Below are 144,179 nucleotides of genomic sequence, written 5' to 3'. Positions count from 1 at the left end.
TCTCGAGGGTTTTTACTAAGAAGGGATGCTGAATTTTGTCAAATGCTTTTTCTGCATCGATTGACAGGATCATATGGTTCTTATCTTTTCTTTTATTAATGTGATGTATCACATTGATTGATTTGCAAATGTTGAACCAGCCCTGCATCCCAGGAATGAATCCCACTTGATCATGGTGAATAATTCTTTTTATATGCTGTTGAATTCGATTTGCTCATATATTACTGAGAATTTTTGCATCCATATTCATCAGGGATATTGGCCTGTAGTTCTTTTTTTACTGGGTCTCCATCTGGTTTAGGAATCAAAGCAATACTGGCTTCATAGAATGAGTCTGGAAGTTTTCCTTCCCTTTCTATTTTTTGGAATAGCTTGAGAAGGATAGGTATGTATCTCCCTTTTGGATTGTTACCTTTATGATGATATAACGTCCTTTGTTGTCTCTTGTACAATCTTTGTTTTAAAGTCTATTTTGTCCAATATAAGTTTTGCTACCCTGGCCTTTATTTCACTTCTATTTGCAAGATAAGTTCTTCTCTACATCTTCAATTTAATTTTTTTAATGTTTATTTATTTTTGAGAGAGAGACAGAGACAGAGACAGAGACAGAGTGTGAGTGAGAGAGGGGCAGAGAGAGAGGGAGACACAGAATCTGAAGCAGGCTCCAGGTTCTGAGCTGTCCACACAGAGACTGATGTGGGGCTTGAACTCATGGACTGTGAGATCATGACCTGAGCAAAAGTCAGATGCTTAACCGACTGAACTCCCCTCTACCTCTTCACATTTAATCTTCATGTGTCTTTAGGTCTGAAATGAGCATCTTATAGGCAGCCTATCAATGGGTCTTTCATTGTTTTTTAATTCATTCTGTTACTCTGTGTCTTTTGATTGGAGCATTTATTCTATTTACATTCCAAGTATTGCTAGGTATGTACTTATTGCCATTTTGTTACTTGTTGTATGGTTGTGTTTGTAGATCTTCTCTGTTCCTCTCTTGCTCCTTCTCTCATGGTTTGCTGGTTTGTTCAGTGATATAGTTGGATTTCTTTCCCTTAATTTTTGGATATATATTACCAGTTTTTTATTTGTGGTTACCATTATGTTTATTGACAGCATATTATGCATATATCAGTCTGCATTAAGTTAATTGTTGCTTAAGCTTGAACTCATTCTAAAAGCATTAAGTTTTAGTCCTCACTACCCCACATATATTTTAGGTATATCATGTCCTAATTTACATCCTTTTATTTTGTGAACCCCTTGACTGATTTTTACAGATATACTAATTTTATCTCTCTTTTACTTCTTACATTTCTTAATCCTGCTTAAGGTTTTTCCTTTCCACTCAAAGAGTTTCCGTTAACAGACCTTTTAAAGCTGGTATAGTGATTATGAACTCCTTTAATTTTTGTTTGTATGGAAACTTTTTATCTGTCCTATTCTGAATGATAGAATTTCTGTATACAGTATTCTTGGATGCAGGTTTTTTTGTGTTTGTTTTTGGGTCCCCCCAGTACTTTTAATATATCATACCACTCCCTTCTGGCCTGAAAAATGTGATAGCTAATGGGGTTTCCCTTGTATGTATTTTATCTTGCTGCTTTAAAATATGTGTGCGTGCGTGTATTTCTATATATTGAGAAAAGGAGTGTGAGCAGAAGAAGAGCAGAATAGTGCAGAGAGAGAGAGAGTGGGGTGGGGCAGGGAGAGAGAAAATCCCAAGCAGGCTCCATGCTCAGCACAGAGCCCAATGCAGGGCTTGATCTGATGACCATGAGACCATGGCCTGAAATTAAGATTTGGATGCTTAACCAACTAAGCCACCCAGGCAGCCCTCTCTTGCTGCTTTTAAAATTCCTTTTTTATCACTATTTCTTACCATTATACTTATTGTATCTTGGCATGGACCTCCTTGGGTTGATTTGTTGGGGGCTCTCTGGGCCTCCTGGACCTGGATGTCTGTTTCCTTCTGCAGATTTGGGAAGTTTTCAAGTATTCCTTTTCAGGTAAGTTTTCTTTCCCCCTTTCTTCTTTCATGGTTCCTGTAATGTGAATGTTATTAGGCTTGATGCTATCACTGAGTTCCCTAAATCTATTCATTTTATTAGTCTTTTTTCTTTGTCTTGTTCAGCTTGATTGCTTTCCATTACGCTGTATTCCAGGTTGCTAATCCATTCTTCTGCTTCCTCTAGTCTATTATTTATTTCCTCTACTGTATTTTATTTTATTTTATTTTATTTTTTTCAACGTTTATTTATTTTTGGGACAGAGAGAGACAGAGCATGAACGGGGGAGGGGCAGAGAGAGAGGGAGACACAGAATCAGAAACAGGCTCCAGGCTCTGAGCCATCAGCCCAGAGCCCGATGCGGGGCTCGAACTCACGGACCGCGAGATCGTGACCTGGTTGAAGTCGGACGCTTAACCGACTGCACCACCCAGGCGCCCCCCTCTACTGTATTTTAAATTTCAGTTACTGAGTTCCTCGTCTAGGATTTGTTATTTTTTTTATGTTTCTCTTTATCATTTTAGGGTCTGAGACCCTCCATTCTTTTCTCAAGTCTAATGAGTAACTATGTTTCATTAGCTTTCATGCTGTGATTTTGTCTTGTTCTTTCATTGGGACATATTTCTCTGTCTCCTCATTTTGTCTCCCTGTGCCTGTCTACATGTTGGGAAAGTTAGCTGTGTCTCCTGCTCTTGAAACTAATGGCCTTATAAGAGGTACTGTGGTGCACTGCAGTGTAACACCCCTGTTCACTAGAACCTGGCACTTCAGAGACATCTATGTGTGTTGGGTGTGCCCTACTATTGTGGCTGAGCTTCCTTCAGTCTGGTTTCCTTCATTCCTGTCATCTGCAATGGCCCTCTTTGCCTGTTGTGGGCAGGTTTGGTCCTTGGGTTGTTCATGGACTAGTCTGGGTCCACCTTGATCTTGAGTTGGATCACACCAGGCATTTGCAAGCTGTGGTCTTATGGAACTTCAGGGCACTCTCCTTGTATTATACTCAAAGAAGCTTTCATTGGTGGGTGGGGCCAGTAATCAGAATAGGTGTCTGCCCCAGTCCATTGCTAGGACCACAAACTGGTACATGTGGTTTTCTTCCCCTCTCCCCTGGGCAGGAGTCACTTTGAGATCCTGCTGACCTCTGTCAGGGCTGCTTGCAAACTGCAACTCTTGTGTAACTGCTCTGGATGGACTGCTGCTGCAAGTGTGTTGGAGGGGGTGGTTCCACAGGAGAATTCAGGGGTGGGGCATGCAGTGTTAGCAAGGGGTTACACTGGTCTTGTCTGGAAGGAGGCTTGCATACACTTCAGAAAACTTCTGAGGATGTGTTTAATGGGGCAGGTCTATAGGAGAATATGTGGATGGGCATGTCTTTAGCAAGCTAGGTGGAAAGGTCTGTGCTGGTTCCTGAAGGTATTCCTGTGTCTAGGAAGGGAAGCGGGGGTGGTGCAGAAGAGGGAAGTGGTACCTACCAGCTCTTCTGCTCTTGGAGAAGTCTCCCAAAGATCCCTGCCCTTCCGGAACATGCTCTGAGTTTAGTAAACATATCTCATCTCCTTATACCCCAAGTGTTTTTCAAACTGCTTCATCTATTCTGTATCTCAACAGGGCTGTTTGTTATGCTGTCTCTTTAAGAGTGGGATCTCAGTTTCTTATTGTCCTCTGGCACTCTCAGAGCCAAGCCTGCCGATTTTTAGGGTTCCAAGTGTTAAGCCCCATTGATTATAAGAAATTGTGAAGTTAAGCCTCTCTGGTTTTCAAAGCCTAGTGTTAAGAGGATTCATCTTCTCAGCGCGCCTGAGTGGCTCAGTCGGTTAAGTGTCCGACTTTGGCTCAGGTCATGATCTCACGGTCCGTGAGTTCGAGCCCCGCGTCGGGCTCTGTGCTGACAGCTCAGAGCCTGGAGCCTGCTTCAGATTCTGTGTCTCCCTCTCTCTGACCCTCCCCCGTTCATGCTCTGTCTCTCTCTGTCTCAAAAATAAACAAACATTAAAAAAAAATAAAAAAAGAGGATTCATCTTCTCAATACAGGTCCCTTCATGCTTTGGATGCTTGCTATGAGGTTATCTCCTCTCCCTCCACAACAGAAGCATCCCTCCCTCCCTGGAAAAGTTCTGTGGGTCATTTTGGTTCCTGACTGTGTCTCTGCCCTTCCTGCCTTCTTTGATGTGGCCTATTCTGTACATTTAGCTGTGGAGAGTCTGTTTTTACCAGTCTTCATGTTGTTTTCTCAGTTATTTACATTGATGTGGGTGTTACCTAGTTGTATCTGTGGGACACAGTGAGCCAAGGATCCTCCTACTCTGTCATCATCCCCTGAAGATAACATTTAATGTAACATTTTTATGTAAAAACTACCAAGGAGAATTAAATCAAATTTTCCTCATCTGTATTATTCTGAGGAAATCTCTATTAAATTTTCTAAACTGGGGTGCCTGGATGGCTCAGTTTGTTTAGCGTCTGACTCTTGATTTAGGCTCAAGCCATGATCTCACAGTCATGAGATTGAGCCCCACATACTGCTCCAGGCTGGGCATCGAGCCCACTTAATAATCTCTCATCCCTCTCCTTCTGCCCCACCCCCATTTGTTCTCTCTCTCACATTTGTTTTTCTTTTTTAAAAAAATTTATTTTGAAAGTGGCAGAGATAGCACAAGTCAGGGAGCAGCAGAGAGACAGGGAGACAGAGAATCCCAAGCACTAACAGTGCGGAGCCCAATGTGGGGCTCAATCTCACAAAACCATGAGATCGTGATCTGAGCTGAAACCAAAAGTTGAACACTTAACTAACTGAACCACCAAGGAGCCCCCAAAAAGTTTTTCTAAACTTGTGTTTTTGATAACAACTGAGTTAAAAAATGTTAAGAACTGAGATTTATCCAGCTAGGAATGTTCAGATATATAAGATTTACCCAGAATCCCATGTCTAGTTGTAGAATGAGTATCTTCTCAATTGACAAATGAAATACTTGTATGGAATATTTTCATATTTTCGTGAAATATAAATATGCACTTGCTTGGAAAAATAAAATTCCCTAGATACTTGGAAATCATTTGGCTCATATGCTAAAACTTCTTAGTAAATTCTAAGGAGCAAATTGATGTGTGGCTAGGAAGAAGAAAGAAAAAAATATTGACATGATTCAAAATCATAGGTTGGAGGATATGGTCTCTGTAACACCATAAAACATCCATAATGTTTCTCAAACTCAAAATCAGATAAAAAAACAAATTGGAACTTAGATAAGTAGAGACTTTATTCAAATGCATTATTTCAAGGGAAGGATCTACAGATGGTCCCTGAATTATGATGGTCTGACAAAATTCTTCTACTTTACAGTAGCAGAAGGTGATATACAGTCAATTGGAAACTGTATTTCAGATTTTAAATGTCGATATTTCCTTGGGCTAGGGATAAGCAGCAAGATAGTCTTTCCTGATTCTGGGCAGTGGCAGTGAGCCACAGCTCACACTTAGCCATACAAACACGAGGGTAAACAACCAATACACTTACAACCATTCTATACCCATATAGCCATCTGTTTTTCACTTTCAGCACAGCATTCTTTAAATTACATGAGATACTCAAGGGTTCATTAAAAGTAGTTTCTGTGTTAAATTATTTTTCCCAAGTATAGGCTAATATAAGGTTTCTGAGCATGTTCAAGCTAGGCTACGCTAAGCTGTGATGTTTGGTAGGATACGTGGAAAAAAATGCTTTTTGGAATTACAATATTTTCAGTTGATGATGGCTTTTTAGGAGATACTCCTTCATAAGTTGAGAAGGATGTTTTATGTGTACTATAATAGGGGGAAGAGAGACTGACCATAAGGAGAATGCTCTAATCATGAAAATACAAGCATCTCAAAAATTAGGCAGAAAGGGGCTTTTCACTTATTCAGTGACAGTTTTTTTTTTCTTTTTAATTTTGAAAATGAAACTATGGCCTAGTTTCTCAGTGCAATCAATTTGGTAGAAGGTAAATATAGACAAAAGGCTACAGAATTATAGTATTAAGTGGCACTGAGAAATTTGCAGAAATCTTGGACAGGACTATAGGATTTCTGTGGTTTATGTAATTAGTGTAGATTCCATTTAAATCCATCTCTATCTATAACCACTACCTATTTACTGGTTACTATTTTACAAAATCTTCTTTTGCTAATATTCTAAGATTTACTTTTCCATGCCTTTATATCAACTGGAATGATATATTGGTTTGGTAGAGGTATATTTATTTCAGGGGTATAATGTAAGCTAAACTGTAATCATCCATTAGAAATAAGTCCATATGTAAAAGTCCAAAGCTATAAAAAAACTACAAAGCAACATGCTATGTTATTTAAAAACATGAAGTTAAATACCAAAGGAAAGTAAACAAAAAGAAGATGATACTACTTAAAATGAGTTGACTTGAAGAAGCAAAAATTACAGTGGGATTGGTATGGCAATGGCCATCATTTTAGGTTTTTATTTTATTTTAAAAGATATGTGGACATATATTACCTGAAAATAATATAAGTAAATGAATTTAAGAGTAACTTAACTCACTAAACTTTTACCCTAATAATTACTAAGAAGTAATTGTTTTTTCTTGGTGTCATTTTAACCATATTTCTTAGTTGTCTTTTGACGAGTATTGGATGGGGAGTATGAGGAATGAGGGCATGGAAGAATGAGTTCTTAAAACTCAAAATTCTCATAGAACTTTATTTTGGTTGAGATATCTTACGTAGAAGTTTATAAAAGTCAATGGGTTTATAGATTTGTTTTTTAACCTTCAAAATGCAAATAACAGTGGAAGTGTACTTTGCAAGGTGTTAAGAGAATAAATTATTAGTGATAAATCTGGCACTCAATATTTTTACACATTTGTACTTCCCTTGATTCTCTCCAGACTTCAGTTCTTGATTTTAAGAGCTTCAAATTTCACAGAAATGACATCCAAGGGAAGGAAGGAAGGAAGAAAAAAAAAAAAAAAGAAAAAGGTGGGATGTTTATGTCAAAATCAGTGTAATCTTAAAACAAAAACATATTTAGATCTTCCCAGTGGCTGCTTTGCTTGTGATAGGGTCCTCTCCATTTCAAGTCAGCTCAAGCCATTCATGAATGAGTTCTCTGAGTAGTAAGTGCTTTCTCCTGTTAACCAGCTGTGGCTACCCACTGACTTCTGCTTTATAAAAATGGTTTAAGTTTGAGATAAAACATACAATTAGAAGTTCCTATGCACACAGTATTTTTATTCACTACATGGACTTTCTACAAAATTACACACTAACTTGCATCTTTTCTGGGTTCAAGAAAATATAAACATATGGGGGTTGATTACTAATAGTGGTAATTAGTTAGCTGTATATATTGCTTTCTTTGCAGATTTTCATGTAACTCACAACTGGAAATTCAAACCTGCAAATCCATTAAGCTTAACAGAATTTTAAGTATTGCTGATTTTCCCCTAGCTGTTCCTTTGCAAGGAATAGACAATATACAACACAAGCATAAATCCAATTTATTTCTATCAGAATCTTGACTTCTGGAGTTGTTTTTGTTAACTTTATGTCAGTATTTCCATTTTAGAATTCTCTCTTAAGGTACTTGCTATTTGGACATAATTTTCATTTGGAGAAAAATGGTTTTAAATTAAATGTGCTTCATAATTCAGATAATTGTCAGCAATTATATGATTTATACTGAAGATTTCCATGAATGTAGATGATTTCTAATCTATTTGAGGAAAAAATGCTGCATTTAACAGAGTTATCCCTTTTTGGGCTCTGACTGCTTTGAGAGGAAATTAAGTAAAAATGCCCTAAATATTTACTAAAAATGAAGTCACAATATAGTATAAATGCTCCCAACACTTTGGCAGTAATAGAACACCAGAAATTTTGAAATAGATTAAAGTAAATTTTAAAATATGCTCTAGAGTTCAGGGCATAGGCAGGGAACAGTGACTCTTGGAAGTTCAAAAGCCTGTGTGTTTGTGGCTCCTATTCAGACATATCACTAGGGTTATGTCTTGCCTTCCCAGGTAGGGGAGATTTGTTGATTTTAACAGACCATCCTGAATATCCCATCCATGTGAGAATTTATGCCAGTTTGTGTTTACACCCTAGGGTATATTGCCCAGAGCCAGGCCGGTATTTCTGAAAAGTTTGCACTGCAATAAGGTTATACTTCTTGTGTGTTCCATGTAAAAATAATCAAAAAACAAATGACAACAACAAAACCAAACCAGTGTCATCTACGTAAACATGGCTGGTCATGATAACACAAATGTTTGTTGAACCTTATTGATAGGGTTGTTCCATCAAAATTAACACAGTTGGTTTGACAGCTTCTGGTTTGAGCCATATCCATCAGGAAGCCAAACAAAACTAAAACATCAATATTTGCTACTTACTTATATGGAATATTTAGGTAAAGGGTTTAAGGAAAAAGTGGTGTTTAATGAATCTTAATCATTTTAGTAAATTAATTATTGGCTCTAACATCCAAATAGCTGAATTGCTCATTATTCAAATATTCCCTGCTGCCAAGCTTCAGCTTATTCTATCTTCCTTCACAACTCAACAGAATGGAATCCAACCCTCCGTTTGAGCATTCACTATATCCTATATCATGCCATTTATTGTTGGATAATGTTTATTGTCTAAATGACATTTTGTTGAACTTTGTGCACAGTCATGTCTTTCTCTAGAGCTTGATTGCTGTATAACCCAAAGTCAGCAATGAAGGCCTTAAGATCTTTTCTATTAATATCCCCACAAGCAATAAATATAATACCTTTGAGATATTATTTTGTGATGACTGCTAGGGGAATTTTGATAGAAGAAAAAAGGGAAAGTAATACAGACAAAATCTGTTTACTTACTTTGATGTTTGCCTTCCTGTCTGTTTTTCCAACTCATCACAGTTTAAGCTCCTCATTGTATCTCCTGCTCTAAAATACTAAATGTATCATGCCTCTTCTTGCTTAAAACCCTTCAAAAGTAACCCTTTGACCTAGAATAAATTTGAATTTATGAGTAGCTATCCATTCACCTGACTCAAATATTGTAATTAAAGAAAGCCCAGTCCAAATTATGCCATAAATACAAATATGTATCAGAAAAAGTTATTAGAAAACAGTCACTAGTCGTTCAAGAACGCATGCACTAAACTCCCTGTCTCCTTTTATGCATTCTTACCTCTTGTATGAAAAGTTCTATCAGGGTAAATGTGGCAACATCCCGTGGGTTGATTTCGATAGCCTTCTAGTTGGCATAAGGCAAAGGATCCCCTCACACCAGTAGCAAGATGCAGTGCTGATTACAAGCTATGATTTCACTGGTAAAAAGTCCCATCTGATATTTATTATACCTATAGGGCAAAGTTTCACAAATTGACAGAGATATGGCTAGCTGAGTAGATTATAGCATTACCTCTAAAGTTTGACCTTTCTGAAATAATGCCAGTTGACTACCTCTGTGTTGTAGATTTTCTCTAATTTATTACCTTGGATTTAAAGCTTGAATTAAGTAGGAAAACATAATATTATACATTCTATGCTGAAGTATCTAAAATTATAGGTATCTTAAATGTTTATTTTCTGTATTATTAAATTGTATTCATAAAACCATTACATGATTTTCATTTAAAACTCAAAAAGAAAGAAAAGTATAAATTCAAAAGAAAAGTCCTTCTCTTTTAAAATCCCTTAAAAAAAGATCTTTACTATTAATTCCTAGAAGTGGAAGACTAGGTTTCAAAGCCTAGACAATGAACAGTTGGAGGAAAAGATAAGTTTTCCACAATAGGAACATTGTGTAAGGCACAAGAATTTAGGTGCTTTGGGAGACAAAAGAACATAGAGAAGAGGGAAATTACTACTTATATATTTAGAACAAGGGCTGAAAAGCAATAGGCATCTGGCTGTAATAGAAAATAAAAATCAGCCAGGATCGTTAGATTTAATTTCAAAATCTGTTTTTCAATTATATGGATATGTTTTGGTACTATCAGCATTGTCATGTTAACTAAAGATGGCCATGAAGACATAAAATTTATGATAAAATATTCTTGCTAATAATTTGGACAAGTTTTAGTACTATGAATATGAGCTAATATTATAAAATAATTATTAGAAAAAATAAATTTAAAAATACATATTGCGTAATTCTCAGGGAAAATATATGTAGCAATAGGTCTTGGAATTTAATTACTGTGCTTCACTTGTACTGGCTCAATAAGAATAAATTTACCATCTTTTCCAAGAATTTATTATTATGAAAAATACAATGTATAGGGCCATAAAGTGTTCCTATATACCTACATTGACTATCTTTGTCCATATATTGCTTTGTTGAATTTTTTTTTTTTTGCCTTAAGAATCCTTCATGTTTTGTGTATTTTTTTTCTTTTTCCATTATGGTAAGTGTACACTTCAATCCTCATCACCTATTTTACCCACCCCCATCTACCTTCTCTCTGGTAACCATCAGTTTTTTTCTCTCTATAATTAAAAATCTGTTTCTTGGTTTGTTTCCTCTGTCATATTTTTCCTTTGCTCATTTGTTTCTTAAATTCCACATGACTGAGATCATATGGTATTTGTCTTTCTTTGATTGACTTATTTCACTTAGCATAATACTCTCCACCTCTATCCATGTTGTAAATGGTAAGATTTCATTATTTTTAAGGCTGAGTAATATTCCATTATGTGTGTATACATATCTATATACATACACACGTATACCATTCATCAATCCATGGACTCTTGGGCTGCTTCCATAGTTTGACTATTGTAAATAATGCTGCAGTAAACATAGGGCTGCATATTTCCCTTTGAATTAATGTTTTTGTATTCTTTAGGCAAATAACCAGTAGTGTGATTACTAGATTTCAGAGTAATCCTGTTTTTTTTAATGTTTATTTATTTTTGAGAGAGAGAGACAGCATGAGCAGGGGAAGGGCAGAGAGAGAAGGAGACAGAATTCTAAGTGGGCTCTAGGCTCTGAGCTGTCAGCACAGAACCTGATGGAGGGCTTGAACCCACAAACTATAAGATCATGACGTGAGCCGAAGTCAGATGTTTAACTGACTGAGCCACCCAGGAGCCCCCAGAATAGTTCTATTTTTAATTTTTTGAGAAACCTCCATAGTATTTTCCACAGTGACTGTACCAGTTTTCATTCCCACCTATAATGCACGAGGGTTTATTTTTCTCTACATCCTCACCAACACTGGTTGTTTCTTGTGTTTTTGATTTTAGCCATTCTGACAGATGCGAAGCGATATCTTATTGTGGTTTTGATTTGCATGTCCCTGATGATGACTGATACTGAGCATCTTTTCATGTGTCTGTTGGCTATTTATTCTTTTGAGAAATGTCTGTTCATGTCTTCTGCCAATTTTCAATGATTACTGTTTTTTAGGTGTTGAGTTGTATCAGTTATTTATGTTTATTATGGATACTGTTTATCAGATATATCATTTGCAAATATCTTCTCCCACTCATTAGGTTGCCTTTTAGTTTTGTTCATTGTTTCTTAAACCATGCAGAAACTTTTTATATTGGTGTAGCCCCAATAGTTTATTTTGCTTTTATTTGCCTCAGGAGACATATCTACAAAAATGTTGCTCAGGCTGATGGCAGAGAAATTACTACTTATGTTTTCTTGTTGAATCTTTAATGGCTTCAAGTCTAACATTTAGGTCTTTAATCCATTTTGAGTTAACTTTTGTGTGTGGTGAAAGAAAATGGTCCAGTTTCATTCTTTTGACTGTACCTGTCCAGTTTTCAAGAGTATTTGTTGAAGAGACTGTCATCTTCCAATTGGATATTCATTCCTGCTTTGTTGAAGATTAACTTACCATATAGTTGCGGTTTTATTTCTGGGTTCTTTATTATTCCATTCATCTATATGTCTATTTTTAAGCCAGTACTCTACTGTTTTAATCGCTACTGTTTTGTAATATAACTTGGATTCTGGAATTGTGCTACTGTCAGTTTTATATTTCTTTTTCAAGATTGTTTTGGCTATTTGAGGTCTTTTTTTGGCTTCATACAAGTTTTAGGATTATTTGTTCTAGTTCTCTGAAAAATACTATTAGTATTTTGATAGGGATTGCATTAAATCTGTAGATTGTTCGGGCACCTGGGAGGCTCAGTTGGTTAAGCATCCAACTTCAGCTCAGGTCATGATCTCCTGGTTCGTGAATTCAAGCCCCGCCTTGGGCTCTGTGCTGACACCTCAGAGCCTGGAGCCTGCTTAGGATTCTATGTCTCCCTCTCTCTTGGTGCCACCCTGTTGGCTCTCTGTCTCTCTCTCTCACTAATTAAAAATTTAAGAAAATAATTCTGTATATTGCTTTGGCTGCTATAGGCATTTTGACAATAATCATTTTCCTAATCCATGAGCATGGGTTGTCTATTTCTTTTTGTTATCTTTACTTTCTTTCATCAATTTATTACAGTGTACAAAGTACAGGTCTTTCATGTCTTTGGTTAAGTTTATTGCTAGATATCCTATTGTATTTGGTGCAATTGTAAATGGGATTGTTTTATTAATTTCTCTTTCTGCTGCTTCATTATTAGTGTATGGTAATGCAATAGATTTCTATACATTGATTTTGTATCCTGTGACTTTCCCAAATTAAATTTCAGTTCTAGTAGTTTTTTGATGAAGTCTTTAGGGTTTTCCACATAAAGTATCACGTCATCTGAAAATAGTGAAAGTTCTAATTTCTTACTAATTTGGATGCTTTCTGTTTCTTTAGGTTGTTCAGTTGCAATGCCTAGGACTTCCATTACCATGTTGAATAAAAGTGGTAAGAGTGGACATCCTTGTCTTATTCCTGACATTCGGGGGAAAAGCTCTCATTTTTTTCACCATTGAGTATCATGTTGGGTGTTTTTTTTTTTTTTTTTAAGTATAAAGACTTTATTATGTTGAGGTATGTTCACTATAGACCTACTTTACAGAAGGTTTTTTATCATGAATGGATGTTGTACTTTGTCAAATGCTTTTCTTGCATCTATTGAAATAATATGATTTTATCCTTTCTTTTATTGATGTGACATATTATGTTGGTTGATAATATTGAAACACCCTTGTATTTAAAAATATTGAAACACCCTTATGTCCCAAGAATACATCCCACTTGATTGAAGTTAATTATTTTTAATGCATTATTGGATTTGGTTTGCTAGTATTTTGTTAAAGATTTTTACATTTATATTCATTTGAGATATTTCCCTTATGTCTTTATCTGATTTTGGTATCAGAGTGATACTGGCCTCATAGAGTGAATTTGGAGGTTTCTCTTACTCCTCTATTTTTAGGAATAGTCTGAGAAGAATAGACATTAACTCTTTTTTAAATGTTTGATAGGAATTACCTGTGAATCTGTCTGGTTCTAGACTTCTCTGTTTTTTTGAGAATTTTTTGATTACTGATTCAACTTCATTGCTGGCAATTTGTCTTTTCAGGTTTTATATTTCTTGCTGCTTTACTTTTGATAGGTTATACATTTCTAGGAATTTGCCCTTTTCTTCTAGTTGTTCATTATGTTGACATATAGGTTTTCATAATATTTTGTTACAATTATTTATATTTCTATAGTGTTTATTTAACCTCTTTCTTTAGTGATTTTACTTGATCTCTCTTTTTTATTTTTTAAATATTTTTCTTGAGTCTGGCAAGAAATTTATCAATTTGGTTGTTTCAAAGAACCAGCTCCCAGTTTCATTGATGTGTTCTAATGTTTGTTTGCTTTTTTTTTTGGTCTGTTTTTGGTATTGGTTGTTGTTGTTTTTTTCTTTGTTTGTTTGTTTTGCTTTGCTTTGTAGTTTCTTTTTATTTAAGTTTATTTATATTGAGAGACAGTGTGTGTGCAAGTGGGGAAGGGGAAGAGAGAGAGAGGGAAAGAGAATCCCAAGACTTGATGTGGGGCTCAAAACCACAAACCATGAGATCACAACCTGAGGGAAAGTTAGATGCTTACCTGACTGAACCACCCAGGTACCCTTGTTTTATAGTTTCTATATCATTTATTCCTGCTCTGTTTATTTTTTCCTTTTTTTGTCTGTTTGGGTTTTGTTTGTTCTTCTTTTTCTAGTTCCTTTAGGTGTAAAGTTAGATTGTTTGACCTTGTCTTCTTGAGGTAGGCCTGCATTGCTATCAACTTCCCTCTTAGAACAACTTTTGCGGCATCCCAAAGATATTGGACCATTGTGCATTTTCACTTGTTTCATTGTCGTTGTCTATTTCATCTTTGATTTCTTGGTTCACCCATTTTTTTAGTAGCATGTCATTTAACCTCCATGTATTTGTGCTCTTTTGATTTTTCTTGTGGTTGATTTCTAGTTTCATAGAGTTGTGTTATGGTCAGAAAAGATGCATAGTGTGACTTTTTTTTAAATTTGTTGAGACTTAGTTTGTAGCCTAATATGTGATGTGTTACAGAGAAGGGGAGAAGGTTCCACGTGCACTTGAAAAGAATGTATATTCTGCTGTTTTAGCATGGAATATTCTGAATGTGTTAAATCCAGCAGATCTAGTGGGTCATTCAAAGCCACTCTTGTTGATTTCCTGATTGGATAACCTGTTGATATAAGTACAGTGTTAATGTCCCCCACTATTACTGTATTACTATTGATTATTTCCTTTAGTTTGTTATTAACAGTTTTATGTTTGAGTGTTCTTGTGCTGCGTAATAAATATTTACAACTTTTATATCCTTCTCTTGGCTCGTCCCCTTTGTTATGATGTAGTGTCCTTCTTTGTCTCTTATTACAGTCTTTGTTTTAAAGTCTATTTTGTCTAATATAAGCATTGCTACCTTGGCTTACTTTTGAGATCCATTTGATACATGTTTATCTTCTCACTTTCAACTATTGGTGTCTTTCGTTCTGAAATGAGTCTCTTGTAGGCAGCACATAGATTGGTCTTGTATTTTTAATCCACTATGCCATTTTATGCATTCTCAATGGAGCATTTGGTCCATTTACATTTAAAGTGTGTGTTTTTTTTGTTTGTTTGTTTTTTTGTTTTTTTTGTTTTTTTGTTTTTTTTTTTTTTTTTTTTTGAGAGAGAGCATGACAGCAGGGGTTGGGGAAAGGAGAAGAGAGAGAGGGAGAGAATCCCAAACAGGCTCTACACTGTTGGTTCAGAGCCCAATGTGGGGCTCGATTTCACAAATCTGAGATCATGACCTGAGCCAAAATCAAGTCACCTAACCATCTGAGCCTCCCAGGTGCCCTCAGTCCATTTACATTTAAAGTAATTATTGATAGATATGTATTTATTGCCACTTTGTTACTTATTCTGAAGTTGCTTCTGTAGATTTTCTTTGATCCTTCTCATTCTCTTTCATGTTTTGTTGGCTTTCTTTAGTGATATACTTGGATTACTCTTTCTTTAATCTTTGCATATTACTGGTTTTTGATTTGTGGTTACCATTAAGTTTGCATATAATATCTTTGGCATAGAACAGTCCACATTAGGTTGATGGTCCCTTAAGTTTGAACCCATTCTTCACTAAGACTATTCTCAATTTGCATAATTTTCTTTCCTCTCCTTTGCTTAGCTTGGTTATTTTCCATTACTCTCTCTTCCAGGTGATTACTTTGTTCATCTGGCCTGCTATTTTTTCCATCAAGTGTATTTTTAATTTTATTTATTGTGTTTGTAATCTTTGATTGGTTCTTTTTTATCTCTGTGATAAGGGTCTCATTGATATCCTTCATCTTTTGTCAAGTCCAGTGAGTATCTTTTCTTTTTTCAATATATGAAGTTTATTGTCAAATTGGTTTCCATACAACTACCCAGTGCTCATCCCAAAAGGTGCCCTTCTTGATACCCATCACCCGCCCTCCCACCCCCATCAACCCTCAGTTTGTTCTCAGTTTTTAAGAATCTCTTATGCTTTGTCTCTCTTCCACTCTAACCTCTTTTTTTTTTCCTTCCCCTCCCCCATGGGTTTCTGTTAAGTTTCCCAGGATCCACATAAGAGTGAAACCATATGGTATCTGTCTTTCTCTGTATGGCTTATTTCACTTAGCATCACACTCTCCAGTTCCATCCATGTTACTACAAATGGCCATATTTCATTCTTTCTCATTGCCACGTAGTACTCCATTGTGTATATAAACCACAATTTTTTTATCCATTCATCAGTTGATGGACATTTAGGCTCTTTCCATAATTTGGCTATTGTTGAGAGTGCTGCTATAAACATTGGAGTATAAGTGCCCCTATGCATCAGTACTCCTATATCCCTTGGGTAAATTCCTAGCAGTACTATTGCTAAGTCATAGGGTAGGTCTATTTTTAATTTTCTGAGGAACCTCCACACTGTTTTCCAGAGTGGCTGCACCAATTTGCATTCCCACCAAGAGTGCAAGAGGGTTCCCGTTTCTCCACATCCTCTCCAGCATCTCTAGTCTCCTGATTTGTTCATTTTGGCCACTCTGACTGGTGTGAGGTGATATCTGAGTGTGGTTTTGATTTGTATTTGCCTGATGAGGAGCGATGTTGAGCATCTTTTCATGTGCCTGTTGGCCATCCGGATGTCTTCTTTTTTTTAAATTTTTTTTTCTTCAACGTTTATTTATTTTTGGGACAGAGAGAGACAGAGCATGAACGGGGGAGGGACAGAGAGAGAGGGAGACACAGAATCGGAAACAGGCTCCAGGCTCTGAGCCATCAGCCCAGAGCCCGACGCGGGGCTCGAACTCACGGACCGCGAGATCGTGACCTGGCTGAAGTCGGACGCTTAACCGACTGCGCCACCCAGGCGCCCCTGGATGTCTTCTTTAGAGAAGTAATCTATTCATGTTTTCTGCCCATTTCTTCACTGGGTTATTTGTTTTTCGGGTGTGGAGTTTGGTGAGCTCTTTATAGATTTTGGACACTAGCCCTTTATCCGATATGTCATTTGCAAATATCTTTTCCCATTCCGTTGGTTGCCTTTTCGTTTTGTTGGTTGTTTCCTTTGCTGTGCAGAAGCTTTTTAATCTTCATGAGGTCCCAGTAGTTCATTTTTGCTTTTAATGTCCTTGCCTTTGGGGAGGTGTCAAGTAAGAAATTGCTACGGCTGAGGTCAGAGAGGTTTTTTCCTGCTTTCTCCTTTAGGGTTTTCATGGTTTCCTGTCTCACATTCAGGTCCTTTACCCATTTTGAATTTATTTTTGTGAATGGTGTGAGAAAGTGGTCTAGTTTCAATCTTCTGCATGTTGCTGTCCAGTTCTCCCAGCACCATTTGTTAAAGAGACTGTCTTTTTTTCCATTGGATGTTCTTTCCTGCTTTGTCAAAAATTATTTGGCCATACTTTTGTGGGTCTAGTTCTGGGGTTTTTATTCTATTCCATTGGTCTATGTGTCTGTTTTTGTGCCACTACCATGCTGTCTTGATGATTACAGCTTTGTGGTAGAGGCTAAAGTCTGGGATTGTGATGCCTCCTGCTTTGGTCTTCTTCTTCATTATTACTTTGGATATTTGGGGCCTTTTGTGGTTCCATATGAATTTGAGGATTGCTTGTTCTAGTTTTGAGAAGAATGCTGGTGCAATTTTGATTGGGATTGAATTGAATGTGTAGATAGCTTTGGGTAGTATTGACATTTTGACAATATTTATTCTTCCAACCCATGAGCATGGAATGTTTTTCCATTTCTTTATATCTTCTTCAATTACCTTCATAAGCTTTCTATAGTTTTCAGCATACAGATCTTTTACATCTTTGGTTAGGTTTATTCCTAGGTATTTTATGCTTTTTGGTGCAATTGTGAATGGGATCAGTTTATTTGTCTTTCTGTTGCTTCCTTGTTAGTGTATAAGAATGCAACTGATTTCTGTACATTGATTTTGTATCCTGCCACATTGCTGAATTCACATATCAGTTCTAGCAGACTTTTGGTGGAGTCTATCGGATTTTCCATGTATAATATCATGTCATCTGCAAAAAGTGAAAGCTTGACTTCATCTTTGCCAATTTTGATGCCTTTGATTTCCTTTTGTTGTCTGATTGCTGATGCTAGAACTTCCAACACTGTGTTAAACAACAGTGGTGAGAGTGGACATCCCTGTCGTGTTCCTGATCTCAGGGAAAAAGCTCTCAGTTTTTCCCCATTGAGGATGATATTAGCTGTGGGCTTTTCATAAACGGCTTTTATGATGTTGAAGTATATTCCTTCTATCCCGACTTTCTGAAGGGTTTTTATTAAGAAAGGGTGCTGAATTTTGTCAAAGGCCTTTTCTGCATCAATTGACAGGATCATATGGCTCTTATCTTTTATTAATGTGATGTATGACATTGATTGATTTGCGAATGTTGAACCAGCCCTGCATCCCAGGAATGAATCCCACTTGATCATGGTGAATAATTCTTTTTATATGCTGTTGAATTCGATTTGCTAGTATCTTATTGAGAATTTTTGCATCCATATTCATCAGGGACATTGGCCTGTAGTTCTCTTTTTTTACTGGGTCAGTGTCTGGTTTAGGAATCAACGTAATACTGGCTTCGTAGAATGAGTCTGGAAGTTTTCCTTCCCTTTTGATTTCTTGGAATAGCTTGAGAAGGATAGGTATTATCTCTGCTTTAAACGTCTGGTAGAACTCCCCTGGGAAGCCATCTGGTCCTGGACTCTTATTTGTTGGGAGATTTTTGATGAATGATTGAATTTCTACGCTGGTTATGGTCTGTTCAAGCTTTCTATTTCCTCCTGATTGAGTTTTGGAAACATGTGGGTGTTTAGGAGTTTGTCCATTTCTTCCAGGTTGTCCAGTTTGTTGGCATATAATTTTTCATAGTAGTCCCTGATAATTGCTTGTATCTCTGAGGGATTGGTTGTAATAATTCCATTTTCCTTCATGATTTTATCTATTTGGGTCATCTCCCTTTTCTTTTTGAGAAGCCTGGCTAGAGGTTTATCCATTTTGTTTATTTTTTCAAAAAACCAACTCTTGGTTTCGTTGATCTGCTCTACAGTTTTTGTAGATCCTGTATTGTTTATTTCTGCTCTGAATTTATTATTTCTCTTCTTCTGCTGGGTTTAGGCTGCCTTTGCTGTTCTGCTTCTAGTTCCTTTAGGTGTGCTGTTAGATTTTGTATTTGGGATTTTTCTTGTTTCTTGAGATAGGCCTGGATTGCAATGTATTTTCCGCTAAGGACTGCCTTCGCTGCATCCCAAAGTGTTTGGATTGTTGTATTTTCATTTTCATTTGTTTCCATATATTGTTTAATTTCTTCTCTAATTGTCTGGTTGACCCATTCATTCTTTAGTAGGGTGTTCTTTAACCTCCATGCTTTTGGAGGTTTTCCAGACTTTTTCCTGTGGTTGATTTCAAGCTTCATAGCATTGTGGTCTGAAAGTATGCATGGTATGATTTCAATTCCTGTATACTTATGAAGGGCTGTTTTGTGACCCAGTATGTGATCTATCTTGGAGAATGTCCCATGTGCACTTGAGAAGAAAGTATATTCTGTTGCTTTGGGATGCAGAGTTCTAAATATATCTGTCAAGTCCATCTGATCCAATGTCTCATTCAGGGCCCTTGTTTCTTTATTGACCGTGTGTCTAGATGATCTATCCATTTCTGTAAGTGGAGTGTTAAAGTCCCCTGCAATGACCACATTCTTATCAATAAGTTTGCTTATGTTTGTGAGTAATTGTTTTATATATTTGGGGGCTCCTGTATTTGGCGCATAGACATTTATAATTGTTAGCTCTTCCTGATGGATAGACCCTGTGATTATTATATAATGTCTTTCTTCATCTCTTGTTACAGCCTTTAATTTAAAGTCTAGTTTGTCTGATATAAGTATGGCTACTCCAGCTTTCTTTTGACTTCCAGTGGCATGATAAATAGTTCTCCATGCCTTCACTCTCAATCTAAAGGTGTCCTCAGGTCTAAAATGAGTCTCTTGTAGACAGCAAATAGATGGGTCTTGTTTTTTTACCCATTCTGATACCCTATGTCTTTTGCTTAGCTCATTTAGTCCATTTACATCCAGTGTTATTATAGAAAGATATGGGTTTAGAGTCATTGTGATGTCCGTAGGTTTCATGCTTGTAGCGATGTCTCTGGTACTTTGTCTCACAGGATCCCCCTTAGGATCTCTTGTAGGGCTGGTTTAATGGTGACGAATTCCTTCAGTTTTTGTTTGTGTGGGAACACCTGTATGTCTCCTTCTCTTCTCAATGACAGACTTGCTGGATAAAGGATTCTTGGCTGCATATTTTTTCTGTTCATCACATTGAAGATCTCCTGCCATTCCTTTCTGGCCTGCCAAGTTTCAGGAGAGAGATTGGTCACAAGTCTTATAGGTCTCCCTTTATATGTTAGAGCACATTTATCTCTAGCTGCTTCCAGAATTTTCCTTTATCCTTGTATTTTGCCAGTTTCACTATGATATGTCATGCAGAAGATCGATTCAAGTTATGTCTGAAGGGAGTTCTCTGTGCCTCTTGGATTTCAATGCCTTTTTCCTTCCCCAGATCTGGGAAGTTCTCAGCTATTATTTCTTCACGTACACCTTGAGCACCTTTCCCTCTCTCTTCCTCCTCTGGAATACCAATTATGTGTAGATTATTTCTCTTTAGTGCATCACTTAGTTCTCTAATTTTTCCCTCATACTCCTGGATTTTTTTTCTCAGCTTTTTCTCAGCTTCTTCTTTTTCCATAATTTTATCTTTTAGTTCACGTATTCTCCCCTCTGCCTCTTGAATCCGAGCCGTAGCTGTCTCCATTTTATTTTGCGCTCATTGATAGCATTTTTTAGCTCCTCCTGGCTGTTCCTTAGTCCCTTGATCTCTGTAGCAAGAGAGTCTCTGCTGTCCTTTATACTGTTTTCAAGCCCAGCGATTAATTTTATGACTATTATTCTAAATTCACTTCCTGTTATATTGTTTAAGTTGTTTTTGATCAGTTTGTTAGCTGTTGTTATTTTCTGGACTTTTTTTTTTTTAGGGGAATTCTTCCGTTTCTTCATTTTGGATAGTCCCTGGAGTGGTGCGGGACTGCGGGGCACTTCCCCTGTGCTGTCTTGAATAACTTGTGTTGGTGGGCGGGGCCGTAGTCAGACCTGATGTCTGCCTCCAGCCCACTGCTAGTGCCACAGTCAGACTGGTGTGTGTCTTCTCTTCCTCTTTCCTAGGGGTGGGATTGACTGTGGGGTGGCGTGGCCCATCTGGGCTACTTGCACACTGCCAGGCTTGTGGTGCTGGGGATCTGGCATATTAGCTGGGGCGGATAGGCAAGGTGCACAGGGGTGGGAGGGGCAGGCTCAGCTCACTTTTCCTTTGGAGATCCGCTTCAGGAGGGGCCCTGTGGCACCGGGAGGGAGTAGACCCTCCAGAGGGATGGATCTGCAGAAGCACAGCTTTGGGTGTTTGTGGGGTGCAAACAAGTTCCCTGGCAGGAACTCTTCCCTTTGGGATTTTGGCTGGGGGAAGGGTGAGGGAGATGACACTGGAGAGCGCCTTTGTTCCCCACCAAGCTGAGCTCTGTCGTCCAGGTCTCAACAACTCTCCCTATAGTTGTCCTCCAGCCCTCCCGGTCTCCGAGCAGAGCTGTTAGCTTATAACCTTCCAGATGTCAAGTCCCGCTTGCTGTGTGAACACATTCCGTCGGGCCCCTCCGCTTTTGCAAGCCAGAGTCGGGGGCTGTGCTTGGCCGGTGGGCCCCCCTCCGCTCCAGCTCCCTCCCGCCAGTCCGTGGAGTGGGTACCGCCTCGCCGCCCTTCCTACCCTCTTCCGTGGGCCTCTCGTCTGCGCTTGGCTCTGGAGACTCTGTTCTGCTAATCCTCTGGTGGTTTTCTGGGTTATTTAGCCAGGTGTAGGTGGAATCTAAGTGATCAGCAGGACGCACGGTGAGCCCAGCGTCCTCCTACGCCGCCATCTTCCCAGAATCATCCAGTGAGTATCTTTATGATCATTACTATAAATTCTTGGGGCGCCTGGGTGGCGCAGTCGGTTAAGCGTCCGACTTCAGCCAGGTCAAGATCTCACGGTCCGTGAGTTCGAGCCCCGCGTCGGGCTCTGGGCTGATGCCTCGGAGCCTGGAGCCTGTTTCCGATTCTGTGTCTCCCTCTCTCTCTGCCCCTCCCCCGTTCATGCTCTGTCTCTCTCTGTCCCAAAAATAAATAAACGTTGGAAAAAAAAATTAAAAAAAAAATTCTCTATCAGGCATATCATTTATGTTTTTCTTAGTTCTTTGCTTTGGTTTGATACTTTTATTTGGGACATATTTCTCTGTGTCCTCATTTTTTCTAACTCTGTGTTTGTTTCTCTGTGTTAGCAAAGCTACTTCAGCTACTTCTTTTGTACTTAATGATAATAACCTTACAAAGAAGAAGTCCTAGAGTACCGTGCAGTGCAATGTCCCTTGTCCCCTAGGCCTTGGCACTTCAGGGAACATCACCTATTTGTGTTAGATATGCTCTGTTTTGAGTCTTGGCATCTTTCCTTCAGTCCAGTTGTGTGTACAGGCTATCATTGCCTATTGTGGGCAGTGTTTGGTCCCCAACAGGGGTGGGGTGTACATTAACAAGGTGTGTGGTGGTGGTCCGCTTGCAAAATGAGACCTGCCTCCACTGCTGCTGGAATTGAGTTTGCAACTAAGTTCAGGAGAAGTGGTGTCAACAGGGTTTATACTGTTATTCCACGGAGGGAGCCTGTAGTGCTAGGTACGACTAGGGACTAAGGTGAGCATGACTGGGAAGGGTGGATTTGTGGAAGCTAGGGACAGGAAAGGGGTTTAGGGTAAACAAATTGTGTAAGAGTGTGGGTACTATGCTCTTTACCACAGGTGGCTGTTCTTTATGCTGTGTTTGTGTGGTGTGGGGAAATGGCAATTGCCAGCTCCTTTATTCTTGGAGGGATCTCCATGTGATCCCTCTCTGCCCCTAGTGTTTTTCAAACAGCTTGTTCTACACTGTATCTGCACTTGCTGTTTGTTATGCTGTCTCTTTAAGGGTGTGGACCCCCACTTCCTAAAGCCTTCCCAGCTCTCCCAGAGCCAAGCTCACCAATTTTTAGAATTCCAAGATTTAAGTCCCTCTGGTTTTAAGAACTCATGAAATTTGGCCCTTCTCACTTTCAAAGGCACATATTCTGGTGATTCGTCCTCCCTATAGATGGGCTGCTCAGTGTAAAAACTTATTTTTAGCTCTTCTTCACACCACCAGCTCTCTCCCCTCTGTGGATAGTCATTGTTTGTTTTGCTCCAAGATGAGAACTTCACCTTCCTACTTTCTTCCATGTGGCTTCTTCTTTACCATTAGTTGTGGAGTTTATTCTGCTAATCTTCAAAGTGTTTTCTGGGTTATTGACACTGATATAAGTAAGTGCTCTAGTTTTGTTTGTGGGACGAGGTGAGCTTTGGGTCCTTCTACTGCACTGTCTTCACAGAAACTGGTTCATTGAACTTTTCATTTCCATGGGACATTTATGGTGGTTTTATGCAAATCTACATTTTTACAGGGGGAAATTCTTTATTAATATGATTTAGTGAAAAGCAATTTCAAGCAATTATGTTACTATGATCTTAGTAAATTCACAGCGTAATTGTTAAAGTCAAAAGACATTACCAAAGTAATAAAATTACCATCTAACTGAATATAGTAATAGGATGAGAATTATGTCTATTCATTAACTAAAATTATCCAATTTGAGGTATAGGGAGGTGAGAGCAGTGATCAAAGAACCATAAAAATATCATCACCCAAAAACAATTTTCTCTTTAAGTTATAAGTGTCGTTTACTTGCTTATATTTCAAAAACTGCATTTTGTTTATTTTGAAAAGCCTACTGAGCAGCTCACAAGCCCTTGTCCCTAGAGTGGTTAACCAATCGGGCTCAATATCCTCATCCTTTCTTTTCGATTCTATCAAAGTTGAAAAGCAACACAAAAATCCCAGGAGAATAGCTTCAGTTATGAAAGCCAGCTTACTTGTATAGCTGAGGGGAATCCCATAGGGTCTTGTACAAAATATTTCATATAGTATATGTTTCTATCCATAGATAACTTATTTTTTATTAGGCCATTTTTGTGGTTTTGTTTCTTGTTGCTCTAAATATCATTACAGTGAATTGAATCATTGACACTTCTTAGAGAAAGTAAAATCGCATTTTTAAAAAATACTCTTTTTCCTATGTTTAAAAGATGGAAATTACATAATATTCACACATTAAAATGACAAGGAATTATCAGATCTAGAAATGTTTGTCCTTCAATACCAAAAATGTATTTCTGTTTAAGAAATAGTTCTTAAACAGAAATACATTTATTTTTTTTTTTTGGATTTGTATTTTCTTAAGCCTATCTGCTTAAGAAATTTTGCCTTTCAATATAACTTTGTGACTATAAAGGAAGGGCATGTAAGTGAGGTCAAGGTTCAGGCCCCTTCGCTACAATACTATTAAATAATTTTGGAAAAAACAGTTTCCTATTCACTATGCTGAGAGCTACTATTATCTGCACTTTGTTTCACAATAGGCTTATAATTCATTATAATCTATGTTCAATTGCTCCAGAAACTTAAACTGCCCAAATAAGGCTTCCTGCTCATTTTCCAACCATCATGTCACTCTTCTACCAATAGATTCTACCATAAACACACAAATAGTACACTTGGCAAATATTGAATTTCATATCCATCTTGGATTCACTTTCAAAAAAGTGAAAAAATAGGAGCACCTGAGTGGCTCAGTCAGTTAAGTTTCCTACTCTTGATTTTGGCTCATGTCACGATCTCACAGTTGGAGCAAGAAATCATTGGATGGAGCCCTGTGTCTGGCTCTGTGTTGACAGAGCAGACCCTGCTTGGGATTCTGTCTCAAAAATAAGTAAACTTTTAAGAAAGTGAAAAATAAAGCTATAATTTAAAAATTTTTGAAATAGTATTTAAATATTACTGATTTGAAGGAAAACATAGAATATGTGACACAGAAACTGAATAATAAATATTCAAGGACAATTTTTTAAATGGAAATTTAACCAAAATTTTATAAAATTAAAAAGAGATTTAACACATCCATGCTCTTTAGTAATACTCTCTTCTCAAGAAGAATAACTAATGTAGTAGAGTTACTTTCTGTATCCCATGAATGCTGACAAGTGTTTCTGTGTGTTTTAATTCTGCAGGTGTATGTATTCTAGAAGAAATCTTTAGTTTCTACATTTGCTTCCTGTTGTGGTTGGTTAGTTATAAGGAATCAAGACTGATCCAGGTAATTTTTAAATTTCTATTAAAGTATAAAAGTATACATTATCATGTGTCAAGAACTTTTTATCTAAAATATGCGACATTTACTACATATCTTATGTGGCTATTTTAATGTCAAGAAATGTGAAGAGTTTATAAGAACATTTTTCTAGATATGTCTATTGAGGCAAGGGAAATAAAAGCAAAAGTAAACTATTGGTACTACATCAAATAAAAGGCTTCTGCACAGCAAAGGAAATAATCAACAAACTAGAAGTCAACATACTGAATGGGAAAATGTATTTATAAAAGACATATCCGATAAAGGGATAGTATCTAAAATATATAAAGAACTGATACAACTCAACAACCAAAAAATAAAAATCCAATTAAAAATGGGCAGAGGATATGAACAGACATTTCTCCAAAGAAGACATGCAGATGGCCAACAAACACATGAAAAGATGCTCACCATCACTGGGGAAATGCAAATCAAAATCACAATAAGGTATCACCTCAGACCTGTCAGAATGGCTGAGAAACAAGTGTCAGTGAATATGCAGAGAAAAAGGAAACCTCACACACTGTTGGTGGGAATGAAAACTAGTGTAGCCACTGTAGAAAACACTATGGAGGTTCCTCAAAAAACTAAAATAGAACTACCCACATATGATCCAGTGATCGCACTACTGGGTACTTACCAAAGAATATGAAAACACTCCTTAAAAAAGATATATACACGTTATATACTCACACACACATACACACAATGGAATATGATTCAGCCATAATAAGAATGAAATCTTGCCATTTACAACAACGTGGATGGATCTAGAGAGTACAATGCTAAGTGAGAAAGACAAATACCATATGATATCATTATTTTCTGTAATTTAAGAAACAAAACAAATTACCAAATGGAAAAAAAAAGACAAACCAAAAGAGGTTTGGTTGAGCCAAAAAGGCTCAACTATAGAGAACCAGCTAATGATTACCAGATGGAAGGTTGGTTAGGGAATGGGTAAAATAGGTGATAGGGATTAAAGAGTACACTTATCTGGACAAACACTAATATATGGGATTGTTGTGTCACTCTATTATACATCTGAAGCTATTATAATGCATGTTAAATATAAGGGAATTAAAATTTAAAAAATAATGTGAAGGGTCTGAGATCTTACCATATGCTCAAGCTAGCAAGTTAGCATGCCAGGGTTTTTGTGAGGCCCCTGAGGAAGAAACAAAGGTCATTTTATCGTTGACAGCAGTGGTAGTAGCTAAAATATGGTCATTTACAATATTTTGTTAGCCTCATTTTCTACAAGACCATGCAACAAGACCCAGTGACATCTGCACATGCAATGGGTTGTGTTAGCGGAGAGGAACTCTGAACTTTGAGAATCCCAACCTTTTGTAAAAGGCTGCAAGCAAACCTATTAAAATTTTTTCCTAGATGGAAGCATTACCTTTATTAAACTAATCAGGTAAGGTATCTCTCTACCCTGAAGGGAGCTATTTCTGTCCTTTCAAAGCCATTTCTGTATTACCATCTCTGAAAAGACTGAAAAAAAAAAAAAAAAAGGGTAGCCAGTGTCTCTCCTCACACAACGTGGAGAAATGCAAAGGATTCACAAAGAATTGTCTCACAACTATAAGTTACAGTTCATTTTGTTTTCATACTGAACACTACCATGTAACTGGCAGGTCAAGAAATGAACATTACCAGCATCTCTGAAACCCCTTTCATTTCCCCTTCCTTCCACCCTTCCCCCACCAAGTATAACCACTATCCTGAAATATAACAGCATAAATTGCTTATTTTTTGTACTTAAAATATTAAGTGAAAAAAGATCATATACTATGTACTCAGTCATGTCTGCTTTGTTCATTCATGATTTGAATTTGTATGTATTGTGAAACGATCACTGCAATAAGTCTAGATGCCAAATATACTACACATTGTTATAGAATTGTTTTGTCTTGTGATCCGAACTTTTAAGATTTAGTATCTTAGCAACTTTCAAGTATGCATTATAGAATTAACTATAGTAACTATGCTATATATTATATTTCTATGACTTATTATTAGAATTTTGTATCTTTTGGCCCTCTTTACCCCTGTCTATAGGTGTTGATGTTCATTGCTGTATAAACGTTACTGAGTAGCTAAAACACCTCTTTCATTTGGTAGTTTCTAATTTTGTCTATAATGAATGTACATTTTGTGACATTTAGAGACCATTTAGTTATTTTGTACTCATTCTGTTATCACCACACAATAAAGCAATATTTCTGGTTTTTTGCAAGAAAAATTGAACACTGTGACTTTTCTTTCGAGAATATCTAACATGTATTGCAAAACTTTCTTCACTCTTGAAATCTAGTAGCTCATGGGGTCCAAATGATTATTTTGGCATATAGTTAAAAGACACTAACCAAACATATCCTTGAAGTCACCCCATACTAGGGTTGTCTTTTGTCATGAAGCAAATATATGAGTATTAGACAATAGTGCCTACTCTATCATAAGACTATGTGACAAATATTTGCCACAGCAGAGTGTAAGTAATGCCCATAATGCACCCTAAATGAGGACGTATGTTGAAAAGATATGATTATGCTGTCTTATTACTAAGACCATTAGTTTTAAAAAAATCACTAGATTTAAAGTTAAATATCATGGTATATGATGGTATATATTTCATGGTATATCATGAAAACATCATGGTATATATCTTAGAAATTGTGATAGGTCTTAAATATGCAATTTTCAGGATTTATTAAAATAACTTTTGTGTAACCCTGATCTTCTAAAGTTTGTTTACTTTTGTTTGTGTTCTATATAGAACAAAATATCATTTATACTGTAAAACATAGGGTTGGGAAGAACCCCATCAAAAGATCCTTCTTTTTAAAAAAATTTTTTTTTCAACGTTTTTATTTATTTTTGGGACAGAGAGAGACAGAGCATGAACGGGGGAGGGGCAGAGAGAGAGGGAGACACAGAATTGGAAACAGGCTCCAGGCTCTGAGCCATCAGCCCAGAGCCCGACGCGGGGCTCGAACCCACGGAGCGCGAGATCGTGACCTGGCTGAAGTCGGACGCTTAACCGACTGCGCCACCCAGGCGCCCCCAAAAGATCCTTCTATAAATATAAACAACAATATACAGACATTGTAAAAGAGATACTGGTGTAAAATATACCAAATGACACTATTATTCAAATGCTTTTCTTTGTTTTAAATATTTTATCCTTTTAGACATCATAATCTTCACAATAAATCAATAAGTTAGGAAAAGTAGGTTCAGATGCTTTTCTTTCAAAATATCTAAAGTGGTTCTTGAAAATTGGGACTTCATTAAATGAAGTGATTAGTGATAGCTTTAATTATACCTTAAATTTCTGGAATGTTTTGGCTTATAATATATACTCTATTCCAGGTCTTGTTAATAGGTCCTCCCAATAAGTACTAATGCATGCTTATTTGTATTTACATGTATTGCTAATTCTAGAATTCTTGTTGCTATGTCCCATGTACCAACAATGGGGAGATACCTGCTTCTAACTACCTTGTACTTATTGCTGGCTTGACCTATTGTGTCTACCCTAATCTCTGTAAAATCTTTTTCCTTTACTGGTCTACAGGTAGATTAATTTACACCTCCATGTTGTTACATACTATGCTAGATTTATAGTCATGCTGCTTACTTTTATAGTTTATTTTTAACAATCTCAGAATATATGGTGTGGAGCACCTGGGTGGCTCAATCGGTTAACCATCCAATTCTTGGTTTTGGCTCAGCTCATGATCTCATGGTTCATGAGTTAAAGCCCTGTGGTGGGTTCTGCATCGACAGAGTGGAGTCTGCTTGGGGTTCTGTCTCCTTCTTTCTGTCCCTACCCCATATGGGCTCTCTCCCTCTCAAAATAAATAAACTGTAAGAAAAAAAATACAGAATAGTACTTCTCAAGGGAACTGGATGAGAAAATTATAACTATAAAACATACCATCTGAAATTTTCTAGTGTTGAATTTACACCCACAACTTATATAAGAAATAATTTATCTCTTAATACCATGAGTTGAAAAGATAAATTCATGCACTTACATGAAAGGGTTTAAAAATGAAACTGTTGCTTGCTTTTAATCAGATTTAAGGCCACAGTCCTGTTTGGCAGTCATTCTCATAAGTGCTGGGAATAAATATGTTAGTCATCAGACATGAACCCAAAAGCCTCACAGACTAGAGGAATAAAAATTAACATTTGTATAGTGCCTGACATTCTACTCACACCTTCATGTAATTCAACTCAATAATATGACGAAATTATGATAAATTGTTATTCTTTTCATTTATGAAGAAATGGAGACTGAGAAGTGTCTTAAACTACTAGTTCACAAATTTAGTAAAAGTAAAACTTGGTCATGACTAAACCCCAGTTTTTCCTCTAAATCAAGTAAATAAACAAAAACAAGACCATATGGGTTCCACAGATACCTTCTAAGTGGTGTGGATTATTCCAGTCCTCAGAGAATTTGATATACTCTGTTATTTCTTCCTATTGTTATTTTTGGTAAAAATAATGTTTTGTTTAGATCAATTTTCTTGTCAGCTACTGGCTACAGTGAATCCAGGCAGAATCAGGATCGCATCCTAGGTATGTCCAGAAGAGAGAGAGAGAGAGTTTGATGTTTAGTCTGTTCATTTTGCTCAACTTTAAAATGATACCCTATGGGGGTGCCTGGGTGGCTCAGTTGGTTGGGTGTCTGACTTTGATTTTGCCTCAAGTCATGATCTCATGGTTGGTGAAATCGAGCCCTTGACAGGCTCCATGCTGGTACTGAGGAGCCTACTTGAGATTCTCTGCCTCCCTCTCCCTCTAACTCTCCCCTGCTCCCACTCACTCATTCTCTAATAAATAAATAGATAAATAAATAAATACATAAACACATAAATAAAGTATACCCTATATAGAAATTACAGTATTCTGGGCAGATATAATAATTACTTTTGAATCCATAAGTCAGAAAAATTCTATGAAATTGAGTAAAGAACACTTTAACATTAGACTGCTTCTAGTCACATTATTACTAATGTCCAATCATAGGAATTGTTACACTCAAAAGTAGAGAAGACTTACATTCATGAATACTAAAAATCCTAGTCCAAATGAGACTCAATATCTTTAATATAATTTTAGATAGGCAAATCGACAGGCTAACTTGAAATATTTTTGAGAGAAATATTATTTTATATGTAACTCAAGACAAAAAAAAGTTAATTTAGAATGATTGTCCCAAGAGGAATGTTATTTACACAAGAGTTATTAAAATGCAGATTTATTGCACATTAACCAGTTTTTCTTACAAGGTATGCTAAATTTCACTTGAGTTTCATTTAGTGGAAACAAATGTTTGCCTCTGACAATTTCTACTTTAAATTTCATTTCAGGCATTTAATAGAACCAGCTCTCATATTTTTTTTTCTATGAAGCAGATATAAATCTTCTTCATCTCACAGATCTTGAGAAGGTCCATCAATTGTGGGACTTATTTAAATGTTAAACACATCATTTTATTTCATAGTCTAATAACTTGCTCAGAGAAGTTAAATAGTTGATTTAATCTCAGTTCTCATTTTACTTTTCTGAAGAAACCTTTCCTAATCTTCCTAGGTAAATATCTTGCACATGGCTATGTTTTCCTACTGTGCCTTACATTTTCCTAGAAGACAACCTGTCACATTGGATTATATCTAGTGTTTTATTTATGCTCTTTTATACCATGAGCTCTTAAAAGGGAAAGTTTGATCATTATTTATTATATTTTAAAAGCTTCTTCTGCTTGTAATTTTTTAAAGATGGGTTCAAGATTGATAACCCCCACAGTACTGGCTAATTATTGCTGCATAACAAATCATTCTAAAACATAGCAACTTAAACAGGAATATTTATTATCTTACCATGTTTTCTTTGGACCAGTAATTCATGATTTGCATTCTAGGTCTCTAAGAAGGCTGAAATAAACAGGTGTCTGGAATGTGGCCATCAGAAGTTTCCAAGGTGGTTCACTTACAGGGCCTTGGCAGAATGCCTCAGGTCTTAATTATGTGGCTCTGCCAACAGGACTGCAAGAGTGTCTTCATGACATGGCAGCCTGCTTTCCCCAAAATGAATGATATAAAAGAAGGAGGAAGCAATGGTGACTTATTATCTAATGCCAGAGACACCATATTACTTGCATTAGAAGTCTGTCATTCAGTCCAGCTCACATACTTAAATGAAGTAGATTAGTGGTAGATTTGGCTCTAACTTTGTAGGGAATTGTATTAGAATTTTCCAGAGAAATAATACCAATAGGAGTGTCTCTCTCTCTCTCTCTCTTTCTCTCTCTTGTGTGTGTGTGCATGCATGTGTCTAGTAGAGAGAGAGGTTTATGATAAGAATTGACTCACGTAAGTATGGAGACTCAGAAGTCCCATGATCTGTTGTCTTCAAGCTGAAGAACTAGGAAAGCTGGTGGTATAATTCACTCCAGGTCCTTTAAAGGTCCAAGAGCCAGGAGTGTCAATATCTGAGGGCAGAAAATGGATGTCCTGGCTCAAGCAGAAAGCAATTCACCCTTCATCTGCCATCTTTGTTCTGTTCAGACTTCAACAGATTGGATGACATCCACCTGAAAGAGCCAGGATGATCTTTACTCAGTATGCAGATTCAAATGCTAATCTCTTCCAGAAACCCCCTCACAAACATATCCAGAAATGTTTTACAAGCTTTCTCTTATCATTTAGCCCAGTCAAGTGGACACATAAAATTAATTGTCATAGGCGTGTCAAAAGATTAGTGGATGTATTTTAAACCACCACATTCACCAACCTCCTATTACAGATAAATCCTTGCTTTAAAGGCCTTCAGCTTCATATTCATAACTGGTCTTCTTCACAAGAATACTAGATGGGGTAATGTGTAAACTCATGGATACCTTTAATTACATTTAATTTTAAAAAGTGGATTTGAGTCCTGTACTCAGCCTCAGTTTTTCCTTTAGTGATCTATAAAAGTAGTTACAAGATATATATGAGAATTAAATGAAGCAATACATGAAGTGTTAACACTGTGCTACAAAAAATAAATGTTAATGACTAGTATTATCATTATGGTCATAAGCAGATTTGAAGAGCATCCACCATATACTTTTCTCTGTTTAGATCCTGCCTCAATTTTGTTTCTACCCATCACAAAGGCAAAATTTCCTGTTTGTGTACAGCCCTAGAGTCTTTCCACACTGACTGAATGAAATATAACAAAGAAGAGATTATATGGAAGAACTGAACTTTTTCCAGTTTAATTATCCCACTGGGAAGTAGCTTCCTTATTCTGAAGTTTCCATTTTGTTCTTTTTTAAATATATTTACTTATTTTGAGAGAGAGAGAGAGAGAGAGAGAGAGAGAGAGAGAGAGAGAACGAACAATGGAGAGGCAAAGAGAGGAAGAGAGAGAATCCCAAGCAAGTTCCCAGCTATCACAGCAGAGCTGGACATGGAGCTCAAATTCATGAACCATAAGATAATGACCTGAACAAAATCAAGAGTCAGACACTTAATCAACTGAGCTTTTCAGGTGCTCCCCATTTTGTTCTTAATACAGATCCATATCCTGTTTTCTTGAGTAAAGAGGGAGAGAGGGACACCTGGTTGGCTAAGTCAATAGAGCATGCAACTCTTGATCTTGGGGTTGTGTGAGCCCCACATTTGGTATAGAGTTTACTGAATTAAAAATATTCAGAAAGAAGGAGGGAAATGTGAGCACCCAATAAAATTTGGAAAGTTTGCAGGACATTTAACATAGTGCCTGATATTGTAAAATCTCAAGTAAAATATATTGACTTAATTCATATAGAAATGTATAAAGTTTAGGAATATCATATAGCCCATATGAAATCAAGTATTTTACTTATCATACTTGAGTAAAAAGTCACCAAGTATTTTATTTTTTTTTTTTTACTTCAACACATTCTGTGATGGCTGAACAGAGAAAAAATGCAAACATGGAATCTGGGGTTAAAATTATTTTATTCAACTTATTTTATTAAGCAATCAGTCAGGCTATTTATTTCCCAGATAGCTGCATTGGGCTCTGAGCTGACCGTTCAGAGTTTGGAGCTGTTTTGGATTCTGTGTCCCCCTCTCTCTCTGCCCCTGCCCCGCTCACACTCTCTGTCTTTCATAAATAAACAAACATAAAAAATAGCAAAATAAACTAATGGGACTACAATAAAATAAATAAAGTTTCAGCATTGCAAAAAACAAAAAAAAATACAAATAACAAAAACAAATCTAAACTAACAGGCAACTTACTATATGGGAGAAGATATCTACAAATGGCATATCCAATAAAGGGTTAGTATCCAAAATATATAAAGAACCAATACAACTCAACACCAAAATACCTAGGAATAAACCTAACCAAAAATGTAAAAGATCTGAATGCTGAAAACTATAGAAAACTTATGAAGGAAATTGAAGAATATACAAAGAAATGGAAAAAGATTCTGTGCTCATGGATTGGAAGAATAAATATTGTTAACATGTCAATACTACCCAAAGCAATCTACAAATTCAATGCAATCCCAATCAAAATTGCACCAGCATTCTTCTCAAAGCTAGGACAAGCAATCCTAAGATTTGTATGTCACCACAAAAGACCCCGAATAGCCAGAGTAATATTAAAGAAGAAGACCAAAGCAGGAGGTATCACAATCCCAGACTTTAGCCTCTACTACAAAGCTGTAGTCATCAAGACAGCATGGTATGGGGACAAAAACAGACACATAGACCAATGGAATTGAATAGAGACTCCAGGATTGGACCCACAAAAGTATGGCCAACTAATCTTTGACAAAACAGGAAAGAATATCCAATGGAAAAAAACAGTCTCTTTAAAAAATGGTGCTGGGAAAATTGGAGAGCAACATGCAGAAGGATGAAACTAGACCACTCTTTTACAACATTCACAAAAACAAACTCAAAATGGATAAAGGACCTGAATGTGAGCCAGGAAACCATCAAAACTCTAGAGGAGAAAGCAGGAAAAGACCTCTCTGACCTCAGCCTCAGCAATTTTTTACTTGACACATCTCCAAAGTCAAGGGCATTAAAAGCAAAAATGAACTATTGGGACCTCATGAAGATAAAAAGCTTCTCACTGCAAAGGAAACAATCAACAAAACTAAAAGGCAACCAACAGAATGGGGAAAGATATTTGCAAATGGCATATCGGACAAAGGGCTAGTATCCAAAATCTATAAAGAACTCACCAAACTCCACAAATAATCCAGTGAAGAAATGGGCAGAAGACATGAACAGACACTTCTCTAAAGAAGACATCTAGATGGCCAACAGGCACATGAAAAGATGCTCAACGTCACTCCTCATCAGGAAAATACAAATCAAAACCACATTGAGATGTGAAAATGTCAGAGTGGCGAAATGAACCAGTCAGAGTGGCGGCTGGTGCACCAGTCAGAGTGGCGAAAATGAACAAATCAGGAGACTATAGATGCTGGAGAGGATGTGGAGAAACAGGAACCCTCTTGCACTGTTGGTGGGAATGCAAACTGGTGCAGCCACTCTGGAAAACTGTATGGAGGTTCCTCGAAAAATTAAAAATAGATGTACCTTATGACCCAGCAATAGCACTGCTAGGAATTTACCCAAGGGATACAGGAGTACTGACGCATAGGGGCACTTGTACCCCAATGTTTATAGCAGCACTTTCAACAGTAGCCAAACTATGGAAAGAGCCTAAATGTCCATCAACTGATGAATGGATAAAGAAATTGTGGTTTATATACACAATGGAATACTACTTGGCAATGAGAAAGAATGAAATATGGCCTTTCGTAGCAACATAGATGGACCTGGAGAGTGTTATGCTAAGTGAAATAAGTCATACAGAGAAAGACAGATACCATTGTTTTCACTCTTATGTGGATCCTGAGAAACTTAACAGAAGACCATGGGTGAGGGGAAGGAAAAAACAAGTTAGAGAGGGAGGGAGCCAAATCATAAGAGACTCTTAAAAACTGAGAATAAACTGAGGGTTGATGGGGGATGGGAGGGAGGGGAAAGTGGGTGATAGGCATTGAGAAGGGCATCTGTTGGGATGAGCACTGGGTGTTGTATGGAAACCAACTGGACAATAAATTTCATATTAAAAAAAAAACAATACAACTCAACACCAAAAAAAAAAAAGCAAAAAAACAAAAACAAAGAATCCAATTAAAAAATGCGCAGAAGACCTGAAGAGAGATTTGTCCAAGGAAGAAATATAGATGGCCAACAGATACATGAAAAGATATTCAACATCACTCATCATCACAGAAATGAAAATCAAAAGTATAATGAGATACCACTTCACACCTGTCACAATGGCTTAAATCAATAACACAAGAAACAACAATTTTTGGTGAGCATGTGGAGAAAAAGGAAACCACTTTCAGTATTGGTAGGAATGCAAACTGATGCAGCCATTGTAAAACATTATGGAGGTTCCTCTAAAAATTAAAAATAGATGGAACTGGAGGGTATTATGCTAAGTGAAATTAGAGAAGGACAAAAATCATGACAACTCATATGAGCACTTTAAGAGACGAAACAAATGAACATAAGGGAAATAAAAATAATATAAAAACGGAGGGGGACAAAACATAAGAGACTCATAAATAGGGAGAACAAACTGAGGGTTACTGGAGGGGTTATGGGAGGGGGGATGGGCTAAATGGGTAAGAGGCATTAAGGAATCTACTCCTGAAATCATTGTTGCACTATGTGCTAACTAATTTGGATGTAAATTTAAAAACATAAAAAATAAAAAAAATTAAAAAACAGTATTACCATATGTTATACTAATTCCATTACTGAATATTTACCCAAAGAATACAAAGAAACTAATTCTAAAAGATATATGCCATACATACAATTGGAATATTATAACACACATATATAATTGGAATATTAGTGATATATATATACATATGTATGCATATATATATAACTGGATTATTATATACATATATAATTGGATTATATACATATATAATTGGATTATTATATACATATATAATTGGATTATATATATATGCATATATGTAACTGGATTATTATATATATATATACACACACACACACATACACACACATACATATATACAATTGGAATATTACTCAGCTGTAAAAAAGAATGAAATCTTGCCATTTGCAACAACATGGATGGAACTATAGAATATAATGCTACATTAATAAGTCAGAGAAAGACAAATACCATATGATATCATTGTTTTGTGGAATTTAAGAAACAAAACAAATAAATGAAGAAAATAATTTTAAAAAAAGGCATACTCTTACAGAGAACAAACTGGTGGTTGCCACAAGGGAGGTGGGTAAGGAAATGGGTGAAACAGGTGAAGGTCATCAAGGTACACATACCTTGGGGCACCTGGGTGGCTCAGTCGGTTAAGCCTCTGACTTCTGCTTAGGTCATGATGTGGCAATTCTCACGTTGGGCTCTGTGCTGATAGCTTGGAGCATGGAGTCTGGAGCCTGCTTGGGATTCTGTGTCTCCCTCTCTCTCTCCTCTCTCTCTCAAAAATACATAAACATTAATTTTTTTTTTAAAGAGTACACTTACCTTGATGAGCAGTGAGCAATATATAGAATTGTTGAATCCGGATATTGTACCTGAAACTAATAAAATGCTCTATGTTAATTATACTGGCATTAAAATTTTTAAAAAGATTTAGAAAAAAAATGAAACTAATAAAATGCTCTATGTTAACCATACTGGCATTAAAATTTGTAAAAAGATAAAAAATAGTGTGCTGAGACTCACACAAAAAACAACTTTATAGAATATTATAGGTACATTCTCTAAGACTCAAACTTAAGACTTTGCTGGGGTTTTTTTGTTTTTTGTTTTTTGGGGTTTTTTGGGGGGGCTCATAATTATGGGTTCTTAATACAAGTTCCATTGCTAGAATTTTTCTAAAGTGAATGCATATTATCCTATTCATTCTTTCTCATACCAAATGTATTCATAAGTCTGTTGAGCTTTGCTTTTGAAAGAAACCCATTTCTAGAACAGAATGGGAGTAAGAAGCAAAGGTGAGAGAATTTGTCAGTTTTGAAATACATTCCATTAACTGATTTCCTTTTAAACAGCTTGATTGTCAAGACTACTTTTGTTATAATTCATCCATTCTGGTGATAAATAGAAATTAAAAACCAAAGAGGAGAAAGCCTGAGAAAATGAAGTAGAGAAAAACAAAAATATTTTAACAAATTGAGGGAACTTTTAAACAAAGGAGCATAGTTGGAGAATATCTTATACATTTGAAGGATAGATTTCAAGTACTAAACTGACATTAGAGGAGTAAAAAGGTGAAATGAGGTTACAAAAAAAGAAATCTCATGATGCTGCCTAGAACTAACCTAGTATGAGTTATTGTTTGGGTTTTACCTTATTAATTGTGTGTATAAACTCTGTGGTTATAATATCATCTGACTGAATCATAATTTAAAGAAATTTAATGTAGATGCATCTTTCAAAGGCACAATACCGAGGAGTAGATTTATTATGAATGCAGCTGTTTGGAGCTCATTAACTTAGAAGGATTGAGGTATGTTTAAAACTTTGCATCAAAATGAGTGAGAAACTTGCAATATAACAAAACAAGTCAGGTAGCTACTTGCTTCAGGTGAATCCTTTGATATTATAAAGAACTCCCACAAGTCAGATAGTTGATAAATGTAAAAACACCCAGTAGTGAATTACCTAGGAGCACAGTCTCTGACAAACTTCAAAATACCTAATCTGATGAGTAATGTAGAATAAATTAATTTGCATAAGCAATGTAGTATACACAAAATTTGCTTTTTTAAAGACTTAGCTTGTGTGTAGGGTATTTCATGTTTGTTATGATTTAAAGTATATAAAGAAATTCTAGCTCCATTACTTCCTTCCATTTATTATTAAATCTTTCAACAAAGTTGTTGAATTTCCACCTCTTAATGCTCTCTTGTGAAGGTGATTTTCTTCCACTTTCTGCTTCCACTTATGATGCAGAAGATGAAAAGTTTATCTCCCAACCTACCAACAAGAAAAAGATAAAGTGTAAATCCATAACTCTTCTTGTAACCATCAGAAGGTGAAGGTTGCAGTGTAAACAACTAGCCAGAAACCCATGGAAAAAGGCACCGCCAAAGAGATATGACTTGAAAATTGTAGATAACCTAGGGCACAGAGCAGCATAGGTAAGATTTCAGCTAAAATTTTAAACAATTGCTAAGATAATGATGTAGGTGAACCAACATGAGTTCGTTCCTTGCTGAGTCAGACACCATACAGGTTGAGTTGTTACATAAAGAAAACTTTTATTTGCAGCAAATAAGGAGATATCTCAGGGAATGGCTTCCAAAACCATGACTTTCCTAGAGAGGGTGAATAGGTTCCTTTTGTTTAGGTTCAGGATAAATATTTAGATAGCAAAGCCTTGTCATCCTTTGTAGAGGTGGGCATAAAGTCACATTGTATGTTATGTAAGTGGGGCCGAGTCCCCTCCTTGGGCAGATATGTTAATATTATAATGAGGTAAAGGTAATTACAGGTCATTCCAGAGCTCATTCCCTGGTCCATCTGCTCAGGAAAGAGTCAGATTTAGCTCAACCTGTTTGGGTGGTTTGGGCAGGTTGGGGTTGGGTAGATTTTGTGAGGGTAGTTGCCATCACCTTGGAAGTGGTTTCAGGTCTCATTTTCTGAGTTAAGAAGAAAGATGGAAAGAAGAGCTTAAGGGAAACTTTAAGATAAAGGTTAGTGAATACAAATAGGTATTCAGTAAAGACCAGGTCTTGGGGTCTAGCTGGTGACAATTTAAGTTAATGTGAGAGTATAGAATTCCTGGGAGTTACAGAAATGAGACAAATTTGTTCCAACTTGTAGGCTCTTCACAGATCCCATTATGTGCATCTGAGGATTAGGGCCAGAGAAATAGTATTAGACCTGGGTGGGGTAGAAACCACCATGATTGGAGCAACAAAAAACTGTCCAGAACTTGATGCCCTAAGGACAAAAAAAAGCTTAATCCCCTTGGTGAGAGTAAAGACTGAGATCCCAATGACAGATGAAGATCCATTGCAACTGGGGGAAAAGAACAGAGAAACATGAGCAAACAAAACAAACAAAAAACACTACATGTGGGAAAGGGTAAGTAGATGTACTGGGTCCAGGCAACTGGACATCTAATGCTGAGGAAAAAACACTAAGAATAGTTAAGAAGATAAACACATTTGAAGTTTCAGACTTTTTTAGTAATCAATTTTTTAAAATATGCGGAAAAAATTTTAAAAAATAAAAAGTAAACAAAATCATTATGTATAGAGAAGATCGAAATATTATCAACCAATCTGACCTGATTATTTGCAATCCGTGCAAACAACACAATACACATTCTTTTCAAATGCACATGGGATATTTCCCAAATAGTCCCCACTCTTCCCCTCTCTCCAAAAACAAAAACAAAAACAAAAAACCCACCTTAACAAATTTAAAGGATTACAATCATTCAAAGTACATTCTCAGATTAAAGCAGAATTAACCTAGAAATCAATTATAAAATATATCTTAAAATTTCCCAAATATTGGGAAATTAAAATTACAAAAAAACATATAGTCAAAAGAAAGTTAAAATGAAAATTCCAAATATTTGAATTAAATACAAATGAAAACACAACAAATCAAAACTTGTAGGATGCAACTAAAACTATTCTCACAGAAAAATAAATAGTATCAAGTCCTCATAAGAGAGGAGAGAAAAGGTCTTAAAATAATGACTATACCTCTATCTTAAGAAACTATTGAAAGAAATTAAAATTACATACAAAGCAAGTGTAAGGAAGGGGATAATAATGATTAGAGAAGGTGATAATGACAATGAAACCAGAAAAACATTTCAGGAAATAAATGGAAGTTGGTTCTTTGAAATGATCAATAAAATTGATGGACTTCCAGCTAGTCAGAGCAAGATAGACACCTATTACCAAAATCAGAAATGAGAGAGAAGACATTAATACAAATCCTAAAGATTAAAATGATATTTAGGAAAAATGGAAATTAGGATACATTAAGTACAATTTTATGCCAATAAATTTGACAAATAAATTTCATGAAAAATGCAAACTTCCAGTGCTCACTTGAGAAGTTGTGGCTTTGCCAGCTCCTCTGGTTCTGGGTCTCTCACATTTCTACAGTCAATTATGGCTTGGCTGGAAGTTTCTGTGCTCTTGCTCACACATGCTGTTATTGGCAGGATTTAGTTTCTGTACACTGTTGGATTGAGGCCTCAGTTCCTCATGAGCACTTGCCTGGAGGACTCCCCAGATTCTTTGCCCTTTGGACTGCTTTATAAATCATCTAACAACATGGCATCTTGATCCACGAGAGCAAGCAAGAGAGAGGACATGAAAAAAAAAAAAAAATAGCAAGACTAAGCTATAGTCTATTATAACCTAATCTCAAAAATGACATCCTATCAACTTTGCCATGTTCTGTTTATTAGAGGAAAGTCACCAGGTCTAGCCCATATCAAGGGGACAGGATAATAAAGTCCATGAATAACAGGATGTAGGGATCATTGGAAGTCAGACTTGGAAGTTGTTTACTACAGAAATGATATCAATTCTAAATAAAGTCTTTAGAAAACAGAGGAGGAGAGAATACTTCCCAATATTTGATGAAGCTAGGATTACTATTGGTATCGGTGAAAGACAAAATAAACAAAATGAAAATCTAAGCTAAAGACCAATATACTTCATGAATATAGGATGCAATAATCTTCAGTAACATAAAGCAATGCAAATTTACCAATATTTAAAAGGTAGCTCATCCAAGAACAAGTGAGACTTATGTTGGATGTGTAAGACACATTCAACATTCAAAAATTAATCAATGAGATGCATCACATTAAAACACCAAAGAAAATTTATATAATAATGTTTGATAGAGATATAAAACATTTGGCAGCATTCAGTATCGATATGTGATTTTTAAAACAGCAATTTAGGAACAGGAAGGGAATACTTCATCCTGATCATGTGTTTCCAAAAATAATATATATTTATGGCATTTGTTGGTGAAAAACACAATCTACATGCAGCAAATGGCAAATTGGACATGAAAATTAAAAGTATCTGCTCTGCAAAAGAAATTGTTAAGAAAACGAAAGAAAAAGCCATAGACTAGGAGAAATATTTTCAAAACATATAACTGATAAAAAACCTAGTGATTGACACTTGACTGACCTTCACAATAGCTGAGACTGATGAGAGTTTATGTATTTCCACTGATATCAGTATATGCTTGTGTATAAAAACATGCACTTTCAGAAGGGCCTGTGGAATATGGTTCCTGAAAATCCAAAGTGTTCACAACTCTGAATTACAGTTCCCTCAATCTAAGATGTGTGAGTACACTTTATCCTTTACTGTTTTCAAACAAGAAAGAATTCCAGATATCAAGCAAAAAAAAAAAAAAAAAAAAAAAAAAAAGACAAAAAGAGAATATAAAGTGATAGAATACAAAATTCAAGTTAGGTGGCAATGATATTTGATAGACTATTTTTTATAACATACTCAGAATAGTATGTTGATGGCTTGTGTAACCTAAATGCATACTGTTATCATTCTTTGCGTTAGGATCTAGATTCATAGGGGTTAAATCTTCATCTCCTATGTGCCAAAGATTTCTGTATTTTCAAGGACTTATATGTGAATATAAATAAATGGTTAACTCTATTTGTGATTTCTGTCTTTTCTTAAATTGTCATTTTCCAGTGTGTCCCATATTTCTCCTTTTCCTATACTAGGACATCTGCCCATTTAGGAGAAGCTTTTTCTTCCTTGATCCCATCCCCTAATATTGGTCATAGGTGCCAGGTATATATATGAAGCTACAGTTTAATAATAACAGTAACAACAAGTGGATCTGTATCATCGATATAGATGATAACATAATTCAATATTAAATGTCTCTTTTCTTAACAGAGCCTTTACCTGAAACTGCCACGCAGTTGTCTAGATTCTCGCTTGATCTATTGCTTTTCTTTCTTTCTCCCTTCTTCTCTTTCTGCACATTTCTGATGTTTTTAAGTTTTTATTTGTTTTCTGTAAGCAGTGATTTTCACTGCCTCTTTTTGCTATTCTTTAAACACTCAAATCACACAAATTCATCCCTGGTCTCTACCATTTCTTTTCCCTCTGCTTGGGCCGCTATCCCTCCTGCTCACTAAATGGCTCACTCTGTCATAGCGTTTAGGTCTTCATGTAACTGAAGTTTTTCTTAGGAACCCACCTAACAACCATTTTACCTTGTATCCATCTGCTTCACTTAGATGAAATTTATTTCCCCATTACGCTTATTACCTAGTATATTATGTATTTTATTTATTTTGTCCATTGTCTCTATTTCCCATATACTAAATTATAAAGTCTGAGTAGGTATTGAGTTCTGCATTGGGGTTAGGGTTTTTCCTCTTTAAACTAGCTGAGGGCAGAAATGAACTATTGTTCACTATAATCACAAATTTAATATTTAAAATATAATTGGTGTCTATTACGTGTTGTTCCCCCTGTTAATTTTCCAAGATAGAATTCAGTATTGGAAAGTAATAAAAATGGAACGTGGGTTAAGCTTATGTCTCCAATATTGATCAGTACTGAGCATATGAAAAATAAGTCTTTTTATCAAGAAGATAGGGGGTCCTTCCGAAGTGGTTATTCTTACTGTATATTTGAATCTTCCTCAGTTTGTGGATGTGGCAGTTGTGGGGGCCACTCGTGCCTGTTGAAGCAAAATCAAGTAAATGTGAAGATTCAAAAATGAATGGGAAGAGTAAGTCTGTAAGCCACATATGGGATTTTAACAGGGTCACCAAACCAAGAATTAGCAGAAAGCAACACAAACATAGCCTATTGAAAGGCAGGAACTATCACTGAAGGCCATTGAAAGGCCATTCCTATCACTTAAAAATGTGACTCACACATTAGAAGGGCTCAAAACATTATTTGTTGAATTTATGAATTTATATGTTTAGAACTAGGGATAGGAGGACCAAACATGAATAAGAATCAGTGAAGTTAGAAAAAATATATATTTGGAACGGATTTGGATTCAGCCATGTTTATAATTATTCTCATGATATAACACACAAAGGATCAGTTATATTTAAAATCTTAGGATGATAATTTCAAAACATAGGCCGGATGGTCCTTATCATGATATGTCACCTATTTATCCCCTTTAACTAGATACCAACTATTGTAACATAAGTAGTGTGTGTTTGCACTAGGCTTTCTTTGGTCAATTTAGTTTAGCTAATCAGTAAAGAGGATTGAACATTTTTCTTTTCAATCCTGAGCTTTAATGGTCAGGTACAAAATTTGCCTTCTCATTGGTGAAACTGTGTTAACAGATAATAAGAAAACCAAACATAAAAGTAATAATAAAACAAAGATGAAGGTAACATTATGTATGATTAAATGACTTGGTCAAAATATTTTTTTAGATCCATTGAGATCTCCTCTGATGTTTTGTATTCTTGATGTTTGGTACTGATCATTTTTAAAAGGGATTTAAAAAGGAAGCAGATTACATATAGTGAAATGCTAATGTATTGATATTATTTATATATTCTTTTGAATAAGCAAATATAAATTAGAATGTAAACTGCATAATTCACAGTCTGTAATTCTTCAGCATCACCTCATTTTCTCTTTGAAACTGTCTTAATATCAAACACTCTAGCCAATAGAAAAAGTGAACAGATGGTAATTTAGTGCTTTAAGAATGTATTTAATTTAGTTTAGTATGACTTACAAGTTAGGTGTTTTTAAATACATTGTCTTGGGGCGCCTGGGTGGCGCAGTCGGTTAAGCGTCCGACTTCAGCCAGGTCACGATCTCGCGGTCCGGGAGTTCGAGCCCCGCGTCAGGCTCTGGGCTGATGGCTCGGAGCCTGGAGCCTGTTTCTGATTCTGTGTCTCCCTCTCTCTCTGCCCCTCCCCCGTTCATGCTCTGTCTCTCTCTGTCCCAAAAATAAATAAACGTTCAAAAAAAAAATTAAAAAAAATAAATAAATACATTGTCTTCCCGATTCTCATTACATAGTTAGGTTAATGGGGCTGAAATGATGGTTAATTTGATCTTGGTCCAGTGAATCATAATAACAACATTTAAGTTTTTAATAACTTTTTGAATAAGTGAATTGGATTGTTTTACTTAAGGAAACCTGAATATTATATACAAAACCTATTATTTCTATGAATATTCTTAAAAAAATAAGAAATAAATTAATTTAAATAATTATTGAGTGTTACAACCTACTAGGTCATCACTGTTCAAAGTGGTAGAGATTTGACTGGTATAAAAGACACAATTCATCCTTTCATGATACCTCTCTTCCTTTGAGAAAAAGATCAGTGAATCATCATATAAGACAGAGAATTAAAAAATAATATTTTCTACTCATTAAACTATATTCATTTAATTTCTTACCAAATGATATTGTAATCTAAAGACTTTTGAGTGTGAGCGCCTGGGTGGCTCAGTTGGTTAAGTGTCCAGCTTCAGCAGGTCATGATCTCATGGTTTGTGAGTTTGAGCCCTGAATTGGGCAGTGTGCTGACAGCTCAGAGCCTGGAGCCTGCTTCAGATTCTGTGTCTCCCTCTCTCTCTGCCCCTCACCTGCCCATGCTCTCTCTCTCAAAAATAAGCATTAAAAATTTAATTAAAAAAAGACTTTTGAGTGCCATATTAATTCTCTGAGAAAAACTCTGGAATAGACACTGGAGAAGTACAGAGAGGTAACATTTAAGTTAGTTGAAATAGAGTTTAGCAACATCTTATAGTTTGTTTTCCTGCTTCATTGACAAATAAAAGTTACATATGTTTAGAGTGTAAAATGTGTTGATATATATATCATATATATCAATATATATCAATATATATATATATAAAATACATATAGTTATACACACACATATATACTGTGAAATGATTATCACAATCCCATTAATTAACTACCATGTTCGTTACCTCATATAATTAACTTTTGTTTGTGTGTGTTGTAAGAACACTTAAGATCTACTCTTTTAATATTTTAAAGTATACAATATAGTATTATAAACTATAGTCATGTATCATACTATATATTAGATCCCCAGAACATATCCATCTTATAACTGAAAGTTTGTACCCTTTAACCAATATGCCCCTTCCCCCACCCCCTATCCCCTTGTAACTAGTGTTCTATTCTCTGATTCTATCAGTGTGACTTTTTTCAATTCATCTTGCAAGTGATATAATACAGTATTCAATATTTTTTCTTTGTTGCTATTCCTTAAAGAAGAAATTTTTGGGATTTATGAGTTTGCCCATAAATTTTAGTACTCATTATATAAAAATAAGGAAAGAGTTAAAATAACAACATATTTTACTAAAACTTATGATTCTAACCTGAATAATGTATTTACATTTTCTTACAAAATATATGTTGAGTACCTTCTGTATCATATCCTATGTTAATAGCCTGAGTTATAGATTTGAACATGACAGTCATTCTACCTTCCCTTATAGAGCTTAATTAAATGAGGTAAAAGAGAACATTATAGAAATTACATCTTGTACAAATTAGAAAGGGGAGAGACCTATAAGTATATATAACATAGGAAATTAATTTTATATCTAGAAAACAGTTAAATTCTTTAATGAAAAGTAACATTTTAGTAAAGATGAAAATGACGACTGGGGAAGGAGAAAATTAAATGCAGCATAGGGGAAGAATGATTTGGTCAGAAGAATCTAGAGGAAGAAAGAGGTAAGAGATAATATGTAAGAAAGAAGAACACAGCACATAAACATGAAGTAAGTGATGTAAGAAAAGTCAAATTATACTACCTTGTAGGCATTCCCTAAAGTGGGCTTAATTAAACAGAGTCAAATGGGGTTTTCAAGCTAATAAATTACTTAGTCAGATTTTTATTTGATGAAACTCACAGAATTATGGAGAACACAAGTAATAATATTAGAAGGGAGTGTATTTGAGGCTCTAGCATGATTCTGGGCATTGGTGCTGGCAGAGGAGATAAAAGGCACTAAGACAACACTGTTGGGTTTAGTAATTGATTTTGAATAGACCATAAGGAGAGGAAGGGTCAAGGAAAACTCACACGTTTTTGACTTGAGCAACCAGATGGTGATTTGTTTCATAGAGATTTCTGAAGAATGAGATTTGTTAGTTGAAGTAAATAACTATGCATTGGAAATTCTAAACAGCGGGTACTGAGAGACACTGAATGCAATGCTACCCAAATAAGTGGACACAGAGTTCAGTAGAACGCTTTCCATATGAGGTATGAAAATGACTCATTAGATCATATATGGTGCTTTATGTCATAAAACTGGTTGAGGAATCAAAAGGAGAGAATATAACAAAAAGATCAGAGGCCCAGAATAAAGATAAACATTTAAGAGTTGATTTACTATATGAGAATGTATGAGGACGGAAATTTTTTCTTCTTCCCTTTTAGGCCTAGGTTGGTATTCAGTAACAAATGACACATTAGTAAAAGAAAAGCATACAAGTTTAAATTTTACGGGACACTGAAGCCCTCATAAGGAAATGAAGACCCCAAAAAGTGGCAAACTTGGAATGCTTTTATATGATGTTGAACAAAGAGAAGCAATTGTGGAAAAGTAACTAAAATAGTGGGGAGGCTGAATAAAGATGAAAACTATTCTAACAAGCCCTGTTTATATAGAATTTTCTCATGCTTACCATCCTATCCTTGATAAAAAGAATCTTTCTTTTCTTTTTGTATAGGGTGGACATTTTCACATGGGATTTTTATCTCCTTTTTCAGGAAGAAAATGTAGAGATCAGAATACCCTTCTGACTAATTCAGTAGTTTGCAGAAATGGTCAATTTTGTTATATAATATTGAGATGTCAAGGAATCAAAAACATTTCTTTGCTAAATGTGGGACAACATTTTGTGTATAATATAGACAGAAGTCAAGATGGAGTGGTTTACAAATAAATTGAGGAAATAAAAATGGAAATCTAAAGAATTCTATAAAATTAAGCCATGAAGAGGAGAAAAGAGAAAGAAGGAGACAGAGTATAACATGGGACAATGTAAGGCAGATCAATTGGGTTATATTCTGCATCATAGGTTGATATGTCTAATGTTTATATCAAGCTCCACTAAACATAACATCTTAAGTGAATTTCTTTAATTTCCGTGAATTTTATTTACTTAATGATTTGTTCAAGAACACATAGTTATTAAGTGGAAGAGTTGGCACATGAACATCTCTTCCTTTATTTAATTGTGTGTGTGTGTGTGTGTGTGTGTGTGTGTGTGTGTGTGTGTAGGCTCCATGGCCAGTGTGGGGCTTGAACTAACAACCTGAGATTAAGAGTAGCATGCTCTGCTGACAGAGCCAGCCAGGTGCCCTGTGAGTTTAATTTTCATTTTATATAAATGTTGTTAAGAATGGTGCTTACTTAAAGATACTTGAGAAATTGGTAAGATAGGAAACAAGAATATTTTCTACTGGAGGTAAGGGCAGACCTTGGGCTGAGGGAAAAAAGCAGAAAAAAATATGCTATCAGGCAGGCCTGACCTAGTGAAGCCCTAACACAGGGAATGTTATGCATTTTCTTTAAGAGGGAAAGCGGACATTGCAGCACCTGGGTGGTTCAGTCAGTTCAGCATCTGACTCATGCTTTCAGTTCAGGTCATGATTTGGTGATCATGTCCTGCATTAGATTGAGCCCTTCATTGGACTTTCTGCATCTCTCTCTTCTTGTCTCTCTGTCCTTCCTTGCTTGTTCACATACATATACACACACACTTTCTCTTTTCTCTCAAAAAAAATAAATAAAAAAGGAAAGGGAGCAGACACCAAGTGGAAACTGAAGGTGGGAAAATTGGTCTGGAAATCATTAGTTGTAAAACTTTTAGTGTTTATTGTTTGTAAAAAAATGAACTATGAAAACTGGGCATGATTTTTTTGAAGGGCGTTATTTAAAAAAAATGCATTATTCATTATAAAAAGCTAATAAGCTTCCTTGGGGAGACAAGTATATAGGTTATTTTCAATATGTTGTTATTGGTGGTAGTTACATGGATCAGACCAGTATAAAACAGATGGCATCCCCATTATAAACAAACTCTTCATATTTAAACATGTATCTCTGTTCAAATTCCAATTGTGATACTAAACTTCTTTTCTAGCTAACTATATTTACTAAATGCACGCAAGCATGAGTCATGGTTCTCCAGAGAAACAGAACCAACAGAATATGTGTGTATGTATGTGTGTGTGTGTGGTATATATGTGTGTGTGTGCATATATATATATATATATATGTGTGTATATACATATATATGTGTATATATATACACATATATATGTGTATATATATATATGTGTGTGTCTCTGTGCTTCACTTTATACACATACATATATCCATATGTTTATACACATATCCATACATATCCATACATATGTTTATACACATACATATATCCATATATATATATCCATATATATATACACACACACACACACACACACATATACGTATGCCTACACATATGTGCACACACACATATACACAGAGAGACAAAGAGAAAGACTTATCTTTTGGAGTTTGCTCACATGATTTTGGAGACAGAAGTTCAACCTGCAGACCAGAGGCCCAGGATAGAGTTGCAGTTTGAATTCAAGTGCAATATGCTGTCAGGATACCTTCTTGTTCAAGGCAGGCCAGGCTATGTTCTTTTAAGGCCTTTAGCTGATTGGATGAAACTAACCTACATGATGGACGTAATCTGCTTTACTCAATGTTCACTGATTTAAATTTAATTTCATATAAAAAACACCTTTGGGGCATCTGGGTGAGTTGGTTAACATCCGACTCTTGATTTCAGCTGAACTCATAATGTCATGCTTTGTGAGTTTGAGCCCTGCATTGGCTCCATGCTGCATGGAGCCTGCTTGGGATTCTCTCTCCCCCAGTCTCTCTTTCCTCCCCCGCCAGTTGCATTTGCGAGTGTGCATCCTCCCTCCCTCTCTCTCTCTCAAAATAAATAAACTTAAAAAAAAACCTTCATAGAACACCTGGCATGTTTGAACGCATATCTGGGCACCATGGCCCAGCCACGTTGACACATAAAATTAAGCATCATAGTAAATTATATGTCTTTGCAAATTTTTTGTTTGTTTAAGAGTTACCAAATACTGCTTTAGACGTTGTGTTATAATAGGGAGCCCTCTACACTATTGGTGGGAATGCAAACCATGCAACCACTGTAGAAAACAAAATGGAGTTTTCTCAAAAATTAAAAACAGAACTACCCTATAACACAGTAATTGCACTACTAGGTATTTATCCAAAGGATGCAAAAATACTGATTTGAAGGGATACATGCACCCTGATGATTATGCCCTATTACCAACAACAGCCAAATTATGGGAAAAGTCCAAATGTCCATCAACTGATGAATGATAAAGAAGAAGTGATATATATGTATATATATGCACACAGATACATACAATTGAATATTACTTAGTAATTTTAAAATGTTACTTGCCATTTGCAATGACATGAATGGAGCTAGAGTGTTATGCTAAGTGGAATAAGTCAGTCAGAGAAAGACAAATACCATATGATTTTACTCAGATGTGGAATTTAAGAAACAAAACAGATGAACATAGGAGAAGGGGGAAAAAAGAGAGGGAGGCAAACAGTAAGAGACTCAACTACAGAGAACAGAGGGTTTTGATGGAAGGGAGGTGGGGGGGATGGGCTAAATGGGTGATGGGCATTAAGGAGGGCACTTGTGTTGAGCACTGGATGTTATATGTAAGTGATGAATCACTAAATTCTACTCCTGAAACCAGTATTACACCATATGTTAACTAGAATTTAAATGAGAAATTTGAAAAAATGTAAATAAATTGTAAAGAAGAAGTTATGATAGAAAAGAAAAATAAGGGATTTTAGTAGTTACCTTATTTGTTTAATGTCATCTCTTTTGCTACCATAGGGATTACCACATTTGAAATTGTTGATACGATGCCTCTGTTTTTTAAAAAGGAAAACTATTTACTTTTCCCCTTTGACAATTGTGGTGTTTTCTGCAGAAAGCCCTTGGATTATCTACTCTACATAGGATAAATGCATGAAAAAGCCATCCACAATATAAGTTTTCAGTGATATAACCATGCTAACATAAAAAAAGTAATTTATTGAATGTGAACTACTTTAGTATTTACAGAGATGCATAACAACTATTTTCATTATTTAAGTGAAAAATTAGAATAGCAATTTAATCTTAAGTATGCTCTCCAAACTGTAAACCCAGCAAGCAGTGCTCTAGAAGTTGGCACAGTTAGATTTCAATAGTGATTATCTAGGGGGTAGAATTATGGGTGATTATTGTTTTATACTTATGCATTCTAAATTTTTTAAAAAAGAAAAAATAGTATGCAATATTTATTTTTAAACAAGCATTTTTTTTTCTAATGCTATCTCATTGAAGAAAAATCCCTCCCTTTCAAAACTACTTAATTAGTAAACATTACCATCTATCAACTCCAGTTGAGTAAAGCTATTTTTTATCTTTCTAGGCCCAGCTAGTCATTATTATAAATTGAAACAGGCTCTTATTCTTAATGCAAGATAAGGAACTTAATGTAATCATTGTAATTAATTTAGCTGCACTTAGGAAAGTAACTGAAAATATATGAAATGAGACTATTAAGTACAGATAGTGTTAATGTCTTACAACATCTGCCAATTACGTATTCTGTATTGATTAAGACTTTTATGGGATTAGGTATGTATTCCTTGCATAGCTAGTTGCAAGCTATTTGCCATCATCTACACATTTAGGGTCAAGTATTGCAGCTGTGATGCAATTGATTTCTTCATGACTTCAGCAAAATAGCATGAAATAGTTCGATAAACACATAGAAGCTTCTTCAGTAGTGTATTCCAAGCTATAGCTGTGCCAAGTTGGATCTGAATTTATATACGAGATTCTAGGTTGGCTTCTTTTGCACTATAGAATGGAAGCTTTATAGGGGTATAAAATCGGTGTGTTGATAAGTAAGCATTTGTTAAAATTAGAAATTCCAATAAAATGAGCTCTAGAGGTAATAGATAAACTGTTTGCAGTATCAACATGGAAAGGTGACTATGACTTAATTTTTGGAGATACTCCTTTTCAGACAACAACAGTATAAATAATTATTGTACCATAATTTATGTTATGTATTATAATGAATGGATGTATATTTTAAACTGACATGATGGTCTTTGGAAAAATTCAGACAATGAAAAATGAGTAACATAATTTGGTAAAGTTTCTGTATTAATTCTGCTTCAAAAGAGGTTAAGAAGCATTTCAAGTCTATGATAGCAGATATTTTAGGGGAAGTGGAAAAGAATATCTCTATGGTGTAAAATATATTCAAAGATAAATCTATTATCTACTAAAATAAACAATATTTCACAGAGATAATACCCTATGCCTTGATTTACAGGGTTTGGTAACTATTTTGTAGCATATTCAGTCTACTAAGAAGTAAAAACTGTTGTGTGGACTCCATCATTCTGAATGAACTCTACTTTATTCACATAAAGTGATCATAATCAAATAGTAGTCTGTTCATTTAAGGAAAACATACTTCTTCTTGTCCTGTGTAAATTGATACCTACCAATTTATTTATTTTCTGTAAACAAACTATCTGTATCAATGTCAAGTAATAAAGCTTGGATGTTACACCTTACTCCATCTGAGCTCATGGTTAAATCCCAGATAGTTGAAATACAGGACACCCACTCAAAACACTTCAAAACCCCATGTATATAATTATAGAAAACATTTTCTTTTGTACAGTTTGTCATATACGACAGAGGACAATGTAGACTCTATGAAAAGTTCTTTTGATAATGGGCCCCAGGCATGGGATGCAGTGTCCTATTACTTATAGTGTAATAATGAAATTAAACTGGACGTTCACTCGTGCTCTATAAACTTGGGACCAAGGTGATATGGATGGGTAGTATTTTGTAGATTTTGGTGCCATGGCTAGGCCAACGCAATGATTTTTAAGAAATACGATCCAGTAGATTAATCCACTTGGATGTTTTAAATTTTCAAGTGTATTTCTTACGATATTGGGGAATAAAGTGTTAGCAACAATGGTGGTAGAAGGCTAGTCACAGAGCCTTTGACTTTGCAAGTCCTCCAAGAGATAAAGGAAAAATTCTGACATTTTATATTTGATTTGTTCTCCTGAATTCTTATAAGAGTCTTCCTGGAATGGTTTATATAGAGAGTTTGTCAAAGGCTGTGGTATCAAAATTAAAATTGTAATATACTTCAATTCTTAGATGAATTATATCATGGTTGTGTGTGCTCATGTGCATGTGTGTATACATGTAGATATGTGTGTATTCACATAATCTAATGGTGTATACTGTTGCCGGGTATTAAATTGTTCAAATCTTGACTAAGATATTTTCCAAGCCTGTCTATTATCTAATTATTATTTTTATTTATCTGGCACCTAAGTTACATTATAATATAAGGCCACATTCAAATTATCACAGATAATAATCTTGATAACAGGTTAATTAAGAGAAAGAAAGTTGATAGTGTGCTTACTAGTTTGCTATGAACACTGCATTCACTTTTATTTTATATTTAAACTTTTTAGTACTGTTACTAGTAATAATAGTAAACAGTGATAGATATTTAACATAGAACTAAAAAACTGAGGAGTTAAAAAGTACATAATACTTTACATCAAGTGTTAAATAATATAAATATCCCATAGTGTTTTCACCAGTATAATACACATGTGTGTGCATACACATACACATGCACACACACAATCACACACACATACTCACCTTTCCATATAACTCAGGTAAACTACAGGGGAAAACCATGATGTATTAATTAGAGCTTTCCAGGGAAACAGAACCAATAAGAAATTAGATAGATAATAGATAAGGGCATAGACCTAAATACAGTTATAGCAAGAGAGAAAGAAAAAAAAAAAAAGATTTATGTTAAGGAAATGGCTCACGAGACTGTAGAATCTAACAAGTCCAAAATCTGCAGGGCAGGCAAGCAGACTAGGGAAGAGATGATGTTGACTTTTGAGTCCAAAGAAGTCTGAAGGCAGAACTCATCTTCCTTCCGTGACCACATACTTTTCTCCTAAAATCGAAGAAAGATTAGATGAGATTTATCCACATTATGGAGGGTAATCTGTTTTGCTCAACATCTTTTTAATGACATACTAATCACATGTAAAAATATACATTCACAGAGAGATTAAAAAAACAGTATCATAGTATAGCCAAGTTTACACATAAAAATAATGATTATAACATATATAATATTTGCTACCGCTGTACTATTTTACTTGTAGAGTTTTGTATGCACAAAGATTTTTTATAAGTGATCAATGTCTGCAGCTACTCCTGAAGATTTTGCCTATTTCTTCTGGTGTTCCCCAGGACCGCCCAAAGCAAATTTGATGTAATCCAACAACACATATTTTAGGTTAGATCATCTTCAACATAATTAGTAAATTTGATAAAATAAATTTAGTCACATTCATGCATTGTAACAAAGATAACATATTTTTCTATAAAATAATACATATTCTTCATATTAATATTCTTGTGTTGAATAAATATTATTTCATAAGTAATTTTTAATTTGTTAATATTATTTTAACTTCTGAAAGTACCAGTCTTTCTTTAGCTACTACTCTATTTTTAAATATTTGGCGTCTCCATTTTTTGCTATTTTATTTAAGGCTATAATAAAATCTATATATGTTCACATTAGCCTTGGCATTATGAAATAAGTTTATATTTCCTTTATGCAATTAACTCACTGCCCCAAACTAATAATTTTCCTTTTTCTTATGTTTTAAATAAAAGTCCTATAGCATTTATTTTAATGATCTTCCATATTCCCCTTTTTTTCTTATAAATTTTTATAAAGACTGTCACTGCTTCTAGTTCTGAATTTAACAAGAATCTGCACAGTTGATTGTAGCTATATTGTGATATTATTATAAATTAATTATCCATAGGCTAAATCAATTATTTTGCCAAACCTAGTGCTATGTATGAACTGAATTCAATACTCTCTCCTCAAAATTCATATGTTGAAGCCCTACTCGCCATGAATTGGAATTATGATCTTTAAAGAAGCAAGGTCAGAAGGCTGGAAACTTGATCTGAGAGAACTAGCATCTTTATAAAAGAGGAAGGGATATCGGGGATTCCATCTTTGGCACTGAGGATAGTGAGAAGGTAGCCATCTGAAAGCCAGGAAGAGGAGTCTTACCAGAAACTGATCCCTGTTGTAATTTTGATCCTGTATTTTCCAGACTCTAGAAATATGAAAAAGTAAATTTCTTTAAACAATTTTTTTGATGTTTATTTATTTTTGAGAGAGAGAGAAAAAGAGAGAGAGACAGAGTGTGAGCCGGGGAGGAGGAGACAGAATCCAAAGCAGGCTCTAGGCTCTGAACTGTCAGCACAGAGCCCAATGCGGGCCTCGAAGTCACGAACTGACCTGAGCCAAAGTCAGACCCTCAACCAACTGAGCCACCCAGGCACTCCATGAAAAAGTAAATGTCTTTTGTGTAAGTCACCTAGTCTATGGTATTTTGTTATGGAAAGTCCAAGGAAATTAATACACGTGCATAAAGTTTAAATGAAAAAATTTATAGTTCTCCCTAACAAAAGATTTTAAAGTTTCAAAATAACTGGTTCAGAATTATATTAATACATAATTCCATACTATAGAAATTTTCATTGTCCTTCTTAGTAAAAAAAAAAAAAATCCCAAGAATATATAAAATAAACATTCATTTAGGTAAACTTTGTTAATTCATATGTAAATAATACACCACACATTTATATATATATATATATATATATATATATGTATATTATAAAATGTAACAGCTTTCATGAATCAGCATAAGGCTATTCTTTTGAGATTTTTATCAATTATTTGTAACTGGAACAATAATACGCTGATAATGACGGATCAATTAGAAGTGAGGGAATTATAATTTTCTCTTTTTAGTATATAAGTTTATATATATATTATATATATTATATACATATATATGTAATATAGATACATTGTGGGGTGTTTTTATATATGTACATCTGCATAAGTATCTAGAATTTAATTTTCATTGCTCTTATGTTTTAATCTTTCATAATGTACCAAATTATTGGGGCTCCTGGGTAGATCAGTCGGTTGAGCAGTCAACTTTGGCTCAGGTCATGATATCATGACTCATGGGTTCAAGCCCCACATTGGGCTTGCTGCTGTCAGCGTGCAGCCTACTTGAGATCCTCTTCCCCTTCCCTGCTCATTCTCTCTCAAAAATAAACTTAAAAAAATAAAAAAAGAAAGATTCTCTCTCTCTTTCCCCCTACATCTCTCCCCCCTCGCATGCTTTCTCTAAAATAAAATTAAAAAAAAATAGTGTACCAAATTATTTATAATACTTAATATGTTATTACTTAAAGTACGAGTACTGTCATTTCTCTGAAATTTAAATGCCTTTTGTTGTGCTTAATCTTCCAGAATAATGCTTGAAGCATTTATCTATTTTATTATAGTAAAGAGTCTCACTATTGGAATCAGTACAGACTCATATTAAGAATGTATGCTCAGTTTCAGTGTAAAATCCAGTTTAAATTTCTTCTTGTATGTGAAATCCAAATCTGTCAGTAACTGTGTGGCAACCAAAAACATTTCTTAAACCCTGGGCACCTCAAATTTCTCATTGTCAAAATGGATATTACAATATTGTAGGTTATTATAAGAATCATGTAAATAAATGCAGTTGGAATGCTAATATTTGTATGTATTATACATTTAAGGACTTGATAGACATCCATCGTTATTCTTAACAGTAAAAGTAGTATTAACTGAGAAGTTAGAATGTATCAGAAAACGGAATTTTGAGGGTGGACACAATTCATTTATCCCAATCTTAGGAGCAAAGCACTAAGTGTTTTCCATTAAGTATGATGTTAGCATTAGGGTTTTCTTTTTTTTCTTTTTTTAAATTTTTCTTAATGTCTTTGTATTTATTTTTTGAAGGAGAGAGAGAGACAGAGCATGAGTGAGGGAGCAGCAGAGAGAGAGGGAGACAAAGAATTCAAAGCAGGCTCCAGGCTCTATGCTGTCAGCACAGAGCCCGACTCTGGGCTCAAACCCACCAACCTTGAGATCATGACCTGAGCCAAAGTCAGATGCTCAACTGACTGAGTGCCCCAGCATTAAGGTTTTCATAGATCATTTATCAGATTGAGAAATTTGCTTTCTATTTAGTCTTATTTTGCTGAGAATTTTTACATAAATGAATGTCTTTTTTCTTGATCAAGTGATATGATCATGTGGTTTTTCGGCTTTAAACACTAATTTATTTTAATTCAGATTATCTTCAAATTGACCTTGTAATTTCTTCTTTGATTTAGGTGTTATTTACAAGCATGCGGCTTATTAATTTCATCTTCCAGATACTATCGTTGCTATTGACATCTACGTTAGTTCTTTTTTGAAAATGACTCTTTGTATACTTTCAATCTTTTTTAATGTTTATTTTTGAGAGAAAGTGATTGGAGGAGGGGCAGAGAGAGAGAGATTGGGAGTCAGAGAATCCCTAGCAGGCTCTGAGCTGACAGAAGAGAGCCTGTTGTGGGGGTTTGAACTCACAAACCATGAGATCATGACTTGAGCCAAAGTTGGACACTTTGCCAACTGAGCCACCCAGGCGCTCCCTGTATACTTTCAATCTTTACAGACTTAATGAGACTTGTTTTATGGCTCACCACAAGGACTATTCTTGTGTATGTTTTTTATGCTCTTCAAAATAATAGGTACTGTTTTTCAGAAAATTTTATTCTGAAAGTATGCTGGATTACTTTACCAATATCAATTAGCCTAAGCTTATGGTAGTATTAATTTGCTTTATAATTTTAGATAGCAGAATGTTGAAATTTCCAACTGCAATAGATTTTCCTATTCATTCAGTTCTATCATACATTTTGAAACTCTATTATTAGCTATATACATATATCTTTTTGTTCATTTGATTCTGTATTATGGGGAGATATTCTTTTCAGTGATAATATTCTTTGATCTGAAGTCTACTTTGATAATACACAGTCCACCCAAGTTGGCTTTTTTTTAAAGAAGTTTCACTATACACACACACACACACACACACACACACACACACACACACACATATATTCCATTACTTAGTTTTTATTTATCTATGTCTATATATTATAAAGGGTTTTTGTAGATAGCCAAAAAAGGATCTTTCTTAAATCTGCTAATCTCTGCTTTTTCTTTTTTATTAGACCATTTAATTTAGTGTTATTATCACTATGGTTCTATTTATGTGTAACACATTTCTATATATTTTCTATTTTCCTCATTTGTTCTTTTACCCACCTTTTGTGCCTCTTTTATATTATTTATTGTAATTCCACGTCATCATATACATATATATGCATGCATATATGTTACGTGTGTTTGCCCAGAAATATCATATCACTTTGAGAATAGAATGGCTGTGCATGCAAACTTAAACTATGCAGATACCACCCATAAGAAGCCTTGCACAGTGCCCACTGGACCAAGATCAGAATGGAGTAAGATGAAACCTCCTATATCAAAGAACATGATCAAAACCCATTTCTGCTGTGGCTAAGCATAATTCATTAAACCCTCAAGAAACATTACAGAATCATTAAATCACTTGACAAAAAGGCAAGGCCAACCGTGGAAGGAGAATAACTAGATTTTTCTGGTCCTTCCTCCACATAGCATTAGAAATACACACTGGATCTCTTTGGACGACCCTTGAATCTACCCCTACTTCAATTCCCCAGACTTACGTTAAATCTGATAAAAAACCGAACCACATGATCTACAGGACCCTTGCATAATCTGTCTCTAATTTACTTCACCAGATTATCCTGAATAAAGTTCCCTCCGACTTTTTTATACCAGATGCTAGGCCTTCTTTCAAGACAGAGTATGCTCATGCTTCATCCCCGACAGTAATTATATAGGCTTGTTCCTCTGCCTGAGATCCTCTCGCTTCCCTACCTTCACCTCATTATTTCCTACATATATTTAAATGAATTCTCTGATATTAACTCTTCATAAACTAGGTAAAACTTCTCATTACATTGCTCTTATATTCCTATTTATAGCAATCTTTTACAATTGTAGTTTCATATTAATTTGTATGATTACTTGAGTTACATCTTTTTCTTTAGTAAACTATAAGCTGCAGGAGGGAACTTCTTCTCTGCTTTAAGCCCATGTTCACTATAGTACCTCAAGCAACCAAAGTAATCCTTGGAGAACTGTTAGTATTCAGAACTTATTTGTCCAACAGTAAAATTAACACATTTGTAGGAAATTTAAGGTGGAAGAAGGACTTCAGGATGAGAGATCAAATATGTTTTTTCTAACAGATCAAGTAAATAAATATTTGAAAAAGATACATGAAAATATGTATACTCCCAAAACATTTAGTATGTATAGGAGGTTAGTTATTTAGTACAAAATATTTAGTATGTGTAAGAGGTATTTCATGTGTCCTGCTACATATGTATATGTGCATAGACATGTGTGTTGTATGTATATATGACATAGGTATTCTTTAGCTAATGATTAACAACAAAGGTATTCTTAAACTAATAATGTACCACAGAACACATTTTAAAATTCTTTGTAATAATATATTTCTGCCTCAAATATTAATGTTGAGATTTTTTTATAAATATTCCAGAACTGTGCAGTAGCACTTGAACTGAGGGGACCTAATTGTAATTATGGCCAAGATTCTGGTGTTGAGAAAGTTTAGATAAAATTAACACCGCTCACATATAATGAGTACTTTAAAACTTCAATTCCCATACATACCATTTAATATAATGTTAAAATTGTCTTTTCTTTGATAGTATAAATCTTTGTCATCACATGGTTGCTTCCCATTTCCCTCATAACTGCGTTGAGAAAAATAGAAAATTTTGTCACAAAATTCTCCATGTTGAAACTCCAGTGGCATTATTACCATTCTCTAGCTTCTGACTTACATTTTGTTCCGTATTTGTTTTTCTTGGAATAAAGTTTTCTGTTTTGTTTTTGCTTTTTAAATCATCTCTTAGGAGCACATGGGTGGCTCAGTTGGTTAAGCATCCGACTTTTGATTTCGTCTCAGGTCATGATCCCACAGGTGGTGGGATCGAGTCCCTACTTGGACCGTGCTCTGATAGCACAGAGGCTGCTAGGGATTCTCTCCCTCTATCTCTTCCCCTCCCCTACTTGTGTGTGCTCTCTCTCTAAATCAATGAACCTTTAAAAATATCATAAAGAGAATCAAGTTATTCCTAGTTCTTTCATTTAATGTTTATTTATTATTGAGAGACAGAGAGAGACAGACTGTGAGCAGGGGAGGGGCAGAGAGAGAGGGAGACCCAGAATCCAAAGCAGGCTTCAGGCTCTGAGCTGTCTGCACAGAGCCCAACATAGGGCTCGAACTAACAAATTGAGAGATCACAACCTGAGCTGAAGACGGATGCTTAACCAACTGAGCCACCCTGGTGTCCCCCTAGTGCTTTCATTTAAATTGATCTCTAGCCTTTTTTCTTTCTAGTTCTAAATCACACATAACTAAATTAGCTTTCCATTGCCACTATAACAAGTCAACATCTTGTAACACCACTCATTTATTATACAGTTTATCTATGTCAGATGTCTGGCACAGTGTGACTGGATTCTCAAGGAATGAACCATGGTTGAGGCTCTCATCTGGCCCTCAGGTCCTCTTTCAAGTTCACTGGCAGAATTCAGCCACTTATAGTTGTAGGACTGAGAATACTCATTTCTTTAACCAAATTCCCTTCTCATATCAAGTCAATAAGGATGTACTGAATTGTTTTTATGCTTTAAATTTCTCTGACTTCCTCTTCTACTCTCTGCTTTTAAAGGATCATGTGATTACCTTGGGCCCACCAGATAATCCAAGATGGCTTCCCTATTTTAAGATCAACTGATTAGTAACTTTATTTTTATGTGTAATATTTCTTCTACTATGTAGCATAATATATTCATGAAGTACCAGAAAGTGGCAGAAATGATGGGAGCCAAAATTCTTCCTACTATATTTCCAATTATATTTGTTTCCTTGAGTTATACAGATATCTATATACTCCTTAATTAAGAATATTCCCTTGTTTATGTCATCCCAACCCCATTTCTGTTCTTAGAGTTGTTCATTATATACCTATAATCACCAAAGGTAAAGGTAAGTCCATTTGCTAAGTGAATAGAGAAGATGCTTCCTTGTGCTGTATATAGTTTGGTCTCTAATAGTCAAGTATTACATTCTTGACTGAACAAGTATTACATTCTTGACTGCCCTGAGTATTAATTTATTACATGATTAGAAATTATGTAATTAATGCCTACTAAATGACAGGAACACTGACAAGAGCTGAGATAAACAGGACATATTTTAGAAATATCTTACTCATAAATTACAAAGTTAAAATTCCTACAAATTTGTGAAAATCTTTTGTGTATTATACAAAATGAAAGTAAAACAGTGTCATTTCATCATGCTTTATCTAACATCTATCCATGAATATTTTGTTTACCTTTTACTAAAACTTTAAACTGGAAAGATATTTTAAGATGAAAATAATTGAAGACAATATTTACAATATATTTTGTTTGCTGTTCTGAAATAGATGTTCATAGACAAAATATAAAAGCTTAATCTATAATTATGAATTTATACACTTATCATGACATTCTTTTTGGAAGGAAAAGAAAAAATGTAAATATATTTAGATATTTCAAAATTTGATTTATAAATTCAAATATTCCAATATTTCATATTTAATTGTATGGTTTTCTCTATTTTAGACTTGAATTTTCTCAAAAAGTAAATAAATTAAGCTTAAATTGAAAGATAGATGAGGACATTTCCTACAAGAAATAATTGTCCTGCCCTGAAGAAAACTCCACAAATCAAATACATACAAATTTTTCACAAAACAGTATTACAGAGGGGAGAAAATGTAAGTATTTGTTCTGTGCTCACTAATGAAGGGTTTCATTCTTTTGCTCTTTTCCTCAATAAACTTTAATATATTCCCATGGATTAAATTGCCAAACTAAAATCCAGATAATTGCATTAAGTATTAAATAAATTAGAATAAGTATTGGCTAATTATTTTATCTGTTTAAGATGAATTACATCGTTTCCAAGGAATGTCATAATACTTGTATATGCAGTACATTATTGGAATAATACATTAAATCTATTAAAATCTATAAATAACACTTTTTAGAAAAGGTGATTTTTAAAAATTTTTACCATGATCCATGGTAAATAAAGACATGCATGTTTTATTGTAAGCCTTTATGCATACATTTATTTGTGCCATAACAGTTGTAAGTACATAAATTAGTCTTACTTGGCTGTTTATGTGTTTATTATCTTTCTTGCCAACTAAGCAAGATTTATAAAACTACCTTTTATTATTCACTGCCACGATTCCTAGGAATTATATGATAAAGGTATATTTGCTACGTGACTAAATGAGATAATAGTTATTAAGTATTTAGTTCTATTAACTAGTTTAGTAAATATCTTGATAGTTTACTATAAAGAGCAAAGAGATTTGACTAAGAGCTGATAAACGTACAATTGAAATCTCATATACAGCCCTATATGAGAAGTATAATCATATGCTTTTTTCTGGTTTCAAAAATACTTTAAATGGCCAAAATACTCTAGTAATTCTTATCTTAAATGTCTTTTAACATTACTATTAATACTATAATGCAGCAATTGTTTCATGTTAAAGCCTTCAATGTATACTTTCTAAACATTTGTAACATGTTTTAATGGATATTACCATATCTTTGCCTGGATCTACACTGTCTGTTTAAAAGGAAGAATTTCAAAGTAAGCCTGTAAGTTCTAGACTAGTGACAACTTCAGAAATACTATTTTCACAGTGTAAAACATATGAAGTAGCTCTAGGTTATTTAGCAGATATAGCTTATAGTTCATAAAATTTATTTTTTCACCCCCAGGCTTCCTAAATTCTAGCCAGTGCTGAATCTAATAAAAATAAATATCAACGGAATATTTCTTTGAAATTTCAATGTATTTTTCTCTATGTGGGGGAAAAAGATTAAACATCAAGTGTTTTCAGTCAGAATATTAATTTTGGGATATCCATATCACTTGGTTAGATAATAGAAATGAAAATGACTTCATTTTCTCAACTTGTTCTCAGCTTATTTAAGTTTCCTATTTCCCAAGCTTCAGCAAACTCTCATACCAGAAATGCTATGGAAATAATAGTGATTTAAGCAGATCATGATATATTGGCTTCTATACAACCCATAGTCATCTGAGTGGTTAAAGCTGACAACCACAGCCAGAGTCTAACCATCGAAGAGCGTTTACCTCTTTACAGCAAGACAATTCCACTAAATCATATAAATATAATAATGCAGTTTTAATGGAAGGTGAAATTGGTACAAAATTTGAACTGCCACTATTATTTACTATCCTTCTCTATCTTAAAAATAATCCCTTCTGGCAAACCATGTGTAGTATGCAGTAAGAACACTTATTTACAGGAATCCTTATATATTTACATGACTCTTCATTTTTTTTATACACAATGACTTGAGAATTTAAGAAGAATAAAAAAGTTAAAGAAAAGCAAACTTGTAAATGCTCTTACTAAAATGACACCCAATAATTTTGTATTTTCTGACATCAAAGAAAATTTATTAAAAATGTCACTTCAAGAAATATATTAAGAAGGAAAGTAAGGAAACAGAGTGTGATGTAGAGTAAGTACAGCTGCCTATAACTAAACTATTTGGAGTCTGCGGATGTACCTCTGAACTAAAATAATGTGGGAGTTTAGGCTACAAACATAAACTTTATAAGTCTCAGTTACATTTGTACATAAGAGTGTTTTAAGAAATAGCACATAATTTTTAAAAATCATGTAATTTTTAATCCCATTAAGGGATTCTCAGTAATATTAAAAGCAAAAAATGAAGAAGAGAGGACTTTTAAATTTTATAGTAATTATTTTGATCATTCAAATTTGTAAGTCACTATAGAGTTCAAAGTATCCTTAGAGATAAAACCATGAATCTTGTAGTGTTACTAAAAAAGGAACACAGGATGACATTGAGTAAAAAATATAACAGTGATTCACGTTAAGAACTTATTATATTCTAAGCATTGCGCTAAGGACAATGAGTAGATGACAGATAATAGGTAGAAAACATTTCCTTATGTGATAGATGTTACAACCCTATTGTACCAATAATCCAACCATGGTGAAACTTTTAAACATCTTAAGAATAAATGACTCAAAGAGGCTAATTTAGTTGTTTGTTGTTGTTCTTTTATCAATATATATATAATCTATGTTTTAGTTTATTTGCACCACTGTTATTTGCCTAGATTCCCCTAGTTATGCCAGTGGTTGCCTCTATGACTTTCCTTTTCCTAAAATTCCAGTTCTGATGAGTAAAGTCCATTAACATTTACTTTGGACTAAGATTCATTATGCTGTTTTGGTACTTTAGCTTTGAGAAGTGAATTTATTTTCCCTTATTTTAAGAGTAATGATTATCTTCAATTATTCCTAAAATTCCAAACTGAGGTTATCTGTGAGTAACATAAATATATAACAGTGCCTTAAACAGTATAGAAGTTTATTTTGATATTTTTTTTATCATTGAAATCAACCTGGAGGCAAGCCATCCAAGGTTAACATGGTGACTCTACTTCAGAATATTCTCAAGAAACAACAGATAATCACTCCAGCAATCCTAAAACATAGTTCTAAACTAGATGATCTAAGACATTGCATCAATTTTAGAGGTAGCAAAATGGAGGGACAAGAAGAAAGGAAAAATATCTCTTGAGGTAAGTAACTGATATGTCACCTTGGCTTACATAACATTGGACAGAATTTAGGTACATGCTTACTCTTACCTACAAGGAGTTTTGAAAAATATGATTAGTTATATAGTACGGGAGGTCATATATCTTGCTAAGAGTACTTGATAAGAAAAGTGGATATTATCTCTGCCGTATCTCATAACGTACCTAAGATAGGGACTTTTAAAAAGGGAAGAAGGTCAGGAGATTTTAAAACTTATTTAGTCTGCTATTATCTAGTGCAGACGTTGGGAAGATTTTTTTACGTGCTGAGAATTCCATAGTTTTCACTGGTAGGAATGCAAAAATGGTACAGCCACCTTGAAAAGTAGTTTGATCACAACAGCAGACTGCATTAGACACCTCCTCTGAGAGCCCAAAGGTACCTATAGATTTTCACGAACAGAAGGAAAATAGCTTCATTAGAAGCTATTTCATGCAGTGCATATCTCATGAATTTTCTGAAACAAAGGTAATTACTACTAAGTAAGAGATGCTCAGATGTTATATCAGAAAGCAGAATTTGAGATAAAAGAAAACATAACAAGAACAATTATATGGCATGGCAGACCTTTCCACAAGTACAATAGCAGGATGATATTCTTGCCTTTGAATTTGTGAAAATGCTGTTAAAACAAATGTGATTCACAGGGATTCTTCTGTATCTTGATCTGTAGATCTACAAATATTTCCAAGGAAATGAGAAGGATATCACAATCATTGATTCTGTTTTTGTAGCATTTTAAGCAATATAATGGACTAAATTTATAATTTTCAGAGCAAGAAATTGATTTGTGTATCCAGTAATCTGTGTTTATAACCTAGGCAGTATCAGCAAAACTGTCAACAGTCTTAGGATGGATGAGATAAAAATCATCTTGTGATGAATGAAAGAATTTTTATATGTGTGTCTCTATGGAAAGCACTATCAAAGACTGAATCTTAGTAAGCAAGGAGCTAAAGCAGCAACCTGTTTACCTCTCCAGATGATGCTTTGAGTCCAAATATAACCTTGAAAAGGCCACTTTAAGAAACAGAATCATGTTATCATTTGAGGTCCAAAAGCCAAATAATAGTCCTATCACAACCTCTGCCAGCTTTACTAACATAAAGAAAGCAGAAAACGCAGAAAGTTCTACTTAGGTCCAGTGGTGGAAGATCACTGAATGAGAAATTCATGGTATCACTATCATTTTCTTTTCAGTCCATTTCATCTCAAAATGATTATGTAAGTGGAGTGAAAACTCAATTTTGTTAGAGTGTATGTGTGGGCTAGAAAGGAATTAGATATATTATTCCAATTTCTTGAGCAATGAACCATTCTAGCCTAATCCAGAATGAAAAGGCTTTTCCACAATAAATTCCAAGAGGATAGGTTCTATGCTGGCTTTAGTTAACATTCCATATCCAGTGATTAGTACTGTGCTGGAACACAGCAGGAAATGATTGTTGAGTGAACTGATACATGAATAAGATGATAACAGACAGCATCAAATTGTTAGGTCTGTGTTGGACTTTAAAGCACTACAGTGCCCTTGGCATCAAATGTGCTAGTAATGGGAAGAAATAGTGATGTAGAAAGTCAGGTAGGATGAGAGATGTATAGCATAGCAATCAATAAATACAGTTTCAAAAACTAAGAAAAACAGTTTGTGGACTCAAGGAGGTGATTACAGGCTAGGTCTACCCCAAGAATAAAATAGTTAAAAAATGAGTCATCCTTATTATAACAGTTTTGATATATAACAGGTATCATCATAAACTTCAAACATTTCAAGTGTACACTTATATGATAGTTTTTAATAACTTTGAGTGGTATAACCATCATCACAAATCACTTTTAGAGCATTTCCTTCTCTGCAATAAATTTTCTCATGCCAATTTACAGCTAATCCCCACTCGTGCCCCCCAGCTCCATGCCATCATTAATCTACTTTTAATCTCAAAAAATTTGCCTTTTCTGGGTATTTTATGTAAATGTGATAATAGAATATATAGTTTCTTATGTCTGGTTTCTTTCACTTAGCAAAATGTTTTTGAGCATGTGTCTATAGGTAATGAGCATTTAATCTGTACCTTTTTTGCAGCTGAACAGTGTTCCATTGTGTGGCTGTAAAATATCTTGTCAATGTGGCATACAAACACAAAGACACAAACACACACAGATATAGTTAGTTTTCATTATTTATAGTAGTTTTATTCTATAAAGTCTCCATGAACATAAAATTTAGGAATGCTGAACCACTATTCCTAGGGGGGAAATATAATCTTAGACCCTAAAAACAACTCTTCCTAATAGATTCTATTTTCTTTATTTTATAAAGAGAAAGCAAGGTTCAGAAATGTTAAGTGACTTTCCTGAGACTACTCCACTAACAGGTGCCGAAGTTGTGATTCAGAACTCTTCGAATGGTCCCAGAGACAGAGATTTTTGTGCCACATTTCACTGCTGCCTGTCATCTCTATTCTCTGGTCATCTGCAGGAGTCTGAAACAAGATGGCCAAGTGTCATCACCTTATGTGACTTTACGTGGGAATTTTCATAGCCAGCAACTTTAATTGTTTGCTTCTTTGCTAAATGACATTTTTATATACAGATGTACATATATAATTCATATACAGTCAATCCTCATTATTCATGGATTCCATATTTGAGAAGTGACTACTTGCTATAATTTATTGGTAAGCCTCAAAGCAATCCTTGAGACACTGTTGTAGTCACTAGTACACACGCTCAGAACTGAAAAATGTGAGTACCCAGAAATGCACATGGCTGCACTCTACCTTCTTGTTTCAGCTCTCATATTGACAAGAAGTGTCATTTCCAGTGTCTATTTGGTGTCACTTTATCACACATTTGTACCTTTTGGTGATTTAACTTTTTGAAATGGCAACCAACCGTAGTGATGAAGTTCTGTGTAACATTTTTGGACACAAGAAAGCTATGATTGGCCTTATGGAGAAAATATTTGTGTTAGATGAGCTTCCTTTGGGCATGAGTTATACTGCTTTGGCTATGAGTTCAGTATTACTGAATGAACAATATGGCGTATTCAAAAAGAAGATATTTTTTGATCTCTATGTGAGGGCATTCTGGAAAACGCTAAAGTAACATCTATGGTGATGGAAGAAGCTATGGAAAATATAGAAAAGTGGCTACATTTGTGGATTTATTAGATGATGATGGATAAGAGCAAAGTGTAGTGGACAGCATTGTTACAGCGCTGAAAACTCACTCACGTGACTATATTCACATTATGGATAGGCTGAATAGGAAGGCCCAGGTGCCTCCTGCTGGTTGCTTCAATTCCCTGCCACAGGACCTCTCATCTTCTAAAGTTAGACTGAACTTCACACATAATGTTCTCAAGTTTTCAGGAGTACGAGAGCACAGGAAGTAACGTCTCGTGTGTCCTAGATTCCTGGATTCCTACATCTCTTCTTCTATATCATATTGGCCCGTACAAGTCTCAACTAGTACAGATTCAAGAATATGAATAATTATTTCTTCAAAAGGGGGCCCACGACTGTTATACTGCGCATACATGTGGACAGAAGATGTGGTTCAGTGGAGCCATTATGATAACCATTTACTATACTGGGTATACTTTTTTTCTCTACAAGCTAAGGACAGAAACTTTCCCATTCCATTTGAAATCATGCCACTGGCAGTATAGGCTGAAATTATATGGACTAGTACCCATTTTATATACTCCTGTGAAATTAAGACAACCTAGGTTCTTGTCTTCAACTTGCAATATAAAGTGGCATCTGAATTATTTACTGATTCTTTGAAGCAAACACATAATTCATAATATAATACTGAAAAGGCCTCTAATGATCAGAGAAATTAAATCAATGGGCAAAAATCTGCCCACAATATAGAAGTAGCCACAGAATAATGCTTATATAAAATCTATTAATTGAGTAAAAGATGGATATTATCCCAATGAATTATATAAGGCAAGAATATTCATGGTCTGAAAACTAATAAAAAATATAGTAATAAAATGGAAAACTAAAAGCTAAATATATGCATGAATATAGCAGTAAAAATCATTCACAAATATCCACATCCAAGATGAAAACAAGTGGTAGATAAAGCGTAAGAATGATGAGGTTTAGTTTTAACATTCTTAGTAAAGATACAGAAATTAACATTGTGCCACAATATCTACAAAATATGTAACACCCTAGACATTTGCACAAAAGTTGACTCAAAATGGAACAGAGATCTAAATGACAAATGTGAAACTATAAAACGTCTAGTAGAAAACTTAGAAGAAAATCTAGTTGATATTGAGTTTGGTGATGAGTATTTTTTATAAGGAATTTTTTTAATGTTTATTTTTGAGAGAGAACGAGTATGAGAACAGGAAAGGGACAGAGAAAGAGCAAGCTCCAAGCTCTGAGCTATCAGCATAGAGCCCAACACAGGTCTCAAACCCACAAACTGCAATATCGACATCTGAGTCGAAGTCCGACGCTTAACAGACTGAGCCACCCAGGCACCCTGGTGATGAGTTTTAAAATGTGACATCAAAAGTAAAATCCATGAAAGAAAATATATATGTAAAACTATATTAATATTAAAAGCTTCTGCATTCCCAAAGCCACTGTTAAGAAAATACATACAAGCCACAGACTGGGAGAAAATAATTGAAAAGCATATATTTATATGCTAGCAGTCTTGATATCCAAATATAGAAAGGATTGATTCATAAACTAAGCAAGAAAAATCAGTTAAAAAAAGACAGTCTGAACAGACAGCAAGGAAGATATACAAATGTCAAAGAAGCAAAGATTATCTACTTCAAATATCATTAAAGAATTGCAAATTAAAACACTGAGGTACTGGTAAATACCTATTACACTGATCAAAATGCAAAAAAAAACAAAACAAAACAAAACAAAAATAAAAACCCTTGAATATGTGGAGCAACAGAAACTCTCATTGCTTGTAGAAATGCAAAATTGTATAGTCACTTTGGAAGATAGTTTCTTACAAAGCTAAATGTAGTTTTACTTTATCATCCAGTAATTACACTCTTAGGTATTTATCAAACTGATTTGAAAAACTATGGGGCGCCTGGGTGGCGCAGTCGGTTAAGCGTCCGACTTCAGCCAGGTCACGATCTTGCGGTCCGTGAGTTCGAGCCCCGCATCAGGCTCTGGGCTGATGGCTCAGAGCCTGGAGCCTGTTTCCGATTCTCTGTCTCCCTCTCTCTCTGACCCTCCCCCGTTCATGCTCTGTCTCTCCCTGTCCCAAAAATAAATAAACGTTGAAAAAAAAATTTAAAAAAAAAAGAAAAACTATGCCCACATCCACACACAAAAAGTGCACATAAATGTTTATAGCAGTCTTATTATTAATTGCCAAAATATTAAAGCAACCTATATGCTCTAATAAGATGGATTTAAAAAAAAAATTGTGTGGCATCTATACAATGGAATTTATTCAGCAATAAACAAATGAGTGATCAATCCATCATAGACATGGATGAATGTTCAGCGTATATCACTAAATGAAAGAAGTCAACGTGAAAGAATATCCACTGGGGTGCCTGGGTGGCTCAGTCAGTTGAGCGTCCGACTTTGGCTCAGGCCATGATCTCGCAGTTCATGAGTTCGAGCCCCACATCGGGCTCTGTGCTGACAGCTCAGAGCCTGGAGCCTGCTGCAGACTCTGTGTCTCCCTCTCTCCCTGCCCCTCCCCTGCTCGTGCTCAGTCCTTCTCTCTTAAAAATAAAATAAAAAGTTAAAAAATGTAAAAAAAGAGTATCCACTATATGATTGCAATTATATAGCATTCTGGAAGAAGCAAAACTATAGATACAATAAAAAAATTAGCATGTCAAAGGTATAGGGGGAGAAGAGTTGAACAGAGAGAGCTCAGAGAATTTTCAGACAGGATAAAGTATTCTCTAGGATGTGTAATTGCAGCTGGCTGACATTATGCCTTTCTCAAACACATTGAAATTTAATGTATAAAAATATTTAAAAACATTTCTTAGGAGGTTGGGGATTCCTAGAATAGAAAGCAGAAGATGACAAAAGAAGCTGACGGTATTTCAACTACCTTTAACAGTGTCACTGCCTTAGTCCATTTGGGCTTTGTAAGAAAACACCACTGACTGGATTGCTTATATACAGCAGAAATATTTTTCTGATAGTTTCAGAGACTAGAAGTCTGAGATCAGGTAGCAGGATGGAGGGAGGGAGCTCTTCTGGATTGCAGACTTTATGTACCTTCACATAGTAGAAGGGGCCAGGGAGTTCTATGGGATCGCTTTTGTAAGGGCATTAATCCCACTCATGAGGGCTTCTTCCTCATCATCTAATCACCTTCTACAGGCCCCACTTGCCAATACTATCATGCTTGGGGTTAAGATTTCAATATATGAATTTGGGAGGACACAAGACCATAACACTCAAAAAGTGGGTGGAGGAAAATGTGCTGAACCAAATAACCATGTAAATGAATGGAATCTTTCAAACTGAAGGTAAAAGAAATTGTACATAGTGTAATCTAGCTAAAAAAATGTTCCCACAGAGATACATGTTAATAGTTGTGACGGTGCCATCCATGTGTATAGGAATTGAACAATTAAGTAAATGGATAGCAGAAGGTGAAAATCAGGTTTTTTACCTTTGGAATGGGCAATTTACACATAATTATGGGGATGAGATTATAATGATCCATGGGGTAATGGATGAGAATTGGAAGAAATCAGTATACAGACACGTATACAGTTAGATACAGAAATATGTATAGATATACAAATATACATAGATTAGCAACATACATGTATTTTGTTGCCCTGAAAACTGAAAGGGCCTAGATGCAAAGAAACTGAGTAGCAATAATTACACTTAGCATTTCAATCATGGTTTCTAATACCATTCACTAAAGGAAGAAATAAGGGCTTCTGATTCAAAGACTGGAGGAGGAACTGCACAAGATGAGCCTGGAGCAGGTTCTAGTTCCAGAGGATGATACAGAGCTTAGCACACATACTCATTCACACGCATGTATGTATGCACGCACACCATGACAGTGGTATGTCAAAGGGACATAGACACCAAATGAAAAAGCTTCTGATGGCCAAAACTGTAACAATTTAAGGGACAAAATAAATACATTAGCACTGGATTATGATTGAAAATATAAAATAGGGGCACCTGGGTGGCTCAGTCAGTTGAGCTTCCAACTTTGGCTCAGGTCATGATCTCACGGTCTGTGAATTCGAGCCCCGCATCAGGCTCTGTGCTGACAGCTCAGAGCCTGGAGCCTGCTTCAGACTCTGTGTCTTCCTCTCTCTCTCTGACCCTCTGACCCTCGTTCATGCTCTGTCTCTCTCTGTCTCAAAAATAAACAAACATTAATATATATATATATATATATATATATATATATATCCATCCATGAGTCCATTCTAATGCAAATAAGTGATTGAATAAGAAATAAATGGGGGAGAAAAGATAAATTTTCCATGTATCTGTATTCCAAATAATTTATGTAGACACTTAATCCTTAAGGAGATAAATCATAACTCCTCACTAATGAAGTGTGGGTTGTACTAAGTGACTTGCTTTCAAAAGGACAGTAGGGAAACCTCACCAGTACCAGTTCAACCAGGTAACCAGTCAGTATCAAAGGAATCAGTGTAGCTGCTGGTATGATCCTTAATATGATGTGACAAAAAATGACAACTTACTTATGTGGTCTTCCTCTCAAAAACCAGTAACTCCAGTCTAAATATGAGGAAAACATCAGACAATTCCCAACAGAGGGACATTCTACATAACACCTGTTAAATTAATTAAACAAGGAGTCATTAAATGGAAGTGGCTTCAATGCTCTGATGGCCCGTGTAGGCAAACCAAAACCCAAGTTTGTAAATTCCTCAAGGTTAAGAAACCAAAACCTGAGGACAACCAATCAGAGTCAACTAGGCTTTCCCAAATAAGGCAAATGCTAAGGACAGCCATCACAAACAAACAACTATGTTTTAAGCTAGAGTCAATCAATCAACTTTCTTTGTTTCTGCAATTTAACTATATAGATAGTCCTTGATTTATAATGGTTCAACCTAGGATTTTTTGTTTGTTTGTTTGTTTTTATTTTACAGTGGTGTGAAAGCAATATGCATTAAGTAGAAACTACTTTGATTTTTTTTATTTCTTTCCCGGGCTAATAATATGCCAGAGGATATTCTTTTCTGATGCTAGTCTGCAGCAGTGACCCACAGCTCCCAGTCAGATACACAATCATGACAGGAAACAAGTGATGCACTTATAACCATCCTGTACCCGTACAACCATTCTTTCACTTTCAGTATTGCATTCAATAAATTACATGAGATATCTAGTGCTTTATTATAAAACAAGCATTATGTTATATGATTTTGCCCATTTATAGGCTAATCTAAGAGTTGTGGGCATGTTTCAAGTAGGCATGGCTAAGTAAGCAATGATGTTTGGTAGAATAGGTCTATTAGTTACATTTTTGACTTAGAATATTTTCAGTTTACCATAGGTTTATCAATAAGGACATAACCCCATCATAAGTAGAGAAAGCTTTGTATATTTTCCCCTGGCTCTTGTCAGTGGAGTGCTGCAAACAAGTTCTGGTTTGGCACTACCTGATTCTAATCTAATTTTGCTCAAATCAACTCTTAAAACTGTTAATATGCCTTTGCTTATATTTCAACATAGTTCACCAGAATTCCTCAAAACATACAGCAGAAACAAGGAAAGACTAAGAAACTAATACAAATGAGAGAAGTCCAAGGAAGTAGAACAACTAAATGTACTCTGGTGTCCTGGATTGGTGCCTGGAGCAGAAGAAAAGGTTAATAGCTAAAACCTAAGTCTCTAAACAAACAAACAAACAAATAAATAAAGGATGAACTTTAGATATAACAGTATATTTACTTTGGTTCATTAATTCTAATAAATTTATCACAGTAATGCAAAATAATATTTGTAAGGGAAAGCAAATGCAGTGTATATAGGATATCCTGTACTACATTTGTGACTTTTCTACAAATCTTAAATTGTTCTAAAGTATTTAAAATTATGGCAAATAATTATTCTAAGGAAAATATTTGAAATACTTCTTTACAATCAGCAAAATATTTCCTGTTATCAATATTTTTTTATCAATACTTCTGTTATTCAGAGGAATTAAGTAACACAATTTGACACAATATCAAACGAAAATATGTAACATATTGAATGTGAAAAACAACACTGTGAATATATATGTGCATACCCAGAGTGCTAAAATTTAAAACAAAGTTAGAGAGCAAATATTGACTTTTTAAGTAAATTTACAAGGCTGGTTGGCAAATCAAAAGAGTAAAAAGGCAACCTATGAATTGGGAGACAATACTTACAAACTATGTATGATTAGGAATTAATATATAAATAGGAATAGGAATATATAGGAATATATAAATAGGTCCTACAACTCTCAAAGAAAACAGACAATCTAAGAAATGGACCAAGCCGAATAAATATTTCTCCAAGAACAATATACAAATGGCTGACAAGCATTTGAAAGGTGCCCAATATCATTATTCATTAGGGAAATGTTAAAGCCACAATGACATACTACCTCATATCTGTATGGCTGCTACTTAAAAAAAATAAACAGTGACATTTACTGGCAAGGACATGGCAAAATTGGAATTTTGTGTACTGTTGGTGGGATTATAATATAGTATAGCTGCTATGGAAAACAATATGGCAGTTTCTTAAAATATTAAAAATAGAATCACCAGGGGTGCTTGGGTGGCTTCATGGGTTAATTGCACAACTGTTGACTTTGGCTCAAGTCATGATTTTACAGTTCCTGATCAAGCCCCATGTCAGGCTCTCTGCTGACAGCCTCTCCCTCTCTCTGTGTCCTTCTCCCGATCTCAAAAATAAATAAACTTCAAAAAAAATAGAATTACCATATGAGGCAGGAATTCTACTTCTGAGTATGTACTCTAAAGAATTGTAAGCAGTGTCTTGAAGAGATATTTGTACAGTCACGTTCATAACAACATTATTCATAGTAGCCAAAAAGTGAAAGCAATCTAAGTACCCATTGATAGATGAATGGGTAAGCCAAATGTGGTATATACATACAATTGAATATTATTCAGCCTTCAAGGGGAAGTTCTGAAGCATGCTACCACATGAATGAACCTTGAGGACATTATGCTATATGAAAAAAATCCATTTCAGAAAGACAAATTCTGTATACTTCCATTTATATGAGGTACCCAGAATAGTCACATTCATAGAGAAAGTAGGATGGTGGTTGCCAGGACAACAATAAAACATTTAAAAATTTGAAAAACTGATAATTGGCTAAAAAGTCATAAAATTAATCATATTTCCCTGTATCAGTAAACTTTTTTCAACTTCATTTTATTTATTTTTATTAAAACAGAGATAAGGGAGAGAGAGTGAGTGAGCAGGTAAGGGGCAGAGAGAGCATCCCAAACAGTCTCCACACTCAGCATGGAGCCCAACACAGGGCTCGATCTCACAACCATGAGATCACAACTTGAACCAAAATCAAGAGTTGGACGCTTAACCAACTGAACCACTCAAGTGCCCCTAAACCTTGATTTTAAATAAATATAATGCTATTTATAATTACCACACAATTTTAAGGAAATTTAAAATACACATAATAAAATTTATATTTTTTAAATATAAACTTCTTAAATACTACAGTGACACCTTTTATACAGAATTTGTAATTAAAAAGCACATATGAATAACATGTTATTTAAAGATATGTGTAGTAATATTTTTCAAAAGAAGTAATAAGTGCACAATTCAGACTGGTGTTTATCTGTGTGTTAGAGGGTGGGAAGAAGGGCAAATGGAGGAGAACATAAGTGGATGCAAAATATAAGCAATGTTTGACTTTTGGATGATGGGTTCACATAATTTAAAGAAATAAAATTGAGAAAAAAAAAACAAACCATTTGCCAACAGTGTATGACTATATAGCAGCCACTTTTTTAATTTTCAATGGAAAATGGGACTTGGGAATTCAAACAGTTTACTTCTAAGAATAAATTCTTTACTTGATATTCTTTATGAAGAAAAGCTGAAATATAAATGAACTATATGAAATATAAATGCACTCAGAAGGAAGAATATGATAGCATTTCTCCTTTCTGTGATTCTCTGGAGGCATGATTATGTGGCTACCAGCATATAATGTATGTGGGTTCAGTTTATTCCTCTCTTTTACCAGCTACCACAAGGTGGAATCAGCCTATCTGAGAACCTATTTCAGCTGACTTTATTAGAAGTTGTTTAAATGTCATCTTTCTTGGCACATGACCAGCTAGGAGGGAGTGCATCAAATTTCACTTCACTGCTATTACTATAGTTGCATTCTGAATTTTTATGCTCTCATACATCATATTGAGTATAATCATTTTATGTAAATTTGATCTAGAAGTAAGTTAAGAATAACAGTGTTTAAAATGATACAGTAGTGGATCTAGATACAGGAGACCTTAAAACATGGGCCAGCTGATGTGGTCAAATACTCTAAGATCATTTTAAAATTGGCATTTGAGTTTCTAAAAAGGCAGTTAAGTTAAATAACAAATTTATTCAGCTCTAATGAATATTTGATTGGTTTTCAGAGATAATTGCCCTCTATCAGGGTCATAGCATTAACATGAAAATTACTCATTATCTTCTCCATGAGAATTAGAAAAATATCCCTATTAAAGTTTTTGAAGGAGCTTTTCAATGAAATAACTTTGCATATTGTTGGTGTGTGATAATGATTTAAAAATGTCTCTTCAAACATGGTTTATGTATTTATTCGTACCTTTTTCAACGTTTATTTATTTTTGGGACAGAGAGAGACAGAGCATGAACGGGGGAGGGGCAGAGAGAGAGGGAGACACAGAATCGGAAACAGGCTCCAGGCTCCCAGCCATCAGCCCAGAGCCTGACGCGGGGCTCGAACTCACAGACCGCAAGATCGTGACCTGGCTGAAGTCGGACGCTTAACCGACTGCGCCACCCAGGTGCCCCTATTCGTACCTTTTTAAGTTCACAGAGAATGTCTTCAGAAGCATAGGGATAATACACATTTTTACATGTTTCTTCTGCAGTAGTATTAAAATAGGGAAATAAGAAAGAAAAGTAATAGACCATTATATCCTGTCAGTTTATCCATTATCGATTATTATTCACAATTAGCAGTTCTTAATAAATTTCAATAAATAAAATATTTTTGGGAAAGTAATTTTAAAAGTTAGGTCATACATTATTTTAATTTTTTTTTACATTTATTTATTTTTGAGAGACAGAGCACAAGTTGGGGAAGGGGAGACGCAGAATCCGAAGCAGGCTCCAGGCTCCGAGCTGTCAGCACAGAGCCCAACACGAGGCTCGAACTCACCAACCGTGAGATCATGACCTGAGCCGAAATTGGACACTTAACCGACTGGGCCACCCAGGCACCCCTAGGTCATATATTTTGAAAATGTGATATTAAAAAAAATAAGCTGACAGCCTTTGATAAAGTATAAATGAAAAGATAGAGATGACCAAAAGAAATTCGATATTGATCTTGAATCTGTGGGTTATAAAAGTACATAATTTTTGTGATAGATTTATATATTTGTATGTCCAAACTGGGGCATAAATATTTATAATTATTAGATCTTCTTGGTGGATAGAGCCCTTAATTATGATATAATGCCCTTCTTCATCTCTTGTTACAGTCTTTATTTTAAGATCTAGTTTGTCTGATGTAAATATGGCTACTCCAGCTTTCTTTTGATGACCATTAACATAATAGATAGTTCACATCCCTTAACTTTCAATCTGCAGGTGTTGTTAGGTCTAAAATGGGTCTCTGTGAGCAGCATATGGATGGGTCTTGTTTTTGTACCCAGTCTGACACATGATTTTTTTATTGGAGCGTTTCATCCATTGGCATTTATAGTGAGTACTGAAAGAGGGGCGCCTGGGTGGCGCAGTCGGTTAAGCGTCCGACTTCAGCCAGGTCACGATCACGCCGTCCGTGAGTTCGAGCCCCGCGTCGGGCTCTGGGCTGATGGCTCGGAGCCTGGAGCCTGTTTCCGATTCTGTGTCTCCCTCTCTCTCTGCCCCTCCCCCGTTCATGCTCTGTCTCTCTCTGTCCCAAAAAAATAAATAAACGTTAAAAAAATAAAATAAAAAAAAATATAGTGAGTACTGAAAGATATGAATTTAGTGGCATTGTGTTGCCTGTAGAGTTGGAGTTACTAGTGATATTCTCTGGTCCTTTCTAATCTTTGTTGCCTTTGGTCTTATTTGTTTTGTTTCATCTTTTCTCCCATCATAGAAGAGAGTCCCTCTTAAAAGTTTTTGCAGGGTTGGTGTAATGGTCATGAGAACTCTTTCAGTTTTTGTTTGGGAAACTCTTTATCCCTCCTTCTACTTTGAAGGAAGCTTTGCTGGATAAAGAATTCTTGGCTGCATATGTTTTTTTCTGATTCAGCACATTAAATATATCCTGCCACTCTTTTCTGGCCTTCCAAGTTTCTGTGGATAGGTCTGCTGTGACCCTGCCCTGTCTTCCCTTTAGGTTAAGGACATTTTTTTCCCTTGCTGCTTTCATAATTCTTTTGTTTTCTGTGTATTTTGTCAATTTGACTATGATATGCCTTGGTGATGGCTGGTTTTTGTTGAATCTAATGGGAGTTCTCTGTGCTTTTTGGATTTTGATGTCTGTGTCTTTCCCTAGATTAGGAAAGTTTTCCTCTATAATTTGCTCACATAAACCTTCTGCCCCTTTTTCTATCTCTTCATCTTGAGGGACCTCTATTATTTGGAAGTTATTCCTTTTTAGTAAGTCACCGAGTTCTCTAAGTCCTCTATCATGCTTTTTTGCCTTTGTTTACCTCTTTTTTTCTGTTTCATTATTATCCATAATTTTGTCTTCTATATCACTGATTTACTGCTCTGCTTTGTCCATCCTTGCCATCATGGCATCCATTAGACATCGCATCTTGGTTATAGCATTTGTAATTTCATCCAGACTAGATTTTACTTCTTTTATCTCTGCAGAAAGGGATTCTATGCTTTTTTCAACAGCAGCTAGTCCAAAGAAGACATCCAGATGGCTAACAGACACATTAAATAATGGTTAATACCACTCATCATCAGGGAAATACAAATCAAAACCACAATGAAATACCACCTCACACATCTCAGAATGGCTAAAATTAACAACTCAGACAACACAGATGTTGGCAAAGATGTGGAGAAAGAGGAACCCTTTTGCATTGCTGGTGGAAATGCAAACTGGCATAGTGACTCTGGAAAACAGTAGGGAGGTTCCTCAAAAAATTAAACACGGAACTACGCTATGACCCAGCAATTGAACTACTAGGTATTTATACAAAGGATACAGGAGTGCTGTTTTGTAGGGGCACATACACCCCAATGTTTATAGCAGCACTATTGACAACAGCCTATGTATGTAAAGAGTCCAAATGTCCATCAATGGATGAATGGATAAAGAATATGTGGTATATATGTACAATGGAATATTACTCAGTGATCAAAAAGAATGAAATATTGCCATTTGAAACAACATGGATGGAACCAGAGTATAAGTGAAATAAGTCAGTCAGAGAAAGACAAATATCATATAACTTCACTCATATGTGGAATTTAAGATACAAAACAGATTAACATAAGGGAAGGGAAGCAAATAATATAAAAACATAGAGGGAGTTAAACCATAAGAGAGTTTTAAATACAGATAAACTTAACGTTGCTGGAGGAGTTGTGGGTAGGGGGGTGGGATAAATTGGCAAGGGGCATTAAGGAGGACACTTGTTGAGATGATCACTGGGTGTTATATGTAAGTGATGAATCACTAAATTCTATTCCTGAAATCATTATTATGCTATATGTTAAATAACTTGATTTAAATTTTTAAAAAATAATAAAAAAGAAAAAAGAATTATCATGTAAATTTAAAAAAAAGTACATAAAATACTTATCTCACAAGTAAAACTAATATGCTGGAATTCCACATCAAACTATAGCAGAAAATATCCAACTGAGGCACAGAGAATGGAGGAGTTTGTGGGAATCAAGTGTCTAACATACATTTGGTCTAATACTTCTTGAGTAAAATGGCTGTACATTATAGAAATAAAATGCCTGAAATTTCTCGAAGGATCTCTGGCATAAGAATAAAATTATGGTATTTCCACATGGAATTTGATAGAGAAATATTTCAATATGACACAACAGAAAGAAAAGTCTGAGAGATTGATTTTGGTAGCTAAGAGCCCATGGTTGTGTGCAAACTGTTACAAAATAGATAACAGAAAAATTAGGCCATTCAAATAATTTTTAAAAATGATGGTGTTAAGGGATAAAAGTTAGAACTATTAAAATAACAACAAATAGAGAGTAGCACTCAATAGCATCAACTACATGAGGGCAAATCACGATTATGGTAATCGTTTTACTAGTGAGTCACTATAGGATTATAGAAGTTAACACAGAAGAGTGATAGTATTTTCTTTACTTAAATGTGCTGCCATAAAGTCTCCCCCTATCCTAATGACATATCTTTAATATTATCATTTATGACATAGCTTAAATACCCATTCTCCCAAGAAAAATCATCCTTGTCTACTTCAATTCTCTTTGTTCTCTATGTACAGTTTGATACAGCATTTATCACATTGATGCTAGTATCATATTTCAAACATTCTAAATGCATATTTTTCTACATTATAATACCTCTGAAGTTTGGATGTGTGTTATAATTTATGTGATACCAGAGAATTAGATCAATTTTAATTGGCAGCATTTATTTTCCTTCTTAAGAGTATATAGAATAATTGTGCTGTAATCCATGGCAAGAAAGAGTTGCTGAAAGGCGGTGATATATATCTTTATCAGTCGACAGGGAGTCCTCAAAGGTGAGATGCATATCTTAATCTTTAATGGTTTTTAGAGGCCCAAAGAGTGCTTGTCATGTAATAGATGAGCAAAACATGGTTAAATCATGGTACTTATAATTATCAGTGTAATAATTATTGTCCATTACAAATAAAAAATCTTTAAAACTTTTAGAACATATAGTCCAAAAGTTGAGGGATGCCTGGCTGGCTCAGTCAGTTAAGTGTCCGACTTCAGCTGAGGTAATGATCTCATAGTTAGTGAGTTTGAGCCCTGTGTCGGGCTCTGTGCTGACAGCTCAGATCCTGGAGCCTGCTTCGGATTCTGTGTCTGCCTGTCTCTCTGCCTCTTCCCTGCTCTCTGCCTCTCTCTCAAAAATAAACATTAAAAAAGTTGAAATAAAAATAGTAGCATATATCCTCAATTATAGATTATTTACATTAAGAAGGAAGCAGTGTTTTTTTCAGTACATTCAAAATCACAAAAATAGAAAGCAGGTCCATATAATTTAGGGAGGAATAGTGTAAATAACTAATAAAAATAACCAGATATCAAAGTCTAGGACAGTTTGACAAATTTAAGAGAAAAATACTTGAGGTAAAATTCAGCCCAATCACTAACTGGTCATTTTGCATTATGAGTATCGTGACCACATAATTCCCTGTCTAAAACGATAAATTGGATAGAATTATAAAAAAAGGATATTATGAAATACCATGTTAGGATACTTTTATAAACCAGAATAGACTCAACCCTAGGGGCTAGGACCATAGCCCTAACTCCATAACTCAGAGAAAGAATCAAAAAATTCTATGTATTTTCCTCCATATCTATACTGATCACTTTGTTAAGGATCTTATCAGCCACCACTGGACTTTTTAAAACGACTGGATTGAGGTATAATAAACCTCACCCATTGAAAGTGTAGAAGTGGGCATTTCTAGAAATGTATCTACTATGAAACAACAACCGCAATCAAGATACAAAACATTCCCTTTACCCTGATTTGCTGTCCATCCCTGCATCTACTTCCAGTCCCATGCAACGTCTGTAGTGTTTTGTCTATATGTATGTTAGTTTGTAATTTAATGTTATATAAATGGAATAATACACATGACTGTTTAGCACATGGCTTCTGCCAGCATAATAATTTTAATAATCATCTGTATTGTTTCATGTATCAGAAGTTAATTCTTTTTATTATTAAGTAGTATTTCATTCTATAAATACACAGTTTTGTTTTTACATTCACCTGTTGATGGACATCTGATTATTCTTTTTTTCCCCACCTCTGGTCTTTGGTAAATAAGGCTGTATAAATTTTTGTTTAAAAAATTTGTATGGACATATGTTTTCATTTATCTTGGAGTAGAATATCTAGGTCATATAAGAGCTCTGTGTTTAACTTTATAAAAACAGTCAATAGCTTTCCAAAGTAGTTGCCCCATTTTCAAGACTCACTAACAAGATAGTTCCTTCATACTTTCTTTAGATTATTTTTGTCTGTGTTACTGTTTTTCCCATTTGTCCTTTTTAAATGCTTTTTAGTTACATTCCTGTAGGTGTGTGGTGTTATCACAGTGCAGCTTTAATTAGCATTCCCCTAAGGAGTAATGAGTTTAAGCAATTTTTATGTGTAATTGACTATCCATGTATTTTCTTTTGTAAAGTGTTTGTTTACATTTTGACCATTTTTAATTGGATTCTTATCTTATTGAGTTGTGTTATTATATATATACACATATTCTGGATATGTATAGATCTGTTTACTTTAAATATTTTATATAAACCTGTGACTTGCCTTTTGTTTTCTTAAAAGTTGCTTTGGAAGAGCTAAAGTTTTAATCTAACTAAAATCAAGTATCATATCATACTGTACATAATTATTTTATTAAGTAGTGCTATACAATGGAAACATTGCAATCTATATGACTTCACCAGGAATACTACTTTTATTCTGAGCCTAGATACTTTTAGAGAAAAATCAGTGAGAAATTTAAAATATTGAAAATCAACTGTTTAATGAACTTTATAAGGTGCATATAGATTAAAATATTCTCTGTGTTAATGAAACTTTACTCTTCTCATATGTAAACTTGTAAAAAATCTAATTTTTAAATAACTAAATGTTTAACCTAAGTTTTGAAAATAATCTCTTTTAATTAATTTTAATTTTTATTTATTTTGGGGTATAATATTAATTTGCTACTTTATTCTAAGGTGTGGCACACATTAAGTGCCTATTGGATTTTTTTTATTATTTTAGAGAGAGAAGGAGAGTGCATGAGTGGAGCAAAGCCTTTCACAACCATCGGTCACGACCTGAGCCAAAATCAAGGGCCAGATGTTCAACCAATTAAGCCACTCAGGTGCCCAAATGCCTATTGTATTATTCTTTTTACAATATCTCTTGTATTTTGATAGCCTATCAAAAATGTGTTCTCAAAATTTTTAGTTACCAGAGAACATATATGTACATCCACACTGGTGAGATTTCATATACAAAATACATATTTTGCTATAAATTTTTCATGACTTTCTTGTTTTGACAATATACAATGTTGGCCCAGTTCATTACTTGGGATATTATCTCTTCATCTTCTCTAATTAAGCAGTCTGTTTATGTCTTGACATACTATATCTACTTCGTTAAAGTTTTTCTTTTTTATCATTTGTAAATAGATCTCATATTATTATATATGCTTATACCAAATTTTAACCATATTCAACTGTACTATTTTTAGTTTTCAGCACCTTATGTATAGGACAATTTCAGATCTTATTTATTTTAAAAATCAAATATAAATTACAAGCATATATAAAAGCCTGCATTTTTTAGTGTTATCATACTTTACCACACCTCCAGCGCTCTGTCCTGTGAATGTGTCCAGTCAGCTTGCCCCAGGAGCTGTGGATCTTGTACAGGTTAGGTCGATTTGGGGCTCAGTGACCAGACGTTAGTCACAAGAGGTGGCCTGGAGAATGGATCATTCCCATTGGCCTGTAATAATTTGATGAGATATTTTTAATTTGAGTAACAAATGTGTGGATTCTCTACTACCCCACATTTGATTTGTTAAATTTGAGGTGATTGAAAATTTTCAAAAAAATAATATATAATAATGAAATAATCAAATAGTAGGTATTGTTTATCAGACAAATAAAAATAAAATCACATAATTATATAAATTACACTTAATTTGTGTAACATTATCCTTACATCTCCTTGATTACTGACAGTGATACCAACATAGTATTGGTCAGGGTTATCAAAATATGCAGAAGCACAGCCTGGAAAATTAGCATGGACCATAGGCCTAGTGAAACTGAATTGGTTTTCTTCATCAGACACAAACTGAAACTGAGAAAGAATGCAAATAACTGTCCTGTCTCAATTGCTTTTACAAATAAATCAACCTAAATTGAATGTTTTTCTTCTAAAAATTTATCTACACGCAGTAAAATACAGAAACCAAATCACATTCAGTGAGTGAATTTACATGACAATATACACTTGTTAAATTTTGTGCAAAAGTTACCTTTAAAGGAAAAAAACTATTAATAGCATTAAAAATGAGATTGCTTTCAAAATGACCACCAGTTTTTATGCTTGCATCATCGACAATGTACATTAATTTTTTTTTCTCTATTTTGGTATGTAGCACATGGGATTTCAGTCAAATCAATCTAAAACCATTGTGCTCCTTGTACATTATTTACAGTAACATTTTAATCCTGAATCCCATATGGTGTATCCCTCAATGCAGGGAAAATTGATTTCAATGTTGATAAGTAAAATGAATTTCTTTTTTCACATCCAGGGTAAAATCTCCCTTGTTTTCTTCTAAAGCAGATAGATCTCGATGACCTTTATGATAACTTATTCTTTTAAGCAAATAAAAGAATTGCTCTCACCATTTTAATGTTTAACAAGAGTGTAAAACTATGAAGCAGAATAACTGTAATAATTTTAACCTAACAAGAAATGTAATTCAGATACTGATGAGGACATTTTACTTAGAAGAGGTGATTACGATTTTATTGCCTTTAAATTATATAGAAATGCTGTTATTCTGTCATATGTTTTAAATTCTGCCAAAGTTAAACCCAGTCTATTAGAGATTGGGTTATAACTAACCTTACTAACCTTACACTTAATGGGTACTACTTTAAAACATTGTGACATTCTAGAATCTACATATTAACTATAGTGTACTGCATTTGGCAAAGACTGGTTATTGTCTACTTTTTATTAGCATACAGCTAGACTCTATTTCCCAGTTTCTCTTGCATTAGGCAAGGTTGTGTGACTATATGCTGGTGCATGAAATGTGGAAAGAAGTAATGTGCACTATTTCCAGGTTTAGCCCATAGAAATCTCCCACAGAGGATAGTTTTGGTCATTTTCCTGTCCAGCTGGATGGAACATAGACAGCTTCCAACATAAACTTAGTACTCATGTGGTGAAAAATGCAAAGTTCCAAAATGGAAGAAGTCTGGATCACAACTAGGAAGTGTCATCCAATCTGCAACATTAACATTAGATTATTAGGTAAGTAAGGGAGAAACAATGTAAGTATTTCAAATTTGGAAATTTATTAATTTTAATAGTTAACTTTAGCTAATATAATGTAGGTTAAAAAACACACACACACTGAACTAAGAATCGGAAGATTAGTACTAATATCTCTGGTCTTCAACCAATTATACTGTGACTTTATCAGAGTTCAAGACCTCATTTTCTTCACCTGTATGGTGTTAGAAGTTTATTAGTTTGTATGTACTTTGTCATATTCTTTTATGTTCCAGGAACTCATTATAGGATAAGGTAGACACAGTACTTGTCCTCATGGATCTCATAGTCTTCATGGCACTATAAGCATGGCACTATATTATATGATGGGAGTCTAAATGATGCACAAGTCTCAACCTAGGTGAAAGCAAAAACTTCACTCTGCAAGTTATACTGAACCTTAAAATAAAATAATGCAAATTATGTTAGCAAAAGTTGAGTGTTTCAGCAGAAGGAAATACACATATGAACACCACAAAGAACATAGTCCATTTTCTTTTTATATTTTCTGTGGTAACTTTTCAAATGTGGTATGATGGATATATAACATTATATTAGTCTCAGGTATATAACATGATTTGATATCTGTATATGTTGTGAAATAATCACCACAATAAATCTAGTTAACATCTGTCACCATTCAATACATAGTTACAATTATTTTTAGTGTGTCTGATGAGAACTTTTAGGATCCACTCTTAGCAACTATTAAATATGCAATACAGTATTATTAATGATAGTCACCATATTGTACATTAATTACATCCCTGTAACTTTTATAACTAGAAGTTTATACCTTTTGACTCCCCTCACCCATGTCACTTGTCCCTTAACCTCTACCTGTGGCATCCACCTATCAGTTCTCTATAAGCTTGGTTTCCTTTGTTTGTTTTAGATTCTATATATATATGAGACAATATGGTATTTTTCTTGCTCGGACTTCACGTAGCAAAATGTCCTGAATGTACATTCATATTGTCACAAATGGCAAGGTTTCCCTAGTTTTATGGCTAAATAATATTCCATGGTGTGTGTACACATGTGTGTACTCTATACTTTCTTTATTTATTTATCCATCAATGTACATTTAGGTTGTCTTCTTATCTTGGCTATTATAAATAATATTGCAATGAACATGAAAATGCATATATCTTTTCAAGTTAGTGTTTTCATTTTCTTCAAATAAATACCCAGAAGTGGAAATGTTGGATCATATGGTTGTTCTATTTTGAATTATTTTGGAACCTCCATACTGTTTTCCACGGCGGCTGTACCAAGTTACATTCCCACCAGGAGTACACCCACCAGGAGTACACAAAGGTTCTCTTCATATCCTCACCAACACTTTCAAGTTATCTTTTTGATGATCACCACTATAACAGTTGTGAGGTGATATCTCATTGTGGTTTAGAGTTGCATTTCCCTGGATGTTGATGCATCTTTTGGTATGTCTGTTGGCCATCTGTATGTCTTCTTTGGAAAAATATCTATTCAGATACTATGCCCTAATTTTTTAATTAGATTGTTTTTATGCTATTGTGTTATGTTTTTAATATAGTTTAGGTATTAACTATTTATTAGATATATGATTTGAAAATATTTCTGTTTAGTAGGTTGCCTTTTCATTTTGTTGATTTTTGTTTGTTTTTTGTTGTTACTGTTGCACAGAAGCTTTTTAGTTTGATGTAGTCCCATTTGTTAATTTTTGCTTTTGTTGCTTTTGCTTTTGTTGTCAAATCCAAAAATAATTCATCGCCAAGACTAATGTTAAGGAGCTTACCAGCTAGGTTTTCTCCTAGGAATTTTATGATTTCAGATCTTATGTTCAAGTGTTTAATTCATTTTAAGTTAATTTTTTGTGTATGGTTAAGGTAGAGGTCCAGTTTCATTCCATTGAATGTGACACTCTTTAAGAGGAAACTGTCCTTATTGTGTATTTTTTGCTCCACTGTTGTAAATTAATTGACCATGTATATGTGGATTTATTTTTGGACTGTCCTGTTCCACTGATCTGTTTGTGTGTTTTTATGATTACTATAGCTTTGTAGTGTAGTTTTAACCTGGAGTGTATGACTCAGCTTTGTTCTTTTTTTCTAAAGATTGCTTTAGCTATTCAGGGCTTTCTTTAGTATGGATATTTTAACACTACTAACTCTTTCAGTCCTTGAGCATGTAAATGCTTTCCATTTATTTGTGTCTTCTTCAGTTTCTCTCATCAATGTCTTCAGTTTTTGGAGGACAGGTTTTTCACCTCTTTAAATTTATTCTTAGGTATTTTATTCTTTCTGATGTAATTGTAAATAGGAGTATTTCCTTAATTTCTCTGATAGTTCATTATCAGTGTGTAGAAATGCAATACATTAATTTTTTTAAATTCTTTTATAGTTTATCGTTTGTGGCCACTTAAGAGAACTTTGCTAGATACAAATTCACTAAGATTTTCTCCTGGATTTTCTTATAAAATTTTGAAAGTTTTACCTCGTACATCCTATCCTCTGATCAATTTTAACATTGGTATTAGTGTAATACTGTAATGCAATGTTTGAAGTTCATGTTTTTTGACATCTGGCTATACAGTTGTAACAGGACTATTTGCTGAAAGGATTATCTTTTTGTCATTAACTTGTATTGGCAGCTTTGTCAAAAATTTATCTATCTTAGAATCAAACTATTTCTGTATTCTGTTCTATTATTCCAAATCTCTATCTTTATGTCAGTGCCACATTGTTTTAATGTGTGTAGCTTTATAAGTCATCCAGAAATTGAATAGTATCTTGGTCTTCTCATAAAACATTTTTGCTATTCTGGTCTCATTCTTAGTGTTAGTTGTGTGTGTGTGTGTGTTTCTTTTCTCTTTCTGTTACAATTAGCAAGAGTTTGTTAATATTATTAATCAGAGCAGTGAACAAGCATTTGGTATTACTGATTTTCAATATATTTGCCATTTCATTGATTTCCACACATTATATATTGATTCTGGGATGAGCACTGGGTGTTGTATGGAAACCAATTTGACAATAAATTTCATATATAAATAAAAAAATAAATAAATAATAAAAAAAATAATAAAAAATAAAAAAAAAGAAAGAAAAAAATATATATATTGATTCTGCTTGTTTTATATTTAATTATTTTAAGTTTATTTATTTTGAAAGAGAGAGAGAGCGAGAGAGAGAGAGCAAGCAGGGAGGGGCAGAGAGAGAGGAAGAGGGAGAGTCCCAGGCAGGCCTCATGGTGTTGGTGCAGAGCCTGACATGGAGCTTGATCCCACAAACCCATGACATCATGACCTAAGCCAAAATCAACTCAAGTTCTTCACCAACTGAACCACCCTGGTGCTCCTTATATTTAATTTGATATCCTGTTTTTAAGGTGGAAACTTAAGACATTGATTTGAGACCTTTCCTCTTTTCTAATATAACCATTACTGCTATAAATTCTAAGTGTATTGTTAAATGTGTATTCCATAAATATAGAAATACTATGTTTTCACTTTCATTCAGTTTCAAATACTTTTTAATTTCTTTTTGATTGTTCTGTTAACCCATATATTATACAGAACTGGATTTTTCAGTATCAACATGTTTGTGGGGATATATCAAATGCCTTTTCATTATTGATTTAAAATTTAATTTAATTGTAGTCTGAGAATATATTTTGGATTATTTGAATAATTTTAAATTTATTTACAACCCAGAGTATGTAGTGTGATGATGGATAATTTACATGAAGCTTAAATAATATGTATCCTACTGTTTTTATTGAAATGGTATATATAAAGTACCTCTTTCAAATGGGTTTTCAATATTAATACTTTTACAAACTTACTCATATTCTACTTATTTACCAATAAGTGAAAATTTGTTGAAATCTGAATTGATTATGAATATATATGTCTTTGATTTTATCATATATTTTTAATGTTTGCTCTTTAAAGTCCATAGGGACACCTGGGTGGCTCAATTGATTAAGCATCAGACTCTTGATTTCAGCTCAGGTCATGATCACGCGGTTCGTGAAATTGAGCCCCATGTCAGGCTCCATTCAGACAGTGTGGAGTCTGCATGGGATTCGCTCTCTCCCTTTCTCTCTCCCCACCCCCCAAGCCCCCGCCGCTCGCCAAAAAAAAAAAAAAAAAAAAAACCACCTTTTCAAAAAAGTGCATAAACATTAATTTTTAAATATCCTGTTGACTAAAGAATAGAATAGAAAAATTAGGTAGATTTTAAACTCCGATTAATATTAATGAAGAACATTTAAAAAGCCTATTGAAAAATTCTCATTTAATTTTCAAGGTATTTGGAATATGCTGAGCGACAGAGAACAACATATCTATGATAAGGAAACCTTTAAAGTAAGAATTCATTAATAACTTAGTCCTAAACCATAGGTGTGGAAACAAGATTTGTGGCAGATTCAGGCAAATGGCTCTGAAATGTCATAATGTAGATAAATATTTTGGCATGAATGATAGAAGAGGTTCAAGGTATCAGTCTGGCCGACTAAAAAAAACACTGTCTCAGTAGCATATGGGTCTTTCAAAGAAAGTTGACTTCTGAATGAAATATCATATTATAATTGTCATGGCTGATGCTCTTCACTTGGAAGTCTTTAATGAGAAAAGAAAAAAAAAATAGAACAAAAAAGGAAAAAACAAAAGCAAAGCAAGCTACTCTTTGGGACCTTGATTGAAAATTTTAGAAATTATGAAAGGGAATGTTCTTATAAGAATAGGGAACTCTAAATTCCAGTATTTTCATGACTTGACAAAGTTTTTTTAAAAATGCATTTGAAAGACATACCTAAAGAAATGTATCATTTTTTAAAACCTAAGAACAATTTTGTTCTTATATGCCATGTCACACTTCATAGCAACTAGTATTTCACAAGTGATTAGAGAATTAATGCAAATATACTCAAGACGAGTTACTCAGTAACACATGGCCCCTTTTAGCTGATTACCTAATTATATTAGCAGAGACAGATGTTTCTCAATGGCTCTTTCTGAAACAGGATGTTGTTTTTGGTTTGATGATTTTATATCTACTTACTTCTAAGTAATTTGATAGACTTGGTATTTAAGGTGGTAGTTTCAACATATACAATATTTTTACAATAAATTCTGAATCCAAACACTAAAGTGAATAATCTATGACAACAATGAATCAAATACGAATGTTTACAACAGCAAGAGCAATTAGCTAAGTGATTATGGCTTTTAACATTGTTAAGAGAGAGAAAATTTATGTGTGTGTGTGTGTGTGTATTCCAAACAACAAATGCTATTTAAAAACATATTCAAGTTAAGATATCCAGAACCTTGTACAATTTTAAAGATAATGTATTTTGGGGCACCTGGGTGGCTCTGTTGGTTAAGCATTCGACTTTGGCTCAGGTCATGATCTCACAGTCCATGGGTTTGAGCCCCATGTCAGGCTCTGTGCTAACAGCCCAGAGCCTGGAACCTACTTCAGATTTTGTGTTTCCCTCTCTGCCCCTACCCTGCTCACACTCTGTCTCTCTCTCAAAAATAAATAAGCATTAAAAATAAAATAAAATAAAAGGTAACATATTTCAAATTATTATTTACAATTTAAAATTTAATATCTTAAAGGAAAAATATTAATGTCTTAGCTTACAACATTTACATGTGAAAACACAAACAATATTTATAAAGAACTTAACAAGCACTTCACCAAAGAAGAAAAAGAGCTGACAAATAAGCATATGAAAAGATGTTCCACTTCATATGCCATCAGGAAAAGGGAAATTTAAACAAATTAAAACAATTAAAACGAGATACCACTACACATCTATTAGAGTGGCTAAAAGGACGTGAAGCAATAGGAACTCTCACACATCGCTGCAAAATGGTATAGCCTCTTTGGGAGATACTTATTTTTTCTGGTGACTATTTCCTTTTTTGTTGCTGAATCACACTTGTATGTTTTGTGTGTGATCTAATTTTTTTATTGTTTCCCAGAGGTATTTTATCAAATAACAGCAGAGACTGAAATAAAGAATATTCACTTTGAGAAAAGAGTACTCTTTTTCCTTACAGGTAACATGAGTGTGGCTAAATCATTCTCATCTTCGGTTGTGAGCAGTGTCTGGATTTGTTGCGGGTTTAGTCTGATGTAGTTTAGCAATGTATTCAAATATTTTTTGGGGAGAATCATGCCACTCATTTCAGAGTTGGAGATCAGAGCAGTGGTGAAATGCTAGTGATATATGTGATTCTTGGTCAGGAAACTCTTACAGACTGGCCACCTGGTTTGTGTTCACCAGGGGCATCTTTTTGCTCTCTAATCTCATTTCTTGTTTCTGTTTTTGGGAGATCTTTCAGCCTTGTTCTCCTTCCTACCTGCCGTTATTAGAGAGGGGTTGGCATTCCTTAGATTGGTTTCTCTTAGCTTTTATGCCCCATTCTCCTCTTTCAGGTGTCAAACTGTATGTACAGTTGTGTGTGTGTGTGTGTTCAGGTTGGGAGAATTAGAGGGTAGATATAGAGGAGTTCTGCCTGGTAAACAGACTATTTTGTTTAAAAAAAATTTTTTTTAACATTTATTTATTTTTGAGACAGAGCATGAATGGGGGAGGGTCAGAGAGAGGGAGACACAGAATCCGAAACAGGCTCCAGGCTCTGAGCTGTCAGCACAGAGCCCGACACGGGGCTCGAACCCACGGACCGTGAGATCATGACCTGAGCCGAAGTCGACCGCTTAACCGACTGAGCCACCCAGGCGCCCCTACTATTTTGTTTTATTTACATATATTTGTAGTTTTACTGTTCTTACAAATATGGTAGTCTTAGTGCTGATCACTCTCTTGTGGCTGGATAACTGCACAATTTATGTGTTTAATAACACTTCCCAAGAAAATTATATGTAAGTATAATAGACATATTTGCCCCTTGTGTAAATTGACAATAGTCCCTCCTCACATGTAGAAATATGAAGATTCATGAATATTTAAATTCATAAAAGGTATTATATGCTATGTGAAATTTCATAATCAATGTTATAGTTCTGAATTGTAAATGTATATACAAATATTCTAAATATGTTAGCGTATTTGTAGATGTGTTGTGTTATACATACCTTTCTAAAATATAATGTCTTTCTATATCATCTGGTTTCATAGTCAATTATTAATTAAATAGCACATAGCCATAGTAGTAGCTTCCTGTTAAGGGTTATTTTAGAAAACGTTCCTCTAATGTGTCATTTTCTCATTACCTTATTCATCATTGCTTTCATAATAGTGAGTGAGGATTTTTTTTTCTTTTTTATCATTCTATTTTTTTTTTTAATTCTGGCTTTCTAGTACTTAGCAAAGCATTATAAACCTTGGGATTATGCTTCCTATCATTAATAAATTAAACTTTTAAGTTAGAAATATTATGTTCTGTAATGTTAGTAAGAAATCTATGAAAAAGAATTCATGCCATCTATTCCTGCATAAGACTTTTATAAGGCTGATAAAGAAAGTATATGATGGGGGCGCCTGGGTGGCTCAGTCGGTTGAGCGTCTGACTTTGGCTCGGGTCATGATCTCGTGAATCGTGAGTTCGAGCCCCACATCGGGCTCTGTGCTGACAGCTCAGAGCCTGGAGCCCGTTTAATATTCTGTGTCTCCCTCTCTCTCTGCCCCTCCCCTGCTCATGCTCTGTCTCTCTCTGTCTCAAAAATAAATAAAAACATAAAAAAAAGTATATGATGAAAAGCTGGAATTAAACATACTTTATGAAAAGACCATCTGCCTTTCCAAAAAAACCACCTTTATCTGATATCACCTAATATCACCATATCACCTACAAAACCATATAAAAAAAAAACATAACTTGATTTAAAAATGAGCAAAGAATTTTAATAGACATTTCTCCAAAGAAGACATAGAAATGGCCAACAAACAAGTGCTTAATATCACTAGTTATCAGAGAAATGAAAATCCAAACCACAATGAGATATTACCTCATACCTGTTAAAATGGCTATTATAAAAAAATAGGATAACAAGTGCTAGAATGTTGAGAAATTGAAACTCTTCTTCATAGTTAGTGGAAATGTAAACTGGTGAAGCAATTATAGAAAACAGTCTAGAGGTTCCTCAAAAAACTGAAATTAATAATACAATATGATCCAGCAAATCCACATCTACATATATATCCAAAAGAATCAAAATTAGGATCTTGAAGAGATATCTACACTTACAAGTTGACTGTAGCATTATTCACAATACCCAAGATATGACCAAAATCCAAGTATCTATTGATGGATGAATGGATTAAGGAAACATGATATATACACAATGGACTTTTATCCAGCCAATGAAAGAAATCCTGTCTAAGCAATAGGATGGATGAAGCTAGGGGATATTATGCTAAGTGAAATAAGCAGTCACAAAGAAAAAATATGTCATGATCCTACTTATATGAGGTATCCAAAATAGTCAAAGTAGAATGATGGTTTCCAGAGGTTATAAAATGAGGAAGATGAGGAGTTGTTGTCAATGTGTAGGAGGTTTCACTTATGCAAAATGATGTTTTAGAGATCTGATGTACAACAGTAGGTATACGATAGTATCAATGATTGAATCTGAACGCACACATTCTACAACAAGCACATTGAAAGAGGAGAAAAGCTAATTTCTAGTTTTCTGTATATTTTCACTTGAAGGTTCTCAGAAGAATATTTACCAATAATTTATTATCTTCAAAAATAATAAAAGGGCATAAGATAAATGACAAAGTTGAGGATAAGGTAAACATGAAGATGCTTGCCAGTTTAATGGTGCTAAATTGTTCATTAAATTAATAATGGAACAGAAAAAGCTCATATATTAAAGAAACCATTGAAATTTTAAAAAATCAAAGTTCTACACGAAAGAGAATGTCATATTTGAAAATCTCATAGGTTTAAGCTAACTTCTAAAATTGATCTGCTTTGTACTATATCAAAGAACAATGTGTGTCATAAAAAGATGACACCATTAGTAAAGAGTCATTACACAGAATTTTGAAAAATTACGTGAGGAATGGGCACTTTCACATTCAGAGAACTTACAAGCTGCAAAATAAAACTATAAAAAGAAATAAAATAAAAAGCAGAATCACTATATTGTTATTAAATATAAGTGCTGTTTTTAGTAAGATAAAAATTAAAAAAAACAGTAACAAAAGTTATGAAAATTCCAGCATATTTTAAAAAAACGTGAAGGGTCACCTGGGTGGCTCAGTTGGTTAAGTGTCAAACTTCAGCTCAAGTCATGATCTCATGGCTTGTGGATTCGAGCCCCACATCAGGCTCTGTGTTCACAGCTCAGAGCCAGGAGCCTGCTATGGATTCTGTGTCTGCCTCGCTCTCTTCTCACTCCCCGCTCACTCACACACACACTCTCTCGCTCTTTCTCTCTGTCTCTCAAAAATAAATAAAACATTTAGAAAAAAATTTAAAAAAATAAATAAAAGAATGTGAGTGTTGGAAATTTTGGTTTAAATTATAGTCTATGATAAATAATGATGTACCCACAATTCTTAGTTCAGTTTATAATATAAAAATATAATTTATTTTTAATTTTAGAAATAGAACATTATTTCTGCTAAAAATTCTTTCAGGAAAGTGTTCATTAAATGATTTTTTTTAATTCATTAGTTTTTAAATTCATCTTTATGTTATAAATATGTTTTCATGTTACTGAATAAACATCTAAATAAAATGTACACACAATTTAGTAACATTATTTAGCAATTAGAATAGACATTACTATCTCTTCGGTTTTCTTACATTAAAAAATAAAGTGCTCTTCTCCAAGGTCAGAGCATTCTTGATGGTAATGTGATATGTGTTATCAATAAAAAGTGTATATTTCATTATTGGCCTCATGTATGTATCATAAGCTATTTAATCAATCATCTATTCTTTGTGTGCTTTTTAATACTATAAACAACACTCTGAAGGCCATCTTTTGTATACATCGTGTTGTTTCTTTGCCATTGTCTGCCTAGGATAGAGACAAAATATTGAGATTGTAAATTCAGAGGGTGTAGGTACATTTTAAAGTTTTAAAAATGTTGATAAATCACTATTATGAAATGTTAAACAATTCATATTTCCATTATCGGTTTATAACCATGCCAGTTTGTTGTCACCTTTGACAAGTTTCACAGGTTAGGAAAGTAGAATTTTATGTATATTGAGATATGGAAGATTATGGCATGAGAAAATATAGCAAAATTATTATAGATAACTCTCATAGATTTTTATAGCATTCAATTTCTATATCCATATAGGTAGATTACTTTCTCATTTTCTCAATTTAGGATTATACTGTATTTAGGTATGTATATATTTCATAGTATATTATATAAATAGAATAGAAATTGTTATAAAAAACATTGATAAGAATTTGCTATTAATCTGAAAGATGTAACATTTTTTTTCAAATTGTTTTTTTCAAATTTCTCAATAAATAGCTATGCAGTATAAATGATATATGGGATGCAGGAATAAGGATAGACTTTGGAATCAAAATAGGCTTGCATCCTGCTCATCCAGAGACCCTTTTGGTAAATATGGCCAAGTTTATTAAATTCACTCAAGTCTCAATTTCTTTATCTGTACATTGGGAATAATACCAACTACATCATCAGTTTACTTAAATGCCAAATATAGAAAATTATCTAAAATTGTTAGCATATTGCCTATCGGATAGCACACATGTCCTTAAATTTTAGCAATTCTTATTACTCCTATTATCATTTTGTCCCTAATTTTATTGTACCAATGAATTATTCTTAATTCCATTTTGGAGTAGATACTGTTTCCAACATATTATATGTGTGAAAAGATGGAAACTGAGATAATAAAATATTTTGGCTCTTAATGTTGTACTTAAGTACAAAGAACCCTGGTATGAGAATCACATGATCTCTCAGAATAATAAATTCAGAAAAATCATAAATATATATATATATATGTGTGTGTGTGTGTGTGTGTGTGCGTGTATCCATACATATACATACACTTTCTTTAGAAAATAAATGGGACTATGAATTTCCAAGTTGGCGAGAAATCTGAAGGAGGTAGGTAAAAACCATTAGACATCTCTAAAGGTCATTTCAAGCATGGGCTAGAGCATGCTTAATGGCCCTGAAGTAAGAGCATACCAGGCATGTTAGAGCAGCACAAGGAGGCTAGTGTAGCTGGGATCTACTCAAAGAGCAAAGAGCCTCAGAAAATTAAGGCAAAGTAATAATAGAGGAAACTGCTTCTGCTTACTCTGGGAAGCCATTAGATGTCTTTTATCAGAGTAGTGATACTACCTGACCTAATTTTGGGAAAAATCACTCTACTTGCTGCACTGAAAGCAGGTGGGTGCAGGAAGAGAGGAGCAGCAAGAGCAGAAAAAGGAAGGTTTTCTAGGAGGCTCTTGTAATAGCCTAATGTTGACTCAATATATTAGTTATGAAAGTGTTAAATAGAAATATTTTGATTTTGAAGATGAACATGACACCATTTGTTGGACATATTGTGAAAGAAAGAAGGAAAGAGAGAAATCAAGGATGAATTCACATTGTTTTTTCCCGGAGCACCTGAAATGATGGTGTTGCAATTTTCTGGAATGGGGAAAACAATATGAGGGAGCATGGTTTGAATGCAAGATAAGTAATTTGCATAAATTAGGTTGAAAATTCAGTAAATGATAAGTAGTAATGGTACATGGCTTTGAAGTTTAGAGGACAGGCAGGTTAGAGATCTAAATTTGAGTCATAAATATGAGGCCACCAAAAGAGTAAATACAGATAAAAAAGAAATAGGCTCAAGAAATAAACCTTGGTTCACACCAATGTAAACATAGATGAGATGAAGAGAAACCAGCAAAGGAAACTTAAAAGGGTTAATTACCGAGTTAGCAGAATAACAAAAAAGGAGACAAGCAAAGTTATACCAGGCCAGTATTCCCTTCATTTTACATAAGAGAGGATATAATGTTGTAAGAGTTAATATGCAAGTCCCACATGAAGTAATTTAATGAATTTATAATACTCATTTATATAACATGAAATAATTTCTAGTTGATTTCCATCAAATATTATTGATATTCTGAAAGAGGTATTAGGTCAAGCCTTTATTGAGCATCATTTCAAAGACTAGAAATTGGATTGTTAAAAATAGAATAGTCTTATATTTAAATATCTCAAATTGTAATTATAAAAAGTGGCAGCATAGATAATAATTATAAATGTTAAATGGCATAAAATGAATTTCAGTATAAATGATATAATTTCTTGGAGAAAACAGAAACAAACAAAAAACTGCTTAAGTTTCCTGTGTACTACAGATTTAACATCATACTATCAGCACAGAAGAGCTCTTTATATATAAGAAAAGGGAAAGAAACAATTTGTTTTTTGTTGTTTTTTTTTTCTTCAAGAAAGGCTCATGGGGTGCTTGGGTGGCTCAGTCAGTTGGGCATCTGACTTCTGTTCAGGTCATGATCTTACAGTTCATCAGTACATTGGTTCGAGCCCCACGTGGGGGCTCTGTGCTCACAGCTCTGAGCTTGGGGGTCTGCTTTGGGTTCTCTGTCTCCCTCCTTCTCTGCCCCTTCCCTACTCATGTTCATTTTCTCTCTCTCTCTCAAAAATAAATAAACATTTAAAAAAAGTAAAAAAAAAAAAAATCATTATCACAAATACTAACTAAAAGGATTGGTTAATACAACCTTTCCCAATAAGTGACCTAGTTCTAACTTAAAGTACTGAGTTGATTTTCTTAGCAATTAAACTTTTTCTTTCACTGATTTTTTGGTGTCTTCTTTTTTCTCAAAACATATCACCAATACAATGAATAAATAATACACTAACAATTAACTAATATAGAGAATAAGTATTTTCAATGTTTGCTAAAAAAGTAGTAGTGTGATATTGAAAGTGGTTACTAACTTTTTCTCTTTTCATTAAAAATTTTATACTTATTTATTTTTGAAAGACAGAGAGAGACAGAGAACAAGTTGGGGAGGGGCAGATCGAGAATGAGACACAGAATCCAAAGCAGGCTCCAGGCTTCGAACTGTCAGCACAGAGCCCAAAGCAGGGCTCTAATCACAAACCATGAGATCATGATCCGAGCCGAAGTTGGACGTCCAACCAACTGAGCCACCCAGCTGCCCCTTTTCTCTTCATTTTAAAACAGGAAGGATAGATTTAGTAATTTCTAATGCTTCATCTATAAAATTATGTTAAGGCATGTTAATATTGACCTACAACTTCAGAAACATATTCATAAAAATATGTTAAATAGAGTTTGATTTCAAAGTGGGATACAGAATATAGTTGCAAAGCTCTGCCCCCACTACAACTGTGAAAGGTAAAGAGAAAAGAGATCAGGAATGAGAGGGGAAAGTTTTCAGATGATACTAATATGACTCTATTATATGAGAGGGAAAAATAAAAAGAAATGTGTAAGAAGATCCTGAGACTGTGATGTAGGTCTCAAGAAGACCACGAGGTAGTCCAAGAACAAAGAATGATCCAGCAAGCTCTGTTACCCTGCAGTGCTCAACCCTCATGGGCAAACTACCTGTGGAACACCTAGTATTGGCTCAAATATCCTGGAAATTCTATAAGGTGCTGTTACTGGAGGCTCTAAACTACCTACACTTTTCATAGAAGGTTCTTTCTAGAAGGAAGATCTAAGCAATGGATCTCTATGCCTAACACAGGTACTAATTTTTAAAGCTAAGTGTACCCTACACTTAAGTATCCTAGACTTAATCACTGTCATCCTTCATTATTTTACCCAAGAAAAATTTTTGAAGTTATATCAAGGAAGATGATGGAGTAAGAAGATCCTAAGCTCATCTTGTCACATGGATATAACTAGATAACACTGACATCAGTGTAAATAACCCAGAAAATGACCTGAAGACTGGCACAACAGCCTGCACAGCTAATGTAGAAAAGAGGCCAAATTGAAGAGGATAGGAAGGCCAGAGACATGGCCAGGTGCTAACCAGACTCATGAGACTGTCCTTGTTAAGGAATGATGTTGCAGGCACAGAGATGAAAGAGAAACAGAGCCTATGCCAAGCACACCAGTCATGGGGAGCCTGCACTGAGAAGATAAATCCCAATAACATTTGGCTTTAAAATCCAAAGGGCCAAACTTTTCAGGTTCTTTAATCAGTGGGGCTGAACACCTCAAGCTTTGAAAATCAGTGGGTTCAGCTATGTGAGAGCTGAGAGTGCAAGAGGAAACAGAGTCCCTACCCTTACAGAGACAGCGTAACAGCTCCCTAGAGAAACAGCACAGAAGCAGCAGTTTGATAAATTCCTGAGGTATAAGAGAGAGAGATTAGTTGACTAATCTCAGAGCATGTGCTGGAGGGGCAGGGATCTTTGAGAGACTTCCTTAGGAGCAAGGCATGGGGATTAAGTTTCAGAATTCTCTGATCTTGCACCAATAGGTTAACAAGGCTTAGGGCAGAAAGCCGCCACAGGGCTAAAGTGCCCCCAGCATAGAACAAAGCATAGAGTGGAAAGCTGCATCCACAGGACGAAAGCATCTGAGAACAGGTAGAGGCAGAAAGCTGCTGCAGCAGGGCAAAAGTGCCCAGAATTTATCATTAAGTAGAATAAAGCATAGGGCAGAAAGCTGCTTCCACAGGATGAAAGCATCCAAGAACAGGTAGAGGCAGAAAGCCGCCACAGCAGGGCAAAAATGTCTAGAGCTTAGTAGCAAGAAAAATGCCTTTTTAACCCTGAGGTAGTATGTTCTGGCTTAGCCCTAGAAAAGTTGAGAACAGATATGGTGTCTGGTGCCTGCTGTAAACAGCCATCTGCTCAGCGCCGGGACTTTGATTTCTTTTGGCCCTAACCCCTAACACCGCATACCTTCTAAATCCCTTTTCTCTCACATACATGAGTTAATGATCACTGTTTTATTGTCTCTTTTTGCATGTCCATCAGGCTTGTTAGTCTTCTGATCCTAATATATATGGAGCAAGGACCCTTACTTGGGGTTCATGTCTCTTCCTATACATTAGCTTCTCTTGTGTTCAATTCTGCATCTACTCTCTTGCTGGAAAAGAGAGAACTCCAGACTCAAAGTCTGCAACAGCAAAGGAGATGGCAAGTGCCATCTCCACCCCTGCCTCCAACCCTAGACATGCAGACACCTGCCCGAACCAGTTTAGCACAAACTCTCCACCTAACTTACTAACAGCATGCCCCACCCCCATGTTCTCCTGCAGACCTGCTCCTTCCAATAGCCTGTGGCCAGAGCCTATCTAAAGCAGTGCCACAAGCCTGGCAGTGTGCAAGCAGCCCTTTCAGGGCCAGCACCACTGCAAAGTGACTTCTGTCCCAGGCAAAAGGGAAGACAACCACTACACACACCATTCCCACTGCTGCCCCAGCAGTCAGCTGGGGGCAGACATTTCATCTGACTGCAGGCCCCCAACAGCAAGAAAGCTTCTCAGGGGACAAAATGAGGAAAGTGCCCACAAGTTCATCGCTATTGAATCTCTGGAAAATGCCTGATCTGATTCAATTCAAGCCCAGAGTGGTCCCAGACTGGCTCACTAACAACGTATGGATCAAACCCTGACAACATTAGGCAAAGAGAACCATTGTAGATAACTGGACTGAAGGCAAAAGTGGCTCAGCCATAACAGTAGGGAATAGGCATACACATAGTAAACATTCTTGATGTTCCAGGTTCTGGTGAACAGGGACATTGTGCTGTAGGCACTATAGGACCTCTCCTTCATAAAACCACTTATCTCAAGAGCAAGAGATGTAGCTAACTTTCCTAACACATAGAAATAGACACAGTTAGACAAAATGAGGAAACAGAGGAATATGACCCAAATGAAAAGTCAGGACAAAATCACGGCAAGAGAGCTAAACAAAATAGAGGTAAGTAATATGCTTAATAGGAAATTTAAAGTGATGGTCATAAAGACAGTCAATGGACTTGAGAAAAGAGTGGAGACCTCAGTGAGACCTTCAACAAAGAGACTGAAACCATAAAAAAATAACCAATGATAAATGAAGAACTCAATAACTGAAATTAAAAATGCACTAGATGGAAAAAACAGTGGATGAGAGGAAACAGAAGAATGGATAAGAGACCTGGAACACAAAGTAATGGAAAGCAATCAAGCCTAATAGGAAAGAGAAAAAATAATAGTAAAGAGAGATGAAAATAGACTTAGGGAATTCAGCAACATCATCAAGCATAATAGCATCCGCATTATAGGGATCCCACAAAGAGAACAGAGTAAAAAGGGGACAGAAAATGTATTTGAATAAATAATAGTAGAAAATGCCCCATTTATTTTATTTTTTTTAATTTTTTTTTCAACGTTTTTATTTATTTATGGGACAGACAGAGACAGAGCATGAACGGGAGAGGGGCAGAGAGAGAGGGAGACACAGCATCGGAAACAGGCTCCAGGCTCTGAGCCATCAGCCCAGAGCCTGACGCGGGGCTCGAACTCACGGACCGCGAGATCGTGACATGGCTGAAGTCGGACGCTTAACCGACTGCGCCACCCAGGCGCCCCGAAAATGCCCCATTTATAATCCCATGTACAATCACACCAAAAGTAACAAAATACTTAGGAATAAACTTAACCAAGGAGTTGAAAGACCTATACTCTGAAAAGTATGAAACACTGATGAAAGAAATTGAAAATGACGCAAACACAAAGATACTCCATGCTCATGGATTGGAAGAATAAACATTGTTAAAATTTCACTACTACCCAAAGCAATCTACAGATTTAATGTAATCCCCATCAAAATACCAACAGCATTTTTCACAGAATTAGAACAAATTACCTTAAAATTTGCAATCACAAGAGAAACCAAATAGCTAAAGCAAACGTGTAAAAGGAAAATAACTAGAGTTATCAAAATCACAGATTTCAAGATATACTACAAATCTGTAGTTATCAAAGCAGTGTGGTATTGACAAATAAATATAGACACAGTGGAATCAGTGGAATACAGTGAATACAGTGGAATACAGTGGAATACAGATCAGTGGAATAGAGAAACCAGAAATAAACCCACACTTATATGGTCAATTAATCTTCAACAAAGAAGGCAATAGGAAAAAAGACAGTCTCTTCAACAAATGGTTGGGAAAACTGGGCCACTACATGGAAAAGAATGAAACTATACCCCCTTCTTATGCCACACACAAATATAAACTCAAAATGGATTAAAGACCTAAATATGAGACATGAAACCATAAAAATATTCAAAGAAAACACAGGCAATAATCTCTTTGACATGGCTGGAGCAATCTTTTTCTAGTATGTCTCCTGAGGCTATGGAAACAAAAGGAAAAACAAACTATTGGGACTAAATCAAAATAAAGAAGATATGAATAGATATTTCTCCAAAGAAGACATGCAGAAAGATGGCTAACAGATGCATGAAAAGATGTTCAACATCACTCATTGTCAGGAAAATGCAAATAAAATCCACAATGAGATATCACTTCATACCTGTCAGAATGGCTAAAATCAAAAACAAAAGAAACAAGTATTGGCAAAGATGTGGAAAAAAATGAACCCTTGTGCATGCACTGTTACAGGAATACAAACTGGTGTATCCACTGAAGAAAACCTTATGGATATTCCATAATAAATTAAAAATAGATTTACTATATGATCCAGTAATTCCACTAATGGGAATTTATCCAAAGAATATGAAAATACTAGTTCAAAAAGATATATGCACCCCTATTTGTTGGAGCATTATTTACAATGGCCAAATTATGGAAGTAACTCAAGTGTCTATGAATGGGTAAATGGATAAAGAAGAAATAGTAAATATACACAATGGAATAGTACTCAGCCATCAAAAGAATGAATCTTGCCATTTGCAACACCATGGATGGATCTAAAGGGTATAATGCTAAGCGAAATAAGTCAAGGAAAGACATATATCACAGGATTTAACCTTAAGTGGAATTTAAAAAACAGAACAAATGAACAATGTAAAAAAGAGAAAAATGAAAAAACAGACTGGTAACTCTAGAGAATGATGGTTATCAGAGGGTGAGGTATGGGTGAAAAAGATAAAAGGAATAAGAGGTACAAACATCCAGTTATAAGGTAATTAAGTCAAGGAGACGAAAAGTACAGCATAGGGAATATAATCAATAATATGGCAATAACATTGTATGATGACTACACGAATTGTGGTGTTATGTGTAGAATTATTGAATCAATATGTTGTATATTTGAAACTAATATAACATTATATGTCAGTTATACTTCAATAAAAAAAGTAGTTACATAATGAGTCTTTCACTTGAGTTAAAAAATGCATCAAATACAAAGTCTTAAATAATTGTGAATATCAAATGTTACTGTATATGAAAATGTACTTTTTTTTTTAATTTTGTTTTCAACGTTTATTTATTTTTGGGACAGAGAGAGACAGAGCATGAACGGGTGAGGGCCAGAGAGAGAGGGAGACACAGAATCCGAAACAGGCTCCAGGCTCTGAGCCATCAGCCCAGAGCCCGATGCGGGGCTCGAACTCACGGACCGCGAGATCGTGACCTGGCTAAAGTCGGACGCTTAACCGACTGCGCCACCCAGGCACCCCTATGAAAATGTACTTTAAATCATAATATCCACTTATCATTTGAATATATTGTCTTGAAAAGCAACAATATTTTACTGTCCAAAAACATTAATATAGATAGGAGCCATAATCTTATTTATGAAAATATTTTCTTCCATCAGTTCACATTGTCATACAAGTTAAATCTCATGTATAAGTTCTTTATTTTCTTAGTGTTTACCCTATATTTGATTAACCTGTAGTACTGTGACACAGTATAAATCTATTGCATGAAATTATTTAAGCCTAAATATAATTATCTTGCTTGGCAGTAATTTGCTTTAATTGGCTTATTATCTTCTCATATTACATTTTACTGCTTTTGGCATGGGGCTCTTTAAAACAAATTTATTAAATGGTAGGAGTCAACCATGGAAATAGATGAAAAATATTTACCAGCCCACAAAATGTTTTACCAGCCCTTCTGCTTTTGTGGCATCCCAACTGTAGTAAAGTTAACGTGATTAGCATCCTTTATGACTCACATAGCAAAAGTTTTTTTTTTTTTCCCTCTGAACCCACAATGAAAGGCTAATTTCCAAAAGCTAATCATTATCTCTGAATTATTTCCAACTGGAAGCTGTGAACATCACGATCTAATAATATCTTGAATATCGCTAAATTAAATAATTATTCTGTAATCAATATTTAAATATATTCGTGTATATTTTAAAACCTGAATATTTAATGGAATAGGAGACAAGAGGGAGAATACAGTCAAGGCAAGAAATTATCGAATCTATTTTTCTCCTGTGATGACTATATCCCAATAATCACTAAACATTTTCCAAAGTAACTTAATTATTTTGTTTGAGAAGAAAGAGATGAAGCCTCAACCACTATGCTCAACAATGCTTTTTGTATTATTTATAGAGAGATCAGTGTCTGAGAATTGCAACAGGAAGGAACTGATGAAGAAGGGGACTTCTTCACAAATCCCTTGTGACTATCTTAGACTTCTAATGCTGTGCCACTGCTTCCTAGCAGCCCGTTGCTGAGTGACAGCATGAGAATATGACTCTAGAAACACGATTCTTATCACTAGTATTAATTAAATGTAGAGCCTTAGATTTGTCATTTAATCTTGTTGGATGTTGATGTCCTCAATGTTAGAATAGATTTAGATAATTAGGTAATTTCTACAGCCCATCTGGATTATTAGACTTTTGTATCACTGTTTGGCCTGTTTGACAAAGGGTGACATGCCATACCTCCTGAGAAGTGCATCCTCAAGGCCACATTGCTTAAGATACATATCATTTTTAAATTTGTTAAGAGGAATCCATAACTGTACCTATTATCAACAAAATGTGCAAATCACCTATTCTAAGCAACCAAGAAAGATGTAAAAGAAATAGAAAACAGCATCTATCCTTGATACAACGTATGAAACAACAACAACAACAACAAAATGTGAGGATAGAAATGTGTATTTACTGTTGGTAGTCTTCATAGAGGGATTTTCACAAAAAACAGAGTTCAAAAGGTACAAAAATGGCAAAGCTTGAAACTGGAAGGAAACTAATATTGACAGAACAGAATCAAGAAAAAGAAATTGATGAGTTGTAGATTCAGTCAAAAATTAGATTTTATTATAGATAAGTAAAGGGAAGAGAGAGTTCTCTTATTAAAGGAGTCATCAAACATGTCAAATTCTTCTAGGATCTCAATTCTCATTAGATTTGTCAACAAGATGGCATTGTTGACCTTGATGAGGACAGTTAGGAGTACTTAAAATCTTTATAGTCAGTTTCCTTCTCCAATTGCTTGTAAAGCTCTTTGATTCTTTGACTCATGAAGAAAAAAAAGTTCTTGGGGGTACAATCAAGTTAGTATAGGCACATAGAAATATCAAGTTGGAGTTGTCATATCCTTCTTATATTGGCATTTGTTCTGTTACATTTGTATTTGGTCTTTTTGTCCTGGCTTTTAACAATGTGGTTGTTATTAGTAGGCTTGATCAATGTTGAATGGGTTACATTTATAAGGAGACTATTCTTTCTAAATTTACAGCACCTTCTGCTTTGTGAAATCATAGTATTTGGTTCCGTTTCTTGAGAGATTCAAAACATTGTATGATGTAAATGAAATGATTTAGGAAAGAAAATAATTTTGGGCCAGATCTACTTTTTAAATTTTTATTTAATTTTAAAAAGCAGTGCATTTAACAGCAAATTCACACATGTTGAAGTGATGTAATCTTCACCCACACTGCATATGCTTATTCACAAAATTGGAGTTGAAAATTTTATAAACTTTTTTTTTAAGTTTGTCTTATGCTCAGTGCCCATTTGCTCTATATTTCCCTTTCAGTATAGAATTGTGTATATTTGTGAACTGGGCAATCATTTCCAGCAAGCTCTTTTTTTTTTTTCTTTTTTTGTAGAATATGTCTCGTTGTGAGTTAAAAGCTTAAATGTTCCTCACCAAAAGAGAGCTCCTAGGATTCATCCTGCAGCATTATATGGATTTTCTACTTTGCTCTAGCCATGCCTATGAGAAGGCATTTGGAAGTTATGCTCCTACTGGTTTGATGGCATGCTGTCTTCCTGAATTTGGTGAGGCAGTATCTTAAAAATTTGTATCAGAAGGGGATCTCTTGTCAATTAGGACAAGTTGCACAGCTTGTCTTCAAAGTCTGGCCTTTGATTTCACACATTTTCCCAGGAAGTTAGAACTTTCTGTCTAATCATTGTGGCATTCAACTTCTTATCCCATCATAATACCTTTAATATGTTGCTTACATATAAAGAAGGGTGGAAATCCCAACATAGAGGGTTTTATTATTATCCATGTTTTAATATAGTGGGGTTTCTTTTAATTTATATTTAAGAGATATGTGAGTTCATTGAAACAAAATAACTAATTTTAACCCTCATGATATCAAATATCTCACAGAAAACGAAAAGGAACCCAAGGAAGAATATAACACATAAAGTACAAATAAGAATTAGAAGTAAACAGGGGCACCTAGGTGGCTCAGTCAGTTGAGCATCCGACTTCAGCTCAGGTCATGATCTCAGTTTGTGGGTTCGAGCCCCACATCAGGCTTTTCCACTGTCAGCCTGTCAGCAGAGTCTACTTCAGATCCTCTGTCCTCTCTATCTGCCCCTCTCCTGCTTGTGCTCTCCCCCCAAATAAATATTAAAAAAATAATTACAAGTAAACAGAAAACACATATAAATCTTTAGCTGTATTACAGGCGTGAAACAATACAGTTGAATCAGATTTGACAAGAAGTTGTCAAAAGCAATGCAATTATCAAGGAAGATAATCTGCAATTGATATTTATCTATTATTGTTACAAATAAATCTCTCTTTAAGAATACAGTATACCAAAACCCATATAGTAAAAAAAATGGAATATATCATGTATTTCATCTTTACCTATCTTTCAAAAGTGTTCTATAGTGTATCACGAGAAATACAATAGATGTATATTATTTATGAATACAAATAAATATATTGAGTTGTCATACTTTTTGTCTTTTTTTTGAATGCTTATTTATTTTTGAGAGAAAGAGAGAGAGTGAACAAGAAAGGGGCAGAGAGAGAGGAGGAACAGAGAATCCAAAGTAGGCTCTGCACTGACAGCAGAGAGCCCCAAGGTGCAGGACTCATGAACCATGAGATCATGACTTGAGCCTGAGTCAGACTTTCCACCAGGTGCCCACATTTTCTTTCTTTTGCTTGCCTTAATGCATTTAGGGCCTCAGCATGCCCGCAGTAATTTAATATGAATGCATTCCTTCAAATTTTGCAAAACAAAGACTATGCATGCATGATCAAAACTGAAAGACCAGTCAGGCAGTGGAACCTGTACGCTTACCCCTACTTATCCACTAAGAGAATCCTCTCTTCTTCCTTCCTTTCTGCCTTGTGTTTTTTTTTTTTTATATAGGCTAACATTTCTTTCAAGGTCCAACACAAGGTCAGTTCTTTGGAAAAACAGTTCAGGGTCCTCAAAAGAGAAAGAATCACTCTCTCCTCTCTGCCCTAGTAGACCCCATTGAACGTTAGTTCTGTCATAGAAATTTAGGGATGTGCACTGTGTGTATGTTCCCATATTGTCCTCCTCTCATGGGTGGTTTATTTTCAGACAGTATGGATCACATTTTTACGTATTACTGAAACCTAAGTGTTTTGCATATGCTAAGATCTTTAAAACTACATATTTAATTAATTGATGAATACTTAAATGCTGGTATTGTGGCTTTGCATGTGCTAAACTTTCTTACACGTGTATCATTTTTTTGATCCAGTCTGCATTTTTTTTCTCATTTTCTTAAAAAAATTAATGTTTATTTATATTTGAGAGAAAGAGAGAGAGAGAGAGAGAGAGAGAGAGAGAGAGAGAGAGAGAACAGGGGAGGGGCAGAGAGAGAGGAAGACAGAATGTGAAGCAGGATCCAGGCTCTGAGCTGTCAGCACACCTCAACTCAGGAGCCATGAGATCATGACCTAAGCAGAAGTTGGATGCTTAACCGACTGAGCCACCCAGGTGCCCCCTTTTATTTTTCTCGGTTTTGAACACCAATAATGATTGTTCATGTTTCTGGGAAGGCTGCTCGCCCACATGAGCTTCAAAGCAATTGCATTCAGCTTGAAAGATAACTCTGTTAGAGCAGGTTATCTGTACTTAGTCACATCTTCTTTCCCAAGGCTATGAACTCTTTACAGGTGGAAAGCCGTGTAGTTTTTGCTGCATACATTTGCATTACAATAATGTAGAGAATATGTAGTTACATAAATGTTATGGATTGCATCTGCTGGTCACTCCAGTGCTCTGAAAGCCAAAGTGTCTGGTAAGTTTCAGTGACTATAACATAGCATATGCTCATGAAAATTATTTAATATTTAAAGACTATGGTGTTAGTAAATCCGAGGCAAAGGTAGTTTTTTTGTTTGTGTGTTTGTTTTGTTTTTTAATAGAAACTCCAGTAAAATCCTTTCACAGAAATAAAATGCTCAGAGTGACCTTGGCATGTGGTCAATGGGGGACACATTCTGCACACATTATTAAACACTCATTTTAATTGTAACTTAAATTTGTGGTAAAGGGAATCATTTTCCTTCATTAGTCTCTATTGTGTAATATCAAAAAAAAGTACAAGAGAATTGCAGATAAAAAGCTCCAATGACCTTCTTCAAATGCATTTAGAAAAACTCCTTGTAGTTTATATTTTAAAGTTTTTCAGTATAAAATATATTTTGTTGAGTACTTAAGATTCAGGAAAGTATTGTGGATCATTACGGAAAGTTTAAATATTATAGAAAATAAGTGAAAACTTGTCTAAGCACACAATCTATAGAAAATTCCTGCTAATATTTTGGAATGTTTATTTCTGTTTTGTGTATACACAATCATCAAGATTATTGATTCATAGCTCCTTCCCTTCCTCTCTACAGTTTATTTTCACAATGCAATTAGTAACTTTGAATTCACCAGCTAACATTATCAATTTAACACTAAACTGTATCTAACTCTGTAGATCCTGCATTCCACTCCTGTTTATCTTAATAACCTTTCTCAATCTTATTGTTACCAATACACTATTTTTCCTTTTATGTTGTTCTACTTCATCAATATGTATTCCTACCAGCATTACTTTTTGGCTTGCTAATTTATAACATCCAAAGAGTATAATTTAGTTTTTATCACATAAGTTAAATTCAATTCCCTTTATTTATTAATATAACCTTTATATGGCCACATGCAAGATCATATAAATTGCTCTATTAATGAGGTTTATCATAATATACTAAAATAACTTTTTATCTTCAAAATAATGTAGACTCATTGTAAACCCTTCAAAAATAAAGAAATCTATAAATTAGAAAATAGTCCAGTATCAGGGCACCTGAGTGGCTCAGTCAGTTAAGCATCCAAGTCTTGATTTCAGCTCAGGTCGTAATCTCATGGTTTGTGGGATGGAGCCCCTTGTCAGCCCCTCTGTGCTGACAGCACAGAACCTGCTTGGGATTCCCTCTCTCCCTCTCTCTGTCCTCTTCCCCCATTCACTCTCTCTCTCTCTCTCTCTCTCTCTCTCTAGGTAAACATAAAAAAAAAAAAAAGAAAACAATTCAGGATCGCCATCAAAGAGACAGTTTGAGGCTTGATATAAATCTTCCCAGATATAAATATCATACTCAGTTTTGAAACATTATTCCACTTGGCATATGTATACATACATCAGATTTTACAGATAAAATATGTAAATTGGTGTCCAGTGTGGGGTCATTTAGACTAAATCTGATTTATATTCTTCTAGTGAATCTTTTATCATTTGCACATCTCTGTGCATGTTTCTAAAACAGACATATTTAGGAGTGATATTAAAAATTTTGAGTTAATACAGAAATTGTCCCACATCAAGGGGTATTCTGATGCACACACTTGCAAACATTATTTGAAATTACTTGTTTAACCCCATTTGATAATGCTGGTAATTATAAATCCTTTCTACTCTATGTTATACTGTATTAAAAGGTAAAATTAATAATCGGAATGCCATACAAAGAAAAAATAAATTTATGAATTGCATCTGCTTTATCTTTAAATACAATAGACCTTCAATACATGTTAAAAGATACATGGAAAAACAAAACAAAACAAATGTTGCTCTTTGGCGAAGATAAAGCATCATTTCTGTATGTTAGCATGAGGATATATCCAGAAAAGAGGGGTTAATGGTTGTTGGCTCAATTTGTGCAACTTGAATGGTTTTTTTTGTTTGTTTTGTTTTTTTGTGGGCAGAGGGCTTGAGGGTAAATTAAGACAACATTTAGCTCTGCTTCCTATTAGCTGTACATAAATTCTCCCAAGAGCCTAATTAGCTCTGTCATAGTGTCTCATTCATTTACACAAGAGAACATTTTCCTTCCTTTTACATTTTGCCATGTAATAAACTACTGTAAAACTGAATTTAAACTTATTTATTAAGTAGTGATATAAAGTTTGCTGAAGATTACAATATTTCCTACAATTAATGAACATTTTGATATTTTTGTGAAGCCTCAGATATTGACGTAATGTTAAATAATAGGCAGCAAAATGTCCTCATTTATTTACCATGTGGCCATTATATTCTGCATTAAATACAGATTTATTTTGGTGATTGAAATCTTTTACACTTCAATCACTAATTTTTACTTCTATTATCTTGCTAACTCCATAATAAATTATCTCTTGTTCCAAAAGCATTTATAGGATTTACTGTCCCTCATTTTATAAAGGAAGCAATTGTCACTGCTCCTTGTCATCTAATTTTCTTCCTCATTTCTATTCATATTTACTTTACTGTCAGGTTTTACAGCATTTACATTTTGTTTTCCTATCATAAATAAGTCTTGCATATTGTTTATGGATTGCTGATTCTAAAATGAAAAAGCAATCATTTTTTATGCCTTTGTGTCCTCACATATATGTTTCACATCACATTCATTATAACTTTCTTGTTACATGCTTTTTGGGGCTCTTTTGTGTGTCTAATGAATTTCTTTTAGTTGGGACCTGTGTAGCTTTCAGAGTGATTACTGGGATCAGATGTTTGAGAATCGAGTCCTAGCTTTGCAATTTACTGTGTGAACTTCTATTTAATCTCCGTTTCTTCATTTCCTTACATTTGAAATGGATAAAAGGACTGCAAACCAGATATGGGTGATTAAAGGATTCATTGAGATGACACATTACACATATATTTGATTTAGACTGAAAGATGGTCCCAAAATTCATACAGGTCCTAATCACTGGAACTTCTCTATGTTATCTTTCACGGGAAGATGGGGAGTCTATCCTGGATGATCCATATAAATCCTAATGTAATAACAATCTTTATCAGAAGGAATCAGAGGGGAATTTGACAAAGAAGAAAAGAGAGGTATAAATTGGAGTGATGCAGCCAAAAGTCAAAAAAACCCAACAGCCACCAGATTCTGGAATAGGCAAGGATTAAAGATTTTTTTTTCCTAGAGCCTCCTAAAGGAACCAAACCTGATACCATCAAAGTCATTATTCATAACATGTATTCCTCATAATTTTCCATAAATTAGCAATTATCTCATCTACATTTTACAGCTGATAAAAACTAAGTTTCAGCAAGGTTAAGTAACTTGCCCAAAGTTATCAAGAGGAGGCTTGCTCATCAAAAGAAGTTTTAAATTTACTCATTTCATTTTTCTTTTGATTAAATTTGTTTATATATCTTTATACTTTTCCACATTCAAAGTCCACTTTACCACATTCAAAGGTCCTCCGATCTTTATATATGGATAGCTCAGTCCATGACACATACATCATAGACAAGCTCACCCAATAAAAGATAAGCTTCTTACCATTATGTGTATGTCCACTCACAGTCACTAAGTGGTGCCTCAGTTCCTCTGTGCTCTCAGAAACTTAAAATTTTATATTAGTAATAACATGCACTTCTAGAGTGAAATTCTACTCATTGTCACACTCAGGCCTTTTTTTTTTTTTTTTAAATAGCAGAACAAATGCTTTTAGTCAAAAGAGCACTAGACTTCAAGTCAAACAATTTGAGTTTAAATTCTATTTCTACTAGTATGTTAACTGATGCCCTTGAAAATATCACCATAGTTTTCTAAGCCTGTTTCTTCTTTAAAATGACACTAGTTATACCTGCCTCAATGGTTTATTGTAAAACTTAATGAAAAAAATGTGAAAGAAAGTATCCAGGATGCACTTTGACAAATATTAGTCCTCAGTGTAATTTTCTCTCTCTGTTATCAAAGCCCAGAGACAACACATTTGAAATCACCAATATTAATGGTGCTCTTTGTTTAGAAAATACAGTACCATTTTCACTTACTATTAGTTCAATCATGCTTTCATTTTTTTTTGAGAGTGTCAACGGCATTCTATATTTATACTTATATTAGAAACCTATTAGAGTTTTAAAATTTCACTTATATGGAGCACCTGGGTGGCTCAGTCGGTTGGGCATCCGATTTCGGCTCAAGTCATGATCTCACAACTCCTGAGTCTGAGCCCTATGTAGGACTCTGTGCCATCAGCTCAGAGCCTGGATCCTGCTTCAAATTCTGTGTCTCCCTCTCTCCCTCTCTCTCTCTCTCTCTCTCTGCTCCTTCCCTGCTCACTCTCTGTCGCTCTCTGTCTTTCAAAAATAAACATTAAAAAAATTTTAAAAAATTAAATTTCATTTATATAAACTGTTTTTTTTAAGTTTATTTATTTGTTTTGAAAGAGAGAAACTGAGAGAGAGCACGAGAGGGGTAGAGGCACTTAACTGCCTGAGCCACCCAGATACCTCAACTTTTATAAAATATTTAAAAATTTTCTTCACAGGATTTTTCAAAGAACCGATTAAATGGAATCTCTTAGAAATACTGAGTGTGGGGATGGCACCAAATATCTATGTCTTAATGTTCCTACATTCTAGGACTTCAAGGAACTAAATTCCAAAAGAAAAAACAATATCAATAATTTAAACCACAAACTATCAACCCTGTTACTTATTTGAAAGACAAAATAAGAAAAATGACTGTTCTTTAAGAAAGAACCGCAATGTATACAACCTTATCATTCTTGAAAATTGAGTTAGGGCTTATGGTCCCTCATTGCTCCTGGTATTTTCAAAGTAAATGTCAGATTTATACTTCAAACAAAACCCAGCGTGCCACCATGTCACTTTCTATATTATTGGCCTGCCAACGATGAGATCACTATCTCTGTAGCTTATGATACTAGTAGAGGTAACCGTGACTTCATGTATTACTTTGTACATAAAAGAACAGATGTCACAGCATAATTTTTCTACCGCTTCATAATATGCATATTTCAATAAAAATTTTGTTTTAATACATTTTAACTAAACTATCATTGTGATTATCATAGTAATTCATTATTAGAACTCAATGCTTAATTTTTCAAAAACTAACATATTTAAAATAATTTCTAGAAGGCAGAGAGTATTAGGCACAGTCAGATACTTTTTGAGACAGTTAGTTTAACTCTTTATAATCACCGATTATACTACACTCTTGACCTCACACTTGTGTGATAAAAGCAAATGTCTTTGCAGTTTGAGTTGCATTAAATCAAAATCACACCTGCTATGTATTATTGACTCCCTCAAAAGTCTCTAGAAAGTTTCATAGCTGAGATAAATGCAATAACAAAGTCGACAACTGTTGCAGTCTGACTTTAGGCCTTCAATGGTTTCCATTAGCACAGATTAATTTGTTTTCTTAGTAAGATGTCAATATAGACAACATTAGTTTAATATCTCCCAAAACTCAATTACCATGCCTGGTCTCTGATTTAGGAAAAGTGATTTCTGTTTTACTAAAGAGTAAATTAAGGTTCATTTCTGGTAAATATATAGGTATATATATTTTCCAAATAACTGTATATAGAACTATATATATAGTTCTAACATATATAGCTATCTATCTATCTATCTATAGATATATATGGACATAGAGAGAGAGAGAGAGAGAGAGAGAGAGGGAGAGAGGGAGAGAGAGAGAGAGAGAGAGAGAGAGAGAGAGAGATCAGTGAAGAGTGGCAGAGAGAGAGAATATTAAGTAGGTTCCACACATGATGGATCATGACTTGAGCCAAAATGAAGAGTCAGATGATCAACAGACTGAGCACCCCCAGGCACTCTTGGTAAAGAGTTTTTCCTAAATTAAAACTCCAATAGGTAGAAAGTTTTGACAACTTTTCAATTCAACTCAGAATTGAGTTGTCAGAATATAATATATTTCAATGTGTATTTTCATAAACAATAATAGAATCAATAATTTTAGTAAGAAGTTAATGCATGAGGGAGGAATACCTCACAAGGAGAAGATAACTTCCATAAATTAGGAAGCTGTCATGTCTCAAATCTTTACCTAGAAATTCATGTAGTTGATGCAAACAGAAAATAAGGGAATAAAACTGCCAACGTTTAAAAATAATGAATCCTAGGGGTGCCTATGTGGCTCAGTTGGTTAAGGGTCTGACGTTGGTTCAGGTCATGATCTCATGGTTCATGGGTTCGAGCCCTGCATCGGGCTCTGTGCTGACAGCTCAGAGCCTAGAGCCTGCTTCAGATTCTGTGTCTTCCTCTCTCTGACTTTCCCCTGCTCCACTGTCTCTCTCTCTCTCAAAAATAAACATTAAAAAAAAAATTAAAAAGAATGGAGGATCCTGGGAAGATGGTGGCGTAGGAGGATGCTGGGCTCACCACGCGTCCTGCTGATCACTTAGATTCCACCTACACCTGCCTAAATAACCCAGAAAACCGCCAGAAGACTAGCAGAACTGAGTCTCTGGAGCCAAGCGCAGACAAGAGGCCCACGGAAGAGGGTCGGAAGGGCGGAGAGGCAGTGCGCGCTCCACGGACTGGCAGGAGGGAGCCAGGGTGGAGGGGCGGCCCTCCGGCCAAGCAGAGCCCCCGAGTCTGGCAGAGTGTGTTCTGACAGCAAGCAAGACATAACATCTGGAAGGTTATAAGCTAACAGCTCTGCTCGGAGAATGGGAGGGCTGGAGGACAACGGGAGGGAGGGAGAGTTGTTGAGACGCAGACAACAGAGCTCAGCGTGGCGGGGAACAAAGGCACTCGCCAGCGCCATCTCCCTCACCCATCCCCCAGCCAAAATCCCAAAGGGAACCAGTTCCTGCCAGGGAACTTGCTTGCACCAGGCAAACACCCAAAGCTGTGCTTCTGCAGATCCATCCCTCTGGCTAGTCTGACTCCCTCCTGGTGCCACAGGGCCCCTCCTGAAGTGGATCACCTAAGGAGAAGCCAGCTGAGCCTGCCCCTCCCGCCCCTGTGCACCTTGCTGATCCACCCCAGCTAATACTCCAGATCCCCAGCACCACAAGCCTGGCAGTGTGCAAGTAGCCCAGACAGGCCACACCACCCCACAGTGAATCCCGCCCCTAGGAGAGGGGAAGAGAAGGCACACACCAGTCTGAATACGGCGCCAGCAGTGGGCTGGGGGCAGACATCAGGTCTGACTGCGGCCCCGCCCACCAACACAAGTTATTCAAGACAGCACAGGGGAAGTGCCCCGCAGTCCCGCACCACTCCAGGGACTATCCAAAATGACGAACCGGAAGAATTCCCCTCAGAAAAATATCCAGGAAATAACAACAGCTAACAAACTGATTAAAAATGATTTAAACAATATAACAGAAAGTGAATTTAGAAAAAGTCATAAAATTAATCGCTGGGCTTGAAAACAGTATAAAGGACAGCAGAGAATCTACTGCTACAGAGATCAAGGGACTAAGGAACAGCCAGGAGGAGCTAAAAAAAAGGTATTAATGAGTTGCAAAATAAAATGGAGACAAGTACGGATTGGATTGAAGAGGCAGAGGAGAGAATAGGTGAACTAGAAGATAAAATTATGGAAAAAGAAGAAGCTGAGAAAAAGCTGAGAAAAAAAAATCCAGGAGTATGAGGGGAAAATTAGAGAACTAAGTGATGCACTAAAGAGAAATAATCTACGTATAATTGGTATTCCAGAAAAGGAAGAGAGAGGGAAAGGTGCTGAAGGTGTACGTGAAGAAATAATAGCTGAGAACTTCCCAGATCTGGGGAAGGAAAAAGGCACTGAAATCCAAGAGGCACAGAGAACTCCCTTCAGACGTAACTTGAATCAATCTTCTGCACAACATATCATAGTGAAACTGGCAAAATACAAGGATAAAGAGAAAATTCTGAAAGCAGCAAGGGATAAATGTGCTGTAACATATAAAGGGAGACCTGTAAGACTTGTGACTGATCTCTCTACTGAAACTTGGCAGGCCAGAAAGGAATGGCAGGTGATCTTCAATGTGATGAACAGAAAAAATATGCAGCCGAGAATCCTTTATCCAGAAAGTCTGTCATTTAGAATAGAAGGAGAGATAAAGGTCTTCCCAAACAAGCAAAAACTGAAGGAATTCGTCACTACTAAACCAGCCCTACAAGATATCCTACGGGGGATCCTGTGAGACAAAGCACCAGAGACATTGCTACAAGCATAAAACATACGGACATCACAATGACTCTAAACCCCTATCTTTCTATAATAACACTGAATGTAAATGGATTAAATGCGCCAACCAAAAGACATAGGGTATCAGAATGGATAAAAAAACAAGACCCATCTATCTGCTGTCTACAAGTGACTCATTTTAGACCTGAGGACACCTTCAGATTGAGAGTAAGGGGATGGAGAACTATTTATCATGCCACTGGAAGTCAAAAGAAAGCTGGAGTAGCCATACTTATATCAGACAAACTAGACTTTAAATTAAAGGCTGTAACAAGAGATGAAGAAGGGCACTATATAATAATCACAGGGTCTATCCATCAGGAAGAGCTAACAATTCTAAATGTCTTTGCTCCGAATACAGGAGCCCCCAAATATATAAAACAATTACTCACAAACATAAGCAACCTTATTGATAAGAATGTGGTAATTGCAGGGGACTTTAACACTCCACTTACAGAAATGGATAGATCATCTAGACTCAGGATCAATAAAGAAACAAGGGCCCTGAATGAGACATTGGATCAGATGGACTTGACAGATATATTTAGAACTCTGCATCCCAAAGCAACAGAATATACTTTCTTCTCGAGTGCACATGGAACATTCTCCAAGATAGATCACATACTGGGTCACAAAACAGCCCTTCATAAGTATACAAGAATTGAGATCATACCATGCATACTTTTAGACCACAATGCTATGAAGCTTGAAATCAACCACAGGAAAAAGTCTGGAAAACCTCCAAAAGCATGGAGGTTAAAGAACACCCTACTAAAGAATGAATGGGTCAACCAGGCAATGAGAGAAGAAATTAAACAATATATGGACACAAATGAAAATGAAAATACAACAATCAAAACGCATTGGGATGCAGCAAAGGCAGTCCTGAGAGGAAAATACATTGCAATACAGGCCTATCTCAAGAAATAAGAAAAATCCCAAATACAAAATCTAACAGCACACCTAAAGGAAATAGAAGCAGAGCAGCAAAGACACCCCAAACCCAGCAAAAGAAGAGAAATAATAAAAATCAGAGCATAAATAAACATTATAGGATCTACAAAAACTGTAGAGCAGATTAAGGAAACCAAGAGTTGGTTTTTGAAAAAATAAACAAAATTGACAAACCTCTAGCCAGGCTTCTCAAAAAGAAACGGGAGATGACCCAAATAGATAAAATCATGAATGAAAATGGAATTATTACAACCAATCCCTCAGAGATACAAGCAATTATCAGGGAATACTATGAAAAATTATATGCCAACAAACTGGACAACCTGGAAGAAATGGACAAATTCCTAAACACCCACACACTTCCAAAAATCAGGAGGAAAGACAAAGCTTGAACAGACCCATAACCAGTGAAGAAATTGAATCAGTCATCAAAAATATCCCAACAAATAAGAGTCCAGGACCAGATGGCTTCCCAGGGGAGTTCTACCAGACGTTTAAAGCAGAGATAATACCTATCCTTCTCAAGCTATTCCAAAAAATAGAAAGGGAAGGAAAACTTCCAGACTCATTCTATGAAGCCAGTCTTACTTTGATTCCTAAACCAGACAGAGACCCAGTAAAAAAAGACAACTACAGGCCAATATCCCTGATGAATATGGATGCAAAAATTCTCAATAAGATACTAGCAAATCGAATTCAACAGCATATAAAAAGAATTATTCACCATGATCAAGTGGGATTCATTCCTGGGCTGTAGGGCTGGTTCAACATTCGCAAATCAATCAACGTGATACATCACATTAATAAAAGAAAAGATAAGAACCATATGATCTTGTCAATCAATGCAGAAATGGCCTTTGACAAAATTCAGCAATGTTTCTTAATGAAAACCCTCGAGAAAGTCGGGATAGAAGGAACATACTTAAAGATCATCAAAGCCATTTATGGAAATCCCACACCTAACATCATCCTCAATGGGGAAAAACTGAGAGCTTTTTCCCTGAGATCAGGAACACGACAGGAATGTCCACTCTCACCGTTGTTGTTTAACATAGTGTTGGAATTTCTAGCATCAGCAATCAGACAACAACAGGAAATCAAAGGCATCAAAATTGGCAAAGATGATGTCAAGCTTTCACTTTTTGCAAATGACATGATATTATACATGGAAAATCCGATAGACTCCATCATAAGTCTGCTAGAACTGATACATGAATTTAGCAAAGTTGCAGGATACAAAGTCAATGTACAGAAATCAGTTGCATTCTTATACACTAACAATGAAGCAACAGAAAGACAAATAAAGAAACTGATCCCATTCACAATTGCACCAAGAGCATAAAATACCTAGGAACAAATCTAACCAAAGATGTAAAGGATCTGTATGCTGAAAAGTATAGAAAACTTATGAAGGAAATTGAAGAAGATATAAAGAAATGGAAAAATATTTCGTGCTCATGAATTGGAAGAATAAATATTGTCAGAATCTCAATACTACCCAAAGCTATCTACACATTCAATGCAATCCCAATCAAAATTGCACCAGCATTCTTCTCGAAACTAGAACAAGCAATCCTCAAATTCATATGGAACCACAAAAGGCCCTGAATAGCCAAAGTAATTTTGAAGAAGAAGACCAAAGCAGGAAGCATCACAATCCCATACTTCAGCCTCTACTACAAAGCTGTCATCATCAAGACAGCATGATATTGGCACAAAAACAGACACATAGACCAATGGAATAGAATAGAAACCCCAGAACTTGACCCACAAAAGTATGGCCAACTAATCTTTGACAAAACAGGAAAGAATATCCAATGGAAAAAAGACAGTCTCTTTAACAAATGGTGCTGGGAGAACTGGACAGCAACATGCAGAAGATTGAAACTAGACCACTTTCTCACACCATTCACAAAAATAAACTCAAAATGGATAAAGGACCTGAATGTGAGACAGGAAACCATCAAAACCCTAGAGGAGAAAGCAGGAAAAGACCTCTTTGACCTCAGCCGTAGCAATCTCTTACTCGACACATCCCCAAAGGCAAGGGAATTCAAAGCAAAAATGAACTACTGGGACCTTATGAAGATAAAAAGCTTCTGCATAGCAAAGGAAACAACCAACAAAACTAAAAGGCAAAAAGATATTTGCAAATGACATATCGGACAAAGGGCTAGTATCCAAATTGTATAAAGGGCTCATCAAATTCCACACCTGAAAAACAAATAACCCAGTGAAGAAATGGGCAGAAAACACGAATAGACACTTCTCTAAAGAAGACATCCAGATGGCCAATAGGCACATGAAAAGATGTTCAACGTCGCTCCTTATCAGGGAAATAAAATCAAAACCACACTCAGATACCACCTCACACCAGTCAGAGTGACCAAAATGAACAAATCAGGAGACTATAGATGCTGGAGAGAATGTGGAGAAACAGGAACCCTCTTGCACTGTTGGTGGGAATGCAAACTGGTGCAGCCGCTCTGGAAAACAGTTTGGAGGTTCCTCAGAAAATTAAAAATAGACCTACCCTATGACCCAGCAATAGCACTGCTAGGAATTTACCCAAGGGATACAGGATTACTGATACATAGGGGCACTTGTACCCCAATGTTTATAGCAGCACTCTCAACAATAGCCAAATTATGGAAAGAGCCTAAATGTCCATCAACTGATGAATGGATAAAGAAATTGTGGTTTAAAAAAAATTTTTTTTTCAACGTTTATTTATTTTTGGGACAGAGAGAGACAGAGCGTGAACAGGGGAGGGGCAGAGAGAGAGAGGGAGACACAGAATCGGAAACAGGCTCCAGGCTCTGAGCCATCAGCCCAGAGCCCGACGCGGGGCTCGAACCCACAGACCGCGAGATCGTGACCTGGCTGAAGTCGGACGCTCAACCGACTGCGCCACCCAGGCGCCCCAAGAAATTGTGGTTTATATACACAATGGGGTACTACGTGGCAATGAGAAAGAATGAAATATGGCCCTTTGTAGCAACGTGGATGGAACTGGATAGTGTGATGCTAAGTGAAATCAGCCATACAGAGAAAGACAGATGCCATATGGTTTCACTCTTATGTGGATCCTGAGAAACTTCACAGAAACCCATGGGGGAGGGGAAGGAAAAAAAAAAAAAAAAGAGGTTAGAGTGGAAGAGAGCCAAAGCATAAGAGACTCTTAAAACCTGAGAACAAACGGAGGGTTGATGGGGGGTGAGAGGGAGGGGAGGGTGGGTGATGGGTATTGAGGAGGGCACCTTTTGGGATGAGCACTGGGTGTTGTATGGAAACCAATTTGACAATAAATTTCATATATTGAAAAAAAAAGAGAATGAATCCTCAAGAGATGGATAACATGTATTATATAAAATTATCTTCAAAAGTTTTACACACACATATATGTACATATACACACATATACATATACACATACACATATATGCATATATATATATGTATATATAAATACACACACACAGACACAATTATCTCAAGATGAAATATCAAAAAGAATCAAAATCAGAGATGACTCTCACTGGTATGTTTTGACTTGTTTATCTTTTCTTGCTTTTTAAATTCCATGAAAGTTTGAATATATATACAAATATATATATGAAAATTAAACAGTGAAATGTTCATAATTATAAGTAATTAGAATCTCTATATATACACGTACATATATATTGTGGTTTATCTGTCACTGTTTCTAAGTAGTTAATAAAAATATGGCAGAAAGCAATTAAATTATATATTTACCTTTTGCATATATAGTAGCTGAGCTCACAACTTGCTTCTTCAGTTATTTTGAAAAATTATGAGGTGATTGTTTTTAAGAGGCTCCTTACTTTGTTTTGTTGATAAATTGGCAGTGATCTAATACTTCTGCAGTTTAAAGGACTCTAATCCTGAAAAGAAAACAAAGTGTAAACTTTAGTAATCTATCTTCTAGTAAAGATCCTTGGCTGATTAGGGAAATTTTTAATTTTTCACCATTACTCTGAAACACAATGCACATAGGATTTCCTCTGAGTGATATAATTGAGAAAAAGTATCCTCAAAAAAGATTTACTTGTCTCTGAACATCAGGATATTTTCAGATAGCTCTAAAATTCAGGAAGGGGATAAAGGAATGTCATAATTACCCATCAGAGTTACCCTAAGGATTTTCTAGCAAATGTAATGACTTGTTCTGTCTCTTCAATTTAAAACAGACTTTTCACTTTGTTCAATTCAATACTGCCTTTCAATCTAGAGTGTGACCCCGTCTGTCATTCCTTTTTAAGTGATACTGGCAGACAAAAGATGTAAAGATGTCAGTTTACCCTATCTATGAATATATTCCTATTCAAGAGTGAGTTAATTCTAGCTTTTACTCCATAAGTAGTACATTTATCCTTTTACTAGATTACACAATACACTGAAATGTGGACTGATTTCAAGATGTTCTAAAATACATGTAATGCACTTTCGATGGCTTTTCTTTTGTTGAGTCTTCTATTAGAAGCTTTATCAATCCGGAAGGACTAGTTATGCTCTAATATATTTTTTTCAATCCCTGGTTTATAATTCAAGTGTCTATAGAAAGAAAGATTCGTTTGTTGACTATGCCAAACATCACCAATGAGCTGAGAACTTTGCTGATAATAGGCTATGAGGAATACAGGCTGACCAACATTCAATCTTCACATGTATTTCCATGACCACTGAAATAGAGGGTTGAGGATGCAGTTGAGCCAAAAATTTCAGCTCAGAAATGATACACATCACTTCTGTACACATTTTCCTGTCCAATTCAAATCACATAATCTTATTTAATCCAAGTGGAAATAAAGTGCCATCCTATGAGAGTCTAACACAGAGATGGATATTTGGTGAATAGTCAGTGAATGTCCATATTCCATTGGTTGTTTTCTAAAAACGTTTATCATAATATCTGCATATATTTTGTTGTTATAAGTGTCATAAACATTTAAATTCAGCTTTAAATTTTACAAATGGTATTTCACAAATGGTATTTTCTCTGCATTTGAAAGTATTTCATATTTATTATCCAATAGTTTCTGATATAGGGGAAAAAGCTTCCCCACTCCAAAGTTAAAATATATATTCCAATCATTTGTACAACAAATTCTATTTACAATAAAATTCTCCATACGTGTTAATTTTATCTTGGTATATGGGGAAGGAATGAATCTAAATTTATTGTGAAAATGTCTACTCAAATGCTTCAGTAGTTAAATAGTTATATTTCCCAAATTAAATTAAAATGCCTCTTTTATTGTTTACTAAATCACCATATATATAAGCTGTATATCTGTTAAACCGGGGCTCAAACTTTCTACTAAACTTATTTTTAGAAATAAATTTAAAATATTTAGCTAATTATAGTTGAACTGTGGAAAATAGAAAAAAATGGTAAAAGAACTAATGAATAGTAAATTTAATGTAGAAGATAAATCAAAACATAGAAATGTTAGATGTGGAACAGAAATGTTAACACTATAAATGACATTGTAAACCTATGACTAACAACAAATGAGACAGAGGAAATTGGATCAAATATAAGAATTCTAATGTCCTTATCCTAAATAGCTTGGAGCCGATCAGTCCTACTGAAACTAAATCATATAGGTAGCAAACTAACTTCATCTTCAACATACATTTATCTGAATTAAAAATTTCTTTCAATTTTACTTTCTTGTTTTTATAGATGGAATTCAGCACAGTATGTGTGTGTGTGTATGTATGTATGTATGTGTTTATGTATGTATGTATGTATTTATTTATTTATTTATTTTTAATGTTTATTTTTGAGAGTGAGAGAGACAGAGCATGAGCAAGGCAGGGGCAGAGAGAGAAGGAGACAAAGAATCCAAAGCAGGTTCCAGGCTCTGAGCTGTTAGCACAGAGCCCACCACGGGGCTCGAACTCAACGAACTGTGAGATCATGACCTGATACGTAGTCGGACCCTTAACCGACTGAGCCATCCAGGTGCTCTGACACAGTGGTATTTTTAAGTTGTAAATAGCACTTCAAAGTAAAATTTCATTGTAACAGATATATTTGTTACAACCTGCAGAGAGAGATTCAATGAACTATAACAAGGATTATTATCAAACACTAAAATTACTACATAATTTTTATCTGTACCTTTTCTACTTTTTGAATGATGGATAAAGAATAGATATGTTTTATTCACTTGGGTTAATTTTAATTTAAGTCTATATAACAATGACTAGAAAAAATATGCCAAATAGTTAATAGTGGCTAACACTGGGCAATGGATGTATTGATAATTGCCAGTTTCTTTCTTTTTTGAAAATTTTTTTGAATGTTTATTTTTGAGACAGACATACACACACAGAATATGAGTGGGGCAGGGGCAGAGGGAGAGGGAGACCCAGAATCTGAAGCAGGCTCCAGGCTTTGAGCTGTCAGCACAGAGCCCGACATGGGGCTCCAACTCACAGACCACGAGATCATGACCTGAACCCAAGTTGGCCCTGAGACAACACATTATCTGTGTTTTTTTATTTTCCAAAATCAATCTGTATGAAGATAATATTAAAAGAATGATTTTCAAATAATATTTTCATGTGACTGCCAGTTTCTGCATTGGTTGACCATGCTTTGTTATTCCTTTCCAGCACTAACCCCCTGCTTTATTGGAAAGTGGTTTTGATTATCCATTTCTGACCTTTTCCATAATAGCAAATTGGCCAAATAAAGTTGTAACTTTTTAACATCAGTCAAAACAGGTATCTAAACTAAGTTATTTTTACCCAAGAAGTTAGTCTGAAGGATGTTGAACTAAGAGAATAACCTAATTAAATATATTCCCAGTGAGTCAAGATATGAACACCTGGCTGTCAATTTCTTTTGAAAGAGTGCTGTATATTACTTACTAATTACTGATTAGTAAGTAATAATAGCTAAGTAATATATAGTAATAGATAATAAGTTAGCTAAGTAAATAAGTAAGTAAATACACTTCCACCCCCATTTAGTCAAGAACTTTGTGTTGTCTTTAGAGACTGGTAAACTTTTCTATGGTATAAAAAAGAGATATACTGTGCTCTTTAAATCAAGAAAATAACTTCAAAAATGATGAATTAAAAGGGTGTCTGTCGATGATCCAACAATTCTACTTCTGGATATATCCCCACAATTAGTAAAGGCAGAGACTCAAACATGATGTTTGTGTACTCATGCTCATAACAGCACTATTCATAAGCCGAATGCTCATAGTAACTTAAGTATCCAACAGATGAATGGCAAACCAAATGTGATATATGTATTTTTCAGTCTTAAAAGGGAAGGCAGTTGGCAGTTCTTACACATGCTACACCATTGAAAATATTAGATAAGTGATTTAAGGTAACCACAAAAGGAAAATGTGATTGTATGACTGATTTTACAAGTTTCCTAGAGTAACAAATTCATAGAGGCAGAAGGTAGAATGGCAGTGCCAAGGGATAGGGGGAGAGTTAAAGGGAGTTAGCATTTGATTGCAGAAGACAAATTCTGGATAAGAATGATGGTGATAGTTACACAGCAATGTGAATATGCTCAATGCCACAAATCTGTACACTGAAAAATGGGCACGATCTAAATGTTATGCTATGTATACATTACCACACACACAAAAAAATAAATGTCTCTAAGTTGTCAACTCTCATGTCAGCAGGCAAAATGAATTCAAGATGTTATAGTCTTGGATATGAATAGAGATTGACATAAAAAGCAATTGAAATGAGAAGTAAAGGTTCTTTCTCAAATGTTCACAACTCATTTCAAATTATGAAGGGCCTCCGTTTATAGAGAGACTGGATTTCTCTCACTGTTGATATTGTACTTTTGTTGTTGTTTTTTTTTTTAATTCAAGATGATGTAGCCTTGATTTTTTTAAATCAAGATGATGAACTGTGCTGACAGCATGGAGCTCGGGTACACACTCTCTTTCTCAAAATAAACAAACATTAAATAAAACATTATTTAAGATAAAAACAGCAAACCAAAGAACCATTAATATTTCTGTGTGTGTGTGTGCTCCATATACATACATATACATATGTATATATATACATATACATATAGGGACGCCTAGGTCACTCAATTGGGTGAGTGCCTGACTTCAGCCTTCCATTCAGGTCATGATCACACATTTCATAGGTTTGAGCCATGCATCTGGCTCTGTGCTGACAGCTCGGAGCCTGGAGCCTGCTTCAGATTCTGTGTCTTCCTTTCTCTCTGCCCCTCTCCAACTCATGCTGTTTCTCTCTAATATAAACATTAAAAATTTTAAAATATGTATATTTATAAATATAAAATATATAAATATAGTTTTACACAAAATATTTATGCATATATATATAATTTATCCATATAAAATTTACTGATAGACGTATTGAAGAGCTGGATTCCACAAGAGGTTTGTTAATCTCTTAAATATCTGCTGGACTTCATAATTTGGTTGTACTGTATTATTCTGGTGTCTAACCAAAAACATTTACATAATGAGTCAGTTACCTGCTGTAAACAATAGAAAATGATCTAATTATACTAAGGTCATAGTAAAGTAGAAATTCTTATATATCGTTTGTAGACTTAAACTGGAATAACACTATTATTAATGTACACTTATACAGATTGTTTTAAGATCTTTAAATAGTCTAAATTTATTAATCTGATGATTTACTTTGGATATTCTATTGTGAGGAAATAAATTCAAATATGGAAAGTATAGAAAAGTACAATGAATGAAATTATTCATGTTATTATAATAGTGAGAAAAAAATGGAAATGATCCAATGTTCAAATATATGGTAAGGTTAAGTCACTAACAGAGTGTTAATACAGATAAAAATACACTTAGGAATTGGAAATAAACTGGAAATATTTTGTGCAAATAGGCACATAATTGAGGAACAAAGAGCATAAAATATTGATTTAATATTCTTGGCAATTATTTCTGTTACTGTTAAATCTCTAATGATAATCCTAGGAATGCCAAAGAACATTCTCTGAACTACTCACTGGAGAATTTAGATTTAATTTTACTGTGAGAGATACAGTGTATCTCACCTGTTTTCCTTTAATAATACATATATTTTAAATTTTATAAATATTTTAATTAATTTTACCCTCATGATTATATGATTCTCAATGATTATGTTTTCATATTTATTTACTGAAGTAGAAACCTATTTAATGAAAAAAATTTCACATTATGTTTCATATCATCCAATTTTCCTTTCTGTTAACTATCAATATATTTGTAATAGTATTTCTCAATTGAGGTGAGGGCTATTCTGTCTCAGGAGACATGTGACAATGTCTTTGAAACATTTTGATTTTCACAAATGGGAATATGCTACTGGCACTGGTAGGTAAAGGCTGATAAATATCCCATAACGTAGAGGACAGCCACTCACTAGCTCCCAAAAATGAATAATCTGCTCTGAGTTTTCAATAGTGCAAAGGTTAAGAAGTACTGATTTACAGTACAGATATTTAGCACTTTTTAACGAAAGCAATTGGAACAGTTATGTTCCAATTAAATTAACAGTTAAATTATGAGAGATGGTAATTTATTAGAGGATGGTTGAAAGTTCATAGAATCAGTAAAGGACCAGAGATTTAGGTTTAAAACGACAGTCAGGAATACCACTTTTGGACTGTGCTGCAGAACTAGTCTGACACACAAACCAATGTCATAGGTTACACAACAACCTCCCACATCTGGACCCTGCAGTTAGGGTCACCTAATGATAATACTAGATATTATTAGTGTCAGAATCACTCCTGCCTCTAGAAATTGAGCGAGGACATATTCTCTCTTGCCATATATGCCAGATGAAGTATGCCCCTTCCTGCTTTTCCCTAAAGCTTCTGCTAAAGTAGGATCTGGTACTTGTATTCTAGACATAAAAGGGGTGAGGAAAGCAAGTGTCTGAAATTTCCAGCTTCTAGTGTGATAGTTGGAAGAGTTTTTAGCTAAGTTGACAAAAAAAAAAGGAAGGAAAGGGAAGAGGCAAGAGGCATGAGGCATGAGGCAAGAGGCAAGAGACAAGGGGGGGGCGGGGAAGGGAAGGAGGAAGGGCCATAAATGTCTAACGCTCACTTTATTCAATAATGCCAATCAATCTAAAACAATTCTTTAAACTGAAATTTGCTCCTATTTAAATCACTTCAATAATACTATCACAGTATATTTACACAGTGATGTTTATTTGACTGAAACTAAATATAAATTTGTAAAAATCTTATTTTTCAGATTAATATATTTTACCTTAATATTAAAACTACATTTGAAAGTGGTTTTAAAATATGATGACTAACAAAATACCAATTCTGTATATTTCATACTAATATAAATATTAAATACATACATTCTAAACTAAGGATATTATAAAAAAGAATATGTCAAGCAAATCTATTCTAAATTATTAGAAAATTTCCAAAGACTGTGTAATAAATTACAAAAACAAATTTGGAGTTGGGTATATTAATGTATCCTTGTTTCATACTGCTGAAAATTGCAAAGACAAGGAGGTCTGGATATCTGTTAGTTCAGCTTTTCTGTGACTCTGGTCCTGCTCATGCTATATACAAGATGTACCCTCCCAGCATATGATGGTTGGTTCTTAAACACACTTTAGCTTGTGCCAGGATGAGCGTGTCTTTTCCTACATTCCCTAAAAAGTCTTGATATTTATTGTTGTTTGAAAGTTGTATACTTGGAAAATCTAAGGAAATGAACTAAAACAAAATATATAAAACAAAGTAGTTAACGTAAATAACATTTAAAAATAGTCTCATTATATCTATAGAAATCAACCATTTAAAAGACATAATGAGAAAAATCCTAATTTACAATAATACTTAAGTATCGGTAAAATCAAATATACCAAGTATTAAAATACAAAAACTGTCTCAATACTGATCCTCCCACTCCAAATATGGAACATAATGGAAAGGATTCCAGGTGACTGAGTAGAAAGACAAACTCATATAAATTCTACTTATGTTAAACTATACATTTAATACTACAACTCTTTAAAACTAATCAGGTTAATTTTTTAAAAAATCATGTAAATAAGTTAAAATCAATATTAGCTAATGTGTTTTTCAAAAAATTAATAACAAGGTGGTACAAGCCTACCTTTTCAAGATATTAACATATATTTAAGAGCTACACATACTAGTTAATAGCAAATAGATGAAAAGATCAATGGAAAAGAGTAGAAAGTCAGAAAATATACCCAAGTAAATATGAGATTTATTATACATTAGAAGTAACATTTAAAATATGATGACAAAAGAAAGGTTATTAGTAAATAGTTTGAGCATAATTTCATATGTATCTAAAAACAAGGTAAGTTGGATTCACTCCTTTAAACTTACACAAAATTAATACCATGTTTCAAAAGTACAACTGTATAAAAAGACTCTTTATGTGTTAAAATAACTCATGAGATATTTTGGTATCAGCATTATTATTAGAATGGAAAAGGCTTTTATAAGATACAAAAGAGTAGAATTACATACATTAATAATTTTGACCAACTAAACCCTAAAGCAATTTTGTCTGGCAAAAATGGCATAATACCTAGTAAAATGGTTCCAACTCATATAACAAATAAAAAACTGATTTCTTTAACATATGCAAGTTCCTTTAAAATGATAAGCAAAAAATCCAACAATATAGTATTAATAGGGTATGAAACACAAACCCAAATATACATGCTTTTATCTTTTTTTAACTACATGTAGTTATTTTGAGAGAGAGAAGGTGTGTACGGGAGAGTGGCAGAGGGAGCGGGAGAGACAGAATCCCAAGCAGACTCCACTCCCAACATAGAGCCCAAAGTTGGGCTCTATCTCACAAACGTGGAGATCATGACCTGAGCTGAAATCAAGAGGCTGTTGCTTAACCGACTGAGCCACCCAGGTGCCCTTAAATGCTTTTGAAATACAAGATCTTTCTGTGTTGATATGGGAGGGTTTATAAGATATAGTGTAAATTGTAAAACAAATTGTAATATGCAAACCATGCCACCTTTTCAATAAGAAAATAAAAATGTAATATATGTGTCTATCATTGTATTGGTATAGTGTATATCTGAAAGCTGAAAAACATGGGTGGCCATCAGGTAGAGAAACTGAGTGGGGATCAGGGAGGGACACTTTTCATTTTATACGCTTATAATTTTTGAATTTTGTATCAGGTGAACATATTTCTCAAAGAATAAACACAAATAATAATCTCCTCTCTACGATCAGACTATAATCATTATTTTCATGCTCATCTCTCTCTTTTCTCTCTCTTATCTCTCATTTTGGAATAAGTTAAATTATTGATTTTATACTGTCCTCTACTCCTCTTATATTCCCAAGGGGGAAAAAAACTGATTATTTACTCTTACTTCTGCTCAGCTTTTGTGTTGCTTTAGCATTGTATTCTTTTTAAAACAAAGGACATAGGGGCGCCTGGGTGGCGCAGTCGGTTAAGCATCCGACTTCAGCCAGGTCACGATCTCGCGGTCCGTGAGTTCCAGCCCCGCGTCGGGCTCTGGGCTGATGGCTCAGAGCCTGGAGCCTGTTTCCAATTCTGTGTCTCCCTCTGTCTCTGCCCCTCGCCCGTTCATGCTCTGTCTCTCTCTCTGTCCCAAAAATAAATAAATGTTGAAAAAAAAATTTAAAACAAAGGACATAAAAACATTGGAAAATTTATCTTTCTCTTGGATTATACATATGCAATCAGAGTGAAAGGGGACTTTGGATCTTATCAATATGAAGATAACGACATGAAATATTGAAACAAATGTCTTTATAGTTCAGGTTAAACACTGTTGGCATTTTCAGTTAACATCCCATGCTAGCTTTTTTCAGTACTTAAAAAGGGAAGAGCGCCCGGCTGGAATGTTCTGCTTTCTAACAAAAGCCTAAAAGGAATCAAAATACTATTATCACCATCACCACCACCTTCAACAACAGTAGTAGCAACAATGACTATGATAACCCACATGAAAATCCTAGAAATGAAGTGAAAGCATTTAGCAATTTAGTGCTCAGCCATAGTAAGAGTCTTACACAAAGGGTAAATCTGTCTGTTATCCTAGCACTTATAAAAATTTCATGTAGACCTGAAAGGTTAATACGTAACAAATTTAGGTTAGCTTACCATACTTAATTGCTCATTTTCACTTCTACAAAATATTGCAGTACGTAAAAACTGAAAATCCTATCAAGCACACACTGTTTGAAATATGCTATTGTAATTATAAATATAAATTACATTATTTAAAATATAAAATATATAAATGAAGCTGGGACTTAAAATTTCTGTTAACACTTTATCATAAAGAATTCATGGTAAGTCCCAATATATAAGATTTGTAGAATAAATGCTCAGAAATTTATAGCAGAACCAATTTCCAAACAATATATAGCATTAAAAATTCATCCATTACACTGCAAACATAATGAAGTGACATACTCGTAAATTTACCACTTCTGAGACTATAAATGGAATAGCAGGCATTTCTATAGCCATTTGTGGTTCAGAAGTTACAGCTTTAATCTTAATTCTGAAGAAGATGTATTCATGTGTATCCAGAGAAATGTGACTAAGAGGGCTTCACCTTTATTTTGGTAGTTAACTCTCTCCCAGTGATTTCAGAACAGCTTGCCTTAGGTTATAGCAGTTTAATGGAATGGTCATTTTTACCTTCTACTTGAACTTACAAATGAGAGAATTTAAACATCCCACGTGGGATTTTACTCCAGTTGCCCTCAGAATAAATTCACATTAATAATGATGATCATGATTACCACATTAAAATGAAAATAGGCAAATCTACTGAAATAATTAACATTCTACACTTGTAAGAGGAGACGGTAGTTGAAAGAGCAGAGCCCCACAATCTGCAAGAAGAAGGCAGTACAGGAACATACTGAATTACATTAATATCGTTAAAATCAAGTATTCAATTCCTACATTTCTACATTTATTTTTTTTTTCAACGTTTATTTATTTTTGGGACAGAGAGAGACAGAGCATGAACGGGGGAGGGGCAGAGAGAGAGGGAGACACAGAATCGGAAACAGGCTCCAGGCTCTGAGCCATCAGCCCAGAGCCTGACGTGGGGCTCGAACTCACGGACCGCGAGATCGTGACCTGGCGGAAGTCGGACGCTTAACCGACTGCGCCACCCAGGCGCCCCCCTACATTTCTACATTTAAACAATCACAACTTTTATCAAATGTGAGCCACCTCTGTCACTGAAATTTTTCAGCAGGAGAAAGTTCTGTTTGGAACGTCAACATTTGCACTAATCAGCACTTCTTCTGGCTATCCTTCAAATTCCATCCCAGGCTTTCTGTAAACTCCTATTCAAGATCACAGCATTGCCCTATTCCCTTTTACCTGTTCATGGTTTACTTTTGTCTCTCTCACCCAACTAAACCCTAAATTTGATATGATCAGAGTCATTTTGTCTGTTGTATTCCCTGATGTATTCTTAGTGTTGGAACATTGCCTAGTATACGGTGGGTGTTTGACAGGTATTTATTAAATCAATTGATAAATACATGAAGTAGAAACTGGTGATTAAAGCTTATGAGTCTTTCACCTCATACATTAGATATCAATATTTTATGTTCTATTTTTAATGTGAAAAAACCCTCTAACTTTGAACTATATCATTGGTGCTAATTTTAGGTGAAATTGTAATATGATATATACAACTTGCTAACTGCAATGTCTGTATAGACAAAATATGGTGTGAAGAAAGGACCGACCAAGTGAAGGATTCTAGTAAATGATATTGTCTACTATTTTAAGTTAGCAATAAACTTATAGTTTACATAATTATAATGCTGGTGTTTTGTGATGATTATTTGAATTATGATGATTGGTACATGTACTTTTTTTAGAAAAATGATGGTTTAAATATATTGTCCATTTTAAAATCTTCTTAGTGATATTACTAAATTATAAGAATTTTTTCCAGCTATATAGGCATTTTAAATTCCTTAAATATAAATATAATATGTAGTTTATATATTTATACATATATCCTTATATGTATATATATATACACTTATATATACATATATATAATATGTAATTTCAGTATAGAAATTTTGCATATATTTTTAGTTAGAATTAATCATGAGGATATGTTTTTGATACTATAGGATAAGCTTTATACTATACCTTACACCAATATATTATACTAATAGTGATAATATATAGTATATCTTATAATACATTATACTAATTATTATACATATTACAAATATCTTAAGCTAGAAGGCATTAGTTTTTATATTATTTTTCTAGTTGTGCATTAATAGTGTGTGTATATATATTTTTTATTTTTATATATTGAAAATATGTCCTTTTGATCTTACCAAATCCTCTCATTAGTTCCAGTAACTTACTTGCAGATTATTTTATTTTATTTTATTTTTTTTAATTTTTTTTTTCTCAACGTTTATTTATTTTTGGGACAGAGAGAGAGACAGAGCATGAACGGGGGAGGGGCAGAGAGAGAGGGAGACACAGAATCAAACAGGCTCCAGGCTCTGAGTCATCAGCCCAGAGCCTGACGCGGGGCTCGAACTCACGGACCGCAAGATCGTGACCTGGCTGAAGTCGGACGCTTAACCGACTGCGCCACCCAGGCGCCCCGAGATTATTTTAAACTCAATAGGAAAAAAAAAAGCAAAACAGAAAGAAATAAGAAAAACAAATAGAACAAAAAGAAAACCAACAAGATAGTAGATATATACCAAGCCATATCAATAGTCACATTAGATGTAAATAGCAAACAACCCAATAAAATGGGAGATGTTTTTCAAATTGGATACAAAAGCTGCATCCAGATATATTCCGCTTACTAAAACTTAAATATAAATTGATTAAAATTGATTAAAAAGATGGGAAAATATAACCTGCTAACATTATTGAAACAAGGACACTGAAGTGGCTGTATTAACATCAGAATAACTCATTTCAAAACAAAGAATGTCATAAGGAATGATGATGGTCATATCCCAATGATAAGGTGGTCAAGTAAGAAGACGTAAATATCCTAAATATTTATGTACTGAATAACAGAGTATCAATATATATGTAGCAAATCTTATAGCCTATGAAATAATCAGAGTAAACACCACCATTCTATCAATAACAATTAAAACAAAGAGACAGTAAGTCCAGTAAGAATACTGGAGCAGTGTGTGTCATTTTTGTATCATCCATTTTATTCTCTTCATTGTAGTCCTAGTTCCCTCTACTTTCTTGAACATTTGTAGACTATTCATAATTACTGTTTTGATTTCCTTTTCCAGATTGTACCGTCAATTAAATATATGTTCATGCTTACTGACTTATTCCTCTCTAGGTCACAAGCCATATTTCACACCTTATTTTTGTGACTTGTAAGTTTTGATAAGATGGTAGACTATGAATTTTACATTGTTGATCCTGAATTTTGTTGTAACTCCTATAAGTTGTACTGAATTTTGTTTGGAAATAAATCTATAAGATACTTTCCAAACTTGTTTATAAATTTTCTTTAGTGTAGATCAAGAAAGGCTTATAATTTAAGGACAATTTAGCTATCTTACTAAAGACATACCTCTCTTAATGGTTTACCTCATGGCCTGTGCATTTCAATGTCTTTCTCATCTTCCTTATGACAGCATGAACCACTCCCAACTCTCTGAGCTCTGTACTATTCCTTTCTGATGGTCTCTTCCTGGATGTTAGGCACTTTACCCTCATGCACAGATCAATATTTAGGTCAAGACTCTAGGGGATCTCTCTTGAGATTTCTGGAGAATTCCAACTTTGAATCCCTTTCCTCTCCAACACTCTTTCAGCTGAATTTCCAGCTCTTTCTTTTGAAAACTACATCTAAGCAGTAAATAGTTATAATCCTAGAGTCTATCATGTTTTCTTCCTTCCTCTGGGAATTTATGGACATTTAATGCCTATTTTCTAATAGATGGCATACATGGTTGACTATATTTTTTCTTGTTCTTCTATTTTTTTTTTAAAGCAGAAGGATAAGTCTGTTACTTTGTTCACCATCTTGATCTGAAGTATAAGACCCTACCTGATGCTACAACAAAAAAAATTTCCATTGTGAAACTCTATGAATCTTTATCATCTCAAACTGCTATTTGAAGCGTGATCTGACTTTCAAAAGTATAGTAAAATAGCATCTTATATTTTGAATAATCTTTGATATCAAGATATTATTATGGATCTTAATGGGAAATATAATATGTATCTTGAAAATGCAATAGGAGTTTTGTCATCCACTTAACCACTAACTGCAATAAACTAAAAGTTCAATTTTCTTTTGTTGTACAAGTGTTATTTAAAAGCATCGCTTTCATTAAAAGTTATAATTTATACCTATTTTTTTAGCTTAGCAAAGACTTTAAAATAATTTTAAGACTTTTTTTAAGAATATTATGAAAAGAAAATTGTCCCTATTTTTTCTGTATGTTAAACAACTGTAATTTATTATTTTTAATTTTTTTAAATTTATTTTTGAGAGAGAGACAGAGTATGGGGGGGGGGGAGGGGAGAGAGACAGAGAGACACAGAATCTGAAGCAGGCTTCAGGCTCTGAGCTGTCAGCACAGAGCCCAACATGGGGCTTGAACTCATGAGCCATGAGATCGTGACCTGAGCTGAAGCTGGAAGCTTAACCAACTGAGCCACCCAGGCGTCCTGAACCAACTGGAATTTACATGAAAATTGTCTTTAATTTTTTGTATCTAGTAAGTCACTTTAGAAGGTATTTAAATTATAATATAAAAACTCTGAACCCACAAATTTGACAGCATTAGATAAAATGGACCAATTCCTTGAAAGACACAATCTGCCCAAACTCACACAAGGAGACAAAGAACATATGAATAGGTTCCTTTATTTATTTTTTTTAAGTAATCTCTATGCCCCACTTGGGGCTCCAACTCATGACCCTGAGATCAAGGGTCTCATGGTCTACCGACTGAATAGGAACATATCTACTAAATAAGTAAAATTAATAATATTCCCAAACAGAAAGTACCAGAAAGGCCCATATATGTTAACTGGTGAATTCTACCACACGTTAAAGGAAAAAATTATACCAATGCTCTACAAATTTTTCCATTAAATAGAAGCAAAGTGAATACTCTAACTAATCCTATAAAGCCAACATTACCTTAACACCAAAACCAGAAAGAAACAACGCTACAAAGAAAAACTACAGACCATACCTCATGAGTATACATGCAAAAACTCTAAAACATTAAGAAATGGAATCTTGAAATGTATAAAGATAATTATGCAACATGATCAAGTAGGTGTTATTCCATGTATACAAGGCTAGTTTAAATATTCAAAAATAATGTAAAAAATAACATCAAGAAGCTAAAGAAGAAAAAACACTTGGTTATATTATCAGATTCAGAAAAACTTTTGACAAAATTCAACACTCATTCATGATTAAAACAAAAAGAAACCAACAAAAAAATCTTAGCAATCCAGGAATAGAAGCTACATTCCTCACCTTGATAGAAAGAAACAGCTATGAAAAACTACAAAAAACCTCACAGTCAATAGCGAGTAATTGAAATGTTCCCAGCTAAAATCAAGAACAAGGAAAGGTTGTCTCTTCCACTAACCTTATACAACATCAAAATGGCAGTCCTAGATAACGTGACAAAGAAAGGAAATAAAAGGTTTATATATATATTCATATATATATATTCATATATATATGTGTGTGTGTATTTCTAATATATGATTTTCATCATAGGCAGAAGATACCTATGAAGATATATATATATATATATATCATTATCTATAATCTATATTTTATCTATAATCATTATTTTGTTTATCTCTCTCTTTTTTCTCTCTCCTCTCTCGTGATTTTGGAATAATTTAAAGTGTGTGTATATATATATATATATATATATATATATATATATATATATAAAATAAGAATAAAGAATAAGAAATAAACCTTCCTTTGTTCATAGATATTTTCTGTCTATGATGAAAATCCCAAAGAGGCAGAAACAACAGTGACAAAAATCCCCTGGAACTAATTAACAATTATAGCAAGATTTCAGGGTATATACAAAATAGACAGGGTATAGAGGGTACACTATAAATATACATATATATGTATATACACACATATATATGCATAATACCACATATCCTGTGATTTGTCAGTCTTTTTTATTATTACTACTGCAAGAGTAAGACTCCATTTACCCAATTTTAGACACAGAGCACAGCCGATCCATGGCTACTACCTGGCTTGCAGCTCTATTTCCATTCCCATCTAGTCCTATGAGACAAAAATCTGTGATCTTTATTGTAACTATGTATTTTAAATATTTTAAATAAATACTTACCAGTTTTTTGTTTTATTTTAAAGACTATTTTTAGAAGAGTTTTAAGTTCACAAAAAAATTGAAAGGAAGGTAAACATCCTATATGCCCCCTACCCTGACACACACACAGCCTCTGCATTACTTACTGTTGTTTTGAGAGTGGAAAGAGATCTGAAAGTGGATCTGACTGTGTGCTTTAGGTAGTACTATCTGATAATACTGTATTTCAAAACTATTTTCAAACTTTTCTTCTGAGAATTCTGAACATCATCCAAGGTTAATTCACCAATACCTAAAAGTTAAATAGAGTGAAATTATTTAAATGGTTATGATATGCTTGCTTCTGAGTGGTCTCTTTTTTAAAAGACATTTCAGTTTACCAGTACTATCCTAACACTAATCAAGCAAATATCCTATATCTTCATTAGGTTTTCATTATATTTGTGTTTAAACACTAGTTCTCTATAAATATCTTCCTGTTACATTATTTCTTTTAAGAAATTCTAAACAACTGACAAAAATATTTAAGAGTGTTAAAATGAGTATCTGTGTTTCTAAGCATGAATATACCTACATCAGAAATAGTTGTAATTCTATGTTCTTCTAAAATATCTCCTGGGATGGATGTTTTAAAATCCTCCTTTTGTTTGTCTGACAACTTAAGCACTTAGATTTTGGGAATTGGTAAAGGTTAAAAATAGTTGAATTTATACCCTGCTTACTCTAAAAGGATATAGTTGATTCCTGGGTAAGGCTATGTCTTACAGGTAGGTAAATTAGTTGTCATAAAAGTGGCAGAGATAATCTAATCATAAGCCAGGAACAAGTAGCAATGATCTAAGGAAAATGCCCTTCTCTACTTGGAGCAATTGAAAAATTACTTCTGCTTTCTCATGTTAAAGTCAACATTCCCTTGGTTCCTGATTCAGTTGATGGGGAGACAAGAGTCATAACATGAAATAAGGAGGTAAATTTTGATTAGGTAAATTATAGTAAGTCTCCTGTGAAAAAGAGTGCAAATAGAAGTAAGGAATAATTGTTGAAATAAAACCCCCATTAAAAATTAATTGTACAAACTTCCAATTAACCTAGGAAGCAAACAAAATTGAAATGTGTTTATATTAACCTGCAAACTATTCAAAAAGTAAATGTCATTAGAAATAATTACCAATCCATTTATTAGGTGGCACTTACATTAGAAATGAATAAGAATATCAAAACAGTCATATGACTATATATATATGTATATGTATATATATATATATATACACACACATATACATATATATATGGTATGTATGCATGAGTGTGTAATCAAACATAAAAACAATGTTTAATAAACACATTCTATATTTGGTTGTCTATATGCTTAAATGTGAAGAAGAAAGAGTAGAAGGGGTATTATGTTTGAAATTTAGTAAAGGAGATGTACACGTTAAAAAAATTGAACCAGAAATTATGAGAAGAAAACATGGCAACCCAGGTGGTATTTCTATGAGAAAAAAATGCCTACAGTGACAGATGATTTTTTTCCTTTTTTAAATCTCTGCTTTTTCACATATGGTCACATACATATCACATGTGTATTATATTGACCTATAAATATACATTGAAACACAAATACATGCAAATTACAGCAGCAGTGTACTAGGTACAAATCATTTCACATAACACCATTTCACAACAAATCATATCACATAAAACACTATTCCAGAAATATTGTCATCAATAAACAACTCAGAAGTATATATAAAGCAATGGTATCTGCATATAATGAGGATACATACACTAGATATATTTAGTGTCCTTCCAGAGCTACCCTTTCCTATCCTATCCTTTTCCAGGTTACCTTACCTGTACAGATCACATCAATGAGTATACATGCCCCATGACTTCCTGTTGGGTTCAGAAAATGAGGAATCATGGCAGAGGTTTAGAGAGATTGAGGAGAAAGAGGTCAAAGTATATAGTTTTCTGATTCTCACCATTTGAGCTGTCTTGTGTATGCTGCTTCGCTTCACAGAAGATCACTGCTCTTCCCAAGTTGGTGTGTTTTACAGAATTATCTTTTGAATTTTGATCCATTCCCTCCTAACTTTTGGACCCAAAAATGATGATAGTTATACTAACACCAATCTGAGTTTGAGAACTATTCACTATGATTCTCCTCCAACCAAACTTGTGAAATTATTTTTCATAAATAAATCATGAGTTAATAAAATTTGTACATGCTGCTTTCCATTGGAACTTGAATGATACAAAGAGAAAATAAAGTTGATCTTTCCCATGCTTTGACCAATGCAAACAGGGAGAATGTAAAAACTTAAATAGAAAATACTTCTGAGTATGCACATAAGCATCTGCAAATCATTTTGTTCTATAAAAATACATATTAAAAAGAAAGAACAGGAAGCATGCTGCCAACTATCATTAAGATGATTTCTAAGCAGAATATCCTATAGGTATCCCTGATTCTCATACTTAATTTTCAATGTAATTTACAACCTGCTGAGGAAATTCTAAGGATGCCCACGTCCGTTACATAGATTCTAGTTTAGCAGCTGATGGGTGGTTCATGAAACTGCATTTTAAATATTACCACAGGTGATTATACTACAATTGCTCCAAGTACCAGAATTTGAATAACATACGTAGACATCCATTAAATATTTTTTAAAAAACAAAACAATAGATAACAATGTAAAACTCTTAGATACTTATTACAGGCTGCAATATTTCACTACATACTTGCTTGGGAACTTTTGCCCAACTACTCTTGCCTTCTTTATAAAATGATATAAACGAAAGGCTACAACAGAATGGTTCAGGACATGTTTCTAAAGAAAGGTGTCTTTCTCTGGTCAAAAACAAAGTGTGTTTGATTTTATATATGGCTTACCCTGTTTCTATGGCTTATGAGGGAGCACCATAGCCAAGATACAATAGAATTATTTATTGGGAAATTTTTGATTACTGATTCAATTTCTTTGCTGGTTATGGGTCTGTTCAAATTTTCTATTTCTGTCTGTTTTGGTTTGGGTAGTTTGTATGTTTCTAGGAATTAATCCATTTCTTCCAGATTGCCCAATTTGTTGGCAGGTGATTTTTCATAATGCTATAATTTTATTTCTTCTGTGGTGTTGGTTGTGATCTCTTTCATTGTGATTTTATTTGGATATACTTTCTCTTTTATTTTTGATAAGTTTGGCTAGGGGGTTATAAATTTTATTAATTTTTTCAAAGAACCAGCTCTTGGTTTGGTTGATCTGTTCTATTGTTTTTACTTTGTTTCCCTATCATTTATTTCTGCTCTAATCTTTGTTTCCCTCCTTCTGCTGGCTTTAGACTTTATTTGCCGTTCCTTTTCTACCTGTTTTAGGTGTAAGGTTAGGTTTTGTATTTGAGACTTTTCTTGCTTCTATACTATATACTATACTAGACTATATACTTCTATATAGTACTATATACTATATACTATATACTATATACTATATACTATATACTTCCCTCTTATGGCTACCTTTGCTGCATCCCAATGGCTCTGGACCGTAGTGTTTTCATTTTCGTTTGCTTCCATGTATTTTTTTTATTTCTCTTTTAATTTCTTTGTTAATCCATTCGTTTATTAGTAGGATGTTCTTTAACTTCCATGTATTTGTGTTCTTTCCAAATTTTTTCTTGTAATTGACTTCAAGTGTCATAGCATTGTGGTCTGAAAATATGCATGGTATGATTCCCATCTTTTTTTTTTTTTTTTTTTTTTTTACTTGTTGAGGGATCATTTCTGACCCAGTATGTGATATATTCTGGAGAATGTCCCATGTTCACTTGAAAATAATGTGTATTCTGCTGCTTTAGGATGAAACATTCTGAATATATATGTTGAGTTCATCCTACCCAGTATGTCATTCAAAGTCATTGTTTCCTTTTTGATTTTCAGTCCATTGCTGTAAGTGGACGTCAAAATCCCTTACTATTACTGTAGTATTATAATAAGCTCAGTATGGAGCCCAACACGGTGGATCTCACAACCCTGGGATCAGGACCCGAGCCAAAATGATGAATCAGATACTCAACCAACTAAGCCACCCAGGTGCCCCAGTATTTTTATATTAAATTTTAAATCAATTAAAAAATGTAAAATATGTCCTAGGAATAATAACTGTTAAGTTATTGATTTGCTGCTCTAGACAGTTTTTTTTTCTAACAAATATATGTAAAATGGTTTTCCAAATAAATAATTCATCAATGTGACACAAAAAATTCTGCATATTATCAGTGTTGTGTATATTACAGTTTGACAAACATTAAAACAACTGTATAATATTTCAGATATTATTGATCTATAACTTTGTAAGTTTATTAGATTCTTAAAAAATTTACTATTTCTTGTATAACAATTTTCAATGATAAATAGCACAATAATACCCTTGATGACTAAATGTCATGAGAGATGCAACTTGCAACTCTCCTTCAAATGGAGTTGTTTTCAAAATTTAACTTTAAAAAATGGATTGGAGTTGTCTGTCATAACATGATTAATGAAAAGTCAGTCGTGATTAATGAAATATCAAAGAAAGAAAGATCTATCAACATAAAGCGGAAGCTTCTATTGAGCAGACCTGATCACATTACTTGAATATCTGGGAGAACTAAGGACATGTTTTAACTCCATGCCTTTTACCCATTCCAAAATATCTCAATATGTGAATTAATGGAATTTACCCTCACCTCCTTTCGTTATTTCATTCTAAACATATGAGTACAGAAAACATTGATAAACCCTTGTGTTATTTCCTGATCAAATACTTACGTATATTTTTCAAATTAATGTTACACTTGTATCTACATACTTTTATATAACATTGCAAAACTAAAAATTAAAGTTTTTTCATAAAAGCAATTCTTAATTATCTTCTTTTAGGATAAATAATAAACATAAATACAACTTTCTTGGCTAAGTATTTCTACATGTCACATTTAAAAAATGCCTGGTATCTATACATACGATTTTTATTCAGGCTAAAGACTTACATGGGCTATTAACTCAGCTAGAATATATTCTTTTGTTCTTAAATTGTTTTATTTAGAACTAGTTTTGATTATTGTGATTACTAATAAAAGGCAAAATTTACTGAATGCTAATAGTATGCTCTGTATACCCTAATAACTTATATTATCTCACTTGAACTTCATGGCTAACTCTGATATAATTGTTATAAGAAAGACATGATAATTTGCCTGTATTTAGAAATATCTTAGTAACAATACCTATCAAAAGTTCAGAAATAACAGAAGTAAACCAGTGAATCAAGGAAGTAGTAATTTTTAAAAGTTTACTGTGTCCATACCAAAAATACAGTTCGCAAACAAAGAGCACTCAAAATAAACACAGTATGAAGCTCTTGGGTAAACTGTTATAAAGCAGCATATAGCAAGGAGACAGGAACTGTTTATTCTTCACAATGATCAGTTATAAATGACCGAGAACTGGTTAGTGATTACCTTAGGTCAATTTTGGGGAACTGTGTAAGTTTACTTGTGAATTCCAGAGTCATAAGCAAGAAATGACCCAGGTCAAGTTAGTCATGCAAAATAAGCAAAAATAAGCTTTGTTTGTATGTCTAAACTCTCTTTGTCTGCTCAGAGAATTTTCAAGACAATCTCTTTTTTTTATTTTAACCCAAAATTTGAACTCTGATATGACTATGTATTTTAGTGGAATATATTTAGAAGTATTCATTTTGAATAATATACAAAGTCAGGCAGAATTAGGAAGTGTACTGTATTAAAATGTTCTCTATTTCTCTGAAATACATGAAATTCAAAAGCATTCAATTATTGTATTTACACAAAGATATATATGTAGAATAATATATTAACTGGAATGTACCCATTGCCCATAAGAACCGGTGACCTACATCTTTTCATGTATCTGTTGGCTACATGTATATCTTCTTTGGAGTAATGTGGAAAACAATATGAAGGTTCTTCAAAACTTAAAAATAAAATTACCATATAATTCAGTAATTCTACTACTGGTATTTACCTGAAGAGAAAGGAAACAGTGCTTTGGAAAGATATATGTACCCCTAAGGTTATTGCAGCATTATTTACAATGGCCAAGATATGGGAGCAAACCAAGTGTCCATCCATAAATGAATGGAAAGAAGTTATGGTGACATGGTGTATACACACACACACACACAAATTAAAAAAAAAATGAGACACTGCCATTTGCAACAACATGGATGGGCCTAGAGGGTAAAATGCTAAGTGACATTAAGTCAGAGAAAGACAAACACCATGTGACTTCACTTGTATTTAGAATTTAACAAAACAAATGAACAACAACAACAACAAAAAAACACACACAAAAAAAACCCAGACACTTAAATACAAAGAACAAATTGATGTTTGCCATATGGGAGATAGTTGGTAGAGGGTAAGTGAAACAGATAAAGGTAATTAAGAGTATACCTGTCTTGAAGCACACTGAGAAATGTATATAAATGTTAAATCATTATGTTGTACACCTGTAACTAATATAGCAATGTATTTTAATTGCCTTTCAATAGAAAAATAAAAAACAAAGGGGAGAAATAAAATATGAAATAAAAATAAAATAAAACATAAAAGCTTAGGTTGCTTCAAAAGTGAATTTCAGTTCAGTTTCTTACCTGTTTACAGCAACTCTTTTCCTCAAATTACTAATTATCACCCCACCTCCATCAGGAGGGAGTACCTACCAAACATGTTTTTATAGATAATAACAGGAGTTTTCCCTTTATCTAAATTGAATCAAGCTCCTCTTCCATGAATTTGCTCTCCTGAGTCAGCCATAGGCTGCCAATATGCTTGGAGTTTATACTAATTCTTCAATGTTCAGAGTATATATTTTTTTTTATTATAAGCTTCAGGAAACGTGTCTATGTCTTGCAAAATTATCATTGCAGATGATAAGATGCATTTCAGGCAAAGTGAGTGCTTTAAGGTAAATAAAAACATATGAGTAAAAGACATCTAATGATTTGGAATACTGCAAATAAAACCAAAAAGAGGTAGAAGCAAATCCTAAAAGCCTCGGTTGCCAGATACTGAACATTTTGTGCCAGCATTTGGAAATTCTAATTTGGGGTTATCTACAGGCTGTGCTACAGTTCTTGCCAGCCAGAGGGATCTAGCCAGGGGAACGGGCC

At 34.6% G+C, this 144,179-nt stretch overlaps 2 long non-coding RNA genes across 2 annotated transcripts; both read right to left on the bottom strand.

Annotated features, from left to right (window-relative positions):
• Positions 1–6,697: 6,697 nt before the first annotated feature.
• On the bottom strand, positions 6,698–36,735 carry LOC121031699 (uncharacterized). Its single transcript, XR_005790855.1, has 5 exons — positions 36,689–36,735; positions 31,658–31,878; positions 26,383–26,430; positions 9,198–9,369; positions 6,698–6,927 (listed from the first exon to the last, which is right to left on the bottom strand). It is a non-coding gene; the product is annotated as an uncharacterized LOC121031699 (long non-coding RNA).
• Positions 36,736–66,696: 29,961 nt separating this feature from the next.
• Positions 66,697–137,264, bottom strand: LOC121031280 (uncharacterized). Its single transcript, XR_005790646.1, has 3 exons — positions 137,127–137,264; positions 121,314–121,462; positions 66,697–66,892 (listed from the first exon to the last, which is right to left on the bottom strand). It is a non-coding gene; the product is annotated as an uncharacterized LOC121031280 (long non-coding RNA).
• Between the last annotated feature and the right edge of the window lie 6,915 nt (positions 137,265–144,179).

This window comes from Herpailurus yagouaroundi, unplaced genomic scaffold (genome assembly GCF_014898765.1).
Source record: "Herpailurus yagouaroundi ecotype Mexico unplaced genomic scaffold, PumYag 141, whole genome shotgun sequence".
Classification (NCBI taxonomy): domain Eukaryota; kingdom Metazoa; phylum Chordata; class Mammalia; order Carnivora; family Felidae; genus Herpailurus; species Herpailurus yagouaroundi.
Note: the sequence above shows the minus strand (reverse complement) of the source record. Positions and strands in the feature narration are given on the sequence as shown.